This window comes from Myotis daubentonii, chromosome 3 (assembly GCF_963259705.1).
Source record: "Myotis daubentonii chromosome 3, mMyoDau2.1, whole genome shotgun sequence".
NCBI classification, from domain to species: Eukaryota; Metazoa; Chordata; class Mammalia; order Chiroptera; family Vespertilionidae; genus Myotis; species Myotis daubentonii.
In genome coordinates this window covers 78,676,372-78,814,768 of record NC_081842.1, presented here as the reverse complement: position 1 = coordinate 78,814,768, position 138,397 = coordinate 78,676,372, and the positions used below count along the sequence as shown (strand labels likewise).

Sequence of the window (138,397 nt, the reverse complement as noted above, 5' to 3'; positions counted from 1 at the left end):
AGAATGACGAGAACAACCAGTCAACCAGTCATTATGATGCGCACTGACCACCAGGGGGTAGACAGTCAACACAGGAGCTGCCCCCTGGTGGTCAATGCACTCCCACAGCCAACCTCCTGCAGCTCCACCCCCACACACAAGCCAACCTCTCACAACCCCTCACCCCAGCCAGCCAACCCTCCGATAGGCCTCGATAACCGGCCAGGCCAAGGGCCCCACCCGTGCACAAATTCATACACCAGGCCTCTAGTACTAGTAACAAAAGCCTAATATGCTAAATGTCCAGTCATCTGGTCAACCAATCAAAGCATAATATGCTAAGGCCACTCATCCGCTCGCTATGAGTTGCACTGACCGCCAGGGGGCAGACAGTTGACTGGTGGACCAGTCACTATGATGTGCACTAACCACCAGGGTGCAGACGCTCTGACCAGTAGGTTAGCTTGCTGCTGAGGTATGGCTGATCGGGACTAAGTGAGATGGGCCAGACATGCCCTAGAGCCATCCCTCCGTCCCTCCCTGGCTGGCCAACCTTCCATGTCCCTCCCTGATCCTGATCATGCACTGGTGGGATCCCTCGGCCTGGCCTTTGCCCTCTTGCAATCTAGGACCTCTCGGGGGATGTTGGAGAGCTGGTTTCAGCCAGATCCCACAGGTCAGGCCAAGGGGCCCCACTGGTGCATGAATTCATGCACTGGGCCTCTAGTAAATACATATTTATAAAATTTATATGGATAGCATAGATCAATGCTGCTGCAGAATCCGAGTATTATATTGGTTGAAGATTCAACTGTTATAGTCATAGAGAAAATTATCAAGTTTGACTCCTTTGGCCCTAGTGTGAATTTTAATATTCACACCAGATTCTGTTTATCTACCTTCAGTAAGAGTTTGATTATCATATTGATTTAATTCTCTGCTGTTCTGCTAATAGTGCCTGAGGTATTATAATATTTATTATAATACTACATAAGTATAATTTTTGTGGAATTTAAAACTAGAGTCACAAATAGTTGAGAAATGTACAGAACTCTCTCAAGACAACAGCAGAATTTCAACAACTTCTTAATCTAGTTTCCACTGATAAGGAGAAAGTTCTATAAAGATTAAAGTAAATGTTCAGATACTATAGCCTAACCATCATTATAGTTGACACAAATGTTAGAAATTATAAACCCAATACTTGACACAATTTTTGTTCTGATAATCAAGCATGCAAGGAGGTCCTTATGTTGCTATAAAATATTAAAATATATGAAGGTTACAATGTGCCAACCATTACCTTTCAGAAGAATATATTAGGTTCTACCCTCTACCCTTAAAATCCATCTAACTTACCACTATATTATGCTACCTCATTCAGAGAATTTTGGAAAAGATATACAATAAATTCAGTTAATTTTTATTTATTTGTGCCATATGTACGAAAAAGTAACTAATATGGCTTCTAAAAATTAATGTAATCCTTTCTATCCATATGGTTTCCAAGACATAATGAAAACTGGAACTATCCACAACTCTTCATACATTCTAAAAAAAACAAAACAAACAAATTAAAAAACAAAACAAAACACTTACTGATGAGCAAAGAGAACAAAAATATCCATAAAGCACACCTTCAGTATTGGGAATAGAGCATACATACTATGATCTTTAATTTTCAGGTAAGCGATACATTATACTAAACACACACATCTGGAGACTGGACCAGACTAAAGACAAGATAGAGACTCTACAGAAAAAGAGAGAAGGAGGCGGGGGTGGGGGGCGAGAAGAAGACGAAGGAAGGAAAAAGTAGGAAGAAAAAGAACTAAGTCCTCAGAGTAGCAGGACACAGATAAAATCAATCCCAGAAATAGAAAGGTCCATCCTGAGTGGAGGAAATACCAAGAACCAGCCAGAGACTTGATAGGTAAGAGCAAAGGCTGTGAGGTATCAAAAGGGAGGGACCTAGAAGTGTGGAATACAATAAGCAGGCTGCATCACACCTGTGGAAGCAGGAACATGGAAGAAGGAGGAACCCCTAGCAGGCTTGGTAATAAAGAGAAAGGAAATTAAGGGTCCTAAATAAACAAAAAAGAATCACAAAATTAGAAGATACTTCACTCTCTTCCAAGGAAGGTCCTAGAAATTTGAAACTTTCATATCACTATAGACCAATAGAGGAAAAACAGGGTAAACCAGACAAGTCCAGTAAACTATTAGATTGTTGGTAGCTCACTTAAATGTGGCTCATTTTATGTTCATAAATGAATAAAAGAAACATTGAAAAAAGGCATGAAACAGCCAAATGAGAAAAACAGAAGTAAAAAGATGTTAAAAATGATCAGAGAGAGATTGCTGCCTCGAACAACCAATTCAAGTGTACACCTAAAAGACAGAACGGACATCATCCAGAACCACAGGAAGGCTGGCTGAGTGGAAATTCTACAACTAGGAGGAAAGAGAATATCATACCCAGACTCAGAGGAGGCGCAGTGCTGAAGTGAAAACTCAGGTGCGGAGGTGCATGCGGAGCAGGCTGGCGGCGGAGTGCGTGGTTATTGTTTTCAATTGGGAGGGAGTTTCAGACGCTGAGCTCCAGATCCGGGCGAGTCTCTAGGGACCCAGACTCAAACGGAAGAAGTGGGACTGTCTGGCTTCGGTTGGAACTCGAAGGCAGCTTTCTCTCCGAGGTTTGCAGCCGTTGCTGGGACTCTGTGAGGCAGAGCCCCTAGGGACGGAACTGAGAGCAGCCATAACTGCTCTCTCAGCCCGCCCTGTTTGATCCCATGCGACCCGCCCCGCCCAAGCCCTACACAGAGCCATTTGCCAGATAGCCTCAGGCAAAGGCTAGATTAGCACCACCCCAGAGGACAGAAGTTTTCCCACTGCAGACACAGCTGACTCTCACAGCCAGTTGGCCTGGAGGTCAAATCCCCCCAGTATTAACTACAACAATCAAGGCTTAACTACAACAAGACTGAGCACAAAGACCACTAGGGGGTACACCAAGAAAGCATAAAAAATGCGGAGACAAAGAAACAGGACAAAATTGTCCATGGAGGATATAGAGTTCAGAACCACACTTTTAAGGTCTCTTAAGAACTGTCTAGAAGCCGCTGATAAACTTAATGAGATCTACAAGAAATCTAAGGAGACTCTCGATGTTATGATAAAGAACCAACTAGAAATTAAGCATACACTGACTGAAATAAAGAATACTATACAGACTCCCAACAGCAGACCAGAGAAGCACAAGAATCAAGTCAAAGATTTGAAATGCGAAGAAGCAAAAAACAGCCAACTGGAAAAGCAAAATGAAAAAAGAATCCGAAAATACGAAGATAGTGTAAGGAGCCTCTGGGACAGCTTCAAGCGTACCAACATCAGAATTATAGGAGTGCCAGAAGATGAGAGAGACCAAGATATTGAAAACCTATTTGAAGAAATAATGACAGAAAACTTCCCCCACCTGGTGAAAGAAATAGACTTACAGGTCCAGGAAGCACAGAGAACCCCAAACAAAAGGAATCCAAAGAAGACCACACCAAGACACATCATAACTAAAATGCCAAGATCAAAAGACAAAGAGAAAATCCTAAAAGCAGCAAGAGAAAGAAACTCAGTTACCTACAAGGGAATACCCATACGACTGTCAGCTGATTTCTCAACAGAAACTTTGCAGGCCAGAAGGGAATGGCAAGAAATATTCAAAGTGATGAATACCAAGAACCTACAACCAAGATTACTTTATCCAGCAAAGCTATCATTCAGAACTGAAGGTCAGATAAAGAGCTTCACAGATAAGGAAAAGCTAAAGGAGTTCATCACCACCAAACCAGTATTATATGAAATGCTGAAAGGTATCCTTTAAGAAGAGGAAGAAGAAGAAAATGGTAAAGATACAAATTATGAACAACAAACATGCATCTATCAACAAGTGAATCTAAGAATCAAGTGAATAAATAATCTGATGAACAGAATGAACTGGTGATTATAATAGAATCAGGGACATAGAAAGGGAATGGACTGACTATTCTTGGGGGGGAAAGGGGTGTGGGAGATGTGGGAAGGGACTGGACAAAAATCGTGCACCTATGGATGAGGACAGTGGGTGGGGAGTGAGGGCGTAGGGTGGGGCGGGAACTGGGAGGAGGAGAGTTATGGGGGGAAAAAAGAGGAACAAATGTAATAATCTGAACAACAAAAATTTAATTAAAGAAAATGATCAGAGAAAAAATTATTGGTATAGCTGATAAGCAAATAAAATCCAACAATGAGCCCCTGAAGAAGAAAAATAAATTAATGTGTTAGAATTATTAAAATTATAATCTGGCAAAGCTTTCCAGAAATAAAATAATATCTGAATATATACATTAATAAATCCACTATATACCTTGGAAAATTCAAGGAGGATAATTAACTTGAGAAAGCACATTAAAACTATTAAATGTTTTAAAATTTACTTTTGTCACCATACAAAGTTATTATGGTATTATTTACTATTTCTCTATGCTGTACATTATATGCCTGTGACTTATCTTATAGCTAGAAGTTTATACCTCTTATTCTCCTTCATCTTTTTAGCTTATCCCCCTACCCATCCCCTCTGGCTATCATCAGTTTGTTCTCTGTATCTCTATTTCTGTTTTGTTTGCTTTTTTTTTCGTTTTTTATTCCACATATAAGTGAAATCACTCATTTCACCCACCCCAAACCCCATCTTTGGCAATCACCAATCTGTTCTCTGTATCTATAAAGTTCCAATTTTTTTAAGATTCCATATGTAGTGAGACCACACGTATTTGTCTTTGTCTGACCTTTTTTACTTAGCATAATATTCTCTTAATTCATCCATGTTGTTATAAATGGCAAAATTTCATTCTTTTTTATGGATGAGTAATATTCCGCTAATATTCACATCTTCTTTTTTTTTTTTTTTTTAAGGAAAGGGACATAGGTGGGTTACATGAAATCCATTGGTGATAGATTAAGGAGGTGGGAGAAAGCAAAGTGGGGAAACCTCTGGGATAGAGTAAAAAGTGAAATGATGGACATATGCTTCTTTTACATAGACGGATAGAGGATAGTTTAACACAACTAACAGTTGATAACAATAACAATGAGAGAATGTCCTGGTGCCATTTGTTGTGCCCCGAGAGGTCTAGGAAAAAAGGGAAGTTACAAGTTACCCAGACATTTCGCAGATATGTTATCTTAGAGGCAAAAAGACAAATGGGCTCAATCAGTGGTTCTCAACCTGTGGGTCGAGACCCCTGAAAATACATCCTGCATATCAGATATTTACATTACAATTCACAACAGTGGCAAAATTACAGTTATGAAGTAGCAGTGAAAATAATTTTATGGTTGGAGGTCACCACAAGATGAGGAACTGCACCAAAAGGTCGCGGCACTAGGAAGGCCGAGAACCACCGAAGTTGATCTTCGTCAGGGAAAATACTGGCCTAGGACATGACTACCCACTATAACCTGTTTGTAGTTAAATATTTAATTTTCAGACCATCTTTTGTGGTTATTTTAGGTCTCTGAGTTTGCAAGACTGCCATGCAGGCCTCCCCTGAGCTTGTCAGGTTCTCATGTGGCCCCTTTCGTCCACAATTGTAATGTAAAATATATCATGGAAGAAATAATTATGGTTGGGAGTTAACATTAATTCAGTGATCACTATATGCCACGCCCAGTTCTAAGCCCTTCCCTCACTTATTCTCCACAATCAACCCCATAGGTAGATTCTGTTATTACCTCCATTTTACAGTTAAGGAAACCGAGGCATAGAGAGCATGGCTATTTGCCCAAGGTAATTCAAGGAGTGTCACTGTCGCAGGATAGAACCTCACAAAGACTGCTGCTGGAGGGCTGCTCAGAACTCAAGGAGGGTCTAAAGGCCTGGGAATGCACATCTTCTTTATCCAGTCTTCTATTGATGGACACCTAAGTTGCTTCAGTATCTTAGCTATTGTAAATAATGCTGCAATGAACATAGAGGTGCATTTATCTTTTTGAATTATTGTTTTGCTTTCTTCAGATAAGTACCCAGAAGGGAATTGCTGGCTCCTAGAGTAGTTCTATTTTTCTTTTTTCTTTTTTTAGGAATCCCATCAGCATTGCACAGCGTTGTTCTTTTCTGCACCTCCTTGCCGACACTTGTTAGTTGCTCACTTTTTAACCATAGTCATTCTGACAAATCTGAGGTGATATTTTATTGTGGTTTTGAATTGCATTTTCCTAATGATTAGACCAATGTTTCTTTGTTGATTTTCTGTAGAATCTATCCATTGGTGTAAGTGAGGTGTTAAAATTCCCTACAATTATTGTATTACTGTCAATCTTACCCTTTATGTCTGTTAATATTTGCTTTATGTATTTAGGGGCTTCTATTTGGATATATAGATTTCTACAAGTGCTTTATCCCCTTGTTGGATGGATGTTTTTATAATTATGTAATACCCTTTTTGACTCTTATTACAGTCTTTATTTTAAAGTCTATTTTGTCTGATATAAGTATTGTTACCCAACTTTTTTTGCTTCCATTTGGAAGTAATATGTTTTTCCATCCCTTTAATTTCAGTCTGTGTATCTTTAGATATGAAGAGATTCTCTTGTAGAAGTATATATTCTTGTTTTTTATCCTTTCAGCCATCCTGTCTTTTAATTGGTGAATTTACTCCATTAACACTTAAAGTAATTATTGATAGGTATGTATTTATTGCTGTTGTATTGTTTTGTAGTTCTTTCTCTTTTTTAATGTTTTCATTAAGTTTTTTTAAGTGAGATGGAGAGAGAGAGAGAGAGAGAGAGAGAGAGAGAGAGAAATATTGATGTGAGAGAAAGAAACATCAATTGTCTGCCTCCTGACAGGGAATTGAACCCTCAACTTGGGCGTATGCCCTGACTGGGAATCCAACTGGTGACCTTTTAGTGCATGGGGGGGGGGGGGTGGGAGGGGACAAAGCTCAACCAACTGACCCACACTGGCCAGCATTGTAGTTCTTTTCTATTTCTTTTTTTTCTCTTGCTTTCTTTTCTTTTGTATTGCTGACTCTCTTTAGTGTTATATCTGGATTCTTTTTATTTTTTTATGTATCTATTATTATATGTTTTTGGTTTGTGGTTATCATCAGCTTCATGTATAACAATCTATGTTTTCTAGCAGTTTATTTTAAGTCGATGGTCACTTAAGTTTGATCGCATTCAAAAAGCACTAAATTTTTACTCACCCCTTCCCCATGTTTCACATCTCTAGGGATAGATATAGAGATAGATATAGATAGATAGATAGATAGATAGATAGATAGATAGATAGATAGATAGATAGATAATAGATAGATAGATAGATAGATAGATAGATGATAGATAATTATTCTAAATCCACATGATTTTACTAAGAATAAGATCTTCCCTAGGACATCCCACTCCACTGAGGGCTATTGACAACTCCTGTTCCCCGACCTCCAGGATGCCACTCACATGCATACTTGGGCTTTAGCTCCAAGATGTTTCTTGGTGCTTCCCTAGTGGTTGTCTGCCTGTGGCTGTCAGTTGAAATGGGTGGAAGATTGTAATAACTGGACAGGGAAAAATATTTAATACCCTCATTTGTCCCATCACCAAAGTGTCTACCAAAAATACAACCTCAGAAGGTGCAGGGAGTGAAAAGAGTAGCCTCACAAATGCCCTATCACCTCCTAGCACCCTTGGTCTGCCCTGTTCCTGGCTCCCAGGTGGTACCCTAATCTGAAGACCTTTGGTCTGGGACCGACTTCCACCTGATGTCTTGCGGGTATATCATCTAGGAGGTCCCTTTTCATCTGGGGAGATCTGAGGTTCAGTGGGGCCTTTGATAAGGACCAAGCCTCCCTGGACATGCCTCTAATTGAGGTGGGGAACTGGGAGCAAGATCTGGAAGGTGCCCAGGCCCTGAGCACAGAGGCATCCCAGGCTGACCTCCAGGCCCTGGAGCAGGAGGTGGGGGCATTATAACAGGCCCAGCAGTGATGTGGGTGGCAGGCTGAGGTCCCTGCTCTGGAGAGCTTCTATGATGAGGTGCAGGGGCTCTTGTGAGCTTTTGCCTTCCAGGCAACATGCCAAAGTGGGCTGTGGTGTGTCCCCATGCACAGCCACCCTGGGACAGGCTAGAAGGGAGTTGGGTGGAACATGAGTCACCTCCTGGGGTGGAGGTGATGTGGGATCCACAATGTAGAGGACTTTTAAATAAATAATGGTGTTAGAATGCATAGAAGTGTGGCCGCGTGGGAGTGCTGTACGAGTCATTGCACTCTCCAGCTGGTTGGGTCTCCACGGGGCCAGGGTCTAATTTGACCCTCGGAACAGTGCTGTGAGGTGGGCAGGGGCCTCCAAGGCTGTGAGGAAGTGGTGGTGAGCTACAGAGAGCTGACACTAAGCACCACCTGCACATCCCCCAGCAACACTTTTCAGACATCGTGACCTCACCACACTGACAATTTCCACCGAGAGGGAAAGAAGCATTTCCCGCTCATCCCTAAAACCACACTGTGCTCCTCACAGGCACTATTCAATGGGGAGCGAGCACCAAGTCCAGACAGGTCTGAGTCCTGTGGCCCAGCGTCTTCGCTCCCTGCTATTGACCAAACCTCAGCATGTGGAGTGCAGGGACCCACTGGGCAGGCTCTGGGTCAGCTGGGCTTCCTCTCTGTGGGGTGGTGTCATCATATCCTCTTTTTGGGTCCAGTACACCCTCACCCCTTGGAATGCCTAGACCCCACTGACCCACATGGTCCACTCTTTAGGCCTGGACAGCCTGTATCCATGGCAAACACTGGCACTTACTGGTCTTGGCTTGGCCATGACGGGGACTGGCTGGAGCACTGGAATGGTGCAGGGCCTGGGGCAATCAGGTTGAACTCCTTGGGCTCTGTGACCTTGGCCTTGATCTTTGAAAGAGAGGGCTGATTGGCCAGCAGCTCTATCGCTGGTTGATCAGCTCCCAAACCTCAGGTTGTAATCTTGCAGGCAAAGTTCGTAAGGCCACTGAAGTCAGTGAAAATGGTAACAATATAAATGTCAACAATAGGGAATCACTGGGTCAATATACTTTTCACATACTGGGTATGGTGTACGGTGACATAGCCATTAAAATGACATTGCTGGAAAACTTACAATGAGAGGACAAAATAGTTAGTACAGTCAAAAATGGGAATGTACACCAGGAACCCAACAGATGTAAAACACGTCAGAATAAACTGTCACCAGCAATGACATTTAAAATAAATTTTTTGTGTGTGTTAGGGTTTTGTGTGTGTGTGTGTTTTTGTTTGTTTGTTTTATTGTTGTTTTTTTGCCATTCAGATACATTTTGGTATCCCATTGTTTTATTTTGAAATTTTTATTATCAGTGGAATTATGTTTACTGGATATTTGTTTTTCTCTTCTGTGAATTATCAATGTATAGTCCTGTCTTTTTAAATTTGAACAAGCTTTTTCTTAATAATTTTTATGAGTTCCTTGTATATTATGGCAATTAACAGGGTCAGTAATGGTGCTAGTTATTTGGCATGAGTTTGTGATTTGCATTTCAACTTAATGTAAAATACCTTTTGGCATACAGAAAGAAGCTTTACTTTTTGAAATCAAATCTATCTTTTCCTTTGTTATTTCTTCCCTTATTTCATGATAAGAAAACAGTGGACTAATTAGATCACCTGAGGGATCCTAGACTAGTCACAGGACCTGGGGGAGCATTGGAAATGTAATTCTCTTTTAATTCTGGAGGCCAGAGGTCTACATCGGTATCACTGGACTGAAATCCAGGTCTCTGTGCTCCCTCCAGAGGCTCTGGGGCAGAACTGTTCCTCGCTGCGCCGGTTCCCACCCAGACAAACCCTCTCCAATTCCGCACCCACAGAACCTGTGAGACCGTAACTGTGCATTGTTTCTAAGCCACTGTGTTTTGGGAGTACTTTGTTAACATAGCAATGGGTAATGCAGCAGGTGAGGCAGTGGTGAAAGTGGGGACTCGGTGAGCAGCAGTACCACTTGTCTTAGGCACAGACGAGGAGGAGGCGTGTTTGTGGGGGAAAGGGTCGTTGTGGCAAGACTCAGCTTAAGATGCCACAGGACATTAAGGTGGAGCCGTGGGGTGGAAGTTAAACAAGATCAGAAGGGTGTTGGGAACAGGTTATATTTTGGAGTCATGGACCTACAGGAATAGATAGTAGAACATGTGGGAAAACATCACCTTGTGCCACAGGCTGGCTGCTCTGGAAGCATCTACTGAGGCTGAACTTAGGGTGCAAGGTATTTACTAGGGATCCGTCCTGTGAAAGGGGAAGGAAACAGTATCAGGCAGAAGGAAAATATTTTGCTGGGCCAACAGAACCCCAGCCAGCCTTCTAGGAGCTCTGGAACAGTTGCTAATGAAAGGGCGAGACCTCAACCTAGAGGCCCTGGTGCCCAGCGCTCCCTGTGGTTGGTCCTGGCGTTCCCCGTGGCGGGCTCCCGCAGGCCAGTCCCCGCCAGTCTCCTGGCACCAGTGCTGGGTTGGCCGCCCCCGGTCTGGTTTCCTGCCCTGGAAGGCCAAGGGCCGCGGAGAGGGGGCGGGCCCGGGGCTCTGGGGGAGCAGGGGTGGCACGAGCCCCCTCCAGCAGGGGAACGGCGCCCCAGGCTCCTGGGTGCTGGGGAGCGGCCTGCGGCCTTCCGGGAGGGACGCCTATTGAGGGGCGAGGACTGTGCCCTCCATCTTGCCCTGGGTCCTCCATTTTTGGGCAGAGCCATGTGCTCGGCGGGGCTCCTTCCCGGAGGCCCAGACCTCTGCTGGCCACGCCCAGGATTTCTCTGGACTAACCAATGATAATCAAGGGACGTGCGCGCCATAGAGATGACCACATCCTGTGTAACAAGACCCGACTCGCGCCTGGCCAATCGGCGGGGCCCACAGTCCCCTCTCCTGCCCTTACTCCACCCCCCTATAAAACGCCTGTCCCATCAGGCTTCGCTCTCTGCCACTGGGCTTACCGTTGCATCGGTGAGTGTGGTCGGGGAGCCGAACTAGTTTGAAATGAAGGACTCTTTGCTTTTGCATCGGACTCGCTGGCTCCCTGCCTGGTGGGCTCTTGGGAATCTTGAAATCTGGGCATAACACTGCCTGTAAGTAACTTTGGGCCAAATGACCCACCTCTGCACACCCAGGGCTCAGTCACCAGAGGTGCGTGGCCGAGCCATGACCTAAGGGAGTGGTTCTCAGCAGCGAGCCAGACCCTGTGACAGCTGGAGCTGCTGCTGGCCACGGGGCCTGATGGGCAGCAAGCCCTGCTTGAAGAGGGCTCTGGGCCGGGCATCTCTGTGCACCACCCCTGGGAACCAGTACGTGCGTTCTGAGTGGCTTCTTCCATTAACTCTCTCCCCTCAGGTGCAGGCGGGGTCTTGCCTTTTCACACTCTGCCACCTGAGGTCCCAGCAGGCTGGTCAACCCCAAGACTCAGGCTGTGACTTCAAGGAGGCCTTGGAGAGCAATGCCCAGTCACTAGGTGAGGAAATGACAGGTTTAATAGTTTACAGCTTTAGAAATTATGAAGCTTTCTTTACAATTATAAAGCTTTATTAAAATTAAAAATCCTGAAGTATTCTTAAAATTAAATATTGTAAAGCATTCTTTTTAAAACTATACATCTAATTAAGTCTTCATATCTACCTACCAATTATATGAAATATAGAGGACAGAAGGACAAGTGAAATGACTCCACAGGGGTGCAATCAGCATCTACAGGGTAACTTAATTTCTTCAATAGCATGTAAATGGAGAGAGAGGGAGGGAGGAAGAGAGAGAGAGATTGAGAGAGTAAGTACCTATGGACAGGACTAGCTGCATAACTAATTTTTAGGGCCCAATGTAATTTTTAGAAACCCCAGTGTGGGCTCTTTTTAGCAAAGAGCAGGAACAGGTACTAAAATATTAAGCTGTTTCCTTTCTTCTGCAATCTGCTTCTTAACCTTTCATTTGCAAGTAGGGGCAACGAAGTGGGGCCAGCCATCTCCCTCCACTGTCCTCCTGGCCCAGCCTGCAGAGAGCCAGCAATGCCCTGGGATGCGTTATGTACCTGGATTCAGGATGTGGGGATCAAGCTGTGGGTGGAAGGCAGGGTGGTGCTGCCAGCTCTGGAGAGAGGGTAGGGAGAGGCGGAGGCTGGCGTCAGTGGACTGTGGAACCCCTGACTCTAGGATCTGTCCCTAGAAAGTGAGGAGGCCCCAGGAAGTGGGCCCACATGGCAGCTGAGGCTCCCAGTCCCAAGCATGTGCTCTATTGTCGCACTGAACTTCACATACAAAACACAAATTCAAAGGTACAATTATGAAGACTTTCAAGACAGCGACTGCAGAGCATTAAGCCCCAAGCATGGGGTGCTCCTGAGCGGGGCTCTGTGTGAAGACACTGGTTGCACAACTGACTCTGCCTATAGATGAAAAGAAATTCAAGCGCCTCCTCAACCAATTACAATGTATGGATCTTATTTGAGGCACGATTTGAACAAACCAGCTGGACAGGCAATGAAGTAATTTGAATACAGATTGGATTTTTGACAATATTAACATATATTCTTAATCCTTTAGGTGTTATCATTGAACTGTCATTATGTTTAATTTGTAATAGTTTTCCTTACCAGATACATACTAAATATTTACGGATGAAACAGCAGGGTGGCTGGGATTTACCTTAAAATAATATGAGGGAGGGTCCAGTAGGTAAGGGCCTGGATGAAAAGTGACTGACCAGCAGCGGATAACGGTTGAAGCTGGGTGTTGGGTAGGGGAATAGTCTCTATATTGAGATGTACCCTTTTAATTACTTTTCCATGGTCAAAAGTTTCAAACGATAATAATCTGCTTTGGGTGAAAGATTTAAGTACACAATTCATTCCTGAAATAAAGGAAAAGTAAGCACCACCTGTAATATTTTGTAATGTAAAAGATTAAAGCAAAATAAAACTTAATACAGGAATGTATATAGCATCTTTATTCATAATACCCACAGGAAACAGTCTAGGAAACAGTCTAGGTGCCCCATCAATAGGTGATTAGAAGAGCAAACTGTAATATTCATACTTATACAATGGACTACTACTCAGAAATAAAATGGAATATTGATTTTACATATCAACATGAGTTCCAAAACCATTATGCTAAGTGAAAGAAGACTTTTTTAAAAATATGTATTGTATCACTTTGTATATATGAAGTTCTATGCCATGCAGAACTAATCTGTGGTGAAAAAAGGAAAATCAGAACAGTGGTTGCTTCTGGGAGGGAGAGGAAGAATCGAATGGGGAGGGGTATACGGGAACTTTATGTCAAAATATGTCAAAATTCAGAAAATGTTGATACAAGATTTGAGCATTTCACTGTATATCTATCTTACTTTAAAAGAAAGGAAAGTGTGGTGATGGACAGAGACTTGACGTGGGATGGTGAACACACAATACAGCATACAGATGATGTGTTGTAGAATTGTGCACCTGAAACCTGTATAATGTTGTTAACCAGTGTCACCCCAATAAATAAATAATAAATAAATGGAAATTGTGAGTAAATACTGAATACTAGTTAATGAAATACTTGCTGAGTATATGGGGGGAGGAGTACTGATACATCAGAAAGCAAGATGGGTGAAAGGATAGATAGATAAGGGATAAAACAAGCATAACAAAATGCTGATAAGAGAATCTAAGAGTTTGTGGGTGTTTACTGTAATATTTCAAATTTTCTGTGTGTTAGAAATTTCATAAGAAAATTTTGGGAAATGAAGGGAGCCACCTTCTGGAAGAAACTGGAATTGCTGGTGGTTCAGACCGGTGAGCTGAGGAAGCATGTTTCTATGACTTGGTGCTGCTAACTTAACCAGTTTTCACACATCCTATTGGTTCTCGCTCATATGTCCAAGCCGTCTTCTTTGGCTGGAAGTCTTTCTTCCCGTCCCCTGACTCGCTTCCCACTCAGAGTTCACTTCCTCCGGAACAGAGGTCTGCAAATAGTACATATTTTAGGCTTTGTGTGCTAAGAAGCAAAAATTGATTATACAGGTATTTGTAAGGCAAGAGAGAAAATTGATTTCCAAATTTTTAGTGATGAAATTTAAAACATAATAATATTGAGTACAGCCGAAACCGGTTTGGCTCAGTGGATAGAGCGTCGGCCTGCGAACTGAAAGGTCCTAGGTTCGATTCTGGTCAAGGGCATGTACCTGGGTTGCGGGCACATCCCCAGTAGGAGATGTGCAGGAGGCGGCTGATCGATGTTTCTCTCTCATCGATGTTTCTAACTCTGTATCTCTCTCCCTTCCTCTCTGTAAAAAAATCAATAAAAAATATATTTTAAAAAAAATAATATTGAGTACAAGTTTTTGTAGAACAGGTCTACTAAAGAGAATGAAATTCTTTTTTGGAAAGATGGATAACATTTCTCTTAACTCTTTGAGTGCTAATCAATATCCTAGGAACTATGCTAAAATTGCCAAGGCATTTTTGCTGATTTTACAGAAGTTTAGGAAAAAAAATTATGAATCACAAGTAAATGAAGTTACATATTCAAAAACTTAAGGAAACCTTTACTACATTGACATATTTAGCAATATCATCATCACTAATAAAAGCAGACTTAGAACTGGATACCATTTCGAAGCTTTGATAGTGCTCCCGGCACTTTTGGCGAAAGACAGGAGCGCGATTGCGCTCCCCGGCACTGAAGGGGTTAATTAGGGTTCAAAGTTATCATCAAAATCAAATGCAAATGTTCATCTGATAATCCTGATCTGTAATGAGATTTTAAACATTTAATCTTTTACCCAAATTTAGTCTTTTCACCCAGATAAACACTGCCCAATACTGAGATCAATCCAAGGGCATTCGACTTAAATTGAGCATATTAATCTCTTTGAAGGCAATTATAGAGGCCCAGTGCATGAAATTCATGCAGGGGAGTGTGTCCCACAGCCCAGCCTGCACCCTCTCCAATCTGGGACCCCTCGAGGGATGTCTGACTGCCCATTTAGGCCCAATCCTAAATGGGCAGTCAGACATCCCTCTCACAATCCAGGACTGCTGGCTCCCAACCACATGCCTGCCTGCTAGCCTGATCACCCCCTAACTCAGCTGTGGGCAAACTACGGCCCGCGGGCCAGATCCGGCCTGTTTGAAATGAATAAAACTAAAAAAAAAAAGACCGTACCCTTTAATGTAATGGTGTTTACTTTGAATTTATATTAGTTCACACAAACACTCCACCCATGCTTTTGTTCCGGCCCTCCGGTCCAGTTTAAGAATCCATTGTGGCCCTCGAGTCAAAAAGTTTGCCCACCCCTGCCCTAACTACTCCCCTGCCAGCTTGATCAATGCCTAACTGCTCCTCTGCCGGCCAGATTGCCCCCAACTGTCCTTCCCTGCTGGCCCGGTCACCCCTAACTGCCCTCCCTTGCCAGCCTGGTTGCCCCCAACTGCCCTCTCCTGCAGGCCTGGGTCCCCCCCAGCTGTCCTCCCCTGCAGGCCTGGTTGCCCCTAATTGCCCTCCCCTGCCAGCCATCTTGTGTCCACATGGGGGTGGCCATCTTGTGTGTTAGAGTGATGGTCAATTTGCATATTACTCTTTTATTAGATAGAATTGGATTATTATCTGGACATTTTTCTTTTAGCGTGGGAGTTACAATCATTTCTCATTTAAAGTTAAGTGAAAGCTGCTCAATGGCACAAGTAAATGGGTCTTAAAATATAAAAATTTTTTTGCATTTGCATTGAGGTCTCTATAATATACTGCTAAAACTGTAGTTTGAGCATGAAAAATAAAACTTCAAATCTGTGTGGGAATGGAGATCTTGCTTTTATTGTCAAAATGCCTTTACCACGGAGTAAATTTTGCATGTAAGGGCTGTGTTGTCTTACAAGTTGAGTTGAATTCATTAAGAAATATCATTGAATGATCACAATGAGCAAAAAATGAATTCTAAAGCCACCCAGTTAGTGTTCCATAATAGTGGTTAAAGGAGGTTCTTCTCAGAAAAAAATTTCAATCCTGGCTCTGAGCTAAAAAACAAAACTCACAAGAAAATGTTACCACTACTCAGTCATCAAATGCTGTGTGGTAGGGTAAGTCGGGATATTTCGCTGCTGATTGTGACAAAATATCTGTAGTGACAACAGCTAAGTCCATGAGAGCAAATGAAGTTTATTGTTGAAACTACTGGTTCAGTGATTCATGGAAAATTAAAATGTTTTCCACAAAATACATGTTAATTGATAATATAGTACAATAATGTCATAACCATAGGATTTAAACTCCTTACATTTTCACATGTGGAAACCTGTCAAAATAAGCCTGTTTCTGCTTACATAAATTGTAACACATTATAGCTGACTTCACCTTAGGTGTTTTAATTAGAGTTTTCTCAAATTTTTTAAAAAATATTTTCACTGGTTGCCGGCAGCCGATTCACAGAGGCTAAGTATTCAGTCACTCCAAACATTGACTCTTTGAATAAACAAGTACAAATGAGCATTATCAGTAACACCTGTCAACTTATTAAGAACCCAGAAAACCACTCAAAATAACTTGCCTTCACTAAATAATCTAAATTGACTATTGATGTTGTTCCCAGTGGCCTCAACACTTTAAGCAGCTGTTCTCACCCAAAGGCTAATGGTCTTAATCAGGTTTATTTTTTCTGATTACTGTACATTTCTTCAGCTGCTACAATGAATTATCATTTAATCCATGTGCCATAAGTAAATAATAGTACTGCATGGCTAACAAGCCACTTGGAAACTTACTATGTCTGCAGCCTCATTTATTTCCTTCCTTCCTTCCTTCCTTCCTTCCTTCCTTCCTTCCTTCCTTCCTTCCTTCCATCCTTCCTCCCATTTTCTTCTTTTTTGTGAAGAAATTTCACTATGATGAGATATCCCAGTTAATTTTTCTGACAGTTTTCTTTGATTTGGGGATACTGTGAAAACTTCTTGGTCTTGTGATGTCGACATATATTGTATTCTTGTCGCACAGATAGAGGTTCATTGCCTAAAAAACATAATGCGTTGCCATTGGATTTGATAGCAAAACAAACCACACTTCATTGTACTTAACTTCTTTCAAACATAAGTTCTCATCCTGATTAGAGAACTTCCTTTGTTTTGTCGAGAAAAGCTTAGCTATCCACAAACGCTGTTTCCTTTCCACCTCGTCTCTTAACTTTGTGTTATCTAATCTTGTATATAATACTCTCCTGAAACTGCTCTGTTAAAGGTTACCATCCACTATACAATAGTCTCCTTCCTGCCACTATTCTATTTTTCAATTCACCCTTGTTATACGAGCAGCTTAACCTTTCTAAAGCATGTTTCATTTTTCAATCCCTAACTCAGAAACACTAAGTAGAAACTAGTGGAATGAGTGGTGGCAAGTAGGGTGAGGCCAGATTCTGGTGGCCCTTGAAAGCTCCATTTCAAGAGAGAAGTTTGTGAGAAGGGGATTAACACGATAAAAGGTGTTGTTTTACTTAGACCCTGCCAGTAGCAGTGGGCAGATGACAGATGGGGGAGATGAGTCTGGGTGATCAGCTGCCACATAGATCAGGTATACTGTGCTGATGGGAAGGACAGACTGACTGTCTTGTGGACTCGGGCCTGCCCAAAATGCTAGCTTGTTGAGTTGTTCATGGTATCGGTTAGAAGTAGCTTCCAAACGAATGTGAGCTTGTGCAGCATATATACAAGATGAGGCAATTCCGTTAAAGAGTAGGGATATGATTTTAGATGCAAAAGCCACAGTATCTGATTTCCCTGGGCATGTAGGACTGTGCCCAGGAACATCCAGCAATTCTCTTTTTAAGAGCCATGACTATACTTAGCTAACCTCACTGAATAAATCCTTTGTCCCTTTTCTCAGGATCCCAGGTCAGATGAACCAGACAAAAAATTCTGGTTCTGCTATTGCTGTAAACTTGTACGAACCTGTGCTCCTCAGGTACCCTCCCGGGCTTCCAGGATCCCTCTCCCAGCTCATTCATTACCCTGCTACCTTGGAGAAAAGTTTCTATCCCAGCATGCTTTCACTAAATTTTCAGATAAAATGTATCCATTTTGATGGTCTCAACAAGATCGTCCAACACATACCCAGAGCAGAGTTGGAAACTTTCCATTTATACAGAATTGTCCAAAGAAGGGAGAGCCAATAAAAGACTCCTGGCAAATGAGCTCTCAAATTTGGTCTGCATTAAGTAGAGATCATCTCATCAGCCCGACAGTAAAAGTGTCAAATTTCGCAAATACCTACAAAAGGTCGTAAAGGGATCATCTAACGATAAAGTTTGCTCACCTGAATAAGGGTGTTGACCAGGGTTCCTAAACTCTCTGCAGCTCAGATTCTAATCCGGGGTTTTCAGCATCAGGTGTAGGCAGCCAATTGGGCCGTCTGAGCGCCGTGCATCCTGGGAGCTGTAGTTTCCCGCCCCTCCGCCCGACTACAAGTGCAGCCGCTGGAGGACGGTTGCTTGGGGTTATTAGCAAGCGGGAAGTATGGCGGCAGCGCGTGTGGACGCGGCTTTGCCTCCTGGAGAAGGTAAGGCGATCCTCACCCCTGAGTCCTAAGCCTTACTCTGTGAAACTGAAGTAAATAATTACCTGGTAGAGAAAAGAAGCCTGGGTTTAGGGGTGCAGTTCTGGACCAGTTCTTTTGATGGGAGCTTGTGGACATCGCGGAGGCGCGCTGCCCTCTGGGAGTTGTAGTCTTCGTGCTCTGCCTAGCTCTGCAGCGTTGAGGCGAGGCCCTCACGGGGGACTACAGCCCCCAAGGCTCTTTGCGCGCCGGCACCCCGGATCCCGCGCTCCTTAGTTTACTTGGGTGGTGGGTTTCGGACCGCGGTGACCTTTCTAGGGTGTCTACTTTGAGTTCTGGGTGCCCAAGTGAAAACCGCAGGATCTCCCGCTCTCACGTTACTGTCCCCCTTTCCCTCGGTTCTAGAACATTCGGGACACCCTCTATCAAGCACAGCTCCCTAGACTGACGTTGAACCCTTTCTTGGAAGTGTCCGGTGGCTCTGATAAAATCTGGGGGTGATCCAGAGCCTACAGTTCTGCACCCCTGCTTCTGCAGACGGGACCCGCGGGCCGGGTTTGGTCGCTGCCCTGCGGGGCGCGGGGCGCGGGGTGCGGGGCGCGGGTGCGTCTGTGACCTGGAGCCGCGGGAACCGAGCTCCTTTGTTTTGGTTACAGCGCTTCCAGTTCTGAGGCTCGGCTCTGCAGTCAGTTTGAGGGCTCGGCTGTGGAGTGGAGCCTTTCTCCACGGCTTAGAACAGGGGCTTATTATATTTGGGGGGACAGGGGGGCAATCGGTGGTTCTAAGCAGTCTGTGGACTCCTTGGAATTGTGTGCAAAAGCTGTGCGTTTTCTTGGGACCCAGTACACAGCTTGCTCCAAATTCTCAAAATCCCATGACTCCCTCCAGCCCCCATCCCCAAATGCTAGAAGCCATTAGAGACAATGGGAAAACATTGCATCTCTCCAGGAGCGCGTTCTCGAGTAATTATTTCCCTCCGTAGTCTTAATTTGGGTATAATTGTGAAATTGGCAGTTTCTCAGGGCCCCGCCTCCCTCTGATATCTGCTTCTCAAAAACTCCACCTCCCCAACCCTCCCAAGGCAGCTTAGAGAAGGAGCAATTAACATTTATAGAGCACGTTTTATGTGAGCTAGAAGACGTTTCCATTGCTTTTTATTTTATTTTATTTCACATCACCTTGTTTTCTTTGTACACACCATGATAAGGCAGGTATTATTATCAAATCTGTCTTACAGATTAGAAAAGTGAACCCCAAAGAGATCAGTAACTTGCCCAAGACACCACAGTGGTGAAGTAGTGGAGCCAGAATTTGAACATCTTTTGTACCGAATTACTTTAGTGAGTGCTGTGAGCTAGGGATGGAGCTAAGTGCTCTCTTTTCACCCCCCCCCCCCATCAATTTAATGAATTAGGTGCATTATTCCCATTTTGTGGATAAATTAACTGAAGTATATACTTTGATTTGGGACACTATAGGACAGTGATGGCGAACCTTTTGAGCTCGGCATGTCAGCATTTTGAAAACCCTAACTTAACTCTGGTGCCGTGTCACATATAGAAATTTTTTGATATTTGCAACCATAGTAAAACAAAGACTTATATTTTTGATATTTATTTTATATAAAAACCCTAACTTAACTCTGGTGCCGTGTCACATATAGAAATTTTTTGATATTTGCAACCATAGTAAAACAAAGACTTATATTTTTGATATTTATTTTATATATTTAAATGCCATTTAACAAAGAAAAATCAACCAAAAAAATGAGTTCGCGTGTCACCTCTGACACGCATGTCATAGATTCGCCATCACTGCTATAGGATATACTGGTAGTTGGACTGTATGTACGTTAATCTCTAGCAAAAGATGAGTTCCACTTAAAAATACTATCATTACTTAGCCACAGAATGTGGAAATACTAGTCTGTGTTTAAATGTGAAGAATTCAAAAGTATTTCATCATAGAACTTGAGCAGCATAACAACTGGTTGACCAGTCGTTCGATTGCTGAGCTTTTATTTATATATATATATTCCATCCCTGTGCTCAGGGGTAGTATTTGTGTTTTCTAATAGTTTCCTTTCTCTTTTCTAGGGTTAGTGGTCAATTGGTCAGGGAAGGGGCTTCAGAAATTAAGTGCAAACTTACCTTGTGATGCTGACATTCATACTTTGATTTTGGATAAAAATCAGATTATCAAATTGGAAAATCTTGAGAAATGCAGTCGATTAATACAGGTAGGTATTGTATATGGAGAAATAGTTATATTAGAACCAGTTTATTATATCTAATAAAATAACCAAGCAAAAAGTAACTGTGCAGGCTTAGAAAGTAGTAAATGTTGCCTTAAATCTTTACATGACAGTTTCTCCTGAAGATGAACACACATGTGCTACATTTAGGGTGGACTAGAAAAAGAGGCATTTGTTTTTAAAAAGCAAACATTTTATGTTAGCAAAATATTGTGTTAAGATAGCCTTGTACCTCATGATAGGGGCAAAGGGTTCATTCATGCAACAACTGTAATTGGGTGCCCCATATACGTCTGGCACTGTTCTAGATTTTGACTGAGACAGTTTAAGGACTGCATTCTGTGGAGCTTGTATTCTCAAGTAGTTGCTGTGTTAACAGTGTTTTCCCTTTAGTAATTGGAGGAGATGTTATTGCTGAGGGTTATGTGTATTTTCCATCACTTAGGAGTAGCAGCAGCAGCACCAACAAGCTAATAGTTACTCTAGAGTAGGGGTCCTCAAACTACGTCCCGCCGAAAACATTTATCCTGCCCGCCGGGTGTTTTTGCCGCCGCTGTTTGCATAGGAATTTGTTCATAGTTTTTTTTTAAACTATAGTCCGGCCCTCCAGCGGTCTGAGGGACAGTGAACTGGCCCCCTGTTTAAAAAGTTTGAGGACTCCTGCTCTAGAATATATACCTAAACAGCATATCTGAAAAGTACAGATTGGGTTTATATATTTGGACATGTTTGGCCATATAAACAAATCTTTTTAAGCACCCTAATGTGAAAATAATTTATATATTTTATTCCGAAGAGTAATAATATGTTTCCTTTCCACAGCTGTCAGTGGCTAATAATCGGCTGGTACGGATGATGGGTGTAGCCAAACTGACCCAACTCCGGGTGTTAAATTTGCCTCATAATAGCATTGGCTATGTGGAAGGGCTAAAGGAACTAGTACATTTGGAGTGGCTGAATTTGGCAGGAAATAATCTCAAGGTGAACTGGGTTTTTTTGTTTTGTGGGTTTTTTTAAGTAATTATGTTTGAGGTTTTTTCAATTTACAAAAGTATTCACTGTAAAAAATAAATTCAAGCAGTTTAGAAATGAATAGAGTAAAAAAAAATGAAAGTACCCGCTCACACTGTGCAGGGATAATTTCAGTTAACATAAACTAAAAAAATCTTATTTTGAAACACATAACACAGTATAATATTCTTTTAAATGTGAATAAGGAATCTATTTTATACTTAGAAAAATGGATCAAACAGAATGAAATGTTAGGAGAAAGACTATATTATGCCTCATTAAGCTTTAAGTAAGTGTTTAATGGTATAGTGGAGAATACACTGTTTTAAAAGTGGGGTTCTGAATTCTAATCCTGCTTCCACCATTTAAGAGCTCTATAATTTTGGGCAAGTTAATAAATATCTCTGTGTCTTGCATTTTGATATGCTAGATGAGGGGACTGGATTAAATGATATTATTAACAGCTGACTTTTATTGAACAATTAATTTAGCCTAGGTACTATTCTAAGCAGTTTAACTGTATTAACTCAGTCTCATGACAGCCTATGAGGTAGGTAGTGTCATTATGCCCATTATATAGATGAGGAAACCAAAGAGTAGAGAAGTTAAGTAACTTGCCTGAGGTCACACAGCCAGGATTACAGTCAGGATGTGAATCCAGGGAGTTTGGCTCCCCTCTTAACTTGTAACGTCCTTGCCCTCTCAGCTATCATGTGACATCACTATGGTTTCTTTAATTTCTGAATATCTGGGATGGTATGATCCTCTACTCTGAGAGCAATAATGAAGGTGGGAGCTTGCTCCATAACATTTTGCCAAATTCTGTTAGCATTGTTTTCTCTTTTTCTTGCTAAACAGCACTCCTCTGCTTCCAATAATAAGCAGAGGAGCCCTAGCTGGTTTGGCTCAGTGGATAGAGCATTGGCCTGCGGACTGAAGGGTCCCAGGTTTGATTCCAGTCAAGGGCACATGCCCGGGTTGGGGGCTTAATCCCCAGGAGGGGGCATGCAGGAGGCAGCCGATCGATGATTCTCTCTCATCATTGATGTTTCTATCTCTCCTTTTCCCTTCCTCTCTGAAATCAATAAAGAATATATTTTTAAAAATAAATAAATAAATAAGCAGAGGAGGCAGGAGACTCAGCGACAAGAAACCAAGGAAGTTGCTTTATTTTGATTTTGTTTGCGTGAACTGACATAATAATTTTCTTGTGCTAGGCCATGGAGCAAATCAATAGCTGCACAGCTCTACAGCACCTCGATTTATCAGACAATAACTTACCCCAGATAGGTGATATATCTAAATTGGTATCACTGAAGGTAAGTGTGTGTTCTATGTCATTTCTGAAATTTTATACTAAAATGCCAATAGAAAGTTATCTGTTTGACTTTAAAGCAGCCTGCTACATATGAAGAACAGACTGTGTTCATTACAATAAAAATTCTATTACAGTGTGAAACTTTTTGTTTTTAGTGTCTATAACTGATGTAATTAAAACTGGTAATTGTAATTAGGGTTAATTCTTATTTACTATCCTTCAAAATGAAATTCCCTTCATGTCCAACCAGCCTGCTAGCAGCTTTGCAGTAAGTACATAGCATATTGGCGAGGTTGAGCATAATTATTCCTGAACATGAGCCTGTGTTCTTGACGCTCGGAATTGCTGTTGTTTTTTAGTAACAGGTATTATTAAGTTATCAAAATTATCTTCACTTTAATTTTAAAAAATAAACCTGTACCATATAGCACATTTTATGGAGGAAAATGTATTATGCAACCAAATAAGTAACAGTTGAACTCACAGCTTCAAAAGACATATGTAGGCATTTTCCATATTTTTGCTTCATTGGATATTAATATTAGATGAACTCATTAAGCTTTAGAAGAAGTGATATTAGCTCAGCTTTCCCCACATCTTTAGCAGAACATGCAGTAGTTATTCTAAACAATTTGATTTAGTCAGATACTAAGAGAATTCAAATGAACTGAAAATGATTAAACTTTTTTTTTTCTGAAATGAAGGCATGATTATCTTACTAGAATCTGGGTGTTCAGAGAGATTTTGGTTCCGCATTGTTGCTGACCTTGAGTCAGCTTCACCTGCGAGTAGCACATGATAATTTGATCAATCTTTTAGTTTCCAAGAGAATACAGAGACTCTGTGGGAAAATGCATGCAGAGTTCCAGTTTGGAGCTGGTAGCGGACATGCTGATTGGTCCGCCCTTTTTTCTGAAGCAGTAGGAATGAGGACTCTCTCATCTCTAGATCATGGATAGTTTTTGCACCTTGGAGTTGGGATCCCTGCCTGATGGGGTCTTTTGGACGCTGGCACATGATCAGGGGAATTAGAGCAAATTATGGATTGTGTGTTTCCTCCCTCCCTTTCTTTCTCCCTTCCTCCTTCTCTTTTGGAAAATTTGCTTTATACATGGTTGTTTTAATAAGTGTTTTCTTTCTGTTTCTTTCTCAACCTCTATATTGATGTTTTAAAAAGTAATGAACCGTTTGTTGGAAATTGCTCAAGTTTTAATAAACTAAATCTCATGAAATGCTAGTTGCTACACCTAGCATGTGTTCTTGGACAAGTCTGTAAACTTTCTTAGGCTTAGAATGTGGACAAGTAAAGAGAGAGGACCAGACAACAACCCATGACTCTTCTACCACTAAGTCTTTGATTTGTGTGCTATGAGATGTATAATAAAATAGGTCCCTGTTTTCACACATACCATTTTGGTTTTTGTCAAAATAGACCCATTCATTTATAATCTTTTCATTTGTAAGTCATGTTGTTTTTACTTTTAAGACCCTGCTTTTACATGGAAACATCATCACCTCTCTTAGAATGGTACCGGCTTATCTACCGAGGAGTCTTGCTATCCTTTCTTTGGCGGAAAATGGAATTCGGGACTTAAATGAGGTAAAATTTGAGGATGTTCTCTGGAAACCAAGAAGCTGCAAAGTTGTGAGAAAGGAGGAGAAACACAGGAGAAAGTTGTGAGCTCACTGTTGGACTGTGAGCCTCTTGGAAGAAACTGCATCAAGATGAAACACTGGCTCTAGCTGATCATTATTTTTCTTTGCATTTTTTTCTTAATGTCAGTGGATCATGAAAGCATAATTTCATATGTAATGTGCAGTTATTCCATTTGTAAGTGATTGGAGATAGAGGGACATCTACACTAAAGAGGTTAAGGCACACTGTGCACCATCCTCTGGCTGCTATTAGGTTTTCAGTTGTCTTTGCTGGGAAGCAGTGCTGATGCTTTCTAAGCGACATTGTGCAGCAAGGGCAGATGGCCATATCGTTGGAATTTGGAAGTCGGTGGATAATATAAGAGTGTTACTTGTCGCTTTTCAGAACAAGAGGGGAATTGTTACATTCTCAAATTGCCAAAGATGTGTAATCACGAAAGCCTTGCGCTTGACACTGAATAGTCCGATTTGTTCAACGGACATATCCTTTGTTCCAGATCTCTTTTTTGGCATCCTTAACTGAATTGGAGCAGTTGTCGATCATGAGCAATCCTTGTGTGATGGCAACACCTTCCATTCCAGCGTTCGACTATCGGCCGTACATCGTCAGCTGGTGCTTAAACCTCAGAGTCCTGGATGGATATGTGATTTCTCAGAAAGAAAGGTGAACACGACCTTTTTAACATCACGTTTACTATGCAAGTTACTATAAAGACCATTTCTAGCTTTCGACAGATTAATAAACTGAATATTTCTTTAAATGTGCATTTAAAATGAATATCCTTGTGCAGTCATATAGCAGACTCTGTGCTGTTCGCTTAGGATTTTCTATCCTTTCTACAAAAGAATTTCAGTTCCAGAGGTTGGGTCTCAGATCAGTCCCACAAAAGCTTGCAATTCACCAGATATGTAAGGCAGAATTGAAAATAACTTAGGACCCAACTACCCTTTATAACAGAGGCTCTGTGGGAAAATGTATGCAGTTCCAGTTGGGAGCTGGTAGCAGACATGCTGACTGGTCCTCCCCTTTTCCTACCTGTGAAGCAGTAGAAATGAGGACTCCCTCATCTGTAGATCATTGATGGTTTTCGCACCTTGGAGTTGGGACCCTGCCTGGTGGGGTCTTTTGGACGCTGGCACGTGATCAGTGGAATTAGAGGCTTAGGGGAGGTAAGGAACTAGGATGTGGGCAAAGTGGTTGGAGTTAGGGAATTGTGAGAACTGAAATGAGTTTATTCTCATCTCTGTGCCTCATTTCACTTCCTCCTCTCAATGCATATGTACATGCCATTGTAGACTCAGCACATACATTCTTCCTCACCTTTTTTTGCTCTTCTGTCCTGGAGCCTGGCAGCAGGCCCTTGAGGGGTTTCCTAATGAGGGGATGAGTGGTAGATCACAGGGTTTTCCTTTTCTTTTCCCTGCAGTTTCGTCTAGTTGCTGAATCGGGCGAGGGGCAGTGAGGAATAGCAACCAGGAGCTACACAGTGGTGGTGCTGGTGCGGGGTGGGGGACATATGTCAAGTCTAGTTTGCCTACCAAAAAGTGTGGCTTTTTCCTTTATCCTGTAGTAAGTGTTGCCATGTATGCATGAACCTTATTTTGTTTCCAACTGTGGGTAGTTCTAAAGCTGGAATATGGATTTACTTGGATTATCTTCTCCAGATCTTTCTTTAAGCGAAAGAAGTTGTTGGATTTTTCTGTGGGAGTAGGCAACATTTTCACATGTGGGAGGCAGCATGGAGAGATGGTTAGAAATGAGAGTCTGGCATAAAGAGAGACCTGGAAGGGAGAGGAGCCCTGGTGAAGAGAGACAAGAGAAGGCTTCATCATCTTTCCCTGCCGCCCATTAGCTGTGTGGCCTGGGCAGGGCCCTTGGCTTCTCCAAGCCTTAGTCTCCCATCTGTCAAACGTGGGGAATACTACCTCACTTTCAAGGTAATGAGGATAGAGGATATAAATAGCACCTGGTCATACACTAGGTGCTTAATAAATGATGAGTCATTACTTTTGGATAGGGAGTAGGGATTGAAGTGATTTGAAGGAGCTAAAGCAAGTGTTAAGAAACAAAATATTTGTTAAGTCTGAATAATAATGCAAAGGCTATGTTTCTACACTGTGAAAGTGGTTTTAATAGGTGACTTTCAGGAAATTTGTACTTCTTTGAACTTCCTGTGTAATGTTTTACAAATGTTTAACTTCAGAGACTCCAGGGGGTAGGGAACAGTGCATTCACTTGGGTAGCCTCCCTTTGTGTGAGGGTCCTGCACTAAAGTCTGGAGGGAGGCAGAGGGGGAGGGCAGCACAATAACAGCCCTTTCTCAGATGAGTTCTTTTCCCCCAGATTAAAAAAAAAACAAAGTTTCATAATTCAGGTCTAGTCTCAAAAATGATATTTACAAATACCCATATCATCCCCACTGAGAGTATGGAACAGCCAGCACTCCAGAGATCTCCTTTGCCCCACTCCCATCATAAAACTCCCCTCCCTGCTAGAGATAACCATTGTATTGGCTTTTAGTTGTTGTTGTTAATCCTCACCTGACAATATTTTTCTATTGATTTTTTAGAAAGAATGGAAGGGAGGGGGAGAGACAGAGAGAAACATCGATTGGTTGCCTCCTGCACACACTCTGACTGGGGCATGAGATTGAGCCTGCAACCGAGATACGTGCACTTGACCAGGATCTAACCTGTGACCCTTTAGGTCTTCAGGCCAACACTCTAACCAATGAGCCTAACCAGCTAGGGCTATTTTGACTTTTTGATAATCCAGAAAGATTATTATCTTTCCTGGTTATTATGGAGTCTGTAAATCAACCAGCTCCCGCCAGAGTAGCTGAAATTAAAAGGATGGACAATACTCACAAATAAGTGTTGGTGAGTATGTGGAGCAATTGGAACTTTCATACACTATTCTAGGAATGTACGTGGTTCAATCACTTTGAAAAACTGGCAGTATTTACTGAAGCTAAACATACAGATACATTCCCTGTAGCCCAACAATTTGACTTCTGGTCTATACCCTACAGAAATGGGTGCTCTGTCTACCAAAAGATACGTACAAGCGTGTCCATAGCAGCCTATTCATAATAGCTTCGAACACTGGGAGCTCTTTGGAACATTTGGGAAATGACCCAAATGTCAGTCCATAGAAGAATGGGTAAATAGAAATATTCAGACTAAAGAATCTGCCGAACCGGTTTGGCTCAGTGGATAGAGCGTCGGTCTGCGGACTCAAGGGTCCCGGGTTCGATTCCGGTCAAGGGCATGTACCGTGGTTGCAGGCATGTCCCCACTGTGGGGCGTGCAGGAGGCAGCTGATCGATCTCTCTCATCGATGTTTCTGACTTTCTATCCCTCTCCCTTCTTCTCTGTAAAAAAATCAATAAAATATATTTTAAAAAAAAAAGAATCTAGATTGTTATTGATGCCACACTAGTGAGAAAAATGCTATTGCAGGTGATGTCTGAGACAACACTGGAGTCTACACTGTACTCCCATGTTTTAAAGTATCTCTGGAAATATGCTATTCAGGGGGGAGGAATTAGGCTAAGGGAGAACTATTGTCTTAAAAATCATTGAGTAGCCTGCGCAGTGTTCAAAACGTCCTCCTGCTCAATCTTGGGGATTGTCCTGAGGATAGGAAGGACTTTCCGGTTTTCATATGTACTCAGCCTGTTATTTCCTAAAAACATCCAGGTTAAATGTTCTCCCTCATGAGAAGTATCCTAGTTTCTTGGATGACTTGAGGTAGCCACATCTTAAGTGTGTGTGTCATAGAAAGAGTCACTGAGCAGTCACCCCCCTGTGGTGCTTTGGCTAGTGCTTTCTGTGGGAAAAGGGCAGCTGTGGAAAGACCAGCGCCTTTGTATAGCACCTGAGAATTTGGATTTCTTTCTGAATTTGTTTCCATCTGTTTTACTATTTACAGGACACAACTACGCCTCTGTTGCTTAGAGATCAGAGCCTAGTTAGGAAGCAGAAATTTGGAGATGTTTCTCTTTTTTTGAAAAGATATTCAAAATATAGGGAAATAGAGAGAGACCTAACATAGGAACATCTCAGTACCCACCATGCAGCCTCCAGAGTTACCAGCATTTTGCCGATCCTGTTTCATCTATCCCCCACTTTTTTTGTTAGAGTATTTTATTTTATTTTATTTTTATTTATTTTTTAATATTTTATTGATTTTTACAGAGAGGAAGGGAGAGGGATAGAGAGTTAGAAACATCGATGAGAGAGAAACATCGATCTGCTGCCTCCTGCACACCTCCCACTGGGGATGTGCCCGCAACCAAAGTACATGCCCTTGACCGAAATCAAACCTGGGACCCTTAAGTCCACAGGCTGACGCTCTGTCCACTGAACCAAACCGGTTATGGCATGTTAAGAGTATTTTAAAAGCAAAACCAGTATCATTTTATTCAATACTCTTCTTTTTTTTTTTTTTAAAGAGCAGGTTGTTTTCATTTTCAATTTTAATAGTTGTTACTTCTGTTATATTATGTAAACTGTTCCTTTAATTTCAAGAGAAATATCATATTCCAGTGATTTGAAAGTCATGTTATAGCTAAATGAATGTTAATTTTGTTTTTCTTTTTGTTGGCAATGGTATCTTAATTGGCAGGGAGTTTTTTTACCCAGGAGAAAATTTTATGGATTCATGCATTTGTATAGTGGTATGTTTTTGATGAATGAAAAGCAAAGGCAAGAAAAACATTTTACATTCACTGATGCTCCACAGTTTATGGTTTTTCTCACACTTATACTGTGGGGCACTGGAGCCTGAGCCTTCTTTGTCTTTTTACTTTTGTTGCTCCTTCGTCCCAGACTACACGCTGTCTACCACATGGAAGTGTTGCTCGCTGGTTATGTTCAGGTTGGCAGTTGCCATTTGCTGTGGACCTTTTTGGAGGGAGAGCTTTTCAACAAGTGATTTGCCTGGCAGAACTTATGGAAACTTAGAGCAGATTTCATGAAGATTCTGAATGATCTTTATTTTAACTGTTTTTCTGAAATAGAATAAACATTTTATTCGACTAAGAATGGGTTACCTGACTTGAGTTAATCTACTTGGCATACCACATATCTCACTGAAGGAAAGCAGTCCTTCCTTTCTTGTGACCCTGGAAGATCGCTAACTAAACGTGTTATATTGTATTGCACCATGACTCTTTTGCAGGACTTAACCAGTTATCAAGAGGACAGTTTCTCTTCAGTCTATAATAGACCTTGGGTGGCTTGACAGTTTTGGACAGTACAGTTTGTATGATGTGGATACCTTGATATGAAGGTCCAAGGAAATAGTTGTGAATTGGCAGTGATTTTCAAACTATCTGCAATGCTTAGCTAATTGTATAAAAACAGAGAAACAAAGTATATCAAAATGATCCAACCTCAACTTCAAGTTGAGGGCCAGGTTTAAGAATGGCAAAATTAAGGCAATGTCATGTTAAACAAAAATAAATAAATAAACCAATTCAAACATGTGTCTATATATATAAAAGCCTAAGTGACCCTTACAACTTGTTGACTGAACAACTGGTCAACCAGTCGCTATGATGACAGATACTCAATGCAGGAGCTGCCCCCTGGTGGTCAGTGTGCTCCCACAGCCAACCTCCTGTGGCTGGCCAACCTCCTGCAGCCAGCCAACCTCCTGCGGTCCCTCCCCCTGGCTGGGCCCCGATTGGCCTTGATCACTGGCCAGGCCAAGGGACCCCACCCATGTACGAATCCATGCACAGGGCCTCTAGTGGAAAAATAAACAGTAATAGAATGACCTCCCACAAATCCAATATCTAACTTCAGTGGTTTTCAACTCATGGCCAATCTTGTTCATTTAAACATACTTCACCTACTTCCTCTTCTCCTGTGTTACTTTTAAGCAGATCTCAGATTACATATAATTTCATCTGAATATTTCAGTATATATCTCTAAAAGATAAGGGCTCTTCAAGAAATAACTATAATACTATTATCACATGTCATCTGTAATATATTTGGGTACTTCAGTTTAACAGTGAATGGAGGGAATACGTATTGCTTCTTTGAAAATAATTTTGAAATATTTCGAACCATTAGTATAAATCTATGGAAATGCCCCTAAACAAGAAAAAAGGTTTGAGTCATGTTAAGAGTAAGGGGAGTGAATCAGAAGGATCGATTAAAAAGTTGAGTGAGTTTTATTTATGAAAAACATCCAACAAATGCTATAAAGGTAATTAAGATGGGAGATCATGTTGCTTAAAATTGTATACTAGTACTATCTACCTGGTGTCACCTTCTCTTTATGTCCCCCAATTCCAGTTTGAAAGCTGAATGGCTCTATAGTCAAGGCAAGGGGAGAGCATATCGGCCTGGCCAGCATGTCCAGCTTGTCCAGTATCTAGCTCTGGTCTGTCCTCTCACTTCTACACTGGGTCTTCAAACAGCAGAGGATGCCAAGCTAGAGAAGATTCTGAGCAAGCAGAGGTGAGCCCACTTGTTGATAGCAGCTGATGAATTCACAGTGAAAATACCTCTGAGTCTTTGCTGCGGGGTCAGTGGGACTGAGGCCAGTGCTGCAGCCCACATTTCTTTTTTTTTTTTTAAATATATTTTTTATTGATTAAGATATTACATATGTGTCCTTATCCCCACATTATCCCCTACCCCCCGCTCATGCCCTCACACCCCATTGTCCGTGTCCATTGGTTAGGCCTATATGCTTGCATATAAGTCCTTTGGTTGACCTCTCCCCGTTACCCCTAACCTCCCCTACCTTCCCTCCAAGGCCGACAGTCCATTCGATGCCTCTCTGTCTCTGGATCAGTCCTTGTTCATCAGTGTATGTTGATCATTATATTCCACAAATGAGTGAGATCATGTTGAATTTATCCTTCTCTGACTGGCTTATTTCACTTAGCATAATACTCTCCAGTTCCATCCATATGCAGCCCACATTTCTGAGCATTTTGGCCCCTTGTCACTGCAGCAGTCGGTCAGGGAACTGAACCACACAGTGCAATCCAGTTTGCTCCACAGCAGCCGCATTGCTAATCATGCCTGGGGAGAGCCAAGCAGTATGAGAGGATGGAATTTTTTAAAAAATGGATCTGTTCTTTTAATGTAGGTGTTCCTTTTGGGTTTTTAAATACATTAAGAAGTATAGCTAACAACAAGTGTTACTGAGGATATGGAGAAAAGGGAATCTTTGTGCACTGTTGGTGGGAATGCAGACTGGTGCAGCCACTGTGGAAAGCAGTATGGAGTTACCTCAAAAAATTAAAAATGGAACGGCCTTATGACCCAGGGATTCCACTTCTGGGAATTTATCCAAAGAAACCCAAAACACCAATTTGAAAAAATATATGTACCCCTATGTTCATTGCAGCGTTATTTACAACTGGTGGCCTGGTGCACGAAATTCGTGGTGGTGGTGGGGGGGCTGTCCCTCAGTCCGGCCTGTACCCTCTCCAATCTGGGACATCCCTCTCATAATCCGGGACCACTGGCTCCTAACCGCTCACCTGCCTGTACAATTGCCCCTAACCACTCTGCCTGCCATTCTGCACCCCCCCAACTACCCCCCCCCCCGCCGGCCTGATTGCCCCCAACTGCCCCCCCTGCCGGCCTGCTTGTCCCAACTGCCCGCCCTGCCAGCCTACTCACCCCCAACTGCCCCCTTGCAGTCTGCTCACCCCCAAATGCCCCCCCGCCACCCTGATTGCCCCCAACTGCCCCCCACTACTGGCCTGCTTGCCCCCAACTGCCCCCCCTGCTGGCCTGCTCGCCCCCAACTGTTCCCCCCTGCCAGCCTGCTCAACCCCAACTGCTCCACCCACCAGCCTGATCACCCCCAACTGCCCTCCCCTCCTGGCCTGATCACCCCTAACCTCCTCTGCCTCAACCCTGCCACCATGGCCTTGTCTGGAAGGATGTCCGGAAGGTCTCCTGGTCTAATTAGCATATTACCCTTTTAGATAGCCAAGATTTAAAGCAGCCCAAGTGTCCATCAGTAGACAAGTAGATGGAAAAACTGTGGTATATTTACACAATGTAATGCTACTCTGCCGTAAAAAGCAAGAACATTTTATCCTTTGCAACAGCACAGATGGACCTAGAGAACATTATGCTAAGTGAAATAAGCCAGTCAGAGAAAGACAAGTATCATGATTTTACTCATATGTAGAATTTAATGAATTAACTGAACTACCAAGCAAAGAAAGCAGGCAGACAGCTTTGGATGGGTGTGTGTGTGTGGGCGGGGGGGGGGGGGGGGGGGGTATGAGCAAAAAAGAGGAAGAAAAGAAATATAGCTAGAAGCATTAAGTAGTTACTTTTATTTTTTAAATCAGAGATCCTGCTTTAAATGTTTGTACAAGTGTATGTATATGAGTTGTCTGTCTATGTGATTTAAAAATAAGTTCCTTAACCCTTCCTATCCAGTGCTTTCGAATGAGACTTTGTAATTTGGTGGTGATTAGAGGTATCTACTTTGAAGATTGTAAACTTCTACCTTTCTGATAGGAAGCATAAAAGCTTGCTTTTCTGGGTGTTTGTTAAATCACATCCGATGTTGTTGACTTTTAGGTTTCATCAGAGGCAGTTAATGAACCAAAGCCAAAATGAAGAGTTGTCTTGTCTTCCTCCTACTGAAACAAAGGCGCCAGAGCGTTCAAGCCCTCTTCAAGATTGCCAGACAGTCCAGGAGTGCGGTAAGAAAGTAATTAATCTGTTTTCTTCAAGTTATTTGATCCGTTGAGCATCGTAAAACAGAAAAGGTGCATATTTTCATAATTTTTATTAGTTTTTTAACTTAAGTGGTCATTTGGATCTTATATTTTATATATACGTGTATACACACTCATACATATATATGTAGGTATGTATATCATAAATATTTTTTCTAATTTTTAAAAATTCAGAGCACTTCACTTTTTGTATTTATCTGATACTTTGATTATTCTTATGATTATTGAAAGAATTTATTTTCTTAAAAATATTTGGTTTGATGTTTTAGGCTTACTGGAGGAATCAATGAAGGCATTTTATTGCATTTTACTCTATTTCAAGGATTAAATTTTCTTAAAAAGATGTAACTGAAAAATACGTCTTAACTCACACAAACAATATGTGAGGTGATTGATGTTTTAATTAACCAGATGTCAGGAATCTTTCACAACATATACATATGTTAAATCACCACAATATATACTTACAATATCTTACAATTTTGTATGTCAATAACACCTTGATGGAGCTGAAATTTAAAAAAAACAAAAACTTTACATATGTTGTGGTTTCAATGATACTCTGTTGATTCTTTTAGACCCCGTCATCCAAGTAAATTCTTGGGTTGGGATAAGCAGTAATGATGATCAATTATATGCCGTTAGGAGTAACTTTCCAGCCTCTCTACATACTACAAAGTATTCTCGAAATGACCTGCACCTGGAAGACATACAGACAGATGAGGACAAGTTGAACTGTAGTCTTCTCTCTTCAGAGTCGACTTTTATGCCGGTTGCATCAGGACTCTCCCCAGTATCACCTACAGTTGAGCTGCGGCTACAAGGCATTGACTTGGGCCTAGAAGATGGTACAAATGACGCCGTGAAAGGGCAGGAAGACCAGGAATTGGGTAAAGAAGAGGAAGAAGCTTCGTGGGCTACAAATGAGAATTCTGTTCAAATGATGACAAGTGCAGTCAGTGCAGAGGGCAGTGAGAAAGGTGGGCTGGTACCTTGCCCTGAGCTAGCAGTAGCCAGTGCTCTCTCGAAAGTTGACATGCACAGCCTTTTATCTTCTCCTGAGCCAGTTGGACACAGTGTCTTACATACAAAACCCGACAGAAAAGAAACCGTATCTGAAACTGCTTCAGAAGAACTTCCTTGCGGGGCTTTCCCCCAGAGCTCTGTTGCTTTGGGACAAGACCAAGTTGCCCTTCAGAAACTGAATGAAGCAGCCACCACACTGCAGGCCTGTTGGCGGGGCTTTTATGCCAGGAACTATAGCCCTCAAGCTAAAGGCGTGCGCTATGAAATCCGGCTGCGCAGGATGCAGGAGCACATTGTCTGTCTCACCGATGAAGTAAGGAGGTGAGTCAAAAGACCTGTCAGGTGCTGTTCTGTTGGTTTGGGGCGTCATTCTTAGAGCTGATTCGGAACACTGAATCAGTGCTGTTGTGCTCAGGACACATTCATACCACGTTGCCACACTTGGCTAACTTGTCTCCTACAATACACAGACACTGTCACATGCATCTCCATGTCGGTACATAGATGCAGCATAGCAGTAATGCTGAGTGAATACCTGCCTTATAAGGCATCTCTAAACCTAAACACACAAAGGTACAGAAAATGTAGAAAAACTGGATAAGTATAAAAATGAGAAAGTCTACATAGAACTAACTAGGTGACCTGAGAATTAAAGAAAAGAGCAGGAATTTAAAAGGGGTTAAAATACTGGGGCAATGGTAGGAATTATGCCTTAATTCCGTGGCTCACTTGTTTTACTGACTGCTGACTCAGAAAAATTAGGATTTCAAAATTGATTTTGAGTATTAGTATTCCAGCCAGCAACATCTATTAATAGTGTCAGGTGGGAGAGGAGAAGGCAGTAAATGAGACTGAGAAGGAACAGCCAGAGTGGTAGAAACCCCTGGAGTGGTCCCAGCTCCAACAGGGAAATGTTTTGGGAGAGAAGAGAGGTGCTGTAGGGAGGATAGAGAAGTGTACATTAGATTGAGAAGCTGGGGTTATTGGTGGCTGTGTTGGGGCTCCAAGACTATCTTCAGGTTTGGTGATTTGCTAAAAGGACTCTGGAAAGCTATTCTGTTCATGATTATGGTTTATTATAATGAAAGGTTAGGATACACATTAAAGTCAGCATAGGAGAAAGATGGATGGGGCAGAGCCCAGGAGAGACCTGGCACAAGCTTCTCGGTGTCCTCTCCTGGTGGAGTTGTACAGGCAGGCCTTGATTCTCCCAGCAACGATGTGTGACAATACCTGGGAAGCACTGCCAACCAGGGAAGTCACTCAAGTCTTCATACCCAGGGTTTTTATTAGGGCTCAGCCATATAGACAGTGACTGACCTTCACTATTCAGACTGATACAGGGTGAGCAAAAACACTTACTCACCAGCCCTGGCCAGGTAGTTCAGTTGACTAGAGTGTTGCCCCAATACGCCAAGGTTGTGAGTTTGATCTCCAGTCAGGGTACATACAAGAATCAACCAATGAATGCGTAAGTAGAAGAACAAACTGATGTTTCTCTTTTCTCTATCTCTCTAAAATCAATAAGTAAAACTTAAAAAACAAAACACTTATTCACTAGAAAGCACAGCGTTAGCATAAACTATCTGGTTTAGTTCAAAGTCCCACCTATGTATACAGATACTCTTACCAGATGGGACATTCCACGGGCTTAGGTTCCAAGGGCTTACAGGTTACCTCCTGGGAGCCAATCAAGGGCGCTTCTGCCTTTAGAATACATAGAGTTTGAACACTCCAGGCTGCTGAATTAACCTTTCCTGCCCAGTGAGGTTCTGAAGAGCAGCTTCGGTGGCATTGTGGGATGATGGCAGTTTGGAATAGGTTGCGAGTGAATGAGATGTAGAAAGTGAGTGTAGCTAACTCTTTCGGGATGTGTTGCTGTGAGGAAGAGAAGAGCTGGAGGAGAATATGGAGTTAAGGGGGGGAAAATTAAAGATAGGAGATAAAGAGCATGTTTATGTATTGATGGAAATGATTCAATAAAGAGGGAAGAACTGATGGTGCAGAGGAAAGAAAGACATGCAGGCTTGAAGTTTTTGAAAAGATTAGAGAGGAAGGGATCCAGTGTGCAAGTAGAGGGAGTGGGCTGAGGCTGGAGCAGATATGAGGTATAGGTTTGATGCTGAGGGATGGGCAAGTCCTGTGTGATGGATGCCTCTCCTTGAATCGTGACGTATAAGATGTGGTCAACATTTAAAAATGAAGAGAGGAGTGAGGGTGTGGAAGGTTTATGGAGAGAGGTGTGAGGTGTGAGGTATTCATTTTAAAAATGAACTTATAAGGGGAATGGAGGAGAATTGCTGGGCAGTGTGAGGAAAACTTAAAACAATAGGTCAGGTTGTATGATTTTCATCAGTCCTCTGCCGTTCTATTCTGATGGGGGTGGTTACTTTGGTCCATACAGGAATGATTTTTCCTAGGTGTGTATGGAAGGGGAAAGAGGGAAGGGCAAGGAGTTGAAGGTATTTGGGGGTGATTATTATAATGATGGGTCTTGGCATTTAAATGAGGTAAGAGCCCGGCTGGTGTGGTTCAGTGGTTGAGCATCCACCTATGAACCAGGTCTAGGTGAAGATTAGATGTCTAGATTGTTGCACTGGGGTGGAGGACTGGGGTGCAGGTGAACTGCGAAGATGGGAGGTAGTGGTTTGTGTGGGTACTTTAGACTATTTTTTTTAAATGGTGTAGTCAAAATAAATGACTGGGACTCAAATGAGACAATGAGAAGGAATGATGAGGGTGGATTATTCTTAGAGCATCCATGGGAATGTTGAGGTCTCCACAAATGATGATGGGAATGGGGCAGTGAGAAAGACTGTGCTGAGACTTCAGTGAATGGGGGCAGATAATGGGAAATCAACATTTGAAAAGAGTTTGGGGAGATTTAGTTCCTCAAGGAGGAAGGTAAAGAATAGCTTGTACACATCAGTGAGAAGTAGTCTCCTGACCCTAATGGACAAGTGAAAAAGATATCTTCCACTTGAGAGGGCTACAATGCCCTCAGAAGTGTGTCTGATTTGGTCAAGGAAAAGTTCACCTAAGAGGTTGACTATACAGGGTGGGGCAGAAGCCGGCTTACAATTGTGAATATGCAAAAATACAGAATTCATTATTGTATTATTATTGATTAATTATTGTATTATTTTCCACATGAACAACTGTAAGCCTACTACCCTGTATAAGGGAGCTGGCTAATTACAATTCAGGAGTCTCAGATGGCACAGGAGAAGAGCTTGGGGGCCTAGAGAATGTGAGGAATTGGGTCAGAGATTCAGAACAAGATGATGGTTACAGTCTGGGAGATAAGACTGTAGGGGAGCCTTAGATGTATGGTAGGCATAAGTATGGAGAGGGTGGCAATGAGCCCAGGGTCTGACTTGAATGAGTAAGGGGAAGTGATGGGATGAGGTGGAGGTGGCTTATTGGTGAGAGCAAGAAGCTCATGAGGAACTGGGGCAAACTGAAGTTTGGTGGGATTAGTCCTGCTAGTCTAGAGGGTGTTTCTCGCTGTTATCCTATTCCTAACTCCTTTCTGCAGCTGATGCCTCTCGTGTGTTTGGGTGGGAAATTGAGGCCAAATAAAGAGCCATTTAATATTGTATTTTTCATCACTGGCAATACTTTGTGGAACCAATATAATCTGAATTTCAGTCCCATCTCATTTGACTTATTTGTTCAGTCATAGTTTAAAACTTGTTCCAGCTTAGATATTTTAAAAGTAGAAAGGTCTGTTATTTGGTTTTTAATGTCTGCCGTGCATGTGCTTATTAGTTGTTACAAGAAGTGTAAGTCAAAGCACCCTTTCTTGTGTCAATAATGGAATTTGAATTATTATAGATTAAGAAAAGAAAGAGATGAAGAACGTATTAAAAATTTTGTACAAGAAGAGGCTGTCAAATTCCTTTGGAACCAGGTAAACTTCTTCCTGCTGATTTACCTAATGTGTGAACAAAGAAAAGTTCTATATTTATTTAGGTAATCATAGAGTAGTTAGGCATACTAAGCACCCTTCCCCAAGGTCAAGGATGTAATTTGTACTCTTTGCCACTAACTTGGAACTAGGAAGTGATCTTTGTTACATTTTACTTAATCTGAAAAATATTATTATAATTTTGACAGGAAGATAAAGAAGTATAAAGATGAAGCAAGTGACTAAATTGAGGGATGTTGTTATAACTTTTCAATACATAGGTATAAAAACCCAATTTGAAGTTTTATGTAATTATCTTGTCTTATCCTTTGGTAATATTTGAATGAAAAGTGACTAACATGATTTTTGGTAGTTACAATATGCATGTCCTAAAACTATACATGACTTTTTGGGAGAGAAAGTTTGAATCTTATAATAGCACACTTTAGGGACAGTGCAGACAGTTGATTTTATTATAATTATATTCCATCAAATATTTTTTAAGATGATTCCTTGGAAATATTTTTATATAAGAATTTCTTGTAATAAGGTCTTAATACTGTCAAATTCAAAAAACCTTTCTAAGGTTTTATAATTACTATTACTAGGGGTGTGCTTAACTAAATGTTATAATAACAATACTGTGGGATGCTATGGAATAGTTAAAAATAACTGGGCTGACATGGAAAGGTCTCCAAGATAACGCTGTTCAGTGAAAAACAGCAAATTGCAGAACTTGATGCTCCACTTGATTTTAAAAACTCACTTTGTATTTGAAAATATATAGTAAAATGTCTGGAAGGATAAATATCAAACCGCTATCAATGATTACCTTGGAGGATAGTCAAAGGGAAACTAAAAAACTCTACATATTACCTTTTTTTGTTGTAGATGTTATAGTAAAATTTTGACATCTTCATTGTACTTGAAAAATGTAAAGGTCATCTTACCAAGAACTCAGGGTGTTTGGGGGTATTTTTCAGTTGTATATACAATATTGTTAGATAATATTTAAACTCTTATCCCAAATGGATATCTAAAATGAAACTCTACTTATATTAGAGAACCTACTTATATTAGTAGACTCTAATCTGTCTAATTATGTGGACCTCAGTGTATATTGAGTACATTATTGACCCCTTAGTCAGCTAGACATGTGCTGTTGTACTTCTGATTGTTTTTCCAGTAAAAGCAAGAGAATTGCTTTGGGCCAAGGACGTGTACCATTGTGCCAAGCCTGGTTTAGATGAGAGGTGCTTTGAAAAGGGTAAGGGAAGTCAGGATGCTTCTAGCTCCAGTTTTGCTGCCTCCATTTGCCAACTTAATGTGTGTTGGGAATAAAGCTCAAAGGACAATTATAAAATAGGCATGACTTTTATTTTATAATAAAACTACATCCTTTGGTTCATAGGTAAGGTCTCTGCAAGCTTGGCAACAGACTGTGGACCAGCGTCTAAGTTCCTGGCATACCGATGCTCCTCCTATATCAACTACTCTGGTGCCATCTGAACCTCCATTGTTCCCCCAAAGCCAGGAGCCCTCTTCTGATCAAAATTTGGACTGGTTTGTTGCTCCTGATGGAGCTCCTCAAAAGAAATCCTTACCGGAATTTCCAGACTCTGGTTTTCATTCCTCCCTAGCAGAAGAAGTTCACTGTTTGCAGGATTCTTTGGATTTTGAAAAAAGTTCCGGAGAAAGCACTGAAAGTTCGATAATAGGGAATTCTACTGACACAGTCAGGCATCACAGAAAGTCAGGAATAGCGGACGTTAGCGAAGAACATGGTGAGTGGAGTAAGGAAAGCTCAAGCAGTGAGCAGGATAATAATCTGCTTGAACAGTATTTAACTTCAGTTCAACAGCTGGAAGACTCAGAGGAGAGGACAAATTTTGCGGAAGGGGCAGGAGATAGTACGCTTCACATAGCTCAGTCCCCTGAAAAGTTAGATGCTTTGTCTGACAATGCTTCTGTAGATGGTACTCATGTCATATCTCCTGCTTTGCAAGATGAAATCAGCCAGACACCAGAGGATCGTAAATTAAATGCGGAAGTTGAAGGGCAGCAGTCAGAGTGTGATTCTGCATTTCAGGTATTGCATGTTGGTATTACTGTATAGCATGCCTGGGTGCTTTGGAAGCAGAATCCACTTAATTTTTCTTAGGAATATTTTCAGTTGCTTTTCTTTCTTTTTTTTTTTTTTGAAGGGGAATTTGAATATACCCTCACTTTTGTTATTATTTATATAGAATGTATATTCTTGTCTCATATTTTCCATATTCTAGATACTGAAGTCAATCTTCATATCGACTGGGTTAGCCTTTTTTACTTAGCTGTAATGTATCAAGCAATATTTATATTGGGAGCTATAGGCACTTTATTTCTTAACTGATTGCATCAGTAGTGTTTCTGCTTTTTTATGTATTCATTTGCTTTCAAAAATATATTAGAATATCTTAAATAAGATAGAAAAATTTACCTTAAAGATATAAATAAGAGAATTTGACTCCTCTGTGTGAGGAAATTAATTGTGTGGTTAAGAATGCAGTTAGTTAAAATAAAGGTAAACAACATATGTGAGGATTGTGAAGTATTGAAATTTGCCAGCCTCCTTCGGGGAAGACCTTGTGTTTTAAGCCTTTTTTCCTCCCTTATGAGTCAAGGAAAACTTTTTTATAGGCAAATAGGGGAAGAAGGTAAGATTATAGAATTTTTCAGTAGGGATGATTAAATTGTCTCATGGAAAACTTTAGTGTATATCATGTATCAGTTTTAACATATGAAGCCAAATGTTCCATCCATAATTAAAATCAAGCTTATTTAAAGAGGCAATATAAGAATATTTCTCTCAGATATGAAGAAAGCAAATACACTAGGCTTTATTCATTTGGAAAAATGTCATGACAAACCTTTGTTATCTTTTCATTCAGTCCTTTTTTTTAACCTCACAGATAAGTATGTGTGTGCCAATATATTGCCAGAAATTCATGTCTGTTCATCTTGTATACTGCTTTATATTTGCATTTGTATTTCAGTAGAAGATCTGTGTCATTTAGTTCACGTTTGATTTCTGTGTCTTAATGAAGAACATTTAAAATGATACTAGTGGTAGAATATGGTGACTTTTTTTTAAGAACTATTTTCTATCTAAATCTCTGAAAAAGGTGCCACATTTGCAAGACAGTTTAACAGTGAATAAAAAGAAATAAACCTCACTTATTTTTACTTGTTAAAAAGAATATGTATCTGTAACTCTGGGAAGAAGTGATAATATTGTGTTTGAATATTACAAGTACATGTATATGCAAATCAAGGATAATTTTTTGGAAGCTTGATATTTTAATCTTTGAGAATGTTCTAATACAATTAAACGATTCATATCTGATTTTCCCCAATCTGTGGACATACAACTATTTGAAATGAAGGCAATACTTATTCTCTAAATTTAGGTGCTAAATACCTATTTATTCTGCGACAGTCGTAGGTCCCTTTCTTTAAAGTTATATATAATAAAAACTTCGGATCCTTCAAGAATAAGGTCAGGGATCACATGTTATTCTTTGCTGATAGTTAGAAACATTTCTCCAGTATGGGTAAGATGTATTTTTCTCGGTTTATAAATATGTAGCACTCAGGTTAAGAAGACTTGAATTTCATTCTCAGAAATCCAAAATCTCTTGGAAAGGAATTATTTGCTGTCTCTTATAAACTGAACAGCAGTCTTATGTTCAAAAGTATTTTTCCTAGTGAAGCTTGTGTAATGTTGAAAGCATGTTAAATAAAAATAGATTTTTTTGCTTTTTGAATAATGCTAATTATCTTTTATGAATGATTTTTAATTTCTTAAATAGTCCCTATTTTTCTATTTTACAGTTAAGTGCCTCATTGCTGCCCATTGTTAGACAAAGAAAAATCAAATTGCACTGCACTGGTTCCAAAAATGCTGCTAAATGATTCATTAATTTCTCACTAAAGCTCCTGAAATGTCCTGGTTTAGTATTGCTTAAGTAGGTTAAGGTTACTGCTGACATCTTGTCCCTCTTCTCTTTTTTTAAGAAATGGCAAAACACAGCTATATTCATTTGAGCATGAGCATTTGTCAGTAAGATTTCCTTTTTTACCTTTCCTTTGTTTTTCTAGTGTATAAATAGTATTTAGCATACTTTTATTTTAAAATTGACAGAATAGCCCAGCCAGTGTTCTCAGTGGTTGAGCATGGGCCTATGAACCAAGAGGTCACTGTTCGATTCCCAGTCAGGACACATGCCTGGGTTGCAGGCTCGATCCCTAGAAGGGGGTACACAGGAGGCAGCGAATCAGTGATCTCTCTCATCATTTATTTATGTTTCTATCTCTCTCCCTCTCTCTTCTTCTCTGAAATCAATAAAAATATATTTAAAATTGATATCATATGTGACTAATATCCTGCTCTTCATTATATTTAACTCCTCCTTCTATTTAACCACAAGGGGGCAATTCAAGAATGAGTTATTAACCGTGAATTTTTTGCATTTCTCATGGTTCTAGGGGCCTCATATACAGTATATAAATATATATTGTGACATATTTATGCATTTCAATTCTCTATTATGTTTTGAAACTTTGCTATTTTTTCATATCACTTCATATTATTATTTTTTTAAACAACTTCTTAGTGATTTCTTCCTCAGTACTTCAACTGTCCTTTTTGTTCTTTTATTTTTCTCTTTCATGGAAGCCATGTTCTTTAGAAGCTGGTTTAGACCAAGTTAATGGCCTTTTAGGCTTCCTCCACGTGAATAGGAGTTCACTTTGTGAATAATAAGAATTATGTGTCACGGGGTGGGGGGCAGGGGGGGCGCGGCATCAGGATTTTAGAGATGCTTAGGTGTGTGTTGGGGGCGGGGGGGCAGAGGAATGGCCAAAAAAAGGTTGGGAACCACTGATTTAACTTTACTAGTGTTTTGAAGTGCAAGAATATTAAGTAGCCCCCTACATTAACTTTATAGATTATCTTGAATGTAGATAGAATGAAAATAATGTAAATTAGAAAACTGGCATACAGTTAATATATTTTAAATATTTAATAGGCTTACAATGTAATTTAAAATTATGTATTTAACTAAAATATTTGGTTTTTAATTCTATGGGCTGTTCATTGGTCTGACTAGAGAGGGAATGGGTCTAATAGAGTTTGGGAAGTTGACCTTTAACACGGTCTTTGTGTTTTTTCTTATAGGAGAAATTTAATTCAGCTGTGTTATTTTAGTTCATATTAGTTCTCTTGATTTATGGAAAAGTCAATGCATTAAGTAGATACCTCTGCAGAAGCCCAAAATCATACCATGTGAGAATTGGAAGGAACCTTAGAGATTATTCATCCAATGTCTTTGGTAAAGATGATATTAAGGCACAGAGAGGTTAAATAACTTGTGTGATGTTATAGCTAGTTAGTAGTAAATAAACTAAAAACTTAAAAATTGTGTTCCAAAGTTTATTATACACTATTAATCTATATTTAGTGAGTCAGTAAGAAAATCTCATGTATTTTTCATTCTCTTTGAAAGAGAACAAAAATTTCTAAGAGCTAGAACTCTACCCCTCAAGACAAAGTTTTTTTAAAAAACAACAACACACAATTCATTCAGAACTCTGAGTGAATTTTCTCTAAGAAATTTAATTTGATTAAAATGGTTTTTAAAGAGCAATAGTAGAAACAAAACATTTTAAAGAATAGCTGAATCTTGGAGTCCATTTATTTGATGACAAGTATAACAAGTTTCTGAGACATAAAATTTTCTAGTGAAATGCTGAGTTTGATTATATTTCATCTTCAGTTTTACAGAACAACAGATGCCAAAGTTTTAACTCTCCTGGTGTGCAGAAAGCTCCAATTATAATAGTTGATCCATATCTCTAATAATAAAAGCATAATATGCTAATTAGACCAGACGTCCTTCTGGACATCCTTCTGGACAACCTTCCAGATGAAGTCAGGGCTGCAAGGGAAACTGGGGTCCTGGAGGGAAGCCAGGGTCCTGGGTGCCAGAGGAAAGCCGGTGCCGGCAGCCAGGGGAAGGAAGGCCTACTCTTGCATGAATTTTGTGCATCAGGCCTCTAGTATGATATAATTTGGTTTTATAAGTTTAAGGCTCAGATGTTCATGTTTTAGGAAAACCTCAATTATTTGTATAGATGCAAATAATTATATTTTTGAATGATGAGGATTCCTTCTTTGAGTGTAGATTTTTCTTTTGTTTTGGATTATTTTAAATATACAAACACCATAGTAGTGTATTTTTCGGTTTTCTCCTTAAGACAAGTCTAGTTCCATTTTTATAAATATATTCAAAAACAATATGGACGTAAACATTATACTATCTCCCTTGCTGCCTTTTTGATGCAAATTCTTAGAATTGAATTTATAACAATAATATGACTTTTTTTTTTTCTGGAGATTTAAGACCTAGTAAAAAGGGAAGACATAAAATGTGTCTGATCAATTTTCTGTTCATAAATTATATAAAAAGATTTTATTGTTTAATGTATATTTTTATTTTGCCATGCACCTTATTAAAAGGTATCTATTATATTGTAATGTTTTAACTTTTAAATATATATGACCCCTCTCATTCATGAAGTAAAGCAGAGTCTAAAGAACATTGTAAACATTTTTAGTGATACTGCTTTTGCTGATCAAATCTATTGTGCCATATTAAAATTAAAAGTCAAATAAACAGCCCAGCCGGCGTGGCTCAGTGATTGAGCATCGACTTCTGAACCAGGAGATCACAGTTCAATTTCTGGTCAGGCACATGCCCAGGTTGCAGGCTCAATCCCCAGTGTAGGGCGTGCAGGAGGTATCAGTCAATCATCCTCATCATTGATGTTTCCATCTCTCGCACTCTCCCTTCCTCTCTGAAATCAATAAAAAGATAGATAGATAGATGATAGATAGATGATAGTTATTTTTAAAAGTCAAGTAAAGTAGACCTCAGTCTGGAGAGAAATAATTGTCTTTTTTAAATGAGGTGATTTATTTGTGAATAGAAATCATACTAAATTTTAATTTCTTAATTCATTTTAGTGAATAGCTAGCAGGATTACCTCTGCAGTAGCTGTGTTCATTTTCTAATTAAATTTATTTGAGTGTTTTGTAATTTAATGTTGAAAATAATAATTTAAAAATACTTGGATTTTGGACTCTTTTTAGGTTTTAATTTTGTTGTAGAAATAGATGAGTTGAAGGGGTTTGGTCTGCTTTTATGAAGGCTTCATATATTGTACTTATTTAATTTGTATTTGAGTCTCTAACTCTAAATAAAAAATTTGTACATTTGTTTGAGTGATTATCTGTTTATTATAATTAGTAATGGTTGTTATTCTGCTTATAATTAATGAGCAATTAAAAATCAGAACAAACTACAGACAGAAGTCTACCAAAAAGACTTCTGAGTAATGTTGTCGTGTAAGTGAATTTACAATAAAATAGTCCTACCCTTAAGAAAATGGATAATGGATGTGAAATGGAAGGAATGCTCATTTACTTTCATTTGGTATCGATTTAATTACTTTTAGGGTAGTTACTGGAATACTCTGGGTAGAGAAGAGCAGATGTGATCCCTCCAAGAGCGCAGGTGACACTAGGATGCTGTTGAAACAGTAGATGCTAAAAGTATTAGGGGTAAGTGAATAAGTTGGGTAAAAGCCCTCTTATTTTACATAATTAGGACCTGTAGTTTGTTCCTGTTATGGACTGATTGTATTCCCTGCCAAATTCATATCTTGAAGCTCTAATCCCCAATGTAACTATTTGGAGAGAAGGGCTTGAAGGAGGTAATGAAGGTTAAAAGAGGTCATAAGTGTGAGACCCTAACCCAGTATTTCTCATGTTTCTATAAGAAAATGAAGAGATACAAGCAATTTTTTTCTCCATGCACACCCAGAGAAAAGAAAGGTCACTGGAGGATACAGTGGAAAAAAAACCTACCCATCTGCAGGCCCATGTACAAAGTTCACAACCAGAAACCAACCTTGCTGTTACCTTGATCTTGGACTTCCAGCTTCCAGAAATATGAGAAAATACATTTCTGTTTTAGCCACTCAATCGGTGGTGCTTTGTTATGGCAGCCTGAGCAGACTAATATAGTTCGTTGATCAAATAATTAGAGTAGAAAATCACAAAAAAATGACATCTAACCTTAAATTTTAACAAAATTTTTAATGAAATATAATTGATATATTGTGAACTGCACTTACTTGAAGTGGACAATTTAGCCCGGCCAGCGTGACTCAGTGGTTGAGTATCGACCTATGAACCAGGAGGTCACGGTTCTATCCTTAGCCAGGTCACATGCCCGGGTTGTGAGCTCAATCCCCAATATGGGGCATGCAGGAGGCAGCTAATCAATAATTCTAATCATTGATGTTTCTCTCTCCGTCTCCCTTCCTCTCTGAAATCAATAAAAATATTTTTAAAAAATGAAGTGGACAGTTTGATAAAGTCTGACACATACACAGTCATCTGCTGCATAATGACATTTTGGTCAACAATGGACTGCATGCATATACAACAGGGGTCCCATCCTATATAATAAAGGGTAATATGCAAATTGACCCTAAGGGTGGAACAACTGGAAACGACCAGTTGCTATGATGCGCACTGACCACCAGGGGGCAGACACTCAACACAGGAGCTGCCCCCTGGTGGTCAGTGTGCTTCCACAGGGGGAGTGCTGCTCAGCCAGAAGCCGGCTCATGGCTGGCCAGTGCAGTGGCGGTGCAGCACTAAGGGCTTATGCTGTTAGTTGGACATCCCTAAGGGCTCCTGGGCTGCCAGAGGGATGTCTGACTGCCAGCTTAGGCCCGATCCCCCACGGCGCCATCAGTCATCAGTTAGACATCCCTCAAGGGGTCCCAGACTGTGAGAGGGCGCAGGCCCGGCTGAGGGATGCCCCCCCTCCCCCCAAGAGTGTACAAATTTTCATGCACTGGGTCTCTAGTACAGTGGTCGGCAAACTCATTAGTCAACAGAGCCAAATATCAACAGTACTTCTTCAAAATAGACTCGCCCAGGCCGGAAACCGAATTCTGCGCATGGGCCATGAAGTTTCAATAGCACTGTACGTGCGCCCGCACATGGTATTTTGTGGAAGAGCCACACTCAAGGGGCCAAGGAGCCGCATGTGGCTTGCAAGCCTCAGTTTGCCGACCACGGCTCTAGTAAGATTATAATGGAGATGAAAAATTCCTATTGCATAGTGACATAACTGTTGTAAAGGCATTATGTGTTTGTGGTGATGTTCATGTAAACTTACTGCGTTGTCAGTCCTATAAAAGTATATAGCACATACAATTATGTACAGTACATAATACTTGATGATAAACGATTATATTAGTTGTTTATGTGTTACTGTACTTTTCATTGTATTTTAGAGTGTACTCTTTCTACTTATAAAAAGTTTGCTGTGAAACAATATGCTGTGTTATGCTAGCAGCATCTCATATATCTCATGTTTACCATGTGTCTTGATCAAATCATATTTCTTGTGCTTGATTTAATTCTGTGTTTTTTTATTTAGTGCAGCATAAGTGTACAGATTTTTTAAATATGTTTTCATTGATTTCAGAGAGGAAGGGAGAGGGAGAGAGAGATAGAAACATCAATGATGAGAGAGAATCATTGATTAGTTGCTTCCTGCACGCCCGTATGCCCTGACTGGAAATGGAAATATGACCTCCTGGTTCACAGGTCAATGCTCAACCACTGACCCATGTTGGCAAGGCAAAGTGTACAGTTTTTATAAAATCTGAAGTAGTGTACAATATGTCCTAGGCATTCACATTCACTCACCACTCACTAATTTACCCAGAGCAGCTTCTGATCCTAAAAGCTCCTTTATGCTAAGTACACTCTACAGCTGTACCATATTTTTAATCATTTACACCTTTTTACTGTACTTGCTCTGTTTTGATACATTTAGATACACAAATACCATCCTATCTAATAAAAGAGTAATATGCAAATTAACCATCACTCCATCACAAATATGGCAGTGGCCATGGAGCTGGAGCTAGCAGGAGGCTTGGGTTGCTCCTGGCGATGGAGGAAGCCAAGCTTCCCACCTGCCCTGAGATCTGCTCAAGGCTACAAAGTTTCAATTATAAAAGATAAATAAATCCCAGATACCTGCTGAAAAAAGAAAAAAAAGGAGTGGCTGGAAGCTTGGGTTGCCGGGGGGGCTTGGCCAGCCTGAAAACGACCCTCAGCCCCTCACCCAGGCTGGCCAGGCACCCCAGCGGGGACCCCCACCCTGAAGGGGCTGCGGCCAGCCTGCAAACAGCCCTTAGACCCTCACCCAGGCTGGCCACACCCTCATGGGGTGAGGGTCCCTGCTGGGGTGCTTGGCCAGCCTGCAAACAGCCATCAGCCCCTCACCCAGACTGGCCAGGCACCCCAGCAATACCCCCCACCCTGAAGGGGGTATGGCCAGCCTGAAAACAGCCATCAGCCCCTCATCTAGGATGACCAGACACCCCAGTGGGGACCCCCACTGTAGCTGGACATTTGTAAACACGAATCTGAAGTCCTTCTAAGAAGAGGTGAATGTTCTATCAGGAACAACCATGTGACTTGCAAGCGAGTCATGCTGAGTTCCCAGAACACTTACCTCCCTGAGAAAAGATAAGATTAAAAAGTTGTGGGTAGAGCAGAAAAGGGAATGCACAGCTGCAAGTGTCTTCAATGCGCTATTGTAATATAGAATAAAACAAAATTTTGTTGATTAACTGCTGACGCACTAACCTTGTGCGAAACCCCAATAAAAGCAATGGTTGAGGGTACAGAGTTTGCTACATGCCTGAGCGAGCTGTAGCCCTCTGCCCGGCATCAATCGCCTGTGTGCTCGTCTTATCTCTGTGTCTTCGATTCATTAAACATCCCTCAACACCCCACACTGAAGCAGGTGTGGCCAGCTTGAAAACAGCCATCAGCCACTCACCCAGTCTGGCCAGGCACCCCAGTGGGACCCCCACCCTGTTCAGGGATAACCTTCAGGGCAAACCAGCCGGCCCCCACCCATGCACCAGGCCTCTATCCTATATAATAAAAGGGTAATATGCAAATACTATATGCTGTACAAACCTCAAAATTTAAGTGACTTTTTGGACAATTTAAAACCTTTACTGCAGCCCTAACCGGTTTGGCTCAGTGGATAGAGCGTCAGCCTGCGGACCGAAGGATCCAAGTTCAATTCTGGTCAAGGGCATGTACCTTGGTTGTGGGCACATCCCCAGTAGGGGGTGTGCAGGAGGCAGCTGATAGATGTTTCTCTCTCATTGATGTTTCTCTCTATCCCTCTCCCTTCCTCTCTGTAAAAAATTCAATAAAATATATTTTAAAAAAGCAAACAAAAAAAACCCTTTACTGAAGCCCTAACTGGTTTAGCTCAGATAGAGCATTGGCCTGTGGACTGAAGGGTCACAGGTTCGATTCTCGTCAAGGGCATGTACCTTGGTTGTGGGCACATCCCCAGAAGGGGGTGTGCAGGAGGCAGCTGATCGATGTTTCTCTCTCATCAGTGTTTCTAACTCTCTATTCCTCTTCCTCTCGATGAAAAATCAATAAAATATCTTAAAAAATTAAAAAAAATCTTTACTGCAAAGCTGCATATATTTTTAATTAGAATATTTAAATTAAAATAGAGTATTTAAGAAGAGAATAAAATATAATGTTTTATGCTAAGTGCCAAATGCACTTGCCAGGTGTGCAGTGAATTAATTTAAGACATAGAAGATTACTATATTTATAATAATCACAAAAAATCTGAAAAATGTGGTTTGGTGAAGATTCGATTTGAGTCAAAGATGCATCTCTTAAGCACATTTCTATCATCGCTGCTAAGAGAGAATCCAAACATTCTGTGACTATGAAGAAGCCCCCATTTCTTGGTGTGTTGCAGCAAATCTTACGTTCTTTACATTTGGAGGGATCATCCATGCAGGAGCTGACCGCTGTGTACAGCACGTGGAGGAGGAACAGCCCAGCCTAGGGAGACATCCACCAGTCTCAGGTGGAAGCCCAGGTGGGCGGCACAGCTGGCAGCTTGAGAGACCATGTGGAGATGAGGGAACAGTGCTGCTTTAAGACTGGGGTGCACTCCTGAGGAAGGGACCATCAGGGCTTGGCTCCTGGCATCCTGGGCAGGTTTGTCAAATATTAATTGACCATAATAATGTGGGTTGATTTCTGGGATCTCTGTTCTGTTACATTGATCTGTATTCTCGTTCTTGTGCCAGTACCAGGCATTGTAGTCTAGTTTGATATCTAATACTGTGATATCTCCAACTTTGTTCTTTCTCAAGATTGCTGCAGCTAGTCAGGGTCTTTTTGGTTCCATATACATTTTTAGAATATTTGTTCTATATATGTGAAGTATACTGATGGTATTTTAATAAGAATTGCTTTGGGTAGTATGGACATCTTAATGACATTAATTCTCTCTATCCATGAACGCTATATATGCTTCCACTTGTCTGTATCTTCCTCTATTTCTTTTTCTAATGTAATATAGCTTTCTGAATACAGATCTTTTACTACCTTGGTTAAGTTTATTCTAGGTATCTTATTTTGTGGTTGTTGTTGCAGTGTTATATTGGATTGATTTATAAATTTCTCTTTCTGAGAGTTCATTATTGGTGTATAAATATTTCCATCAATTTTCTTGTAAATTTTTGTATGCTGCTTCTTTTCCAAATTCATTTATTAAATCTAGTAGTTTTTGGTGTGGTCTTTAGGGTTTTCTATGTACAATATTATGTCAACTATGAAAAATGACAGTTTAACTTCCTCCTTTTCAATTTGGGTGCCTTTTATGTTTTCTTGTCTCAGAGCTGTGGCTGGGACTATCTTGTCCCTGTACTCAAGGGAAACGCTTTTAGTTTTTGACCATTGACTATGATGTTGACTGTAGGTTTGTCATATATGGCTTTTATTAAGTTGATGTATATTCTATTCCCACTTTGTTGAGAGGTTTAATAAAAAATGGGTGCTGGATTTTGTCAAATGCTTTTTCTGCATCTATTGATATGAGTTTTATCCTTCATTTTGTTTATGTGACATAGCAAATTTATTGATTTGCATTTATTGTACCAGCCTTGCATCCATGGAATAAATCCCAGTTGCTCATGCATTGTTGGATCTGATATTTTGCTGAGGAATTTAGCATCTATGTTCATCAGAGATATTGGCCTATAATTTTCTTTATTTCTAGTGTCTTTATCTGGCTTGGGGATTAGGGTAATGCTGATCTCGTAAAAAGAGCTTGAATTTTTTGAAATAGTTTGAAGAGAATAGGTGTTAATTCTGCTTTGAATGTTTGGTAAAATTTGCCTGTGAAGTCATCTGGTCCAGGACTTTTATTTGCTAAGAGTGTTTTTGATTACTGCTTCAATTTCATTAGTTGTTATCAGCCAATTCAGGTTTTCTGGCTAAATGTTCATTAATCTTGTTTTTATTTTCAAAGAACAAGCTCTTGGTTTCATTGATCCTTTATATTGTTTTTTTAGTCTCTATGTCATTTATTTCTGCTCTGATCTTCATTATTTCCTTCCTTCTACTTCCTCTGGGCTTTTCTTGCAATTCTCTTTCTAATTCTTTCAGTTGTGGTGTTAGATAGTTTATTAGAGCTTTTTCTTGTTTCTTGAGGTAGGCCTGTAATGCCATAGCATTACTTTCCTCTCAGGACTACTTTTGCTGTATCTCATAGATTTTGGGTTGCTGTGTATTCATTTTCATTTTTATTTCTTTCTTGATCTCATTGGTGATCCATTCACTGTTTAATAACATGCTATTTAGCTTCTATGTGTTTGAATGTTTTTGAGTTTATTTTTTATAGTGGTTGACTTCTGGTTTCATGCCATTGAGATCCAAGAAGATGTTTGATATGATTCCAATCTTCTTGAACTTGCAGAAACTTGTTTTGTGTCCTACCATGTGGTCTATCTTTCAGAATGTTCCATGTTCACTTAAGAACATTATCTAATATGACAACAGTCACTTATTTTGAATGCTTCTTCGATGGTTCTTGGGGCCCTAATTTCAGTTTCTTGTTCAAAAGGAGGAAGCAAAGGAACGAAATCAGGAACTGACATGAACTCAGTTCTACAAGCTTTTGCCATTCGAGAGGTAGCCAGATTTGCTGGTGAACAGCCCCCAGGTTAGCTGCATCAGAAACAGGTTTAATTTGCTTTAAGTGGTTCTCAACCTTCCTAATGCCGCGACCCTTTAATACAGTTCCTCATGTTGTGGTGATCCCCAACCATAAAATTCTTTTCTTTTTTTTTGTTTTATTTTATTTTTTTATCAATTAAATCGTTATTGTTCAGATTATTACAGTTGTTCCTCTTTTTCCCCCCCATAACTCCCCTCCTCCCAGTTCCCACCCCACCCTCCTCCCTCACTCCCCACCCACTGTCCTCATCCATAGGTGCACGATTGTTGTCCAGTCTCTTCCCGCATCCCCCTCACCCCTTTCCCCCCCAAGAATAGCCAGTCCACTCCCTTTCTATGCCCCTGATTCTATTATAATCACCAGTTCATTTTGTTCATCAGATTATTCATTTGATTTTCAGATTCACTTGTTGATAGATGTGTATTTGTTGTTCATAATTTGTATCTTTACCTTTTTCTTCTTCTTCCTCTTCTTAAAGGATACCTTTCAGCATTTCATATAATACTGGTTTGGTGGTGATGAACTCCTTTAGCTTTTTCTTATCTGTGAAGCTCTTTATCTGACCTTCAATTCTGAATGATAGCTTTGCTGGATAAAGTAATCTTGGTTGCAGGTTCTTGGCATTCATCACTTTGAATATTTCTTGCCACTCCCTTCTGGCCTGCAAAGTTTCTGTTGAGAAATCCGCTGACAGTCGTATGGGTATTCCCTTGTAGGTAACTGACTGTCTTTCTCTTGATGCTTTTAAGATTCTCTCTTTGTCTTTTGCTCTTGGCATTTTAATTATGATGTATCTTGGTGTGATCCTCATTGGATTCCTTTTGTTTGGGGTTCTCTGCGCTTCCTGGACTTGTAAGTCTATTTCTTTCACCAGATAGGGGAAGTTTTCTGTCATTATTTCTTCAAATAGGTTTTCAATATCTTGCTCTCTCTCTTCTTCTGGCACCCCTATAATTCTGATGTTGGTATGCTTGAAGCTGTCCCAGAGGCTCCTTACACTATCTTCGTATTTTTGGATTCTTTTTTCATTTTGCTTTTCCGGTTGTGTGTTTTTTGCTTCTTCATATTTCAAATCGTTGACTTGATTCTTGTGCTCCTCTGGTCTGCTGTTGGGATTCTATAAAATATTCTTTATTTCAGTCAGTGTATGCTTAATTTCTAGTTGGTCCTTTATCACAACCTCGAGGGTCTTATTAGATTTCTTGTAGATCTCATTAAGTTTATTGGCAGTTTCTAGAAAATTCTTGAAAAACCTTATAACTGTGGTTTTGAACTCTATATCCAGTCATTTGCTTTCCTCCATTTCTGTCATTTGTGTCCTTTTTCTTTGTCTCCGCATTTTTTATGCTTCCCTGTGTTGATAAAGTGGTTTTCTGTGCTAAATGTCCTGTAGGGCCCAGTGGTTCAGCCTCCCCAATTACCTGAGGAGGACACCCTTGGTGCACCCCCTTGTGGTCTTTGTGCACAGTCTTGTTGTAGTTAAGCCTTGATTGTTGTAGCTATCACTGGGAGGAATTGACCTCCAGGCCAATTGGCTATGAGAATCCACTGTGTCTGCAGTGGGAGAACTTCTGTGCTGGAGACACCCCTCCGGGGCAAGACTTGCTTCAATGGGGCTTTGGTGCTCACTGAGTATGCCCCTATGAGTGTGTCCTTCATGGTTCCACAAAGCTGCAAACTGGATGGTCCCACTCTGAACTCTGGGTGGCTCCTGGCTCCTGGATCTCTAGGGAGGTGCTAATCTAGCCTCTGCCTTAGGCTATCCAGCAAAAGCCTCCCTGCAGGGCTTGGGTGGGGCGGGTCCCATGGGATCAACAGGGGGGCGCTAGCAGTTATGGCTGCTCTCAGAGGCTCCGCTTCTCAGTGTCGGGGCAATCGCTGCATGCCCCTCCGAGAGAAAGCTGCCCTCGAGTTCTGACCACTGCCAGACAGTCCTGCTTCTCCCGTATGAGTCTGGGTCCCCAGAAACTCACCCGGAACTGGAGTTCAGTTCCTGAGACTCCCTCCCAATTGAAAACGACAACCGCGCCCTCAGCCGCCAGCCCTCTCCGCATGCACCTCCACACCTTAGTATTTTACTTCTGCACCGCGCCTCCTCTGAGTCTCAGTATGCTTTTCTCTTTCCTTCTAGTTGTGGAATTTCCACTCAGCCAGCCTTCCTGTGGTTCTAGATGATGTCCGTTCCGTCTTTTAGTTGTATTTTTGAAGTGGTTGTTTGAGGCAGCAATCTCCGGTGTTTACCTATGCCGCCATCTTGGTTTCTCATAAAATTATTTTCGTTGCTACTTCATAACTGTAATTTTGCTACTGTTATGATTGTAATGTAAATATCTGATATGCAGGATGTATTTTCATTGTTTGCGACCCACAGGTTGAGAACCGCTGGCTTATCTAATCTTAGGAACCATGCTTTGCTTTGCTTTACTGAAAGAAATAAAGTTTCATAACATTACCATCCAGTGGTTCTCAACCTTCTGGCCCTTTAAATACAGTTCCTCATGTTGTGACACAACCATAAAATTATTTTCGTTGCTACTTCATAACTGTAATGTTGCTACTGTTATGAATCGTAATGTAAATGTCTGATATGCAGGATGGCCTCAGGCGACCCCTGTGAAAGGGTCATTCAACCGCCAAAGGGGTCGTGACCCACAGGCTGAGAACCGCTAAACTATTTTTTTCAGACAAGTCAGAAATGACCACTTTCTTTGGTTTTATATCATAGCATACATACATTTATGTATGTTCTCATTTTTTTCCATCTCTCTAAATCAGGTTATCATATATGCAACATTTAAAAATTTGTTATGCTGTGTCATAACCTGAGATAGGGAATTCAAGAGGAAGAGATTTGGGACACCGTGTTTGGGCACTTTTCATTTGTCATCTCATTTATTTCTAAGTACAGATAGTGTGGCCCCTAATTAGTAAATCGTATTTCTTTGACACAGGGAACTATAACACATTCCACCACAAGTAGGGGCGTCTCCGGTTTGGTCACTTCGCAGACAAGGGAAGACTTGAAATGGATGTTCCAGGGGAAACCCGGAGTGTCCGAAGGCAGCGAGGAGCTGGGCCCAGAATCCAGGCCCCCGGGGCAAGAGCTGCAGGATGGCCAGCGTGCGCCGAGCCCTAAAATGACAACTGCGGGGCCTGGGCTCCCGGCCCCGCCCCTTCCCCCGCCTCCGCGCTCGGTGGCCCCGGCGGCGGCCTGTCTAGGTCCTCGGCCCGCCCCTCCCGAAGCGCGACCAATCGTGGCCTGGGGTTGGGTGAGACGTAGCGTGCCCAGCGGCCCGCATCGCGGTGCCTGAGCTCTGCATCGGTCACCCCCCTGCGCGGGGGAGCGCACGGCGGCGGGCGATCGCGCTGGTGAGTGCGGGTCTGCGGGTTGTGTGCGGCCGCCCGGGCTGCCTCTGCCGTCCATTGCCGGCTCCTCGCGCGCGCCTCTCGGCTTCCAAGGTCCTTCCTCCGCGCGCACCGCCTCTGAGTCCGGGTCCCCGGCTTAGAGCCGAGGAAGTGCAGCCGCAGGAGGCAGGGCTGGGGGCGTGGGCGCCTGGCAGGAGAGGCTCCGGCCCTTGGCGGGGGCTGGGTTGCAGCCCCGGCCGCCGAAGCCTGGGACGGGGCAGATCGAGCCGTGGCCGGTCCTGGCAGGGCGAGCATCTCTATCCTCCGTCTTCCCGACTCGCTGCAACGCGGGCATGTGCAGTGCAGCCGCAGCGCCGCGGAGCCCGACCTGGGGACCGGCGCTAGGCACCCCTGGCCGCCGCCCCTGCAGCTTCATCTCTGGTCTCATCGCTGCTCTGGGCCCCCGCGCGGCGGACTGTTCTGGCCGTACTGACCTCTGGTTCAGGTCGTAGTGGGTAGAACGAGTTTGACTTGACGTGGAGACCCTGTGGCCTGTTGCCCATCTCTGCTCCATCCAAGGCCCGTAGGTGGGAAGAGGGATTCTGACAGGGTTGCTGTTGTTGTTTTTTAATTATGTGTACTTGCCTGTTTGTAAAGTTTTTATTGCTTTTCATTATTTACTCTAAAGAAAGACTGCTGTCACATTTCCTCAAGATTAAGAGTCACATTGCTCTGATGAGTCTCCCCCATCCACACTGTAGTTAATTATCATCTGGAACATCAGGGTGTGCTTGAACCTGGCAGGATTCCCCGACCCCGATAAATTGTCTGATTCCACAGTGGAGGTGGTAGCGCACGATTTTTCCATAGTGTCGGGTTCTGCTTCTCTTTGATTGTTGAGTATCTTCTCTCCATGTCTGTTATCTTCACAGTCTCTGGGCCTGATAAAGTGCTTTTATTTGTTACTGAGAATGGAAACAAAGGGGTAGATCTCTAAAGCGGGCTTGGCTATCTGTCCCCTGTGCCCTGGAATTGGGTGTCCTGAGGATACAATGTAAGTTTCAATTCAAACATTTCAGAAAGATCATCCCTGACCAAGCATTACAAATAACACACCCTGGCCACCCTATACTAGTGGTTCTGCTACCCGGCTGCCCATTATAATCATCTCCAGACCTTTATTAAAAGCTGTTTCTTGGACCCTACTCCCACAGATTGTGTCTTGTCACGAGCTTCGCAGCGAGGTTCAGGATCTGAAGGAGGGGCCGAAGCATAAATAAAAATGCTATACAAGAAATAGGAATTTAGAAGGCATTAGGGGCCAGTGGGAGCCTCTTTCTTGAAGATACACACCAACTTCTGGGTCCCGTTTGCTTTTTATTCAATTGAATACACATTTGCCTTTTAGCAATGCATACAGGCAGATCAAAGGTAAAATTTGGTATACAACAGTGATGGTGAACCTATGACACGCGTGTCAGAGGTGACACGTGAACTCATTTTTTTTGGTTGATTTTTCTTTGTTAAATGGCATTTAAATATATAAAATAAATATCAAAAATATAAGTCTTTGTTTTACTATGGTTGCAAATATCAAAAAATTTCTATATGTGACACGGCACCAGAGTTAAGTTAGGGTTTTTCAAAATGCTGACACGCCGAGCTCAAAAGGTTCACCATCACTGGTATACAATGTAAAGATTATCAGGTCGGAATCTCCTGGAGCCCTTTGCAATCACAGCAGGACTCAGCCCTGCTGAATATCAAAGTCCATTGGCCTTCCAATTTTTTTTTTTTAATGATTAAGGTATTACATATGTGTCCTTATCCCCCCATTGCCCCCGACCCATTCATGCCCTCACCCCCTGGTGTCTGTGTCCATTGGTTAGGCTTATATGCATGCATACAAGTCCTTTGGTTGATCTCTCCCCCTTACCCCCACCCTTCCCTACCTTCCCTTTCAGAGATGCTTCTCTGTCTCTGGATCTGTTTTTGTTCATCATCAGTTTATGTTCTTTATTTTATTCCACAAATGAGTGAGATCATGTGATACTTATCTTTATCAAACTAGAAACACCAATTAGAAAGGCCTTCCAATTTTAACTGTCGTTTGCTTTAGCCTCTGGCAGTGTCTGATACATTTGGTCATGTGTCCTCGAGGCATTGGTATTTTTAAAAGCTTCCAAGATGAGATTAATGTGCATGCAAGGTTGAAGACCATCATCTATCAACATGTCCTGTTTTTTCTTACATCAGTTACTAATCTGTGACTTACTTAACTGATTTCTTTACTTCTCTGCCTGCGCCCCCCCCCCCCCCCCCCCCCCCCCCCCCCCCGCCAAATGAAAGCCTGTGAGGTGAGGGTGTGTGAAGGAGAAAAATTGGATCTGGGAAAACAAGTCCTGCACACCTCTGTTCCTGTTTCATCTTTGTCCCAGGATTGACTTTATTTGGTTGACTCATCATTGTCATGGTCTTGGATGGGTTTCTGTTTCTTTAGACCCTGACCTGTTAAGTTTCAAGGTCTTACTCAGTACCTTATGAAACATATAACTGCTCTTTGAAAAGTTGAGATATAAACATTTAAGTTTTGGTTTATTCCATGTAAACCTGTGCTTTTTGTCTTTTATGTAGGGGTCCGTATATTCCAAATTAAAATTGCAATTGCAGACACTTGCTCTGATAAGTACAGTTAGTTACAGGTGATAGGATTTAGAATGGGAACTGTTCCAGAAACTGGATATATGGTTGGTATTCTTTGTGGAATGGTTGTCTAAGAACATTAGCTCCCTAGAGGATGAGGTTGCTGCCTAGTTTTCTGTCCAGTACTGAACTCAGGTATTTCATTTGTGCTATTGTCAATTGTAATTCCAGGTGACATAAGCAATCACTTTGTAATTATCTTATGAGATAAGATAGTGGCTCGGTGCATGAATTTGTGTCAATTGAAAGGAAATTAATTAGAAGAATATTTTAATATTGCTATTCGCCCTTTCTCTATAATAGAAATGTCAACCAAATTCATGATTGACAATGACAGATCAGAACACACATGTGCGATTGGCGCCCGGGAGAGCTTTATATGTATCACACATGCACGAGTCAACTTAGCCTTTTATAGATATAGAATAAACTTGCTTAATTAGACCTGCTTTCTGATTTAGCTAAATTTTTTCCAGCCCAGTGAAGCACCCCAACTTCTCTTTCAGGTAATTGTCAGCAACACAGCAGTAAATATCAACAGATTATTATTGTACATCATGCAGGAAAAACAAAGGGTAAAATAAATTTAACTGCATCAGTGTTTGACTATATTCTGCGCAGTGAGAAAACCTGAAGTCATTTTCAAGGTCCACCATTTCTTCTTTTCAGTCCAGTTAAGTTTCTAAGTTTTCTAAATCCCTGTCTTCCAGATAATGAAAAGAAAATAGGATTCCATTGAATCTCCTATCTACCTACTCTAGGACTTCTGTGAGGATCAAATGAGATGAGGCATGGGAAAATGCTTCACAGACATTTGGTTAAAGTATAAAATGTTTCCACCTGGCTATAAAGCAAGTTGTGTTCCTGGGCTGAAGAAACTGCAAGGAGGCTAGTTGTAGCTAGGGAGAGGAAGCCAGGCGTTGCTACGTGACGTCAGTACCTGGATGGACACTTAGCATATTAGCCTTTTATATATATAAACTAGAGGCCTGGTGCATGAAATTTGTGCACTGGTAGGGCCCCTAGGCCTGGCTGGCGATCAGGGCTGATCGGGGCCTTCCAGCTGCCAGCTGCTGGCCGGGGCCCCCCTTCGTTCCATGCCACCCCCTGATGGTCAGTGCACATCATAGCGAGTGATAGAACTCCTGGTCTCCCGGTCAAACTCCCGTGGGGACACTTTGCATAGTAGCCATTTATATATATAACTAGAGGCCCGGTGCACAAAAATTTGTGCACTCGGGGGGAAGGAGGGGTCCCTCAGCCCAGCCTGTGCCCTCTCGCAGTCTGGGACCCCTCGGGAGATAACAACCTGCTGGCTTAGGCCTGCTCCCAGGTGTCAGAGGGCAGGCCCAATCCCTAGGTGCAGCCCCTGGTTGGGCTCAGAGCAGGGCTGATTGGGGAGTTGGGGCGCCGCCCGCTGTCATGCACAGAACAGGGCGGATTGGGAGGTTGTGATGCCACCCTCAGTCACACTCAGGGTAGGGCCGATTGGGGGGTTGGGGCACCACCCCCTGTCACACTGGCAGGGTCGATGGGGAGGTTGCGGCTCCACCCCCTGTCACGCACAGAGAAGGGCCAATCAGGGGTTTGGGGCGCTGCCCCCTGTCACTCACAGAGCAGGGCCCATCAGAGGGGTTGGGGCTCTGTACCCTGTCACGCACAGAGCAGGGTCGATCAGGGGGTTGGGGAGCTCCCCCCTGTCACTCACAGAGTAGGGCCCATCAGAGTGGTTGGGGCTCTGTACCCTGTCACGCACAGAGCAGGGTCGATCAGGGGGTTGGGGAGCTCCCCCCTGTCACTCACAGAGTAGGGCCCATCAGGGGGTTGAGGAGCTCCCCCCTGTCACTCACAGAGTTGGGCCAATAGGGAAGTTGGGGCACCGCCCCAGGTCACACACAGAGCAGAGCGGATCAGGGGGTTGGGGTGCCTTCCCCTGTCACGAACAGAGCAGGGTGGATAGGGAGGTTGTGGCCCCACCCCCTGTCACACACAGAGCTGCAGGGCGATCAGGGGGTTGGGGCGCTGCCTCCTGTCATGCACAGAGCAGGGCCCATCAGGGGGTTTGGGGCTCCATACCCTGTCATGCACAGAGCAGGGCCCATCAGGGGGTTGGGGAGCTCCCCCCTGTCACGCACAGAGCAGTGCTGATCAGGGGGTTGAGGAGCTCCCCCCTGTCACTCACAGATTAGTGCCGATAGGGGACTTGGGGCACCGCCCCCTGTCACACACAGAGCAGGGCGGATCAGGGGGTTGGGGCACCGCCCTCTATCACCCACAGAGCAGGGCGGATCAGGGGGTTGGGGCACCGCCCTCTATCACCCACAGAGCAGGGCCAATCAGGGGGTTGGGGCTCCGCCACTGTCACACTCAGGGCAGGGCGGATGGGGAGATTATGGCTCTACCCCATCACACAAAGAGCAGGGCCCATGGGGGGAGGTTGGGGCGCCGCCCTCTATCACCCACAGAGCAGGGCCGATCAGGGTGTTGGGGTGCCGCCACTCTCACACTCAGGGCAGGGCCGATGGGGAGGTTATGGCTCTACCCCGTCACACACAGAGCAGGGACCGAGGGGCGGGGGGAGTGGGGGCGCCACACCCTGTCACACACAGAGCAGGGCCGATCAGGGGGTTGGGGCGCCGCACCCTGTCACACACAGAGCTGCAGGGCAATCAGGGGGTTGGGGAGCTCACCCCTATCAGGCACAGAGCAGGGCTGATCAGGGGGTTGGGGCACCTTCCCCTGTCACGAACAGAGCAGGGTGGATAGGGAGGTTGTGACCCCGCACCCTTTCACACACAGAGCTGCAGGGCGATCAGGGGTTTGGGCGCTGCCCCCTGTCACGCTGATCCCGGTGCCGGGAGGCCTTGTGGCTCCGCTGAACCTGGTGCTGGAAGGCATATTACCCTTTTACTCTATAGGATAGAGGCCTGGTGCATGGGTGGGGGCCAGCTGGTTTGCCCTGAAGGGTGTCCTGGATCAGGGTGGGGGTCCCCACTGGGGTGCCTGGCCAGCCTGGATGAGGGGATGATGGCTGTTTGCAGCTGGTCACACACCCTTCAGGGTGGGAGTCCCCACTGGGGTGCCTGGCCAGTCTGGGTGAGGGGCTGAGGGCTGTTTTCAGGCTGGCGGGTGACTGAAGCTCCCAACTGCTCCTTTTTTTTTTTTTAATTCTGGGCCAGCTTTAGCTCTGGCTCCAGCTCTGAGGCCTCTGCTGCTGAAAGCAGGTATCTGGTTTGTTTGGGTTCTATAATCTCGAAACACTGTATCAACTCCAGATCTGAGATCCCAGCTGGCTGAAAGCAGGTTTCTGGGGTTTTGTTTAGCTTCTATATTTGTAACAATGTTTCAAACTGCAAGCTCAGAGGCCAGCAAGGCAGGCGGGGAACGTTGGAGTCCTCTGTCACTGAAGCAAGCAAGCCTCATGTTCGCTTCAAGCTGCCTGGCTGCCGGCCGCCATCTTGGCTGGCAGTTAATTTGCTTATCGCCCTGATTAGCCAATGGGAAAGGTAGCGGATGTACGGCTATCTTCTCTTTTATTAGATGGGATTAGCTTCTCTTTTATTAGATGGGATTAGTTTCAGGTGTACAGTATAGTGGTTAAACAGTCATATAGTTTACAAAGGGTTTCCCCTGATATTTATAGAAGCCGCTTAGCACTGTACATATTTATAGTAGCCGCTTAGCACTGTACATAGTCATTGTAATATTATTGACTATATTTCCTATGCAGTACTCTACATTGCTGTTATTATCTTTTAACTACCAGTTTGTACTTCTTAATCTCTTCACCTTTTTCACTCACTCCCCCAAATCCGCTCCCCTCTAGCAACCATCAGTTTTTCTGTATCTATGAATCTGTTTCTATTTTATTTTCTGTCAGTTTTTTCCTTTAGATTCAATATATAAGTGAAATCATATTGTATTTGTCTTTCTCTTACTGACTTATTTCTCTGAGCATAATACCCTCTACGTTTGTTGATACTGTTGCAAATGGTAAGATTTTTTTTTTTTATGGCCAAGTAATAATCTTTTGCAGTGGTTGGTAAACTGCGGCTCGAGAGCCACATGCGGGTCTTTGGCCCCTTGGGTGTGGCTCTTCCACAAAATACCACGTGTGGGCGTGCACGTACAGTGCGATTGAAACTTCGTGGCCCATGCGCAGAAGTCAGTATTTTGTGGAAGAGCCACACTCAAGGGGCCAAAGAGCCGCATTTGGCTCACCAGCCGCAGTTTGCTGACCAACTGGTCTATTGTATATATGTACCACAGCTCTTTTATCTGCTTATCTATTGATGGGTGCTTGGGTTGCTTCCATATCTTGATCTTTGTAAATAATGCTGCAATGAACATAGGGGTACATATATCCTTTCAACTTAGTGTTTTGGGTTTCTTCAGATATATACTGAGAAATGGCATTGCTGGATCATAAAGTAGTTCCACTTTAAATTTTATGAGGACCTTTCTGACTTTTGTTCATAGTGACTGTACCAGTCTGCACTTCTGCCAACAGTGCAGGAGGGTTCCATTTTCTCTACATCCTCATCAACACTTGTTTGTTAATATATTGATGATAGCCCTGGCCGGTTTGGCTCAGTGGGTAGAGTGTTGGCCTGCAGACTGAAGAGTCCTGGGTTTGATTCCGGTTAAGGGCATGTACCTTGGTTGTGGGAACATCCCCAGTAGGAGGTGTGCAGGAGGCAGCTGATCGATATTTCTCTCTCATTGATGTTTCTAGCTCTCTATCCCTCTCCCTTCCTCTCCGTAAAAAATCGGTAAGATATGTTAAAAAATATATATATTGATGATAGCCATTCTGGCAGATGTGAGCTGATATCTCATTGTGGTTTTAATTTGCATTTCTCTGGTGATTAGTAACAATGAGTTTCTTTTCATATGTCTGTTGGCCATCTGTATGTCCTCTTTGGAGAAGTATCTGTTTAGGTCCTTGCCCATCTTTAATTAGATTGTTATTTTGTATTTAGTTGTATGAGTTCTTTATAAATTTTGAATGTTACCCCTTATCACATGTATCATTGGTGACTATCTTCTTCCATTCAGTAGGTTGTCTTTTCTTTTTGTTGATAGTTTTCTTTGCTGTGTAAAAACTTTTCAGTTTGATGTCCTGTTTGTTTATTAATTTATTTTTTTGTTTCCCTTGCCTGAGGAGATATGTCAGAAAACAGATTGCTAAGAGAAATGCTCAAGATTTTACTGCTTATATTTTCTTCCAGGAGTTTTATGGCTTTGAGTCTTTAATTCACTTTAAATTTACTTTTGTATATAGTGTAAGAGGGTGGTCTATTTTCATTTTTTTTGCATGTATCTGTGCAGTTTCCCCATTATCATTTATTGACTAGACTATCCCATTGTATGTTTTTCCTCCTTTGTCATTAATAAATTAATAAATTGACCATAAAGTCATGGGTTTATTTCTGGGCTCTCTGTTCTGTTCCATTAATCTATGTTTTTGTTTTTATGCCAGTATCATCCTGTTCGTTTGTTTTTTTGTTTATTTGATTTATCTTTATTATTCAAAGTATTACAGATGTCCTCTTTTTGCCCCCATTGACCAGCTCTACCTTACCCCTGTACTCTCCCTCCTCCCAGACTTCCTCATACTATTGTCTGTGTCCATGCGTTATGCATATATGCATATAAGTTCTTTGGTTAATCTCTTCCCATTCTCCCTTCCCCCCATCTGTCAACCAACATAAAGTTCTCTATGAATCTGTTCCTTGTTCATTTTGTTTGTAGTTTAATTGTTGATAGATATATATTTATTGCCATTGTATTATTCACATTTTTTATCTTATTCAAGAAAACCCTTCAACATTTCATGTAATACTGGTTTGGTGGTGATAAACTCCTTTAGTTTTTTCTTGTCTGGGAAGCTCTTTATATGTCCATTAATTCTAAATGATAGCTTTGCAGGATAGAGTAATCTTGGTTGTAGGACTGTGCTTTTCATCACTTTGAATATTTCTTGCCACTCCCTATTGGCCTGCAAAGTTTCTGTTGAGAAATCAGATGACAGTCTTATGAGACCTCCCTGGTAGGTAACTAACTCCTTTTTTCTTGCTGCTTTTAAGATTCTCTCTTTGTCTTTAACTTTTTGCATTTTAATTATGATCTGTCTTGGTGTGGGCCTCTTAGGATTCATCTATTTTTTTTTCTTTCCAATGTAACAATTTTATTAGAAATTAGTGTTTGTTTCCATCACCTATGCAGAACAACAAAGAATTGTAGTTGTATGATACAGAACAAGTTCCCTCATGCCAGGACCTATGCCATCCATTAGGCAAACCCTGGTCAGATAACAAACTGAATAAAACCCAATACTCATTTGTGTCCTTAACAGCAGGCTTCCAGTTTTCAGAGAAACTGATGAGAAAGTTTGACCTTCACCCACACTTTTTGTTTACTTTTCCCCTGGGCTGCTCAGAGTTGAAACATTCATTCAACCAAGAGTACTTTCTGAATGGGACTAGGAAAAGCAAAATTCTCCAAGTCCTTACACCACAAAGTCTGATTTAAAAAGCTAAGATTACTTCACTGAGCTCAATCTTAGTATTTTTCTTAAACAAGGAGATATTTTCAATCAGGGAAAAGTGTCTAGAGTCCCAGGAAGACAGACTAGGCTCCACTGAGACAACAGATAATCTGAGTGTCAAAGCAGTAAAGAGGCTGCAGGAACTGTGAACGTCAAAGGACAGTTATTAAAGTACTTAAGTGGGGAGCTGGGGACCTTGAGTATTAAAGGACTTCAGGAGGACAGTTGAGAAAGTAGGCCAGTGGCCTTAGAATTATTCCAGGCTCTGTGAGAAAGGCACAAAGCCAAAGCCAGAATCTGGCCAAAGAAATGGATTTGTCTTCATCTTACTATTTCATTGAGGGCTGGAAGAACCATTTAAAGCTGATCATGAGGGTGCCTCACCTGAAAGTCTTTATACATTCATGACTGTGACAAGTGTAAAATGCCTGATTAGAGTCACATTTCCCTGCCCCATCATGTCATTTTAGTCCTTTGTTGAGTGCCTTTTAACCCTGGCCTGGTATTTGCCCATAGGCTCTGTGGAATCAGCCATGAACAGCCACTTAAGGGCTTATTGTAAGAGTAGTTGAGAGTTGAACTTGATAACTTATGTCCCTTCCTGAATGAGTGGATGCTAAGTAGCTATGCTGCTTTGTTATTTATTAGGCTGGCTGAACATTCTCTTCCTGATGGCATTCCTTTGGAAAAGAATTCAGATAAGCAGAGCCTCCTAAGGGCCTCGCCAAACAGAATGAAAACCAAAGCCCTGAAGAGGAACTCACATCCTTGCCCAAGAGCTGGTGCTAAGTTACCCAACAAGAAAGAAAGGAAGAAACCTTTCAAGGGGCTTAGGCTGCTCACATTATCCTGTGTTTAGAGACTCACCCTGGGAAGAACCCCCATTCCCAGCCAGGACACAAAACCAATAGCATGGGTGGGGGCAGAGGGGATGTATGGCCAAGCACATGCCATCTCTGCACAGGCCAGCGTAGAATGCAGGACTGTGGCCAGTGGCCATGGGTTTCATAGCCTTCCCGCTGTGGCTCATGCTCCTGGCCCCTAAAATGGCTTTGGCTTTATAGTAAGGACATCATTCCTTGGAGCTGACAGAAAGAGCAATCATATTAGACCCTAGGACTCAGTTATGTGACTCCAAGATGGGGTAAAGTGTCCTTTCTCACTCATCAGGACCACAGGTCCCATCTTACACATCCTTTCTCAGCGCTCTCTGGGCAGGCTGCTTGGCCAGCCTGGCAAAGCCAAAACTGGTCAGTGTTTATTGCTTCTTCTATCTCCTCCCTCAGATTGATTCTGCAGGAAGAGGGGATTAGGGTCAGATAAAGACAAGATAGGTCAGGAAAGAATACAAATCTTTAGGGTTCACCTTGTTTGAGACTCTCTGTGCTTCCTGGACTTATATGTCTATTTCCTTCACCAAGTTAGGGAAGTTGTCTGTCATTAGTTTTTCAAATAAGTTTTCAGTTTCTTGCTCTGCCTCTTTTCCTTCCTGCTCTTCACATTCCATGATGCGAATGTTGGTACACTTGAAGTTGTCCCAGAGGTTCCTTACAGTATTCTCATTTTTTTGGATTCTTGTTGTTGTTGTTGTTAATCCTCACCTGAGGATATTTTCCTCATTGATTTTTAGAAAGAGTGGAAGGGAGGGGGAGAGACAGAGAAAGAGAAACATTGATGTGAGAGAGCTACATCAATTGGTTGCCTCCCACATGCGCCCTGACCAGGGCCAGGAATTGAGCCTGTAACTGAGGCACATGCCTTTTACCAGAATTGAACCCGGGACCCTTCAGTCCATGGACTGATGCTCTATCCAGAGAGCCTAACCGGTTAGGACTCTTTTTTTCTTTTTGCTGTTCTGATTGGGTGCTTTTTGCTTCCTTATATTCCAAATTGATGGTTTGATTCTCAGCTTCATTTGCTTTACTGTTGATTCCCTTTAAATTATTCTGTATTTCAGTTAGTGCATCCTTCATTTTTGACTGGTTCTTTTTTATGCTGTTGTGGTCCTCGCTAAGTTCCTCAAGCACCCTTATAACTAGTGTTTTGAACTCCGTATCTGGTGGATTGTCTCCATTTTGTTTAGTTCTTTTTCTAGAGTTTTGTCCTGTTCTTTCATTTGAAACATGTTTCTTTGTCTCTGCATTTTGACCACCTCCCTGTGTTTGTTTCTATGTATTAAGTCAAGCTGCTATGCCTCCTCTGCTTCATATTGTGCCCTAATATAGTAGATGTCCTGTAGCTCTAATGGTACAGCCTCCCTAACCACCCCAGCTGGGCACTTGAGGTGTACTGAGGCAGGGGGTCCCGCGGGGGTGAGGCTGACAGAGTCCTAATGAAGCATGCCCGACTCCGGAGACTGGTTCAAGACGCAGATATGACTTTATTGTTTAAGTGCAGCGACATATATAACATTCCAGACCAATCAGAAGTTTACACCATCCTTAGGGCAACTAATGGTAGGAAAGATAGGGTACTATGTAGGGGCTCTAGGAGGCTTACTCAGGCGGGCGCTGCCACTTCCTGGTGTGCCGAGGAAGCTTGTATAGGTGGAGTGCGCTCACGCCATTGCATCTGCCACTGCACTGAGATAAATCTCCTGAGCTCTTCCCACATCTCCCCCTTCTTTTCTTATTAGTGCCTGCTGGACGTGTATGATCATGGCTTGCTGGGCACTTAGCTTATTGAACATGTTGTATAAACAGTGAAATAATACTATTTCTACGATGAATCCTACTATTATGACTTCCCAAATGAGGAGGTTGGCTGGGTTTAACCAGGAGGTTAGACGGCTGATGGCATCACTTAAGAAACTAAACTCAACGGTTTCACTCGGGTATTATTGCATGAGGTGCTAGGTATATCCACCCTTGTCCCGAGGCAGTCCCATTATCTAGAGTCCACTTAAGGAGGTTAGGGCTACTGCTATCAGCCCATACTGTCCTGTTCTATGGCAATGAGACCAGTTCCGCTCCATCACAGGGTAAGCCCACAGAGCAGTTAGACACTTGGACAGCGGGGAATTGTAGGTTGTCGGCACTGATAGGCATGAGCACTCCTGGATGAGGTATGGCCACCCATACATGATGTGCTCGCGCCTGAGAGTTCGCTGTTATGATGGCACATATTAATAGGAATAATGTCCCTTCTGACGGATTGCCTTCTGGTGCCATGTGTGCAGCTTGGTCCTGTAGATTCTTGATGTCTCCCCAGGTAATGTTGTGGGCTCGTCGATGTCTTGGTCGTCTCCGCCGCCGGGGCTGGCTGTCCTCTATGTCCAGGTCCTCCATTTCCTCTACTGGGGACTATGGTGGTGGTGGTCTACGGCTCATCGCTGGTGGTGCAGGGTTTGATGTTACGGGCAGGAATCCACGCAGGATTTTTCTCACCTTCCGGAAAAACACAAGCAAACCCTCTCCCTTGGGTTAAGAGTGGGTCAGGGCCCTTCCAAGCCCCGGTTGGTGGATCTCTCCACCGGACCAAGGGGAGAGGTGTTGGTACGTCCCTGAGACCTCCCCAATGTTTGAAAATGGGAGGAAGACCGTCAGGGGCAAAATGAAAATAACTGAGAGTTAATAAGGCCTGTTGTAGTAGTTGTTGGGGCGTGCCTGTATTTCCCCTTCTTTTTCTTTTGTAAGTTGGATTTTTAACTTTTTATTTTGTCTAATATGGGTTACATCTGCTTGCTATAAGGCATTAGGTTGGAGCCCCCAGGGGTTGATCCCTTGTGGCTGGAGGGGGCCTAAAGGCAATAGGGGGCTGCAGGTTTTGCATGCCCGTATGAGATGCTTGCAGCTAGAGAGGGTTAAATGAGGATATAGCTTGTGCAAGCTAGCTGCCTCTATCTCTGGATTGTTTTTCTTCTTGTCTTCATGGCTGGAGCATTCTTGATAATTCCTCTCTGTTGCAGGAATCCACATGGTCTTGGAGTTGTTTTCTGAAAATATACAAACGTATTCTCGACCAAAGGTTAATAAAGGAAACTTTACTTGGAGTTCTATTTATTTTTGCTTAAATGAATTTCCTTTGGCTTATTTTGACACCATGTAGGTTTTTCATGAGTGTTTTGCTGTTAGCATTATAAATGAAAAATTTTTCTAGATGTAAATTAGTTACAGGATATTTTTCCTTACAGGGTATTTTCCCACTATCCTCCCTTTTTTAATTTAATTATTAGGAGATATTTTTGGAAAATGTATAATGTAGTCTAGATAACTTTAAATTTTAATTTTTTGCACAAAAATATGACTGCTTTAGGTTCATAGCATGTTTTACCACGAAATGAAAATTTTGGTTAATACTTCTTGAGCCAATTTTTAATTAATCTGAAAACTTGACTACTATTTTACTGTCAAATTTAATACTCTAACAACAATTTTAGTTTACCACTGTAAATATTAATGGAAAGGATTAGTTTGCATCCTTTGAGAAGGCCCTGAGCATTCCTGGTGTTAGGCTGGATTTAGATATAGGGTAGCTGCTGTTAGCCAAGTCTCTGTTATCTGGGAGATTTATGGTACTAGCCACTATGAGGCTTCAACCTCAGCATGAACAGAGAGCTTTTGTTGTTTTAAATTATATTTTAAAATTCTACGGCTGTATTTTAAGAAATATTATATAAAATAACTTGTTTTGCCCTTTCTTAAAGGCAAAAACTGAAGATATATATTTATTAATTTTTATTTGATAAAGCTTTCCATGTGATTTCAAGCATATTAAATTGGCTTTATTAAAAAATCCTTTAAGAAGAGAGAATAAACTTTTGAAAACCTTTCAGGGCCCATGAAATATCTCAAAGTCATTCCTTGGTTATAGTACTTTTTATAATTATTAAGAGATATCAATTAAATTAAAACTGACAAGATTTTCTTTTTATACTTTAGGCATTTAGTTACCACAATTATAATTTTTCCCAATTCAATTTAACTAAAATTTTAAACTCTTAGCTGGCAAGTTAAACATTCAGGATTTCTTTAGATTAATAAGCGTAGGTGCTTCCTTTCTTATGTAATCTTAAGTATATTGTATTAGTCTATTTTAGTATTGGAAGGGTTAAAGAGAGGAAAACTGGACAGAGATAAGTTTGCCTGCTAGCAGCTAGGGTCGAGACCTGCATACCTTAGATAAACAAAAACCAACAAAGAACTCTCTCTCCATGGCAACGGCCTCTCTCCTTTTTTTTTTCTTTTCTTTCTCTGCATTAACCATTTGGATATCGGGAATACTGTTGCAGATCCTGTGCCATTTGCTGAAGCTGTGGGGTTAACATTCACAGGAAAGAGTCCATGGGTCTCTAGCCCTAAGGACTTCTTTGCTTTATCTCTCTGGCTACACAAGGATTGATATATCCCTGTCCATGGATTATCATCCTTGTCCCCCACGAAAGGATTACTTGGGGGCTGCTGGGCAGTTAAACTTTCTGTTCACTCTGCAAGGGGAGTGAGGGAGTGACTCCGGCAGGAAGCCTCCTGGTGTGACTTCCCTGCTTTCACCTCGCTTGAGGTTTTTTCTGTCTCAGTTTCAGCCTTCCTTGAGCTTTGAGAAACTACTTTTGACTTGTTGAAAACAGCCCAGAAATCTGCGGGGGCAGAGGGCTCTGGAGGGGAATAGGGAGGGAAAGGGTCTTTTGTTCCCCCGTCTGCACCGCTGGTGGCGGAGAGCCAGGGGTTAAATGCTATTAGGATAGCCCAGAGCTTTTGAAGCTCTCTTTCCATTACCTTTACTCGCCTGCTCTGTAACAGCACGTGGAGTGCCCGAGCCTGAGGGGCTTGGGCTGAGGGGGGAAGGTTACCCATTGTTACAGAGGGGCACTCACCCGACTCAACGCTTTCTTTCCTTTCCTTTCCTTTCCTTTCCTTTCCTTTCCTTTCCTTTCCTTTCCTTCTTCCTTTCTTTCCTTCTTTCTTGCCGGGGTCCCTGCTCGTGGCGCCAGAATGAGGCAGGGGGTCCTGTGGGGGTGAGGCCGACGGAGTCCTAACGAAGCATTCCCGACTCCGGAGACCGGTTCAAGATGCAGATCTGACTTTATTGTTTAAGTGCAGCGACATATATAACATTCCAGACCAATCAGAAGTTTACACCATCCTTAGGGCAACCAATGGTAGGAAAGATAGGGTACTATGTAGGGGCTCTAGGGGGCGGGCGCTGCCACTTCCTGGTGTGCTGAGGAAGCTTGTATAGGTGGAGTGCGCTCACGCCATTGCATCTGCCACTGCACTGAGATAAATCTCCTGAGCTCTTCCCACAGTGTACACTCCTCGTGGGTTGTCTATCCTTCTGTTATAATTGAGTCTAGATTGCTGTTGGCATGTGAATGGGAGGGGTTTACTTGGGCTGATCAGCTGCAAGGACTGGCTGTGACCACTGACCCCTGACCTTTAACCACCTTGGTGGATCAGCTGTGCGGGGGCCTACCACACAGAGCAGGACTTACTTCAGCAGGGCTCTGGTACCCATTGAGTCCACCCTTTGCGTTTGTCACTTGTACAGGTGATTGGTTGGTGGTGCTTCGATGTGCTCTGAAGCTGTCCACTGGGTGTGCTGGCTCTGAGACCTCCTGGGAGGTACAGGCTAAGGTCAGCCACCACCTGTGCTACAAAGGCATAACCTACAAAGAGATCTGCAGAAGGATGCTTCTTGTGCTGGGCTTGGAGGTGCCAAGGTAAGGCCATGCTGTAAACCAAGGCTGGCTGCTGCTAGTGTCTGGCCTGGGGCCACTTAGTGAGAGGTATGGGAATTATTGAGCCTAGATGGCTGCTTGTTTGAGATACTTTTAGGAAAATCTGAAGCCTGAGCCAAGACAGGCCATTCCTATGGTAAAGCCACTGGAAACAGCTTGAATGGGCTCAAAAGTTGGGTGGAGCAGCATCTCCGGGAATCACCAGGGTGGGGCAAACAGCAGGAGCTAGATTGATGGACTCTCAAATATGGCACCCCTCTGCTGGCTCTGTGGGGGAATGGCTCATCAAAGGAATAATGGCTTTTGCCAGCATTTCTGTCTGGGAGAAAGCTGTCCCTCCAGCTATCGTCCTGATGTCAAACAATTCAGTTTCTCTCACTATGTGTCTGGTACCTCTCAAGTTGCTGCCCCTGTGCTGGAGCTCAGAGAGAGTAGTCTGAGCAAGTCCATACACGAGCCCTTTAAGAGGAACTACCTGGGACTCCAGCAGCCTCAGCCTCCCTCCTCAATCCACACTGGTTTTGACAGCCAGAAGTTACGGAGACTTCTCTTCCAGGCACTGAAACCTTAAGCTGGGGACCTGGTGTGGGACTGGGACCCCATGCTTCTCGGGGGGAATCTACACAGCTGAGATATCTGCCCTGATTTTTATCCACCACACATGGGTGTAGGACCAGCCCGTTTATGTCTCCGCGCCTCCTACCAGACTTGAAGTGGTTTCTTTAATTTTGTAGTTGTAGAACTTCCATTCAGCTTGATTTTAGGTGGTCTAAATGATGGTTATTCTGTAGTTTAGATGTAGTTTTGATGTGGTTGTGGGAGGAGGTGAATACTGCGTTTACCTCCAACTTTGTTCTTTGATACCTCCAACTTTGTTCTTTCTCAAGATTGCTGTGGCTATTCTTGATCTTTTGTGGTTTCATATAAATTTTTAAATTATTTATTGTAGTTCTGTGAAAAATTCCATTGGTAGTTTGATGGGAATTTCGTTGAATATGTAGATTGCTTTGGGTGGTATGGGGCATTTTAATTATGTTAATTGTTTTTATCCATGAATATGGTATTTGCTTTCATTCATTTGTAACTTCTTTAATGTCTTGTAATTTTTCTAGTATAGGTCTTTTACCTACTTGGTTAAATTTACTCTTAGTTATGTTACTTTATTTTTGATGCAGTTGTAACTGGGAATTTTTTAAAGTTTCTCTTTCTGATAGTTCATTATCTATACTAATAAAAGGGTAATATGTTAATTAGGCAAGGAGACCTTCCAGGAGACCTTCCGGACGTCCTTCTGGACCAAGCCATGGTGGTGGGGCCGAGGTAGAGGTGGTTAGGGGCGATCAGGCCAGGAGGGGAGGGTAATTGGGGGTGATCAGCTGGGAGGGGGGACATTTGGGGGTGAGCAGGTCGGCAGGGGGGGCAGTTGGGGGTGAGGAGGCTGGTGGGAGGACAGTTGGGGGTGAACAGGCCAGTAGGCAAAGTGATTAGGGTTGATCAGGCAGGCAGGAAAATGAGCAGTTAGGAGCCAGCAGTCCCAAATTGCGAGAAGGATGTCCGACTGCTGGTTTAGGCCCGATCCCACTGGCAGTCAGACATCCCCCGAGTGGTCCCAGATTGGAGAGGATGCAGGCCGGGCTGAGGGACACCCCCCCATGCACAAATTTTGTGCACTGGGCCACTAGTCCTATCTAATAAAAGAGAAACATGGTAATTAGCTGTACGTCCGCTACCCTTCCCATTGGCTAATCAGGGTGATATGCACATTAACCACCAGCCAAGATGGCGGCTGGCAGCCAGGCAGCTTGAAGCAAACATGAGGCTTGCTTGCTTCAGTGACGGAGGACTCCAACGTTCCCCTCCTGCTGCTGCTGGCCTCTGAGCTTGCAGTTTGAAACATTGTTACAAATATAGAAGCTAAACAAAACCCCAGAAACCTGCTTTTAGCCAGCCGGGATCTCAGAGCTGGAGTTGAAACAGTGTTTCGATTATAGAACCCAAACAAACCAGATACCTGCTTTCAGCAGCTGAGGCCTAGAGCTGGAGCCAAGCCTCAGAGCTAAAGCTGGCCCAGAATAAAAAAGAAAAAGAAAAAAAGGAGCGGTTGGGAGCTTCAATCACCAGCCTGAAAACAGCCCTCAGCCCCTCACCCAGACTGGCCAGGCACCCCAGTGGGGACCCCCACCCTGAAGGGTGTGTGACCAGCTGCAAACAGCCATCATCCCCTCACCCAGGCTGGCCAGGCACCCCAGTGGTGACCCCCACCCTGATCCAGGACACCCTTCAGGGCAAACCAGCCGGCCCCCACCTGTGCACCAGGCCTCTATATAGTAAAAGGGTAATATGCCTCCCAGCACTGGGATCAGCGGAGCCGCAAGGCCTCCCAGCACCGGGATCAGCGTGACAGGGGGCAGCGCCCAAACCCCCTGATCACCCTGCGGCTCTGTGTGTGACAGGGGGTGGGGCCACAACCTCCCTATCCGCCCTGCTCTGTTCCTGACAGGGGAAGGCGCCCCAACCCCCTGATCAACCCTGCTCAGTGCCTGGTAGGGGGGAGCTCCCCAACCCCCTGATCGCCCTGCGGCTCTGTGTGTGACAGGCTACGGTGCCCCAACCCCCTGATCGGCCCTGCTCTGTGTGTGACAGGGTGCAGCGCCCCAACCACCCCCCCACGGGCCCTGCTCTGTGTGTGACTGGGTAGAGCTATAACCTCCCCATCGGCCCTGCCCTGAGTGTGACAGTGGCGGTGCCCCAACCCCCTGATCGGCCCTGCTCTGTAGGTGATAGAGGGCGGCGCCCCAACTGCCCTCCATGGGCCCTGCTCTGTGTGTGACGGAGTAGAGCCATAACCTCCCCATCGGCCCTGCCCTGAGTGTGACAGGGTGTGGCGCCCCAAACCCTGATCTGCCCTGCTCTGTGTGTGACAGGGGGCGGTGCCCCAACTCCCCTATCGGCCCTACTCGGTGAGTGACAGGGGGGAGCTACTCAACCTCCCGATCTGTCCTGCTCTGTGCATGACAGGGGGCGGCGCCCCAACTCCCCAATCGGCCCTGCTCTGAGCCCGACCAGGGGCTGCACCTAGGGATTGGGCCTGCCCTCTGCCACCCGGGAGCAGGCCTAAGCCAGCAGGTCGTTATCTCCCAAGGGGTCCCAGACTGCAAGAGGGCACAGGCCGGGCTGAGGGACCCCCCTCCCCCCTGAGTGCACAAATTTTTGTGCACTGGACCTCTAGTCTATATAATAAAAGCCCAGCGACCGTTATGGCAGAACGACCAGTTGTTATGATGTGCTGGCCATAGGGGCCGCCACCAGGGCCACTGCCAATCCCGAGGGCCCCAGGGCTAGTTGTGTGGCCGCTGCCAAGGCTCTGGTAAAGAAGAACATGAAGGTGGCCAGCGTGAGCGTGCAGCTTGAGATGAAGCCTCTGTGGGATGAATTCAATCAGCTTGGCACTGAGATAATTGTCACCAAGGCTGGCAGGTCAGGGCGCCCCTCTCCCTGCTGCGACCCTCCCCACGTGGCACCAGTCTCGAGCAGAGGGCTTTGGACTGATCCACACGAGTGAGACAGAAGTGGGCTGGAGGGCACGGCCTGGCCCCTGCAGGTCCCTCTCAGCATGGGCCAGCTCCTTCGCTCTCTGAGACCCGGCTCTAGCGACAGCCGCCTGGCGCACCGGGCCGGAGGGTATTGCTTGGGAGGCCAGGATGGTGGCAGAGAGAAATCCTGTGTACCTGCTGCCCGACCAGCAGGACCAGCAGGCCAGGACCTGGCACCCCCAGAAACGGACCGGCTCAGAGCACACTGATCTTGGGGGGAAGACAGCCACCTGTGAGGGGCCTTGCCACCTGCTGGCTCCCGGTGGATCCCACCTCAAAGGAAACTCGGTCTTTGGTTCCTTAGTTCAGTCTATCACGGCTAAAGAGGAGCAGCTGGGCACATTTTAGGGGAGAATTAATACTCTAAAACAGTATGTTCTGTTCCGTGGAGATTGCTACCCAGTTGTCTTAGGACTAAATTCCAGGTGATTCTGGGGCCTGGCTCTGCCACTGGGGCCCGTGTCCTCCAATTGGCCTGTATTTGTTGTAAGGGCCCAAAGAGAAGAATAGGAACAAGTTTTTTGATGCAATGGATTTGAGCAACAAACAAAGGCGAGTGCCGGGCTGTGTCTAATGTACACACAGAGACACCAGCTCTGAGTTTGCCTGGTCAAAGGGAGCTCAGGGCCTGTTTGCAGAGTCTTCTGGTGGTTTCTGTTTCCTTGCTGAGGCCATCCTTCCTGGGAAGCCTGGGTCCCATGCTCAGCTCCAGCTCAGTGGGTCTTCTCCAGGCCTTTCCCCCTGGCTGGCTCTTCCCCCACCCCCAATCAGCCCCCCATTATTTCAATCGGGGGTAGGGCTGGCCTGCCAACCATCTGTGGCACCCTCCCCCAAGCCGGCCCCACCCCCGATGGGTCCCCCCACCCTGATCGGGGGAACGGCCGGCCCGATTGGCCCTGATTGGGACTGGCTGGCCGGACCCCACCTGTTCACAAATTTATGCACCGGGCCTCTAGTTGGTGTATAAAAATGCAACTGATTTCTGAATATTTATTTTTGTATCCTGTTACTTTACTGAATTCATTTATCAGTTCCAGTAGTATTTTGGTGGGGTATTTAGGGTTCTCTATTTATAGTTATGTCATTCACATATGACAATTTTACTTCTTTCTTTCCAATTTGGATGCCTTTAATTTCTTCTTCTTGTCTGATTGCTATGGCTAGGTCTTCCAGTACTATGTTGAATAAGAGTGGTGAAAGTGGACATTCCTGTCTTATTCCTGATCTTAATGGTGACACTTCTAGTTTTCCCCACTGAGTATGATGTTAGCTGTTTTTCATATATAGGCTTTATTATATTGAGGTATGTTCCCTCTAGTCCCACTTTGTTGAGAATTTTTATCATAAATGGGTTCTGCACTTTTAAAAGTGCTTTTTCTGCATTTATTGATTGATATCATATAATTTTTATTCTTCATTTTGTTTATGTGCTGTATCACATTAATTTATTTACAGATACTATAAAAATCTTGCATCCCAGGAATAAATCTAACTTGATTGTGGTGAATGATCTTTTTACTGTATTGCTGAATTTGTTTTTAAAATATTTTGTTGAGGATTTTTGCATCTGTGTTCATTGGGGATATTGGCCTATAATTTTCTTTCTTTATAGTATATCTGGTTCCTTAGGTACAAAGTTAGATAGTTTATTTGAGAGTTTCATTGTTTCTTGAGATAGACCTGAATTGGTATGAATTTCCCTCTTGGGACTGCTTTCACTGTGTCCCATGATTTTGCATTGTTGTGTTTTCATTTTCATTTGTCTAAAGGTATCTTTTTATGTCTTCCTTGATTTCGTTAATCTATTCATTGTTTAGTAACATATTATTTAGCCTTTATGTGTTTGTCTTTTAAGTTTTTTTTTCCTTGTTTTGGGAATCGATTTATAGTTTTATACCATTGTAGTCAGAGAAGATGCTTGACATGATTTCAGTCTTTTGAAATTTATTGAGATTAGTTCTTTTTAAATGTTTTTATTGATTCCAGAGAGAGGAAGGGAGAGGAAGAGTGAGATAGAAACATCAGTGATGAGGGAGAATCATGTACTGGGGATTGAACCTGTAACCCACCTGAGATGTTCCCTGATTGGGAATCGAACTGTGACCTCCTGGTTCATAGTTTGACATTCAGCCACTGAGCCACACCAGCCAGGCCATTGACATTAATTTTGTGTCCTAACATGTGATCTATTCTGGAAAATGTTTCATGTACACTTGAAAAGAATGTGTATTCTGCTACTTTGGGGTGAAATGCTCAGAATATGTCAATGCAATTCATCTGGTCTATTGTATAATCCCATATAATAAAAAGGTAATATGCAAATTGACCATCACACCCTTGCACAAGATGGCCGCCCCATGTGGGCATAAGATGGCTGCCACAAGATGGCCAGCAGGGGAGGGCAGTTAGGGGTGACCAGGCTGGCAGGAGAGGGCAGTTGGGAGTGACTAGGCTGGCAGGAGAGGGCAGTTAGGGTGACCAGGCTGGCAGGGGAGGGCAGTTGGGGGTGACTAGGCTGGCAGGAGAGGGCAGTTGGGAGTGACTAGGCTGGCAGGAGAGGGCAGTTAGGGTGACCGGGCTGGCAGGAGAGGGCAGTTAGGGTGACCGGGCTGGCAGGGGAGGGCAGTTGGGGGCGACTGGGTTGGCAGGGGAGGGTAGTTGGGGGGGGATCAGGCCAGCAGGGGAGCAGTTAGGTGCTGATCAGGCTGGCAGGGGAATGGTTAGGAGGTGATCAGACTGGCAGGCAAAAGTGGTTAGGGGCAGTCAGGCAGGCAGGCAGGTGAGCAGTTGGGAGCCAGCAGTCCTGGATTGTGAGAGAGATGTCCGACTGCCGGTTTAGGCCCGATCCCACAGGGATCAAGCCTAAACCGGCAGTTGGACATCCCCCGAAGGGTCCCTGATTGGAGAGGGTGCAGTCTGGGCTGAGGGCCCCCCCCCCCCAGTGCATGAATATCATGCACCGGGCCTCTAGTTTATAAATAAACTGTTTCCTTATTTTCTGTCTGAAAGATATATCCACTGATATATTTATGATTTATATTATTGTTGATCTGTTTCTTCATGTCCATCAAGATTTGACATACGTTTAGGTGCTCCTATATTGTGTGCATAAATGTTTATAAAGGCTGTAGCCTTTTGTTGGATTGATTCCCTTATTATACAATGTCCTTCTTTGTCTCTTATATAGCCTTTGTTTTAAAGTCTTAAATATTTTATTTTAAGTTGAATTGTTTTCCCATATCATATTTAATGCCTTGTTTCTCTTTCTGTCTTATCTTTATTTTTAGAAACCAGCTTTATTTTAATATTTGTGATTTTTTTATTTCTTGGTGAAAGATTAGGACATAAAGTTGAAGGAGAAAAACGAAAACTGCCCAAGTGTGACAACTGTCAACATTTTAGTATATGTGTTTTCAAGGAGAGGTCTCCTCAGGCTACATCTAGTTAGAAGCACAAATGGTCTCTCTTATCTTTATGCTCTACTTGCTTGTAGCAGGAAGTCAGATCTTTCCCTGACGTAATCTTCCATAATGATGTTCAGTAAAAGTCTGGCCATGAGGGGCTTCTTGCATATTTGCATTGCTGCCTGTGACCTTGCAGTTCCTTTTGATCTGGGGTCTGCTGCCCTTGCCATCCTTCTGCACCACTGACCATTGCTGTGCTGCTGACTGGCTCTGAATTACACTGCCATTCTGGTGGTGGTCACACAGCACATGGCCATTCCTCCTGTGGTGCAGCTTATTCCTGTGGAGTCTCATCTCTGGTCTTCTTCCTCTCTGGCCATCAGGGAAACCTGATTGTTTGGGCCAACTCCTTGAGAAGGGTTTCTACAGAGGAGTCGTTGCGGCCCTGGTGACAGCGTTTTTCCTCTGTTTCACAGCCATTTCCTTTCCAGAATTTTGGGGCACTTTGTGGTGGGTACCTGGGTTTTGGAGTGAGGCAGTGTTGGGGGATTATGAAATGGTTAAGTGCAGCCTTTCACAGCATTTGGCATCCCTCTGGAAGTGGCTTTGAGTGCTGCATTTATTCCTGTTTAATTGCCTAATACGAGTATAAGCTTTTCCAGGGGAATTTCTGGTACTTAGTACAGTGTGCAATACAGAGTATTGAATCAACGTATATCATGGAAAGAGCTAAGTACTGTGAGAGAGTCAAAAAGTATGATACACTGTTATCATTAAGTTTTTTTTAACGATATTTTGATTTTTTAAAAATAATAGCCATAAATGGTATAGCCTAATTGGGGAGACAAGAAATACAATAAAAATAGACAATAAAAATAGAAAGATCAGCTGAGAAGTGAAAATAGTAAGTGCTGTGGGAATTTTGAGGATGGAGAGTATGTTGCAATAGCTTAGCCTTGTCTCCTTGATGAAGCTGGGGTGAGGAAGGGTTGTTATGGTCCTTGTGGTTTGGGAATGAATTACACAGGGGGCGTAGGTGAGTGAGGAAATAGGGGGCTTACCAGTTCCAACACAAATCTGCAGGGAGTGATGGTGCAGCTGAGGTATTCTGAGATCTGCACCCTGATTGTTCACCTTTTTTTCCTTTACCTCTCCACCCTGCCCTCCAGGAAGGCCTCACTGGGAGTAAAATGCCAGCACTTTATCTGCTTACCTATATCAAAATAGCAGCTGGGGAGAGCATTTTGCATTCATTACATGGCGAACAGGAGCGGCAGACTCTGAAGTCCTCTGCCACCAACAGATGTGATGAAGGATTTGGATGTCCTGTCCCTCCGCAAGCTTAGCTTTCCTCTCCTGTGTCTTCAGGGCCGGTGTCTTTACTTCTGTTGCTTGTTACTCAGCTGAAGGAACATAGGGACCACATATGTGTTGGAGGAGCTGGAGGCCCAAAGGGTGTTTCCTGATTTCTGCCATACAGAGGGGCAGCACTCTTGTTTTTTAGAGTATGTCAGCAGACTTGCACAGTATTCCAGAACTCCACATAAAATCACAAATGTTTCCTCTTAATGCTTTTTTTAAAAAAATTTATTTTATTGATTTCTTACAGAGAAGAAGGGAGGGGGATAGAGAGTTAGAAACATCGATGAGAGAGAAACATCAATCAGCTGCCTCCTGCACACTCCCTACTGGGTATGTGTCTGCAACCAAGGTACATGCCCTTGACCGGAATCAAACCTGGGACCCTTGAGTCCGCAGGCCGACGCTCTATCCATTGAGCCAAACCGGTTAGGGCTCTTAATGCTTTTTAAATATAATTACTCCAGTAGTGTTATATGACTTGCACTATAATAGAATTGAAGTGATTTTTTTAACTTAGACTTCTGTAGAAATTTAACAGTTACTTTAACTTTGCAATTTCTAAGAGTTTAAAGACATTCTTCTTTGCTCTCTTAAAAGTTAAGACCTAAATAGGTAGTAGGACCAATATCATTGTATTTATACAGTAGACTGGGGTTGGATTTCAGTAAATTGTCTGGATATGGAATAGATGTTACTGTGCTCTGGCTGTTTTCTTTCCCCGCATGACTTTGGGCTTTTGTAAGGTTAAAGAACAGGAAATATGGTATCTTTCCTCTTACCCTGTTTTCTGATCTTCCCTGTTTGCAGGAGTCCTCTGAAGAAAAATATGCTGCTTAAATGAATCCCAGCTCCTCCTTTATACCAAGAACTCTTAAGGATGCTAGCAGAAGAAGAAGGTGAACTGAAAGCTCACCTGCAGCTCAGAAAAATAATAAAGACATGGAGTTTTGAGAAGTGAAGGTAGCATGGTGTTAGCCATGGGTGATCAAGACACAGCCAGATAATGTGGATCAGTTTCTATAAACTACGGCTTTTCTGCTGTCTGCTTGCAGTGTTGACGGTGGTGGTGCTTGTCATCAATGTTACTCAGGTAGAGGTGAGTACTCAGTATACTCTTTATAACTAAGGGGAACCAAATCATGGGATTTGGGGACTACTAGTAATTACCTTGGGAAATGTTGACCATCAGGAAACTTATCCTAGTCACAGTTCTTGTTTACATTAATTCATTAAGTATTTGAGAGCCCACAATAGTTATAAACTGTGCTAGTCGCCAAGGGTATAGTGGTAAAGACAACAGACATGATTTCTTCACTTGTGGAACTCATGTTCTAAATACGCATGTGAGAAAATAACAGTACTAAGTAATTATAATCATATAATAAAGGATAATTAGAAATTGTAAAAAATTCTATAAAGAAAGGAAAGCAGGCTACTACTCTAGAGTAGCGTTAGGGTGATGGAGGAAAGCCTTTTCTAGGAAGGGACCTTTTAGTTGAAGATGCAGACTCTGACCTTCAATTGTACCAGTTCCAGGAGATCTGCTGACCTTCAGCCATAGAACTAGGATGTTGTAGAACGAGGATGATGAAGACCAGGATGTCACACACTAGATCATCACTTGACCAGATTTGAAGTCCTTATTGGAATGGGCTGTGCTGGCCTGCACATAGAGAACTTTTCAGTCCCCTCCCCTTGATTTATTTGTTCTGTTTTGCCTCTTTTTTTTTTTTTTTTTTGAGGCTCATTAAGTTTTTTTATTGAATTTATTGGGGTGACATTGGTTAATAAAATTATATAGCTTTCAGGTGTACAATTCTGTATATTGTATTGTGTGTTCACCACCACCCCAAGTCAAATCTCCTTCCATCACCATTTATCACCCCTATACTCCCTCCTACCTCTCCCCACCCCCTATACATTTTTTTAAAATTCATCTGTACTTTATTTTTTTTAATGTTTTCCCCTTTCTTTAATAAGATATTACAAATGTGTCCTTATCCCCCCAATGTCCTCTCATCCCCCCAATCCTGCCCTCACCCTCACCCCCTGTTGTCCACATCCATCACTTATGCTTATATGCATACATACAAGTCCTTTGGTTGATCTCACCCCCATCCTCCCCTGCTTTCCCTCTGAGTTTTGAGCATCTGATTGATGCTTCTCTGTCTCTACATCTGTTTTTGTTCATCGGTTTACGTCGTTCATTATAATCCACAAATGCGTGAGCCTCTCCCTCCTTATAAAACCCTCTGCCTGCATTGAGATGTTGAGATGGATTTTGGGACAAGAGTCCCATCTCCTCAGGTGACTGGCACTTGAATAAAATCACTTCCTTTTTCAGCAGCATCTGTCTCATGAGTTGGTTTTTGTGGTGGCAGGTAGCCAAACTTAGGTTCCTGTTACAATTATACACAGGCCCTTAAGAACTCTGCTGAGTACTTGAGTGGGACTCTCTGGAGATCCCTTGAGTTTCCTCTCTGTGCAACTGTCCTGTGGATTCTGATCAGCTTGGTCTTTTAAGACTCTCAGCTCCATCGCCTCAACTGAAGTAGTTTACCAGGCTGCACCTGGGTTCCCCATCTTGTGCAGCAGCTTAGAACTGCTCTCAAGGCTGTAAGCAAATGGCCGTTACAATTATCATCTCCTTCATTTCCTTTCAGGCATCATTGTCTTTTGTTGTCTGATGTCCAATGTGAGAAAAACCATTGTTTTATACATATTCTTTTTTAAAAAAATTTGTCTCAGATGGAGAGGCAAATCTCACTGTTTCTCTGTCTTGACTAGATGTAGAAGTCTGAGGGACTTAATCTTGAGGAAAGGAGATAATAGAGAAGCTGGAGAGGAGAAGGATTAATAGACCAAGGGGAGGAGGAGTGGATGGGATCTAGAGAACAAATGGATCATATGTGGGATGAGGGGCATGGTGCATTGTGTGTGTTGTTATTATCATTGGTTTTTCGACATAGGAAAAGGGAGAAAGAAAAACTCGAGAGGGTAGGCCAGAGTTTCACATCATTAGTGTTAGAGTCAGTAAAGAATGTTATCAAATTCCCCTAATATTCCTGTGTTAGTTCTTGGAAACTTCTGGACCTCATGTCAGCTAACATTATCAGCTCTAATTATCTGCACAAACTGAACAACAATGGAGAAGGGAGGCAGCTGTAGTAAATGATTAGGACAATTCTGATACCAAAAATAGTAAGTAGCTCATTTAGTGGAGTGAGATAAAATATTTTCCCTTGCCTAAGAGGTCATCTTGTCCAGGTTGAGGATATTATCATGACTTTTAAACTGTTCAGTATATTACTGTGATTATAATTGATTTTTTATAAAGAAGCTTGGTGGAGGGGAGAGGGAAAGGCTCTGAAATTTGGCAGTCTCTCCTCCCTTATCCCCTTTTCATTCTATGTTTCTGATCCTTATTATAATATTCTTCTTGTGTTAGAGTATCTGAGCATTCTATAAAAAGCACTGGCTCAGTTTTAAAATATATTTTTATTGATTTCAAAGAGGAAGGGAGAGGGAGAGACAGATAGAAACATCAATGATGCGAGAAACTCATTGATTGGCTGCCTCCTGCATGCCCCACACTGGGAATTGAGCCCACAGCCCAGGCATGTACCCTTGACTGGAATCAAACCTGGGATCCTTCAGTCCATAGGCTGATGCTCTATCCAATGAGCAAAACCGGATAGGGCCACAGACTAAATTTTAATTAAAAATATCACATCATATGAGGAGGAGGTTATGTACCAACTGGAGGCCCAATGCACGAAATTCATGCAAGAGTAGACCCTCACAGCTGCAGGCAACTGTCTGGATCCCTCTCTCCTGCGGCTGCCTGGATCCCTCCCTTGCAGCCATGACGGTTGCAGCCCTGGCTTAGTCTGAAAGGATGTCCAGTCTAATTAGCATATTACACTTTTATTATTATAGACTGGAGGCCCGGTGCATGAAATTCGTGCACGAGGGGGGGGGTGTCCCTCAGCCCGGCCTGCAATGATGCCAGCATCCTGTTCCCCAGCCTCTGGCCAGAGGCCTTCCCTCCTTGTGGCCAGGTGCAGGATTCTGGGCTCATAGCTGGGGGCAACCGTGAGCCCAGCGTCCCGCGCCCTGGCCTCTGGCCAGAGACCCCTCCCTCAGTGCGGCTGGGGCGCAGGATGCTGGGACCCTGGCCCTTCCCTCCACATGGCCAGAGGCCCCTCCCTCCGTGCAGCCAGGGTGCAGGACGCTTGGCTCGTGTCACCAGGGGCGACCGCGAGCCCAGCGTCCTGCGCCCGGCCTCTGGCCAGAGGCCCCTCCCTCCGCGGGGCCATGGTGCAGGACACTGGGCCTGCATCACCAGGGCAATGCCGTCAGCATCCACCCCTCCGCTGCTATGGGTACTGCCATCTTTGTTGCAGAGTGATGGTTAATTTGCATATTACTCTTTTATTAGATAGGATATCCAGCAAAAGATTATAGGGAGAATTGTCTAGTATTTCAGGGATAAGCTCTCATTGAAAATGGCCTGTATTTTATTTGTGTTTTTTTCCCTTACTCTTTGATATTTTAAATGTATATATATATATATATATTTCTTTTTTTTAAAATATTTTTATTGATTAAGTTATTACATAGGTGTCCTTATCCCCATATTACCCCCATCCCCCCCACTCATGCCCTCACCCCCCTGTTGTCTGTGTCCATTGGTTAGGCCTATATGCTTGCATATAAGCTCTTTGGTTGATCTCTCCCCCTTACCCCCACCCTCCCCTACCTTCCCTCTGAGGTTTGACGGTCTGATCGATGCTTCTCCGTCTCTGGATCTTTTTTTTTTTTTTTTTAAATCAGTTTATGTTGTTCATTATATTCCACAAATGAGTGAGATCATGTGATATTTATCTTTCTCTGACTGGCTTATTTCACTTAGCATAAAGCTATCCAGCTCCATCCATGCTGTTGCAAACGGTAAGAACTCCTTCTTTTTTACTGCAGGGTAGTATTCCATTGTGTTTATGTACCACAGTTTTCTAATCCACTCATCTGCTGATGGGCACTTAGGCTGTTTCCAAATCTTAACTATGGTGAATTGTGCTGCTATGAACATAGCTGATTGTAGAAACAGTACTAGTATAATATTGAGAAATGTTATTCATTTAGAATGGAAGTCAGGAGGTAGATTGGGCATAGTTGGGTGTAGTTTAGGCTGTTTCTCCACAAGTTTCTCAGCTGTGCCCTCCTTTGTTAGTTTTTATCTGTGGCTTTTATCTCTCTTGTGGTTGGATTGTAGGATGCAGCTATATTAAGAGGTGGCTGCTTTCTTGTATATCCCCATCTTAAGAAACAATTTATTCCCGCAAAACCCTTCTTTAAGAGATTACCTGCATCTTTTCATTTGCAGAGCACTGGTGGTATCTGGATTGGGCTGCATGCATCCATGAGAAACCTTGAACAACATCTTTATATTCTCAAGTTGTGTCATGCCCATTCCTGAAACAGTCATTTGGGATTATCCCTTGATCAGTCAGTCCGAGCTACATGTCAGCAAACAGCAGTGCCGTTTTTCAGTAGACAAAGAGTGAAACAGATGTGGGACAGACAACCTAGTCCACAGCTTACAGTGGCTCCAGGAGGGACCACTGGTGTTTCCTCTTGGCTCTGCATCTAAAAAGATCGCAGGCCCTGAAGTTGCCCTTATCACTGGCGTGGGATAGAGTTGTCTTTTAGGAAAATTAAGCAAATTGACCTTTTTGCATTCCTTTTCATTTGTGAGTAAAATTCAGGTGGCCTACCACCAAGTGTCTGGAGATTCTTGGATGACTGCATGGGTCAGTGGAGATACTGAAGGAATAAGAGTGAGAGTGGGAAAGGAAGAGAGGAACAGGGTAGGAAGGAGAGGGGGTATGTGTGAATGCATTGTGTACGGTTTGGTCCTTAATGGTTTACATCAATGATTATATCCTCATAACAACTAAAAATGAAAGGGAGGCTGGGATATTTCCTAGGTAGTAGGTAAGGCAAAATTTACTTTTCTTTTTTTAAATTGAGATATAATTGACATATAAATGTGTAGGTTTAAGGTGTACAGTGTGTTGACTTGATATATTGATATATTACAGTATGATTACTACCATGTTAGCTAACACCTCTATCATATCACAAAATTATTTCTTTTCTCTGGTATAAACCATTAAGATCTTGTCTCTTAGCAACTTTGCAGTTATAACACAGTATTGTTGACTGTCATCACTATGCATTAAATCTCTAGGACTTACTGATCTAGTTGATCAACATCTCCCAAATTCCCCCACCCTCCAGCCCCAGTTTTTACTAGTTCAGCCTTTTTAGATTCCAAATATAAGTGATGTCATACATTATTTGTCTTTCTCTGTCTGATTCATCTCACTTAGCACAGTGCCCTCACGATCCAGGTTCATCCATGTTGTCACAAGCTGCAGGATTTCCTTCTCTGTTATGACCCAATAATCTTCCATTACACACACACACACACACACACACACACACTCACGCGCGTGCTGCATTTTCTCTATTCATCATTAAACACTAGCTTGTTTCCATATCTTGGCTGTTGTGAGTAATGCTACAATAAACGCGTGTTCAGGTATCTTTTAGAAACGTTTTTTCATTTCTTTTGGATATATACCCAGAAGTGGGATTGCTGGATCATATGGTAGTAATTCTATTTTGATTTGTTGAAGGACCTCCATACTGTATTCCGTAGGAGCTCATTTACATTCCCACCAACTGTGTACAAGGGTTCCCTTTTGCCCACATCCTTGCCGATGCATCTATCTTCTTGATGATAGCTGTTCCAACAAGTGTGAGGTGTTATCTCATTGTGGTAACTGACTTGCATTTCTCTGAGGATTAGTGATGTTGAGCATCTTTTCATGTACCTGTTGGCCATTTGGATGTCTTCTTTGGAAAAATGTCTATTTAGTTCCTTTTCCCATTTTTTTTTATTGTCACTTCCTCCCACCAAGCAGATATGTCTAGATTTTTAAATCTGGACACGCACACACACACCCTTTTCTTTAATATGATTCTGAATTTGTTGGTAAAGCACCTTTATTCCTGTATTCCTTGTTGTAATGTCCTTGATTTGACTCTCTTCATATTTGAGTATTTCCTCCAAGATTGTTTTCAATATGGGTCTTTGTATGCTAACATTTTTGTATGCCTAAGAATATCTACTTTGCCGTCTCACTTGAACAGCAACTTAGACATATATAAAGTTCTAGGTCAGCCGTGGGCAAACTACGGCCCGCGGGCCGGATCCTGCCCGTTTGAAATGAATAAAACCAAAAAAAAAAAAAAGACCGTACCCTTTTATGTAATGATGTTTACTTTGAATTTATATTAGTTCACACAAACACTCCATCCATGCTTTTGTTCCGGCCCTCCGGTCCAGTTTAAGAACCCATTGTGGCCCTTGAGTCAAAAAGTTTGCCCACCCCTGTTCTAGGTTCAAGCTTATTTTCCTTCACTACTATAAACCATTATTTTAGATTATTTTTGAACCCTTCAATTCTGCTGAAAGTCTGATGTCAACCTGATTGTTACTCTGTTGTAGGCAAATTGTTCTTTCTGTGAGCTTTTTGCCTATTTCTTTGTCTCATTATAATGAGCCTTGGTATGGAGTTTTTCTTACCATTCCTGTTTGGTACTCCTTCAACCCTTTATTCTGAGGTCTTTCATCTTTCTGTAATATTGGTAAATTTATTACTCATTGTCTTCTCAAATATTTATATTTATTTTTCTCTTTTTCTCTCATTGAGAGACTTGTCGTCATCCAAATGTCAACACTTCTATTTCTATTTGCCATGTTGCTGACCTCTCTTTTCTGTTTTCAGTGGACCTCCCTCATCTCACCTTCCACCTCACAAATCACCGTTCAGCTCCATCCATCTATAGTAGTTGTTATTTATACTATTCTAGTTTTAATATCTAATATCTCTTTATTTTTATGAAGTGTTGGTTTTGCTTTATGTTGTGAGTATTTCTATTACCTTGTTTAGTGTGTTTACCATCTTATTTTCAGGTTTTGGCTCATCTTTGTCACAATCCAGCATTAGTATATGGGTTCAATTTGTTACCCATGTTTTACAATGGTCTTACTCCATCACTGTCTAATTCTGTGGATCTGTGTGCTCATGCTCCAGGGGGCAGCAGCTAGGTTGTGTGGTAATGTGTAATGGGAAAGAGATGAAGGGCAGGACCTGAGGTCTGTGTCCATTTAGGTCCAGCCCTGGGAGAGGCATCACTTAGGTCCAGCACCTAGAGGCATCATGGATCTCCTGATTTACAGCTACTCCATCAGCCAGCTCTTAGGGCTCTGTTCATTTTTAAATTGGATTTTGTTGTTATTACTGAGTTGTATAAGTTCTTTTTAAGGTGTCTGCAGGGCTGGGCTCCCTCTGGAAGCTCTGTGGGAGGATGTGTCTCTTCCATTTCTGGTAGCCCAAGGCATTCTCTCCTCTTCTTATAAGGCCACCATTCATATTGGATTTAGGACCCAACCTATTATAGTATGACCTCATCTTAACTAATTACATCTGCAAGATCTCTCTCTCCAGTTAAGGTCACTTTCTGAGATCCTAAAGGTGAGCATATCAACATATCTTATTGGAGGACACAATCAATTTCCAACACCTGGTTTGGTGCTTTTTCAGCTCACCCACCTTCCTCCACAGCTCTCCATTTGTGCTGCTGGAGATTACCAAGGCCCCCAGTCTGCATTATGTCATGTGTAGAAATCTGAGGATGAGCACTTGCCACTGTAGGGGATGTTAAATAAGATACATTGCTGTTAAGCTTTTTCTGTGCTAAAGAGAGGTTGCCCCCAATGACTCTAGCTCACATGCCTCATCCATGTAGATATCATTTAAAACTATTATCATTATTAAAATGAAATCATGATTATTAAAGTTACAAATCGTTGTGTAAAAAAATCCTTATTACTAAACTCATGTACCTTACTAATGTGCCCTTAAACTTAATTGTAAACGTTAGTAGTTTCTTTGTTCACCATTGCTTCTTGCATCCCAGATTCAGTTTTCTTCTTCTGAGTGTATCCTTTAACAGTTCTTGTAGAAACCATGAATATAAACTTTTGAAATCCTTGTATGTCAGGAAATAGATTTATCTCCCAGTTACTCTTGAATGATCATTTGGCTGGCTATAAAATTCTAGCTCATGATCTTTTCCCTCAGCACTTGGAAATATTGCTCCCTTGCCATATTCAGTGTTGCTAATTTGTAGGTAGTGCAGCTTTTGTCTCTAATGGCTTTTTTAGATGAATATATAGCCTCTGTTTATTTATTAAAAAATATCTATTGGACTTCTAGTTTGTGCTGGGACTGCTCTAGTAGTGCTGGGCATGTAACTGTGAACATGATAAGCCATGGGGCACAAACAAATGAGCCAAACCAATAAATCATATAATGCCAGGCAGTGACAACTGCCATAAAGAAAGACAGTAGAGAAAGGTGCCAGGGTTATGCAGGAAGGTCTCTCTGAGGAGAGCCCTGAATGAGGTGAGTGATGGAGCCTTTCAAAAGCTAACAAAGCTCCTTGAGGGAGGGCTTCTGGCACCATGTGAGGGCCTGTTCCTGTTCCCTTTGCCCTGTTTCAGTTAGCCCTGCACAGTTGGCAGGTCCTTTCAACCTGCCTATCTGGGCTTGGGAATCTCAGAAAATCCTGTTCCTTTGGGTCCTGCCCCTTTGTGCTACCCAGCACCATGCATCATGCCTAGTGTGTGGATGCTGGAGCCACTTAAATTTGTCTTTTTTATTACCTATCTCTTTATCCTTGTGTATTGGGTTCTAGAAATATTTCTCAGTGTGATTGTCCAGCTCACTAATCTGTCCTTCAACTACATTCTCCAATCAGCCAAGCTCTTTTCAAAAAATTACTTTTTATAGATAACAAGTTCTTTACTATGTCAACCTGCTCTTGGCTTGAGGCTGTAACTCCTCCTTGCACGGTGTGGGGTGGGGTATGGTGTAGGTCAGCCCCACAGGTCCCCAGCTGTTTGTTTCATTCTCACTGTTTCTCCAGCCCCGGCTTCCCATGGCCCACTTGAAGGAAGACCCTCTTCATTGCTAGTCTTGGCTGGTGGGGAGGGGGCACAGAGATCAGCTGGCCTGGCTCCTGGTCAAAGCTCCTGCCATTCCTCAGGACCGTCTTACTCCAGGCTCTACCTTCACCCACTCCAGCACAGATACTCTCTGAGCTGCCCCACTGTCTCAGCCTATTTGATCATGCTTACCTTGAGTTTTGCCTCCCTAAATCTACTTTTGGGTTCCTGGAGTTATTTGGTGTTTTACAGAAAATGGCCCATTCTCTTTTCTGCCACAGTATACACAGTCGGGGGTCCAGACAGGCCGAGGAAAATGGGGTTGGTGACACAGTGGCATTGACTAGTGGAGGAACACGTTATGGAGGTCGGCGGATGGCAGGGCAGACCTTGATCAAGATGGAAGGGGGTGAAGGGGCCTCCAGAGCTGCTGGGTGCCATGGAGGTTGGTCTGGTAAGAGGGTAGTGGGGTAGGTAGAAGCCTTTCTCACTGAGCCAGAATGGTCTCATCCTCAATACAGCACTAGGGGGAAGCAGTGCATGCAAAAAGTGATTACACGTCTGAGCAGGAAGCAGAGAGCCACTGGGTCCCCTGACATGAGACAAAGAAGTGAATCCACAGACTCAGGAGAGATGATGTCTGCAGCTTGTGAACACTTGCTGGGCGTGTTGAGGAAGTTTCCCTGGGTCCCTTAAACCCTCAGTTGCCCATTTCTAGCTTAGACTGTTAAGTGAGATAATATCCGAGATTTCTGTGCAGCAGTGAATATCCATTTGACCAAAAAGGATACTTATAACGCAGGGAGTGCTGATCATGCCAAAATTTTCAAAGAATGGTCTTGTAAGAACTTGGCCACCCTTGAACAGTGTGGCTCCTGAGTAAACAGGTGTCTTCCTCGGGTAAACTTCAGGGTCTGGGGTGGATGGGGACATAGCTAACCACCTTCAACAGATGAGCTGGGATCCAAGTATGAGCCTCTCCCATCAGAACCTGCATCCGGATGAAATCCTTGGGAAGCTCCCTCCTCCGCATGCTCCTCACTTTGCCATGAGGCCTTTAAAATTGTTTCTTCCCATCTCTGCTCCCATCCCCAATTGCTGGGTTCTGCTCAGATAATTTCCAATTTCCTTTTCAGATATTTTTAGGCATTTTTGGCAGCACATCTCTATACATTTTTTAAGGTTGCTATGGAACACTCATGTCACCAGCAGGCTGTAGAGGATGGTTGCCAGAGCCCGATGCCAAGTTTTTTGTTCTGCAGCCTCCACTTACCAGCTGGGTGCCTGTGTGAAGGAGTTCATCTTCTGAGCGCCTGCTTTCCTCGCTCGGGAAATGGAGACTGTGATAGCACCTTCCCCATTAGTAGTTGGAAATGAAGAAAATTGATGTAAGATGGAAATTATGCTCTGAGAGGAGGGATAGTATTGATTTAAATTGAGATTATGCTCTGCCTTCCTCAGGGGTGATTAGGAAGGTGAAACCAGTCCACTGAAAATGGAGATTATGACAGTCTGTTTCCCACAGGTTATTGTGAGAGTGAATTGAATTGATGGAAAATGAGAAGATTACAGTGGCTCCTCATGGGGGACCTGGACAGTAAATTGAGTTGATAGCACATTGAGTTTGCATATGCTTCTGTGGAAGAAGTGGTTGAGGTATAATTGAGATGATAGTATATCTGCCCTATGTGTGGTTGGCAGGTTGAATTTGATTGTGGTAGAATGAAGTTATGATTTTCTGTACCTTGATGGAAAATGGAGATTATGATGTAACTCTCTGAGAGTTGTTGGGAGGATGATGGGAGTTGGGAGAATATTGAGCAGTGACTTCTTCCTGATTGGCTTGAAGGGTGAAATGGGTTGATGAAAAATGGAAAACCTGACAAACTCTTCCCAATGGGGAGTTGGGAAGGTAAAAGGGTTGATGGAAAGTGTAGGTTATAGTAGTGCCACCACATGGAGGTTTGATGGACAATGGAGATGATGACCTTGCCTCTCCTCATATACCCAGGGAGTGGCAGTAGTGGAGGGAGTGCCGTGACTTGGCCCGGCAAGGCCCAGCTGGACTGACATGCTTGGGAGAGCAGGGAGGAGGGCTACTTGCACTGAGCCCTGAAAGATCAGCAGGAGTTCTTACTGGACCAAGCATAGGAAGGCCCATGATTCCCCCACCCATGCCTCTTCTGCCTTTTGACCAGTCCCAATTGAACCCCAGGGCTCTCACCTCAACCCCTCCAGTGCTGCCCAATGACCCCCAATCTCTCTCCTAGGGTCCACTTCACCAGCAGCACCTACAGTCCACTCACCAATCCCTGATATCTCCCCTACCCATTGTCTAGCTGTGGTCAAGCCCACTGGGCCAGAGCTCAGATCCTTCTGGTGTTCCTGGGTCTGCATCTCTTCAGACTGTGCCCACAGTGTGTCTCATTCAGGATCTTCTTTCTCTATAGGCTATCCTCCCCACTGGCCTTCAGGCTCTTGTCATCTACCCTGATCACCCCTAATAACTTCACTTGCCCCGGGGATCCAGCACCACAGGATCTAAACTGTGTCTTCTTGAGGAAGAGAAGGGTATCTCCATCTAGAAGACAGGAAGGTGGGATACAGTTGCTGTGTATTTCCCTATTTTCTGCTGTGTGGCTTGGGTTCGGGACCTGGAGAAGGGCCGTGCACAAATGAAGAGACTGGACAAGAAATATGAATTTGAAATTACAAGGGGCCAGGCGGAGAGTCTTTCTCAAGAGGAAAGGCTTCACTGGTGCCCAGGCTCTGCCAGCCTTTTATTCAATTTTAGATACACATATTGCCCTTAGTCAGGCCGACAATTCTGGTAGCAGACAGACTATCTTAAAGGTCAGTAAATATTAGTAAAGACTTACTTTGAGACTATTAGGTCAGGAAATTGCTTGTGCCACCATTGTCTTGACTAAACAATTGGTGCATAGCTTTGGCCCTTGCCAAAGCTCAAGGTCCATCAGCCTTCTGGGTTCCTTGTTTACACATTCCTGATAATGTAGACAATGGGTTGCTTCCAGCATGCTGGGCACTGTACTAGCTTGTGTATTGTCCTGGAACCTCCTTCATCAGCCACCTCTGTGAATGGAAAGTGGAAGAATTTCCTCAAGCTAGCAAGGACCTGGGCAAAGGGAATCTGGAGTACTTGTGTATCTGGTTAGGGGCTGTGATAGATGAGGAGGTGGCCTGTGGCAGGCAGGGAGCGGAGCATTTTATGTGCTCTTCATGGGGTTCTCCCCATAGCCCCAGGAGCTGGCTGTCTCGTCATGCCCAGTTTCTAGGTTGCAGTGGTCACCTGCCAGAAATGATAGTGAGGAAAGGCCTGGGTGGAAAATCTATGCAAGGACCTTGTGACTGAGGTCTTGGCCCCACAGAAGCAGAAACGTGAAGACTCATGTACCACATCTCTGCAGGTGTGAGCACCTTCTTTGTGCTGGGACTGTGCTGAGGCAGGGGTGGGGGAGATGTACAGAGGGGAATCTAAACAGGGCTGCTTGCTTTCAGGTTGATCAGTGTCATGAGGAAAGAAGCCGTGCATCAGACAGTCCCACACATACAAGGGAGTGAGCAAGTGGTAAGCCCTCCTGGGGGCTCCGGAGGACACCCCAAAGGAAATGGCTGAGAGTGCAGTGATGGGTAGGACTAGCCAGGTGCCAACACTCCAGGATGAGGAAGAGCACGTGCCGAGGCCCAGTGGAGTGAAGGAGGTGGGACAGTTGGGGAATGAAAAAGTTGCTATAGCCTTTAGAAGTTGAGACTCTAGACAGGTGAGGAACCCCATGGCTGGCACAGAGGAAGCTGGTGGGGAGTTGCAGGTCCAGTAGATCCCTTCCCCAGGGGCTATGGAATGGGGAAGCAGCCTTGAGTCATTGCGTCTGCAGAGCACAAAGTGCCAGCATAGTAACGACTGGGCAGTTTTCTCTCATGTAAAGAAGTCTGGATTATCTGTGATTAGGGAGGGCCCTGTTGCCATCTTTCTGCTCCATCGCCTCCTGTGGCTTCCAGTCTCCAGGCGACACCTGAGGGGGTGTGGCCATCACATGTGCATTTGTGGATGTGAAAGTCCTTGAACATGTTGACAGGGATGTAGTGGTACCAGCAGTGAGTGGGACTAAAATCTTCAATGAAGACCACAGTGATGGGGAGGAGGCAGACAACTGCCTAAGAGGGGTGAGGGGGTGCTGTCTACGTACAGCATTTCCATCTCAGATGGGCAGCCCACTCCCTGGACCTTCAATATGACGACCCTTCCTCTTGGAGTCTCTCCTCCTCTGTCCTTGCCCTAGGCCACCTGCAGCCTGTCTACCTCGCACTCAACCTCCATGGTGACATGGAGTAGCAAAGGGAGCAGCTGTAACATCAGCATCCAGGGAGCCTGTAAGAGGTTACTCCATGCTCCACTTGTGAAATAAAGATTACATTGAGATGAACAAGAATAGATCCAGAGACAAATGGTAGGGGAGTGGGGGGGGGGGCGGGGGGGGGTTAGAGAGCAACCAAATATGTATGAATGCATATTAGCATAACCAATGGATACAGACACTGGGGAGCTGGGGGCTTGCCTGGGTTGGGAATGGCTTGGGGAGGGGAGTGCCAATTAGAGGAAAAGGAGACATATGTAAAACTTCAGACAATGAAAAAAAAAGAGACTACATTGAGAGAGAGGAGTTCAGGTGCTGCAGGGGGCAAAACCTGGCAGCTGGTCTCCAGCTGCTGGCACCTGTGCATGGGGGGCGTGAGGGGATGTGGAGCAGGCCCTCTGACTCGGGGTGTCGTGGCTATAAAAGCCCCAGGTAAAGGCCCAAGGCCATAATGAGCAGAGAGATGGCGTGCCCGCTGCAGGTCCTCCTGCTGGTCACCTCGATCTCCCCCTTGTCACGTGCCTCCCTGGATGGCATACCACTTGCTCACTCCCTTGTGCTATACCTTCATGTTGGCACCCACCTTCCTGCTCCTCTCTGGTCCAAGTTTGAGCTTCATCCCATTCTGCGGCCAGCCTGGCTAGGCTATTTACCCTGGCACTCCCATTGGGCTGGAGGGGGCGGATGCAGGAGTGCCGGTGGACCCTTACCAAACAGGAGAGGCCCCTGAGACCTCCAACCCAATGCCCTGCCCCTTACACCACACTCAGCAGAGGGTAGCTTGGCACTACACCTGCAACTCGTCTCAACCTTGGACTGCTTCCAGACCCCAAATCCGAGATCTCCTTGGACTTCCATTTCCACCAAGGGCAGCCGCTGAGAGTGTCCTGGATCCCTGCCCATCTCCAGGGACTCAGTGTACTCAACCCAGTCCAGGGCAACCCCAGAACTGCAGTCAAAGCTTCATGTGCCCAGATTCACCTGGGAACCTTCAAGGGCTGCCCCTTGGATTCCTCCTTGGTGTTTTGTTCCACAGAGTGCAGCCACTTACAACAATGAGAGTGCCCTGGACCTCAGCTCACCTCCATATGACCTCTCAGTAGACTCAACACCCAGTTGAGGGCCACTGCAGAACAGCACTCACAGGGTTCTGTGACCCGGTGCACTTAAGAACCTTAAGAGCAAGGTGTCCCACCTGGATGTCCCCCCCCCACCGAGGGCAGTCGATGACTCCTGCTGCCCAACTTCCTGGGACCAACTTGAGCCTAATGTCCTAGTGGCATATCACCTGGGGGGCCTTTGATAAGGACCAGGCCTTCCTGAACATGCCACTAGTTGAGGCGGGGGACTGGGAGCAAGATCTGAAGGAAACCCAGGCCCTGAGCACAGAGGGGTCTCTGGCTGAGCTCCTCCAGGCCAAAGACAGGCCCTGTGCTCTGAAGCAGGAGGGGGAGACATTACAATAGCTGGCCTCCCAGTGGTGTGGGCAGCAGGCCGAGGTCCATGCTCTGGAGCAGCAGTTGCTAACTGGTGGTCCGACGACCACTGGTGGTCCCTGAGGTCCGAAAGGTTGGCGACCGCTGTTCTTGAGAACTTGTATGGGCAGGTGCAGGGGCTCCTGGAAGATTTTGGACAGGCCTAAACGGGCAGGGGTGACATCCCTGGGCACTCCCACCCTAGAACAACACAGAAAGGGAGTTGCATGGAATGTGGGTTACCTCCTGGGGTGGAGATAGTGTGAACCAGCAAGACACCATATTCACACATTTTTATTATTTTTAATAAAAATTATTGTTCATTCATATTTTATTATTCCACCACAAATTAAATCCTCATTTTGACATTTTGAAGTTACATTGGTAGGGGCTTAACTACTTTTTCTGTAGTATCTACATCATTGGGAATGTTTTAAGGTAGCATACTAGTATTTGTGCAACAACCATGATGTTTCTTCAATTTTTAACCAATGCCATATGCCAACTGTGGATGCCAGGGTCAAGCTGAGAGGATGGGTTGGAGAAGCCCAGGTCCCCTCATGGTAAGAAGTGCCTCTCCCACATCCGGAGCCACCCTGCCTTCTCAGCGACCCAGGCTGTTCACGCCCCATACTGCAGCCCTGCTTCTCAGTGGACTCTTTCTGGAAGCAATGACTCAGCATGCTCCTGTCCTTCACTTGGTCCCATGTCTTCCATCTGCCCGCAGGGTTGTTCTCTTCTCTGTGCCCAAACTTTCTGGAAGCTGTGTCATTTCCCATCATATGCCTGTCCCCAGCCAGCTCTGCAGGCGCTGAGCCCAGCCTGGCCTCCTGGGCTCCAGCCAAACACCCACTGTCAGCCGGGTTCGCTACACTACAGTGGCAGTCATACCGTCATATAAATGCATGAAGTCAATATCTGTTCACCTTAAACTCACACACAGTATTGTATGTCAAACATTTTTCAATTTTTAAAGAAGTGGCCAGTTCTGTGAACCTAGAGAGAAGACTTGATGTTTGCCTGAAAGCTCAAGTTACAGGTTCTGATTAGGGAAAGTACCTTCAAATAAATTCAGGATTTATTTTCATTGGCCACTTAGAATGCAAAGCATTTCATTTGTAAACTGCTGAAATCTGAAAACATGATAACCCAGGCTAAATAAGATAGTCTCCCAAAGCTGTGTGTGCTCATTTCAAGCTCGGTTTTTCTGCTTGATGTACAAAAACAATTTTCTAAGACTCTGGGAAGGAACACTACTGATCTGTGGTTTGATGAACTGTTCAACCTCTGTTACATCTCTTGTTATTTTCTCGGTCAGGGTTTACAGAAATTGTAGAATAGCTGCCTTTTTCTAGTCTCACATCAACATTCTGGTTCCAGATGTCTCCTGAAAGGCACTTACCACACATGGGACTCCATCCTCACTCTCCTCACCTTCACACACTTCCGAAATTGGTGTGGACATGAGCACTGTGCTGTGTCTTCACCATCAGGACGAAGGCTGTAAGTGCTGCTGATGACCCTGATGAACTCACCCAGGTTGACAGGATCGGGCACAAGGGAACTTGATTTGTCCAGGACAGGAAGCTGCTTTTCCTTGTGTAATTCTGTTATCACCAGATTGTGCTAGGACGCTGGATGGCCTGGGAGACAAGGTGGAGGTGGGCAGCCAAGGGTTGTGAGATGGTGGGGAAAGATGTGATGGCCACCATAAGGAGAAGGTATCTTAAGACCTACAAACGAAGCAGACGAGTCCATATATTATAACAGGATTATGATAGGGTCATTTATATTGGGTTGGAGCACAATAAATGACTCAGCAGTCTGTGCAGATATTCTCTGCTAGCAGACCCCTGTTACAGTACTTAAAAATAGTACAGTGGGGCCTTGACTTACGAGTTTATTAATTCGTTCCATGACGGAGCCCATAACTCAAATTACTCGTATGTCAAATCAATTTTCACCATTACAATGAATTGAATGCTGGGCTGATGTGGCGTTCACTGTGACGTTCGCTGCGCCAACTAGCGGTGGGGTATCTGCAGCTGGCTTGTAACCCGAATTTTAGCTCGCAACTCAAAGCAAAAAATCAGCCGAGAGACGGCTCGTATCTCGAAAAACTCGTTAGTCGGGACACTCGTAAGTCAAGGCCCCACTGTACTAACTTGGGTGCTAATGACTGACAAGACAAAGAATGCAGGAGCACCAGGGGACATACCCCCTGGTGGTCTTGTGATAGATGATAACCGTCATATAAGTGGATCAAATCAATATCTGTTCACCTTAAACTCACACAATATTGTATGTTAAATATTTTTCAATTTTTTAATAAGTGGCTGGTTCTGTGAACCTAGAGAGAAGACTCGATGTTTGCCTGAAAGCTCAAGTTACAGGTTCTGATTAGGGAAAGTACCTTCAAATAAATTCAGGATTTATTTTTATTGGCCACTTAGAATGCAAAGCATTTCATTTGTAAACTGCTGAAATCTGAAAACACGTTACCGGTTTGATATTTATTTCGATTGTCAGGACATTCAATTTTTAACCAATGCCGAATGTCAACTGTGGACCCTGGGTATTGCTAACAAAAATATTTATGGCTGCATTTTCAGGAACTCGGAAAATCAGAATAATCATCAACAAGGAAGCTCGCTAAGGACAGTGAGGTTGGTCAAAGGACTCAGAATGAAACTTAAGAAATGAAATGAAATGAAGTTAGTTTTGTTCACATCGACATCAATCATTCCACCTCTGACATCTTTGCGGCCCACACAGTATTATCTGCCTGTCTTCCTCGGAATCCCTAGGGCCAGATATCAGGAGGTGGACTGCATGCTTAAAGCACAGCAGTAATACAAGCAGCAATAGGAGCAGAGTAAGCCTACTAGGCATAAGACAATCCCCAGGGAGAGAAGCAAGCCAGCGACTAAATGAGTCCACGAAGGCAATCTGATCAGCCTTATTGATAGCATTTTTCATATGGGATAAGAGGTCAGTAGTGTTAGATTCCTAAGAAAGTATATAGGTACATTCTTGTTTAATGAGCGCACAGGTCCTGCTTGTGCTATAGTGAGAATATGTAAAGCCATTCTACTTTTCAAAACCTCATTTTTCCTTTGCCCTGTTTCTTCGTTGGTTCTGCAAGAAAATGCTCTGTCTAGAATCATTTCAGGCAGTTGCTGTGAACTTAGGCAAGGCTTGAATTTCTAGCTTTGTACTAACACTGGTATATTGGGGTGAGACAATGCAAACAGGCCACTCCTTCCAAGACAGACTATGAGTCCCCTGGGACTTGAAAGCAGCTAAGTTTTGGGGGGGTTCTGGTAAAGTCTCATAAATTTTCCTTGGTAAGGTAGGGAAGCCCAATGTGCAGTGACCAATCTATCCATAAGGGAGATAAGGTCATATATGTGTGCCACATATCCAGATACCTTCTTTGGGAGTCAGAGGGGCACCAGCCTTTAAAGATTTGTTTTCTTTTTCTGTCCACTCAGTATCTAAAACCTTGTGCGTTATTTGACAAGTAATGTATGGGAGCCACCATATGTGTCTATGTGTGGTGTGGTTCATCCAATGGAGCAAACACAGCCAGTCCATTGTAGTCATACACAACATCTAGCCTCAGATTCCAGTAGGGTCAGTGGGGACCATGTACCTGACTGGCAAGAAATACTGTGTCCAACCTGGGGGAAGTTGCCAGCCAACCCACATTCAAGTGTCCCCTCCCTTGGTTCAATGTCTCCAGGAGCTCTGAATAGTAGTGGACGTGGCCCCTTTTCAGCTCTGGTGTTAAGGCATCAGGCCGTAGCTTTCTCATGGATGTGATCAGTGGACCATCTCGTGTAACACTTCCCAAGCATTGGTAGGGAGAGAACCCCATGCTGGCATCTGCCAAATTTATTTTCCTAACTGCCTTGGCAATGACCTTTGCCCACTTGTGTAAGGTGGAAGATGGCAAAAGGGCATGTAGCTATGCTTTTAAAATACCATGCATTTTTGGGCACGGGGACAAAACCTTCTTTCATTCATGGGGCATCTCTTGTGGGGGCTCTACAGTAGGGGCTGCAGTGGTCCTGTAAAAATTGATCCTAGAATGGCATGTAACACATTTCCCAAGGAGCTTGTGGACAGAGCTCTGTGCTGTTGCACATATGATGCCATTTCTGCGGGTATAGGCTGGGACAACGGCTGAAGTGGCCTTGTAAATAATTGTTCTCTCCACCCCTTAATTGGGAGTGATGTTCTTAAAGTAAATGGCTGCTTTCTGAGGTGTATCTGATCTCTGCCCCATTGTATAGTTGGGACCAAAATCCAAGGGGCATTTGCTCCTTTTGCTGTTGGTGTCAGAATGCCCAGCCCATGCCTTCTGGGGTCACTGAAACATCTAATTCAGATGGTAACCCCTCCTGTGAGATTCCCAAGAGCTCTAATCTGTTTGACCAGCTCTTGGTTTCATTGATCTTTTGTATTTTTTTTAGACTATTTTGTTTATTTCTGCTCTAATCTATATTATTTCCTTACTTCTGTTCACTTTGGGCTTTGTTTGTTGTTCTTTTTCTCATCCCTTTAGATGTAAGGTTAGGTTATTATTTGAAAATTTTCTTGTTTTTTTTTTTTTTTTGAGGCAGGCTTGTATTGCTATAAATTTTTCTCTTAGGATTGCTTAGCTGTGTCCCATAGATTTTGGATTGTTGTGTTTTTATTTTTATTTGTCTCAAGGTATCTTTTGATTTCTTCCTTGATCTTATTGTTAACCCATTCATTGTTCAGTAAAATGTTATTTAGTCTCCATGTCTTTGTGTGTTTTTCAGTTTTCTTCTTGTAATGGATTTCTAGTTTTATTACCATTGTGGTTGGGAAAATGCTTGATACGATTTCAGTCTTTTGAAATGTATTGATGTTTGTTTTGTGGCCTAATACGTAGTCTATCCTGGAAAATGTTCCCTCTGCGCTTGGAAAGAATGTATATTCTGTTGCTTTGGGCTAAAAAGCTCTAAAAATATCAATTAAGTTCATCTTGTCGAATGTGTAATTTAAGGTCACTGATTCTTTGTTTATTTTCTGTCTGGAAGATCTATCTATTGATAGCAATGGGGTGTTAAAGTTCCCTACAGTAACTGTATTATTGTCCAATTTTTAATTTATATTTTTAGGTGCTCCTATGTTGGGTACATAAATGTTTATAAGGGTTATATCCTCTTGTTGGATTGATCTCTTTATCACTATAAAATGTCCTTTGTAAAAAAAAATGTCCTTTGTCTCTTATAACCTTTGTTTAAAAGTCTATTTTGTTTGATATGAGTATTGGTACTCTAGCTTTTTTTTTTTCTCATTCCTATTTGCATGAAATAGTGAAATCCTTCCAGTTGAAAATATCTGCATGTAAGTGTAAAATCTGGTCCATCACCTGTTTTGATATAGCCCAAGAGGTAAGAATCAATATATATAAAACTCTAAGCGACCATTATGACCGAACGACCAGAACGACCGGTCGACCAGTTGCTATGATGTGCACTGACCACCTGGGGGAAGATGCTCAATGCAGGAACTTCCCCCTGGTGGTCAGTGCGCTCCCATAGACAACCTTCCGCGCTGGCCAACCTCCCACGGTCCCTTACCCTGGCTGGCCAGCCTCCTGTGGCCCTTACCTCCCCAACCAGCCGGCCCCAATTGGCCCCAATTGGCCCCAATCGGGACTGGGTGAGATGCCCTGATCGGTCCTGATTGCCAGCCATGCCGAGGGACCCCACCCGTTCACAAATTTGTGCACCAGGCCTCTAGTGATTTATAAAGATGAACATTTGCAATAGAAAGGGAACATTAACTTTGAAGTATTGCCCTGCAAAGAATTCCATTAGACCTGTATTAAAAATTGTGTTCAGTTATTATTATATTTTGAATTTCAAAAGTAAAACTTTTGTGGAAGAAAATGAGAGTTAAGATAATACAGAGTCCAAGAAGATCATTAAAAATTCTCTTGTGTTTAGAGTAATTTTAGCTTGTGTGGGATTATTTTTATTTTATAAAGTACTTTGAAGTGGTTTGACATGGATGGGGAGCCCAGGTCTTATTTAAGTGTTTTGTAACAGGTAATATTAGCTGTTGAGGAGACTAATTTTTGGTTTTGCTTTGTTGTTACTGTTTTTTGGTGGTTTTTTTTTTTTTTTGGTCTTTTCCCCCCTCTTGCAGTTTAACTCAGCTGTTTCATGGGTTAAGTACCAAAAAGGTTATGCAGCAATTTGAAATCTATATGTGTGGGAGATTTGTCCTACAGCTTTTGAATATTGTGTTCCCATTTTTCATTCTTTTTTCCTCTTTGCTTTTTAGTTTTAGAAGTTTCTGTGGACATAGCCTCAAGCTCAGAGGTTCTTTCCTCAGCTGAGCCCTTTATAGTGTTTTTGAGCTCTGGCATTTCTTTTAATTTTTATTTAAAGACATTATATCTTGGGGAAGTTTTATGCTTGCAACAAAATAGAGAGGAAGTGTTTTGTGCCAGTCTCAGTTTTTGATAATCAGTGTTGTGGCTGGACTGGCCCTTGTGGTTCTTATGATTGCAGGACACAGCAATAACCATCATGAAACTTAGAAATAAAGAACAAGGTTTATTACTCATAAGTCCCAGGAGAGAGGGATACATTGTATGTCAGGCCCCATACCTGAGGCTGTGAGTAGAGAAAGAGAGGGACTGTGGACCTGAAGTTCTGCTTTTATTGGTGTTAAGGGTGGGGACCTGGCGTCTAGCACTTTTTATTGGTGAATGCAAAACATAAGAGTGAGAATTTAAAGTGTGGAAAGAGGAAAAGAAGTGGCCCAAATAGTCAGTTATCTAAATCAAAGACTGGGGCGGGGAGAGGCTGGCTCTTTATCTAGTTGTGTGTGTGTGTGTGTGTGTGTGTGTGTGTGTGTGTGTGTGTTTAGATAGCCATCTTTGAAGTGGATGCCTCTTTAAAATGCCTGGTCAATTAAAGTTGAAGTTAGGCTCTTGTATTACAAAAAAGGAAAAACCAACTGGCAGGGTTTACCCAACAGAAAGATTACAGATATTTCCCATATGCTCCCTGCCCCCATACATGCATAACCTCCCCCATTATTATCATCACTTTTTTTTTTTTTTTTACCAAGAATGAACCTACATTGATACATTATAATCATCCAAAGTCTTTTGTTTACCTTAGAGTTCACTCCTGGTATTAGACATTCTGTGGGTTTGGACAACTGATAATGACATGCATCACTCATTATAATGTCATACAGAGTATTTTACCTGCCCTAAAAATCCTCTCTGCTCTGTCTAGTATTTCTTTTTGACTCTTTCTTGGAATTTACATTTTTCTTTTTACATTGCCCATCAGTTTTTGCATGTTGTCTGCTTTTTCCAGTCGAGCCCCTAGCACAAGCAGGTCAAACTCAAAGGCTAACACGGGCCAAATAAACAAGGCATGCGGCCCAGGGGCTGCAAGTTTGACATGCTTCTCTTAGCATATGAATCATTGTTGCTTTAAGTATCTGATCTGATTATTCCAGCATCCCTTCTGTATCTGAATCTGTTTCTCATGCTTGATATGTCTTTCCAATCTGTGTGGTGTTTTTTTTTGCCTTTTAGTATATCTCATAATTTTTTATTGAAAGCTGGACAGGATGTACTGGGGAAGCTCCTACCAACAGGCTTTTAGTAGAGGGGTGGTAAGGTGTGGGGGAGGCGAAGCGTTTTCGAATCCTGTCATTAAGTCTCAGTCAGTTCGTGAGCCTGTGCCTCTGGACTGTGAACTTAAAAGTGCTTCGTAGCCCTCCCCACGCGCCTTAAGTTGGACAAAATGGCTAGAATGGCCTGCAGTTGGGAATGTCCCTCATCCTGGTTCGGTTAGGCTCTGACAAAACCCCAGTGGGTTAGCCTCTGGTAAAATAGTTTCTCTTGAGGTCAGGCCTTGCTAAGAACCGAGCGCTCCGGTACATTTCAGAATGATACCCATTCACGTCTATTGGAAGAACTGGGGGTATTTTTCTCCAATATTTACTTTTGAACCTGATTGAGCTCCTGGAGGTAAAATCGCACAAAAGTGTGGGGATCCCTCTATGACTGTTCCTTTTTGATTTCACTATGTTACAATAACATAGCCCTGTAAAGCTAGTGAGCTTTGCTTTTTGAAACAGTGTCCTCCCACGTAGGTTTATTAAACTTTAAACGGAAGTAGAGATTTATTTGGTTGACTATAAGGAGATTTGTTGCAACGATGGTTTCTGATTTTGTGTTTTTCTTTTCAGTATTTGGACCGTGAGACTGTCTCGGCCACATTCATTGACAGCAGCGGACAGTTTGTTTCCTCTCAGGTGACAGGGACTAGCCGGAACCCGTACTGCGGCTACGAACATCAGACTCTCTCCAGCCAGGAGCGCGCGGAGGAGGACTCCTTGCTGACCGCCTTACAGAGGCAGATCCCTGACGTGGGCCCTGTCCCCTTTGTGAAGAGCAGTGACCCTTCTTCCAGCTACTTTGTCATCTTGAACTCTGCAGACTTCTTCAAGGTGGGAAGCCAGCTAGAGGTGCTGGTTCACGTACAGGATTTTCAGAGGCAGCCCAAGAAGTATGGTGGAGACTACCTGCAGGCCAGAATCCACTCCCCGAAGCTGCAGGCAGGGGCTGTGGGCAGGGTGGTGGACTACCAGAATGGCTTCTACAAGGTCTTCTTTACTTTGCTCTGGCCCGGCAAAGTTACAGTGTCCGTCTCTCTGGTCCACCCCAGTGAAGGGATCAGAGTTCTTCAGCACCTACAGGAAGAGAAACCAGACAGGGTCTATTTCAAGAGTCTCTTTCGTTCAGGAAGAATTTCTGAAACTACTGAGTGCAACGTGTGTCTTCCTCGGCTCCTGCCCCTGTGTAACTTTACAGATCTGTACACGGGCGAGCCCTGGTTCTGCTTCAAACCAAAGAAGCTTCCTTGCAGCAGCAGAATCAACCATTTCAAAGGCGGCTACCAGAAGGGCCTCCTGACCGCTGCCGAGAGCGCTTTCTTCCAGAGGTACATGCGTCTTGTCCTGGGGGGGGGGGGGGGGGGGAGGACCTAACAGTCTTTTTTCACTGTCTGTGTCCCACTTAGGAGACATTGTCACACTTGGGAGGCTCTCTTGTTTTGATTATGTGCTACTTACATCCTCTAGACTTGGCCCAGTTCAGGAGAGGTGGTGAATAAGAAAGTAAACACAGATTTATGCTTTGTGATTGTTTTTTTAAAAGTGAAGCTTAGCGTTTATTTCGTTTCAAATTAAAGACCTTTTACCCTTGAATTTTCATTTCTTTTACCCTCATATCTGTGTTTCATTTCAGAACTATGTAGCACATCTGTAGCTCTATAAGCAAGATCATTAATTAACAACATATACAAATCACCCCACAGGGCTGATAAGAGGTCTTATAGTCAGGCCAGTGTTTTAGCTTCATTGTCTGGTAAACTAAAATAACTCAAATAACTTTTTTAAGCTTTTTAAAAATCTTCACCCAAGGATATATGTTCTTTATAAATTGATTTTTAGAGAGAGGAAGGGGGGAGAGAGAGAAAGAGAGAGAAACATCAATGTGAGAGGGAAACACTGATCAGTTGCCTCCCACAGGCTCCCCTACCTGGATCGAACCTGCAACTTAGAAAAAAATGTGTCCTGACCAGGAATCGAACCCGCAGCCTTTCAGTGTATGGGATGATGCTCCAACCAACTGAGCCACTGGCCAGAGCTAAACTAAAATAATTTTAAGTGACATATCAGTGGTTAAAATCATATAAACATTTATTAATAGGAAGAAGACTATGAATATAGCAACATTGCTGGGTTAATTTAATGATGAGCATGGGAAGCCAGGAAATACCACAGCAAACTATATATTTTAAGTTAACAGTTTTATATTCTTGAATGTAAGTATAAAACTCTTTTAGCATAATGATCAATATATGTACTAATGTGCAGAATGGAATCCACGTTAGTATGAATTAAACTTTCTATTTTCTTCAACATTCCATGTAGTGCTGAAAAAAAAATAATATTTCTAAGAGATAAAAAGTTAATAAAAGCTACATGGTCAAAAGTACAATTATTTGAAAGAACAAAATTTCAAATTATTTTTTTAATTTTTAATGAAACATATACTTTTTAAACATTCTTTGGCAGAGAGAGATTTTTGTTGATTACATTGGGCACCCTGAAAAATATATTTTATGTCCAGTCATTACTTAATGTGGTAAAATTTCCTACCGTAAGGGATATGGTGTACAGGAGCTTCTTCTGGAGTCCGCTCTGCTCCTAACAGTTTATCCACGCAGTTGATGGACTCATGCTATGCTTTTAGAAGGCCAGCAGAGGGAGCACTACTCAATGTATTTATTGTACTGGCTTTGAGACGTGCAGAAGGACTTTAGCTTTAGTTCTAATCCTGTGTTCGATCTCAGGCATGCTATTTATTGATGACTATGAACAAATTATTTTATTTCTGTGCACTTTTCGTCTATGAATGAAAACTGCTCATTTATGAGTTGTGTTGTCAGTCTACTTAGTGGCCTAACAGAGGAGAAAGCATAGCTAATAATTTACTTGGATTCCAGGTGAGAGAAAGGTTAGAGAATGAAATTAGTGTCAGATTTAAAATATGTCTAACATAAATCCTACCACTAAGACAAACAAAAACAAACACAAAAACAGCTGTGACTCTAGCAGGATAAAATAATTTCTGTCCCTGCCCTTTCTTGCAAATCCTGGATGAGGCTGGCTAATGGCACTTTGTAGTAGAATTATTAAGAAATTCTACTTGCCCTAGCAGATTTGGCTCAGTGGATAGAGCATCAGCCTGTGGACTGAAGGGTCCAGGGTTCGATTCCGGTCAAGGGCATATGCCTGGGTTGCAGGCTCGATCCCCAGTGGGGGTATGCAGGAGACAGCCAATCAATGATTCTTTCTCATCATTGATGTTCCTGTCTCTCTCCCTCTCCCTTCCTCTCTGAAATCAATAAAAATATATTTTAAAAAAAGAGAAATTTTACTTACCTGGGATTTTGCTGGAAAAACTATTTGAGGTGACATAAGTTTTTAGAAGCCGAATACTTGACAGAGTCCTGATACCAATTTTATGTTTTGCATTGTTTACTCTGTTAAAATTCTGAAACTTTGCACCAGGCTAACTGAAAGAGAAAGATTGAAATTGATCACTTGAAAGATCTTTGTGTATACTGTTTTGAACTTATGGCCTGAATATGGTGAGCTGATACCCATTTTTACTTCTTTTCTTGGTGGCTCATAATGTTGCTTAATTCAGAAAGGATTAAGAAGCTTAATCTTGTTCTCAGGGTTCTTAAATAATGGATAAATAAGGTGATCTAATGCTTGTTTTTCACTCTTAAGGAAAAAGAAGTATTGGTTTTGGAAAACAACAACAATACTTTGCTTAAAAGATACTATTAATGCAAGGGAAAACCTTTTGAAAAAATGAAATTATCACATACAAAGCTTCCCTTTATTTTAGCATGATTTATAATTCTTTTCTTTTTTACTTTGTATTAAAAAAAAACTTCAAATCTTTAAAAACTCTGCAAGAATAATAACAATGAGCACACTTATATCTTTAACTTAGATTCACCATTGTTAATGTTTTACCACAAATGCTATCCATCTCTTTCCCTCTGTATGTGTGTGTATATGTGTGTGTCTGTGTATAATTTTTCCACCCAGACCATTTGAGAGTAAGTGGAAAACATCATGGCACTGAACCCCATGAGTATGCATCTCTAGGAACATGGACTTTCTCCAACATATAACCATAACACAGTTATCATACTTTGGACATTTATCATTGATATGATATTATTTAATATGTAGCCCATATCCAAGTTTCTGTAGTTGTCCCAATAATATGCTTCATAGCTACCTTTTTTATTTTAACTAATTGAGTCAATGTTTACACACAATGTGTTTAATTATCTCTTTAATCTCCTTTAGTCCAGAAGAGGTCTCCAGTTTATTTGTTTTTTACAGTGTTAAGAATTTTGATCTCACTATTTTGTAGAATGTCCCTTAATTTGGATTTGCTGCTTTATTGTTTCTCCATGACTAGAGTGAGTTAAACATTTTTACAGGAAAATTGCAGAGGTAAAGTTTTCTTTGTTTCCTTCCCTTAAACTTCTAAATTCATGAGCGCAGTTTATGTGTGCCCTTTTAAAAGTTGTGTGCTCTCTTAAGTGTCAGTTATTTAACCTATGAAATTTTGTTATTCTCTAATGTAACCCCCTATACTTCCTTAATTGTTATTTTGCCTCTCTCCCCCATTAAATGTCATTTCCATAAAGGAGGAGATGCTGTGGAGTTTGTTTACTATTATATACAGTGGGGCTTTGACTTACGAGTGTCCTGACTAACGAGTTTTTCGAGATACGAGCGTCCCTCGGCTGATTTTTTGCTTTGAGTTGTGAGCTAAAATTCGGGTTACAAGCCAGCTTCAGATACCCGACCGCTAGTTGGCGCAGCGAACGTCACAGTGAACACCACAACATCAGCCCAGCATCACGTGTCTCACTCGTTCACTTTATGATTTGACATATGAGTAATTTGAGTTACGAGCTCCGTCACAGAACAAATTAAACTCGTAAGTCAAGGCCCCACTGTACCTGACATCTAGGAGTGCCTGGCATATAGTAAAGTTTAGGCATTATGGAAGAACAAATCTCTTTTGAATTGACTTTTGATGAAACAAAAAATCATTACTGCAAGTTCCCATATCAAGAGTTTGGAAAGTTAGCATTTTATTTTATTTTAAATATACTTTATTGATTTTTTACAGAGAGGAAGGGAGAGGGATAGAGAGTTAGAAACATCCATGAGAGAGAAACATCGATCAGCTGCCTCCTGCACACCCCTCACTGGGGATGTGCCCGCCACCAAGGTACATGCCCTTGACCAGAATTGAACCTGGATCCTTCGGTCCACAGGCTGATGCTCTATCCACTGAGCCAAACCAGTCAAGGCAGCATTTTATTTTTTTAAATTTGTTTTTGGCTTAAGTGTAAAAGACCTAATTATTGTGACCAAGTTTCTGGAAGAATTCACCTGGTTTTCAATGTTTTTCTCTTGGGCTCTAGTCTCTCCCACTTTTCACACAGCCCTCCATCAAATATTTTCTAAGCACAGACTCTAGTTCAGGGCCTGTGCTAGTAGGTACTGAAAACAAAAGGTTAGGGAGACACAATCCGTGTCTTCAAAGAGTTCATGTTTTAGTAAGGGGAATAGACCCTGAAGAGCCATAGTAATGATGAACAAAGTACTGCATGAGCACACTCTGGGGCCAAGAGTCTACAGTAGGACTCATCTCAGTTCTGGGCAAGGCCGAAGGAATCTGGCATGTGATTTAACTGCTGCACAGGCTCGCAGCCTGAGAACTAGGGACTAGGTAGTGACAATATAGATATTCTCATCAGTGTGAGCCTTCTCTGAGTCTGAGGGTAGTAAGCAATTCAGACCAGAATTTGTCATTTTGGAAGTTTGGGTTAAGAGCTAAGCAGTGAAAAATTAATCTATTTAATTCCTATCCAGATTATAAGACCTGTTTATTTCTGGAGACCTAGTAACTGATGATTAATTGTGTTGATTAATATTTATGAGACTATTTCATCTTACTGAGCCTCTATGAAATCATATCCATTTTTTATTTGTAAATAAAGATACATATTGGAAAATAAACTATTCCTGAATCTAAGTCTGTACTCTTTTTATTCCTCTTAAAGTGGTGTCAATATAAAAATGCCAATCAACTCCAGCGGACCTGATTGGGTGACTGTAGTTCCCAGGAGAATAAAAGGTAAAAAGGAATGAGCTCTATGATTTGTTGCTTTTCTTGCTAAGTGGGTTGAAGCTCTGTAGTTTCACTGATGTTACAAAGCCCTTCCCTCCCTTTAATGTGGCATGGTTACTTCTGGGCACAATAGAAAATACTGAAAGAGCTGTTCGATTCAAGTAAATCAGTTAGACCTTATGTGCATAATCTTGGCTTTTGCTATTTATACTCATGTAAAAGTTGTCTTTTCCCCACTCCCTCTCTCTTTGGCTTCTTAAGAGCCTTTAGAACTGTTCTGTCCATTATGGTAGGTATTAGCCATATATGGCTATTTAAATGTAAATTAATTAAAATTAAATAAAAATTTAAAATTAATTCTTTTTAAATTTAATTTTTTACTTAATTTTATTTTTTTCCACTTATCCCCTCTATACTCTCCTCCACCTCCCCCCAACACACACTCACCACACTTGTCCATGTCCATGAGTTCTTTAAAAAAAAATTAATTCCTGAGTCACACATGCTTAATAGCCACATCTTCTAGAGAGAGCGTGACTCTGCTGACACCTTGGTTTTGGCCCAGTGGTAACTGATTTTGAACATCTGGCCTCCAACATTGAAAGAGAATAACTTTATGGTGTTTTAAGCCACTGAATTTGTGGTAATTTGTTACAGCAGCCACAGGAAACTAATGCAGAGACTACATACACATTCTGTTTCTGCCTACACTTTCACCCACTGACTTTAGATGCATCAGTAGATCTTGCATGTGGCAGTTATTTCTGTGGTGTTCTAATGAGTGCTATATATCTCATTCTTAAGACATTTGTTAATTGGTATTTTTCCTTCTTTCTCATTGATTTGTCAATATAAACTCATGATTATTTATTTCACTCTTTGGGTTACAATTCAGTTCAATATTTTTTTGTTCAAAATATTTTGGCAATCGGGAACTTTTTTGGTTTGGCTTCTGTGTCCTTTTGACATGCTCATCATTTTTTTGTTTGTTTTTTGATGATTTCCTTCCCAGGTACAACAAGATATTTCAGGCCCATCTTGTATTTTTTTTTTATCCTGGTCTTAGAAGAGTTCACAAAAAGAGTTTCTCCTTTTATTATTTCACTTATGAACCCAATATTTTGGAAGGGTTCTTTTCCCCTTTGAAATTTTGTTATTTATGTACGAGAGGCCCAGTGCACGATTGAAATCGCTCACGAGGGGGTGCCCCACCTCCCCGCCCCCCATGTGAGGAGGCACCCTGCGGACTGCCACCACGGGCGACTGGGGCCCGCGCCTGACTTCCGCCGCGGCCCCCCTGCCTGTGTCCGCTCCGGCCGCTGGAGCTGCCCTGCCAGCTCGGGCAGGCCCCATCTCTGTCTCCATCTCCGCTCCAGGCTTCACCTGAGCACACAACCTCCTGTCCCTACGGTGTCCCGGCCTAATTTGCATATCACCTCTTTATATATTAAAATTAGTTAAATGATTTTCCTACAAGGTAAAATTATTCTAATGTGCACACTTAGAGTTTGGTGGTTTATTTGAGATTGCCAGTGCTAGCCCCATGCATGGGTATAACTCCAGGCAAAAGCAAAGCAGCACACCTTTTAATTAGACTACACTGCCTCATCAAGGGCAAGCATCTGGCTTCTGACAGGCATTCCCAGGGTCCCGATTACTGTTGAATTTTAATAAGAACCGCCTGAGGTCCCCAGACTATCATACGCTCATGGCTTAGGAACCTTGATGGCTTCTAACTTTACCAACAACTAAACTGGAGCTCATAGTTTTCGAGCAGTTAACTGATCGTTTAGGATAGGACTAGATCTAATAGTAGCAGAATAAATATTAACATCTTTATAGCTCTTTACTGTTTTTCTTTATCTATTGAAATATACCTTATACATAATAGAGCACACACACATCATATAGTTTTGCATTTGTACATATCTTTGTAACCTGGCCAAATTCTGAAGTGACTCCCGGTGATCCATGCTCTTATTAATCCCTTATTAATCGAATTTATTATCCGATTATATGACAAAATTGACTTTCAAAAGAGATAATCCTGGGTAAATCTGACCTAGTCAGATAAGCCCTAAACAGGGACCAGTTTTTTCCTGATAAAAGATTGAAAGTGTGAGGATTCCATGTGAGAGAGATTCTTGGTTTCTGTCTTTAAAGATGAAGGAGGCCACGTGGCAAGGAATGTGGGCAGCTCCTAGGAGCTGAAGGGCATTCCTGGCTGAGAAGGAATGGCAGAGCAGGAAAGGAGAAACTCAGTCACAGGGAAAGTAAGAGCAAGTAAATTCCTTATAACCTCAAAGAACTGAATTAGGCCAACGTGAATGAGCTTGGAAGCTGGTTCTTTTCCGGAGGCTTCAGACAGGAGCACAGCCCTGCTGATACCCTGAGGGCAGTCTTCTGTGAGGCCAAGCAGGGAGCCCAACTATGCCACACCCCACCCTTGACCTACAGGACTGTGGGGTAATAAGTGCCCCTTGTTTTTAAACCACTAAATTGGTGCTGCTGTGTTGCACAGCAATAGAAAACTAATGAGATAGAGAATGTTTAGAATATAGAGAATATTTCCCGCACTCCAGTAGAGCCTTTTACTATTAAAAAACGTGCCTCCACACTATTATAGTATTGGATTTTCACAACCCTTTAAAATAACTAGGAGCTTACTCACTTTATAGATAATGAAACCAAGGTGCAGGTCCAATCAACTTAGGACATCAAAGGGCTCATATCCTACATACAAAATCCAACTAACATCCCGTTTTGGGGGAAGGAAGCCCACTGCCACAACTGTGTCAGTAACATAAAGTACACCTGTAAACAGTATCGCCTCTACCACTGCCTGTTTCCTCGGCTGTCTGAGAAACTTTGGCAAGTCCCTCTGTGACGTGCTTTCTTCTTTATTGATTGATTGATCGATCCATCCATCCATCCATCCATCCATCCATCCATCCATCCATCCATCCATGTATCTATCCATCTATCTATCTATCTATCTATCTATCTATCTATCTATCTATCTATCTATCTATCATCTATCTATCTGTCTATCTGTCTATCTTTATTGTTGAAAGTATTACATATGTCCCCTTTTATCCCCCATTCTAGCCTCTCCCCGTACCCCACCCCATGCCTTCACCACCTATTGTCTGTGTCCATGGGTTATGCACATATGCATACAAGTTTTTTGGTTGATCTCTTCCCACCCACCCACCCACACCCGCCTTCTCTCTGGGATTAGTCTGTTCCATGCTTCTGTATTTCTAGATCTATTTTGTTCATCAGTTTATTTTGTTCATTAGATTCCATATATGAGTGAGATCATATGATACATATCTTTCTCTGACTGGCTTATTTCACTTAGCATGATACTGTCCAGGTCCCTCCATGCTGTCTCAAAGGGTAAGAGATCCTTCTTTTTTTGTACTGCTGTGGTGTAAATGTATCACAGCTTTTTTATCCACTCATCTACTGATGGGCACTTGGGCTGTTTCCAGATCTTAGCTATTGTAAATTGTGCTGCTATGAACCTAGGGGTGCATTTTTTCTCATTGGTGTTCTGGGTTTCTTAGCTTATATTACTAAAAGTGGGATCACTGGGTCAAATTGGGAGTTCCATATTTAATTATTTGAGGTAACTCCATACTGTTGTCCACAGTGGCTACACTTGTCTGCATTCCCACCAGCAGTGTACTAGGGTTCACTTTACTCCACATCCTCGCCAGGACTTGTCATTTGTTGATTTGTCGATGATAGCCATTCTGACAGGTGTGAGATGTTACCTCATTGCCATTTTAATTTGTATCTCTCTGGTGATCAGTGATTTTGAGCATTTTTTCATATCTCTTGGCCATCTGTATGTCCACCTTGGAGAAGTGTCACACTATTTAGGTCCTTTGCCCATTTTTAAATTGGATTGTGTGTCTTCCTTTTGTTAAGTTGTGTGAGTTCCTTTTATATTTGGATATTAACCTTTATCAGATGTATCTTGCCAGATATGTTCTCCCATACAGTGGGGCTCCCTTTTCATTATGTTGATGGTTTCTTTTGCTGTGCAGAAGCTTTTTATTTTGATGTAGCCCCATTTGTTTATTTTCTCCTTAGTTTCCTTTGCCCTAGGAGATGTATCCCCAAGCGTATTGCTACGAGAAATGTCTGAGATTTTGCTGCCTATGGTTTGTTCTAGGATTTTTATGGTTTCATGACTTACATTTAAGTCTTTTATCCATTTTTAGTTTATTTTTGTGTATGGTGTAAGTTGGTGGTCTAGTTTCATTTTTTTGCAAGTATCTGACCAATTTTGCCAACACAATTTATTGAAGAGACTGTCTTTACTTCATTGTATGTTCTTGCCTCCTTTGTCAAATATTAATTGAGCGTAATGTCTTTGGTCAATTTCTGGGTTCTCTGTTCTGTTCCATTAACCTATATGCCTGTTCTTGTGCCAGCACCAGGCTATTTTGATTGCATTCGCTTTGTAGTATAACTTCATATCTGTTATTGAGATCCCTCCAACTTTGTTGTTCTTTCTCAACATTGCTACAGCTATTTGGGGTCTTTTTTGATTCCATATATATTTTTGGAGTGTTTGTTGTAGTTCTTGAAATATGCCGTTGGTATTTTAATAGGGATTTCATTGAATCTATAGATTGCTTTGGGTAGTATGGATGTTTTAATTTTACTAATCCGTGAACCAGGGCTTTTGTTTGCTGGGAGGTTTTTATTCCTGCTTCAATTTCACCAGTTGTTATTGGCCTATTCTGGTTTTCTGATTCTTCCTAATTCAGTTTTGGGAGATTGTAATTTTCTAGGAATTTGTCCATTTCATCCACATTGTCTTGTTGGCATATAGTTGTTCATAGTATTTATTTTCGTACAATCCTTTGTATTTCTGTGGTGTCAGAGTTTACTTCACCACTTTCATTTCTAATTTTATTTATTTGAGTCCTCTTTGTTTCTTGATGAGTCTGGCTAAGGGTTCATCAATCTTGTTGATCTTTTCAAAGAATCAGCTCTTGGTTTCATTGTATTTTGTATTGTTTTTTCAGCCTCCGTGCCATTTACTTCTGCTCGAGTCTTTATTATTTTCTCCCTCATACTTACTCTGGGCTTTTCTTGGTGTTCTCCTTCTAATTCTTTAAGTTATAGGGTTAAAGAGTTTTTTATTAGTTTTTCTTGTTTTTTAGGATAGGCCTGTAGTGCTATTAACTTCCCTCTTAAGGGCTGCCTTTGCTGTGTCCTAGAGATTTTGTGATGAATGTTCATTTTCATTTGTTTCCAGGAAGTTTTTTTTATTTCTTTCTTTATATCATTGGTAACCCATTCATTGTTTTGAGTGTTTTTACTGTAGTTGATTTCTAATTTTATTCCATTGTGATCTGAGAAGATGTTTGATATGATTTCATTCTTCTTGAACTTGTAGAGACTTTTTTGGTGTCCTAACATGTGGTCTGTCTCTGACAATGACCTATATGCACTTGAGAAGAATGTATATTCTGCAGATTTGGGGTGAAATGTTCTATAAATGTCAATTAAATCCATCTGATCCAGTGTGTCATTTAGAGTCCCTGTTTCCTTGTTAAATTTTGTTTGTAAGATCTCTCCATTGAAGTCAGCAGGGTGTTAAATTCCTCTACTACAGTGGTTCTCAACCTTGGCTGCGCATTAGAATCACCTGGGAATCTTTTTTAAATCCTGATTTCTGGGCCTCATTCTCCGGAAATTCTATTTCTTTGTTACTAATGTTGTGGCCCCACCCCATAACAAAGAAACAGAATTTCCGGAGGATGAGGCCCAGGAATCAGGATTTTAAAAAGATTCCCAGGTGATTCTAATGTGCAGCCAAGGTTGAGAACCACTGCTCTACTAGGACTGTATTGCTGTTGATCTCTCCCTTAAAGTCCTCCAGAAGTGTTTTTATATTTTAGGTGCTCTGATATTGGATGCATATATGTTTTACCAGGGTTATATTCTCTTATTGGATCGTTACCTTTAGTATTATACTAGAGGCCCAGTGCACGACATTCGTGCACTCGGGAGTGGGGGCTGCGGGGGAGGTTAGTCCATCAGCCCGGCCTGTGCCCTTTTGCAGTCCGGGAGCCCTTGGGTGATGTCTGACTGATGGCTTAGGCCCGCTCCCCACCCTATTGGCTGGAAGGGTCTGGAGTATGAGGGAATGACTACTAGTAAGCACAGGAAACTGGAGTGTCTGTCTTCTGAGCTCTAACCCCAGAGCCCCAAACCCTTGCTTCTGCTTACACAGCTCTAGTCCACTTTACCCTCTCTCTGTCTGAGCTCAAGGTGAGTGGCTGTACATGAAATTTTGTGCATTGGTCCTTGAGAGGGTGCCTGTGTTTTCAGCAGTCTCTCCCTGGCAGATAGCAACCCTGCTGCTTTTCACAGCCAGATGTTGTGTGGGCACCTTCTCAGTTCTGGTGCTCTGGGATGTGGGGCCAAGCTTGGGGTTTAGACCCCAGAGTTCTCATTGGAATCCCCCACAGGTGAGATATCCCTCTGGAACTTCAGCTATTGCCTGTGGGAGCCTGGCCAGCCCTTTCATGCCTCTGACCTTCCTACCAGTCTCTATGTGGTCTCTCTGCCTTTCATCCTTTGCTTTTTTCACCTTTAAAAGATATTTGGACTAGCTATTCTCTGAGGTCCCTTTCAACATGCTCTGTATCTGCAGATATTTCTTCCTATACAGTATTTTTAGCTTTCCTCCGTAAAATGCTTATCAGCCTTTAGGGGACTAAAATATAAAGAAAACCCCCCCCACAAATTCCCAAGGTTTTATAGAGGGATTCAAAGTAAATTCAAATTCAAGCTATTATGGCTACTGTGTAGCTAGGACCTTCTATATCCCCTGCACTTGACTGTTTGTACCTAAACAGCTTGACACACAGTCCTAATTCCTTTTCTTCCCGAGATGGCACCCAAGCATTCCTGAGCTCATTGTGTTCCCTTGTCAAGGAGTTATTTGATTCTGTTTCTTCTCTGTCTTGGCTTTCTTTCCTGTTATGGACCATGCACTCCCCTGTGGCATCCCTTTACTGTTCTTTCTCCTATAGATAATTCCAGGCCAGAAAATTAAGGGATGTATGTACACATAAATATACCCCATCTTTAATTTGCACTGTATCTCTCTCCGGCTCTTTCTAGATAACTTAGGGAAACTTATCTCTCTGCTTTTCTCTCTCTCATTTTGTCCCATTTGTGGCCCACATGGCCCTCATTATGGCTAATGAATGACATGGGATGACACCCTTTGAGGAAAATTTAAGCTGTGGTCTTGAGAGAGAAGCCAAGGCATTTAGAGAAGCAGGGACCTTACATGTGAATAATCAAAACTATCCCTTCTGTTTTGCATAAAGATCTTTATTTCTGCCTTTACAACCACTTCTGTGTAAACTGTTTTATTTTTGAAATTATTTTTATCCCACATGTATAGTGCACTAAGGGTTATATTATTGATTTAATAGATTTTCGTATCTCAGTTATCTTAAGTGAAAGTGCATTTTGAATTCCAAGAAACACTGACTTTGTAAATAACTTTTGACTGCTTATTAAAATTCTGTCAGTCAAGAAATGTTGTTATCCAAGCTGACCATAAGAGGGCAATGTAGGTACATACATTTCACTTAAAAATACATTCTATTATCTAGAGCTGCAAGTCTAAAGAATTAAGGTCAGATTTAGTAATTGATTTGCTTTGCTTGTCTTAACTCTGATAGTAAGTATAATTAACATTTGAATAGAAATGGCCATTGTTTTCTGTGTGATATACACTTTTCTTTATAACATGTATTTGACACAGAATAGCTGAGTGTACTGAGTTAACCTTGGTAAAAATTATAACTTCAAAATCACTTTATAAAAAATGTTTTTAGAGGAAGGGAGAGGGATAAAGAGATAGAAACATCGATGAGAGAGACACATCAATCGGCTGTCTCCTACATGCCCCCTGCTAGGGATTGAGCCTGAAACCTGGGCATGTGCCCTGACTGGGAATCAAACCACTGTCTTTGTTCACCGGCTGGGCCAAAATCACTTTTAATTCCTATCCTACTAAATGTTTTCATGGGCCCCGGGTGTCTGCTCTGGCGCTCTCTGGCCTGTGTAGCCTTGACCTGCAGATAAGGTGTGCTTTGAGTAAGGTGTGGTAATATGGTAAAGCCACACTTGGTACATGTTGAGAAATTGTTTTTGAATAAGCCAAATATGTATTTCAATAAAGAGGGCTTCTTCTTTAGCCATCAACTTGATTCACCTTTATCCCTTCATTCATCCGCCCTCTCATCCTATCTAATAAAGAGGGAATGTGCAAATTGACCGTCATACCATCACAAAGATGGTGGCGCCCACAGCAGAGGCAGGGTTTCCGTAACATAAGATTGCTGTACCCACAGTGGAGATGGGAATTCCGTAACACAAGATGGCAGCTCCCATGGCAGAGGCCAGGTTCCCGTAATGAGCCTTAACGAGCAATCAGCAGGGACCTGAGGCTTCGTGGTGCTGGCCCGGGGGAGGGGACCTCAGGCCGCACCCCCCACCTGGCAGGGCTTGATGGGAGACCTCAGGCCATGCCTCCCGGTCTGGCGCTGGGCCAGGGGACCTCAGGCCATGCCCCCTACCTGGTGGGGCTTGACGGGGGACCTCAGGGTGCACCTCCTGCCCCAGCCCAGCCTGGGGGACCTCAGGCCGCGCCCCTGCCCCGACGCCAGACCGGAGGACCTCAGGCTACATTCCCCACCTCCGTGCCAGGCCGGGTGGCCTCAGACTGTCAGGGCTTGATAGGAGACCTCAATGTGTGCCGCCCGCCCCGGTCTGGGCTGGGGGACCTCAGGCCGTGCCCCGCCCAGCAGGGCTTGATGGGGGACTTCAAGGCATGCCCCCACCTTGGTGCTTGGCTGCCCACCCTGGCGTCAGGCCGAGGGACCTCAGGCTGTGCCCCCCCCACCCCGGCGCTTGGTGGGGGGGCACCTGAGGGTGTGTTGGAGGACCTGAGGCTGCGCCCCCCCCACCTGGTGCTGGGTCTGGGGACCTGAGACTGTGCCCTCTGCCAGTTGGGGCTTGACAAGGGTGGGGCCAGCCGGGTCTGGATCATGCCCAATGGGGTGGGGCCGGCTGGGTCTCGCGTGATTTTGAGGTGCTGTGGGTGGGCGGGGACTTGTTGTTGGATCCTGTGGTGTGCTCCAGACTCTGATAGGAGGAAGATTTTCATATACATTTTACTAATTTTCTTTCATCTCTGACACTTCTATTATAGAGAAAGGGCAAATAGCAATATTAAAATATTTCCTCTAACTAATCCCCTTTTATAAGTACCGCATGCTAACCGATTGCACCACTGGAGTTCCTAATTAATCCCCTTTTAATGTGCACGAATTTCATGCACCCGGCCGCTAGTTTATTTAATAAATATCCATGTACCTACCAAGGTCTGGCAATTGCTATGCTTTATCATTCATTCAAAGTCCCACAGTTTGAAAAATCTTAGGGCAACAAAGGGGTCAGGAAATTATAGATTTCCTGTGTGAGCAGAACCATCTGGATGGAGCCCGGTCCAAGTTGTATCTGCCACTGTCTGTGTTGATATGGATTGTACTGAATGAGAACTCAATTCTGATACATAAACTTCCACAGCACATGATTCACAGACCTCTCAGGCATATTGGCAGTTTTGATCCCCTCAATTCTGATAACAACTAAATGGGAGGTAGAATATATTCTTTTGTTGTTATTTGTTTTTGATAATGACATTTGCCAAATAAAACTTTTAGAAAACCTATTTACTTTTTAATTTAGGCCCTGAACCTGCAAAAAATTAGCAAATGCAGCCCTAGAAGGTGTGGCTCAGTTGGTTGGAGCATCCTCCAGTACACCAAAAGGTTGTGGGTTTGATTTCCCGATCAGGGCACATACCTAGGTTGTAGGTTCAGTCCCTAGTAGGGCACCTATGGGAGGCAACTGATGGATGTTTCTCACATTGATGTTTCTCTTTCTCCAAAGTGAATGGAAATGTGTCCTTGGGTGAGGATTAAAAAATTTAAATTGCCCTGGTCAGCGTGGCTCAGTTGGTTGGGTTATTGTCCTGTATACCAAAAGGTGGCGGGTTTGAGTCTTGGTCAGGGCACATACCCAGGTTGTGGTTCTTTCGCTGGTCGGAGGGTGTGCAGGAGGCAACTGATTAATGTTTCTCTCTCACATCTATGTTTCTCTCTCTATCTCTGTATCTCTCTCCTTTCCTCTCTCAAAAAAATTAGCAGATGCCTTAGAAAAAAGATTAAATATGCACTATCAGTCAAACAGGGCATCTTTCTTGAAGTGAATAAAACCAAAAGAATTTTTAGTAATAATATGAATAATATCAAGAAATCAAATTAGTGAAAATAGTCATTAGTAGGGGACTAAAATTTTTGAGTCCTATAAGCATTTGGATTTTGAATTTTGGTTTAACAGAAGAGACTATAAAATTATTAGATTATGATCAATGTTTGAATCTTGGGGTGTGTAAGGAAGTGATATAAAATGATTGGTGATTTTTTGAAGATTGTATATTTGAATAAGTGTTAGTAATGAATATTGGCCTTCAGGAAAAGGCCAAAATGAAAATGGTTGACATCTACAAACATCCTCTTTTTTTTTTTTTTAATCCTCACTGGAAAATATGTTTCATTGATTTTAGAGAGAGAGGAAAAGAGAGAAAGTAAGAGAGAGAGAGAGAAAAACGTTGATCAACAGAGAGAGAGAGAGAGAGAGAGAGAGAGAGAGAGAGAGAGACATTGATCAACACTGGCCAGTTGCCTCATGTACATGCCCTAACTGAGGATTGAACCCTCAACCTAGATATGTGCCCTGACCGGGAATTGAACCCTCAACCTTTTAGGATGGCACTCCAAGCAGCTGAGCTACCGAGCCAGGGCTATAAGCATCACATTTTGAGAGGTGATGTAGCACAGTGGTTGAGAACATGGGCTTTGGGGCTCACCTGCTTGGATCATCTCTTCCTGGCTTTGCTACTTGCCTGCTCTGTGGCCTAGGTCATGTTGCTTAACTGTTCTGAAAGGTAGGGATAATAATAGGACCTACCATGAGCATCTTGTGAGATACTACATTTAGTTGCCTACAACAGTGTCAGCTGCAAAGTAAACTTGTAAGAAATATTAATAGTTCCTGTCTGTTTTGAAGCAAGAAAAGCTTGTTGTTTCCACAGTGGCATTTTCCAAAGGAGATGTTAGGGCAGAAGGATGTTGACTCTTCCTCTGAAAGGTGTCTTGGCACTGTGTCATCATGTGTAGCTGGGCTGCAATCACAAATACTCACTGCTCATGTACTTTTAATACTGTTCATTGTGCATAGAGACCTCCTGAACCTTTTGTATTGTGGGGAATAATTATTTAGACTGTATGTCATTGGCTTGATTCTCTGGTAGTTTCCTGAATTAATATTTGATTGTAGGACCCATGGGTTAAAACTTTCCTTTGAATGGACTGAGAAATAGTGTACTATTAGTACGCATACATAGAATGTGAATTTAAATTGTTACTTGCCTCACAGGCAGTTGGATGAGAAGCTCTTCTCCTATCCTGGGATATGCTGGACAATGCTTATATCTACACATTTCCTTGGTATTTGCCTGCCTTTATTTTTGGCTTTGATAAAAACATGCATAATCAGAGGGAATGCTCAAAAAAAGAAAAATCCCCTTTCCCCTTCTGTACACCAACACCCTCACAGCCATTTCAGATCTTCCTATTTCTGTACAAAGGAGAACAATTTGTAATAAGGGGGAAGTTTGGGATTTCTTTGAGATGTGATGGCAGGAAATGTTACCCATATGGTATCAGGCTAACAAATATTGGGACGTAATTGTGTTTATTGGAACATTATGGTTTATTGGAGGAGAATCTCAAAATATCTATCTCAATTTTTTCTTTTTTCTTTTCAGAATCTAACAACCTAGAACTATCTCAAGGCTCAGGAACTTTTCCTTCGGGGCATTATTACAAAGATCAGTGGAAGCCTAGAAACTTTAAGATACGCCAGTTTAATGACCCTGACAATGTTACAGAATGCTTGCAAAGGAAAGTGGTGTATTTATTTGGTGACTCAACAATCAGGCAGTGGTTTGAATACCTAACTACCTTTGTTCCAGGTTGGTACTTTGCTTTCTGTTTCATAACCTTTTAGACATGCATGAAATCCGCTTTTATGCAGACTCACTTGGGTACTTGAAGAAAAACATCAAGTAAAAAGAAGTTATTTCTTGTCAGACTAAAGAGGTATCCTAACCCTGGAAAGCTGTGTGATCGTTTTTTTTTTTACCAATATTGGGGTTGTGATGTATTGATGGAAGTACTGGGTTCTTGTTGAAGTTTATACCACTGATTAGCTGTGTGACCCTGGACAAGACATTTGCTTCTCAAAGGGGCTTCAGATTTAATTTTTAGAAGAAAAGGAGGAAATAGATGTGACTCCAGAGAGTGAAAAGTTAATTCCAGTTTTTGTTTTGCTTGTATATATATTTTTTTTATTGAAACAGACATAGCTGAGTTCTAGTCAATAAAGCATAAATTAAAAATCAAAAGAAAGGAAGTAATTTGTGTGGCATGAGGGCTTGATGTTGACCGGGCAAGGCCTTCCGTGTGTTGCTTGATTTTTAATTCTAATGATGTAGTTTGGTATTTCCTTTCATATCAGTAATCACATTGTCTTGATCATTTTCTACCATACCCTTTGCAGAGATTTTCACCTGATAAAGCTCTGTAATGGTGCTTGATCTTAATCTAAAGAAAGAATGGTAGATTCAGTTTTTACTAGTATTCAATTTAAATGGGGTTAAATACTAAATAGTAGTGAATTAGGTAGAAAAATCTAGAAGAGGAGCCTGGGACTGCAGGGTGGGGGAATGAAGCCTTTAACCCTCAAGAGTAATATAGCACAACTAGAGGCCCTCGGCCTGGCCTGTGGGGTCCCTCCGCCTGGCCTGAGGGATCGGGCTGAAACCAGCTCTCTCTGCTTTCCCCCAAGGGGTCCCGGATTGCGAGAGGGCACAGGTCAGGCCAAGGGACCCCACTGGTGCACATTTGGGCCCGGGGAGGGATGCGGGAGGTTGGCCAGCCGGGGAGGGACCATGCTCAGTCGCAGCAGCAAACTAACCTACTGGTCAGAGCATCTGCCCCCTGGTGGTCAGTGCACATCATAGCGAGCAGTTAGGCGGCCTTAGCATATCATTAGCATATTACGCTTTGATTGGTTGAACGGATGACTGGACACTTAGCATATTGGGCTTTTATTATATAGGATTTTAGTTTGATGTACTTCTTCAGATTGATTGGAAGCTCCTTGAGGGCGAGGCCTATGAACTCTTCTGAGCATTGCTGGCCTCTAGCCCTGTAGTGGCTCACTGAATAGGTACTTAGGAAATGTTCATTGAATTGGGTCGCCAGAAGTTACTTAGTCTTTTTTCTATAAGGCACTTATAGGAATAATAAGAATATTTAGGAATATGAGACAGGCCTTCTTTCCTCATGGGGCATATTAAGTGATTAGTTGTATAGTTTTTTAGGAGTAACAAGGTATCAGTGATTCCTGGGCTCTTCAGAAGATCTTAGAGGAGCTGGACTTTGAAACACAACTTAGATTCAGGGGAGGAAGAGAAGGGAATCAACTTGTGTTGTAATCTTTGTTATTATTATGACAGAGATAGAAGTTCTCTAAGATATTAACATGATTGTCCGTCTGTGGGGTGGACTACCTCCTTTCTTTGGCCTTTAGCAATAAGAGGTATTTGGTTACACAATAACAAAAAAAGGTATTTGATTACTATTATGTGTTCTTTAAAAAGCAGAAATTATAGCTCTTGCTCTGGAAGAAATATCTGTTAGAACAATAATATGTAAATGTTAAGTTGATTTTTAGATATTCAACAATCAGTGCAAACAGGTATATTTCTTGACCTAATAGAGGTAAACTGATTATTTTGCTTTTGAGTTATAGACATAGGCATAGAATCTATCACTGATATTATTTGTAATATCATGTTTATGGAGTGACTTAAATGATAATAACTATGTTAGTATCAAGGTCCATTGAGGTAAAGAAGGCCAAAGTGCAGTGAACTAGGCATTCCCTTTACATTTGTATTGTACCTTTTTGTTGTACTTTTACTTTAAAAACTGTTCTGAAGCACACCAAGTAAAGAATAATAAAAATATATATGCTTGGTTTGAACATTTTTCTGAATTTGAGTTTCCCTCATTTCAGATTTAGTGGAGTTTAACTTGGGTAGCCCCAAGAAAGTGGGTCCCTTCCTTGCGGTGGACCAAAAGCACAACATCCTGCTCAAGTACCGCTGCCACGGTCCACCCATCCGCTTCACCACTGTCTTCAGCAGTGAGCTCCATTATGTGGCCAATGAGCTGAATGGTATTGTGGGAGGGAAGAACACCGTGGTGGCCATCGCTGTGTGGTCTCATTTCAGCACCTTCCCCTTGGAAGTGTATATCCGGCGGCTCAGGAACATCCGTCGAGCAGTGGTCCAGCTCTTGGATCGAAGCCCTAAGACCGTGGTAGTTATCCGGACAGCCAACGTCCAAGAGCTGGGGCCTGAGGCGAGCCTTTTCAGCAGTGACTGGTACAACTTTCAGCTGGACACCGTCCTTCGGAAGATGTTCTCAGGGATTGGAGTATATCTCGTTGATGCCTGGGAGATGACCCTAGCCCATTATCTACCCCATAAGCTACATCCGGATGAAGTTATTGTGAAGAACCAACTGGACATGTTCTTGTCCTTTGTGTGCCCCTTGGAGACCTAGCCTGCCGTGAAGAGGACTGAAGGAATTACTTTCAGTGACCTTTTCCATCACCTGCATTACAGAAAGTTAATGGATGTCCCTGTGGAGATACGGCCATCATTGATGTGTAAAAAAAAAATTTTAAGAGCTGGACTTTATATAATGACTTGTGAAGAGTTTAGAAAACACAGGTTACATTATATCTATGTATAGGATATTTTCCAGGTTTGACTTAGTTACGGAGAACCATCAACAGCATCCACACACTGATTGCCCTTTTAACCAAAGATGCAAATAAGTGTGTTTCAACTAGGTTCTCCTGGGAGAGGAGATTACTGTGCTAAACAGTGTGAGAAATGTTCTGATCTAAATGGAAGGGACAGTGGAGTGTTTGTAGCTTATCCGGCAAAAGAGATTGAGCACATCAGCACGAGCAGCACCGTTGGTGCCTCTTCAACGGGCGAACTAACCAGGCTTATAATCAGTGGCTCCTGTAACACACTGAAGACTCCCGTGTCTCAGAGTTTCTCTTGATCATCTACTTTTTCTGAATTACTTGAAATGACCAGTGTCCTTGCTCAGAATTTTTAGTGAAATATTTACAATGTCCTGCTTTTATCTAGAAAAAAATCAAAAGGGAGCTATGAAAACAGTATGCATAAAATCTTTGTGTTCAGTTGATATTTGCATGGGGTGATTGTTACTTATTTAATTCAGCTAAACTTTACATTATGAATACTTAGTCTAAAGTAACTACTTTTGGAACTGGAAAAGTGAAGACTGTAAACAGAAACGAATTTTTCTGTTCTGAAATTTGAGCGTTTCAAGAATTGACTTTTATGTATAGAGTGCTATTGTTTATTATAAAGTTGTGAAAAGTATTTCCATCTATTTCAAGTGGGGTTTTGTTGTTGTTGTTGTTCTTGGTATTTTTGTACCAGATGTTAGACTTTGGTCCTTGAGTGTGGCTAAGGAAAGAAATCAGACCCAAGAAACTCAAATACAAGCAAAAATTTATTTACAAAGTAACAGGGGTTGAATAAGTGAGTCATAGAAGAAGTGAGCCAGCTGGCCTATGTGGACTCAGTAAACAAGTTACCGAGGTAAAAGAAAAGAAGGGCCCTTGGATTTTAGGAGAAAAAAAAAGGCAAAGAAAATATGCGTGGGAGAAGGAGGGAAAGGCTCAGGTGTGCTCCCAAGAGAGCCCACCTGGGGAAAGACGAGGGTAGGGAAAGGCACAGGCATGCTGTAGAGTTGGGGGAGAGGGGAGGAGCGGGAACCTTTCTTCTGCCAAGGTACATTTGGGTATTTATAACATCATTTGAATCCTTTGTCTTAAGGGTTTTAATCTGGAGGGCTCAAGGGAGGATCTCAATAGAATATATATCAGCTTTCCAGATGTGTTCTTTCAAGGTCATGGTTGGTGCCAGTGCAGGGGGTCATTAGTCATTGCAGCTGGTCCTGACGTCAGCCATGGTGTCACCCCTGCCTGGCTTTGCTGCTTTTCTAGGCCTGGAGCTGAAACACAACTGAGGCCTACATGTTATCTCTAGTTTGACAGAAACTCTGTCTCTGTGGCTTTGCTCCTAAGATTATTTGATGCAGGTCAGAAGCTCATTGTCTTGAGGGCCTAATGCTTAAGGAAGTAGTCGTGCAAGGGTTTGTATGGGAGGCCTATGAGGCTATTCTCTGGCCCTGCCTTGTTCCTCCTCTAACGTGTCTACCACATGACTAGCCGCGTGCCAGGGAAGGAGAGATCGGGGAGGGTCTGAACCACATGACCAGAAATATGAAGGTCAGGGGGTCTACACCCCATGACCAGCCATATCCCAGGGGCGGAAAGGGAACTCTGGGGCCAAAATCCCTTCATGTAATACTTGTCCTCCCAGTTTTTCCCATTGCTAGGTACCCAGGCTTTCTGCCCTGATGACCTTCTATACCTGACCTGCTTTGCTCGTACCTGCCTAACTGCCTACCATATCATTTTCAATTGGATACCAAAATTAGAAATCAAAATTAATTAGAAATTAAGGTTAGATATTGAATCCTATGACAGGTTTTTCTTGATTTGGGCATAATATACATATAATTCTCTCATGCTTGGAAGTCAAAAGCTGCTGTTTTTACTGGCTATCTTAAAATAAATGGTACTTGACTAAATTTAAATGAGTTTAAGTTAACTTGGGACCATTTAGTAATAAGTACTCTTTTCTTTTTGAGCCACAACAGATTATAGTTCAGTTCTGGTTATCCTAAATGGACATGAGAAGAAACTGCGGAGCCTTTAGAGCTGAAGCAGGTGCGTAAAGCATGGAAAAATACACTCTTAGAAGATTGGGTCAAATAAAATTTTTAGTACTTAAAACAGAAAGTCTAAGATCTTCCTTTCCTAGCCTTGAGGTCCACCTTCAAGTTTATAAAATATGTATCTATGGGAAAAGACTTTTAAATTATCTTCTGAGTTTGAAGAGGACCAAGTAGTTAAATATATTACAATAGCTTAATTTTAATGGTATTTAAGTTTTAGAATGTCTAAGGATCACATGGAATACTTGATAAAAATGCAGAATTAGAGGCTATGCCTCCTGGGAATTATGGAATCAACTTTGGTGACAAGTGCCCAGTTAATACAGATTCAGTAGTGGTATGCTACACTTTGAGAAATACTGACAAAGGGAAGAGGGAAGATAGAACAAGGAAATAATGTTCCTTGTCTGTTATTTAAGGGGCTTTACCCATAACAATTCTGACCATGATCTAATCATGTGGGTGATATTAACTTCATTTTAGAGATGAGAACTGGAGTTTGGGATTTGAACTAAGGCATATGAGAGTCCATAACCCTTTTCAGCTACAACTTGTTGGACTTTGGTAAAGAGAAGTTTTCTTTTTCATGAAAGAAGTTTTGAGCATTTTCTCAAGGATTGCTAGAGATGGCTAAGTCATCATCTCCCTAGGAGAATTTCAAAGAGAGAGAGGACACAGTCTCTCTAGGGCTTTGGAGTGATGCTACTTGTTGTGCAAATGATTTCTTGTGATCTTGTCCAGTTTCTGTTATTTTTTATTTAGTGACTGACATAAGGTCCTAAAGATTTGATGATACAGTTTCTTGAAGTATTCTCAGTCCCTCTTCTAATTTGTCTTTCTAATCTCTGGTGTGGAAGTTTAAAAAAATGCATAAGTGTAGAATTTGAAATGTTATCTAAATCTTTTCCAGAACAATTAAATATATTTTAATTTCTTCTGAAAAGCTTTGTAGGTCAGTACCACATGGTTGTGAATATTAACATGCCATCCAAATAATATAGTTGGTTTTAAATACATATTTTCCATTATAAAGGTAAACATCTTTTTTAAAAATAATTTTCTGTTTTTCAATTACAGTTGACATACAGTATTATATTAGTTTTAGGTATACAACATAGTGATTAGACATTTATGTAATTCACAAAGTGATCATTCCAATAAGTCTAGTACCCATCTGATACCACATACAGTTATTACAGTATTACTGGCTGTGTTTCCTATGCTGTACTTTACATCCCATGACTGTTTTCATCATAATTTTTAAAATCTGAAAGAAAGTCTACACATAGAATCCATAATTGTATGATCTGAATGCAATGACCATTACCATTTTGGTATATTTTCTTTTTTTGGAATTTTTATTCTTTATTGATTAAGGTACTGAATATGTGTTCTTATCCACCCCATTGCCTCCCCCCTATCCCCCCCACTCAGGAATATTTTCTTACAGTTTTTTTTTTTTTTTAACCACATAGCAGTAATCACAGAATATGTAATTTTTGTTTTTTTACCATACAAATATTTTTCTATGTTAAATAATCTTCATAACTTAATTATAAAAGTTTTACCAAAAGTTCAGCTAATGATGTTATTTATACAAGTTGGCCATTATGATTGGACATTGAAGCTTCTAATAAAATATTAAAACAGTGGTTTATATACAATTTAATTGAGTTAAATTATGGATTTTTATTTTGGAACCAGACAGCATGACTATCATTTAGTGGATCTCCTCATATTCTAGAATTCAGATGATTGATTTGGTGCTACTTGTGAAAGGGAAAATCCATAAGACGCTTCTATGCAAATTATATTTTAAAGATGTCATCCTATTAAGAGTAACCTTTCTTTAGCAAATATATAAAAAAGACCTTTGGTGTTCCAATATGATCCATTTTACCATTCTAAACAGCCATTTTCTTATTAAAAACCAATTGACTGACAGTTCCTGGCTTCAGGTACTGTGTTAAAATTCAGATCGATCCATTTGGGTTCTTGACAAGACTAGATATGGTGAGCCTTTACATATTCATATGTTATATGCCAGAGATTAGTCTGCTTCTGGGCCCTGTTGAAGGAAATAGCTATTACTGGGAGAGGTACAGGGAAATAAACATCCAAAGCAAACAACAAAAACAAGCTCTCCCCCCCCCCCCACACCCCCCCTCCCCCCAATAAAAAACACAGGTGCTCAACATTATCTTTGTGGGTCTTGGTAGATTCAGCTTTTTAACAGTCACTTATGCCACTTTCACTATACTTATTCTCTTGTGTTAAGCATTATTCTCCCAAGTGTTTATGTCTGCAGTACCTTCTCGGTGCACTTAGAATGCCTGACCCTCAGTGAGCATTAAATAAGACCTCCAAGGTGCTCTTTTTCTCTTTGGAAATGAGACCCACTCCCTGAGTGCTAGGGGCACCTAGGAATCTTGGGGCAGTGGGGTAGGGCGTGGAAGAAAAGATGGTTTTGAGGACAGAGCTTTATAGGATACAGAAGGTAGAAGCACAAGGTGCACCTCACCAACTGCCGTCTAACCTTTTCTTCAAAGTCCACTTACATTTTAACTTCAAAAAAGTGTGAACTTAAGTGTATTATATTTTGCTTTTAGGTATTTGCATTCAATGAAAGTTAGGCTTCTTTTAAGAAGGCCCTTGTGTTGGGCTAAAGTTTTGAGTACCTGCTGGTATATAACTCTAAATGCCCATTCCTACTGAAGGACCAGGCATTTCCTGTCTAATTATAAAGCTGGATGGTGCCACTTGGGGGTGGGGTGGGGGTGGGGGCGGGAGCTGGGGAGAAAGCAGCACAGAGATTACAGTAGAAAGTGTCCCAGGAGGAAAAGAAGTCACAGTGAAACCAAAAGTCATAGAAGAAATCCTTTCGGTATTGTGCTGTGGTTCATTCTTTTTAAATTCACCCACTCTGCTGCCCCCCCCCCCCCCAATTACGTGATCTTCATGTTACAGGACCACTACTTTATTTGTCGCAGATTCCTTGTCCTTTCATTTGTCAGTGAAGTCCTTTTTTGATTGCCATATTTAAAAAGCTGTGTTTTAGAAAGTCCCCCGCCCGCCGCCCCCGACACACACATTCAGAGGCCATACAGAAAAACTGAAATAAGAGAAGGCGAATCTAATGAGGCAACGCTGATGCCTGACCGTGAATTCACTGAGACATTTTTAAAGGCGTCCCTAAGAAAACTGTTTTGATAGATTCGTTTCTGATTCCTCTGCGTGGTTCCAGGCCAGGTCTTGGAGCCCGCCCTCGAGGGGAATGTCCGGGACGCGAGCCCGTACCTTCTCGGCCTGGGAATTTCCAATATGCAGAAAAAATCCACAAACCCAGCCCTCGCTGCCCCTCCCGCCCCCTCCCCCCGCCCCCCTCTGTGCCCACGCAGCTCCTTTCAGAGGAGGGTTTGCCCGTTTTCTGTATTTCAGAGAACAGTTCCTGCGCTTCCCCGGCTCCGCCCCCGCCCCCCCCCCCCCCACGACCCCTACCCCGCTCTAGAGCCCTATAAAGGGGAGCAGGAGAGGGACTGGCCTCTTGCCATGAGGTCGGGCGCCCAGTTCTTAGAGAAAAGGGCTGCCTAACTGCTGCTGCTTATCATGTAACCTCAAAAGGAAACTAACTGATGCTCTCACGTACTTGGGTTATTATCGCTGATTACAGCTGGAAACTATTGATTTGCCTTTACGTATTTGTATGGCTTGACTCTTCAAAGGTATATTTTTATTATTTGATATTTAGTATGAAAAGAATCTTAAATGCTAAGCCTTTTTTTTTTTCTTTTCCTTTTTCCATTTTCAGTCTTTCCTTTGGAATCACTTTCTGATATCTGGATAAGCATCTTTGTTTTGGGGCAAAATATTGGGGGGGGCAGTTTTTGGGAGGAGAGAAAATCTGGGGTGTGTTTGTAATTTGATAATGGTTATGAATCATTTCTGTTTGCCTTGAAGGCTCAGGAAGAACTGAGATGCTGTTGGAGGAGATGGATGGGAGAGTGATGAAAGGAGCATAAATCTAATGTAACAATTTATCTAGTCAGTGAGAAAGAACAGTGATACCCCAAGGCAGGAGTCTCCAGGTTTGAGTGTGGGTTTAGAGATATACTTTCTCACCAAGGGTAGGCATAAAACTATTCCTTTATGGGAAAATATACCCGAGAAGGTGGAAATGTTTTATTTTTTAAATATTTTTATTGATTTCAGAGAGGAAGGGAGAGGGAGAGATAGAAACATCAATGGAGACAACATCATTGATTGGCTGCCTCCTGCACACCCCATACTGGGGATCGAGCCCGAAACCGGGAATTGAACCATGACCTCCTGGTTCAAGGTCGATGCTCAACCACTGAGCCACACCGGCTGAGCTAGATGGAAATGTTTTCTATCACACTTTTATTAATTCTTATATTACTTCTGTAATATTAAAGACAAATATTACAAGACCTCACTGAGAATGAGGAAGATCTGAAATTTAATGACTTGGTGGGCCCCCAGATTTATAAAAATCTGTATAAAGTATGTTAAGGGATTTTATGCACATAAAAGCACATTGCTAGGTGAGATGGATTAGTGAGCTGGCTGTTGTGGGGTGGGGGTGTCCCAAAGAGGATGACATTTAATATGTAAATTTTAAGCTCTTGGTAATACATTTTCCCCCAATTTAAATCTAGCATCTGAAGAAATACATTATCTGGTCAGGTGGATTTTTTTCTTCTTTTTCTCTTAGATGCTACGTTTTTAGACAATAAAAGGAGAGAACATTTTCCAAAGTTTATTCACTGCCCTTAATAATCCCCGATAGAGGAGGGGATTGGCCACACAGATCATCTAAATATGCTGTTTAACACTGACATCTTTTTATGTGGCTTCAGAGGACAGTGAACGATCCACCATCTCTCTCCAGTATAACATGTTGTGTGGACTAAAGACACAGGTGGGCAGGCTTCAGGCGAGGAGCCCTGGGCCAATAGAAGAGTCCGTCTGGGGTGAGTTAGCATAAGAAATCAGAGCATGGCACACATTATGTGAAACATCTGGTGGCATCCTCTGCAGCATGGAAGTGATGGCCATGGGCAGCGTAATTTAGTTGACCAGATACAGGCTTTTTTCTGAGGACATGGAGGCAAACCTGTCTCATTCTATTTTATCCTGAAATCCATCCATCCTGCTCTCAGAACACAAAAGAAATCCTCTCAGAGGTTAAAGAGCAACAGAGAGCTACCAAGGGGAAAGATTTTAGAATTGTTCTGAGATCCACAATGAATTGCTCCTGAGAAAACCATTTCCTTTTGGCTCATAGCTGATACTGATCCATCTGTCTCTTGACCCCACCCCCGCCCCCCAGGTTAACAGGAAGATCAGGAGGCAGAACGTCACCTTTTGGCTTTCTTGGCCTAATGCTGAACTCTCAAGGGTAAGGAGGATATTTCCAGATGTTACCTGGGCCTTGGCTGATATAGTCATGTCAAAATGGGCAGTGGGTTGGTTACTAAAATTTCTATGATTCTTAGAGCTTCTCAATCACTTATAGGCATTTTACTGTGATTTCTTGTGAACTAAGATTTTTTTTGTGTGTGATTTAGTATCTTTTAAACCAATTTGAATTTCCACTACTTTCCATGAGCGGACACATGAAAAATACATCTTAGAGGGGAATTCAACTCTTTGCTGACTGACAGTTTCAGGGTTATGTAATCTTGAAAGGACTCAGAGAGCCTCATGACCCCTACAGTTTTTGTGAAGGTGCCATTAAAGCTAGCGTGTGTGGTTTCTGATGAAAGCACTTCCTGTTCCTTTAATTTGGGACCTCCTGTGAGGTAAAACAGTTTCCTTCCAGACTTAGTGGATGAAAATATTTTATGCTCCTTGGGGAAGTTAGTGCATGGGGAATTTATATTTATTAAACACTTATTTTGGGAGTTGACCAGCAAGATCTCATTTAGCCCTCGTAATAGCATCTAAAGTAGACATAATTAGCCTTCTTTTACAGGTGAGGATTGGAGGCTTAGAGGGATTGGTCAGTTGGTTCAAGGTCCCCCAGATAGGAAGTGACAGAGCTTGAATTTGAATGAGAGGGCTTGTCGCCACAGCCAGTGCCCTCACCGCCAGGCCACTGGTATGTCAGCAGAGGTACAATGAGGAGAGGCCAGCCTTTAGCCAGGGCTCTAAACTCCCTAGGGCAAGCATGTCAAACTCCAGGCAGCTTAAACAAGGCATGTGGCCTGTGAGTTTGACATGCTTGCCCGAGGGTCTCTCCCTTTCCCTAGCTCACACCTGGTTACCACTGACTCCCTGTTCAGATTTAATCCATGAAGTTGTAGGTGATACCCACATAACCCTTTAAATTTAAAAAGACTGCAGGAAAATTTTCATTCCTCAAAAAGAGAGGCTATATGGTGGAGTTGATGGGAGTGGTTGGGCACATGTTTGGGGAGAGGCAGCCTCTTATTAAACCAGTTTTGGACACAATAGCTGGGATTATAAATAAAGGGGAACCCTGCTGCTTGTTCACCTTGCTCCTCTCGGGACATTTCCTTCTGTGCTGGAAGGCTGAGGCTTGGAAGAGCATTCCCAGTCTCACCTCGGTGAAGGGCCCCTGTTGCTGCTTCTGAAGAGAGGAGCTGTGGGCACTTGGCAAACCATTCACTGTTCTATCATCCCTGCTGTTGCAGAGTGAGTTAATTATATGAATTAACTTCTTTCAGAGGCAGTTCCCCCCAACCCAATAGAAATTTGTGTGTTTTATATCCGGTGTTTTTTTTTAACAAAAGGTTTTATTTTACACGATTCTTTTCTAGTTTGCCTTTTCCATAGGCCCATAAGTGGAGTAATACATCTACTTGGATGATTAAAAAATAAAATTCTCTGAAGAGTTAAGGAATAACTTAGATATTTGTTTTTTAAGGCTGTGCTTCTCAAACTTAAATGTGCATCAGAATTACCTGCAGATCTTGTTGAACTACAGATGTTTCAGTAGGTCTGGGGTGGAGCTTGTCATTCTGCACTGTTAGCAGACTCCCACGTGATGCTGATGTTGTTGACCTAAAGTCCACCCTTTAAGTTGCAAAATTATAAGGCTCCTTAAGTTCTAGTTAGTAAGAAAAATGATGTAGTTTTTCTATGAAATCTGCATGTCATTTGACCTTGTAGGGTAGTGATTTTCAACTGGTGTATTGCAAAAAGTTTTGTTTATCCTCACCCAAGGATATTTTTATCCATTGATTTTTAAAAATATATACTTTTATTGACTTCAGAGAGGGAGAGAGAGATAGAAACTTTAATGATAAGAGAGAATCATTGATTGGCTGTCTCCTGTATGCCCCCTACTGGGGATCAAACCTGCGACCCGGGCATGTGCCTTTGACCAGAATTAAACTTGGGACCCTTCAGTCCCCAGGCCGATGCTCTATTCACTGAGCCAAACCAGTTAGGGCTCCATTGATTTTTTTAGAGAGAGTTGAAGGGCTGGGGAAAGAAGGAGAGATAGAGATAGAGATAGAGAGATAGATAGATAGATAGATAGATAGATAGATAGATAGATAGAGAGAACCAAACCTGGGACGGTTTGTTGCACGGGCCACCACTCTAACCACTGAACCACACTGGTAGGGCTACAAAAAATTTTAAAACATGCAATACCTGACTAATTTAGTCAGGGCACTGACCTCTTTTCCCTTAGATTGTCAAATTAAAAAAAAAGACAGCCGCCAACACAACAATACTCATCCCGTGTGGATGAATCAAAATTATACCTTTTTTTGGTCAGATAGGCAAAACATATTTTTTGGTGTGCTCCAGAATTTTAGTAATCAGTTTACGTGTGCCATGAGATGAACAAGGTTGAAAATTGCCATAGCTGATTTGGGTCAGTGGATACAGTGTCAGCTTGTGGACTGAAGGGTCCTGGGTTCGATTCTGGTCAAGGGCATGTACCTCACTTGCAGGCTGGATCCCCATCCCTGGTTGGGGAGTGTGCAGGAGACAACCAGTGTGTCTCTTCACATAGATGTTTCTCTCTCTCTGTCTCTCCCCCTCCTTTCCACTATCTCTAAAAATGAGTGGAAAAAAATCCTTGGGTAATGATTAACAAAAAAAGAAAATGTTTAAAAATCACTGATATAGGAAAATAATTGTTATGGTTATGTTAAACAGCAATGGTAATGCTATGATACACGACACCAAATACTTCCAAAAATGTTGTTAATCATGTAGATGGTATATTCATACAATGGCCATTTCCAGATATTTGAAGATATTAAAAATAAAGTTCTCACTTTTTGCTTAGATGCTTAGCAGTGTGTAGGTATCCTATACTAATAAAAGAGAAAAATGGTAATTGGCGTACAACCGATACCTTTTTCATAGGCTAATCAGTGAGATATGCAAATTAACTGTCAGCCAAGATGGCGGCTGGCAGCCAGGCAGCTGAGAATAGGAGGCTTGGTTGCCCCAGCGATGGAGGAAGTCAAGGATCCCAGCAGCTGCAGGGCTCTGAGCTCCTGAAGCAACAACTCCAAAAGATACAATGTTTTAATTATAGAAGCTAAAAGATGGCGGTTAATTTGCATACTCAGGCTCCAAGCAGAGCGAAGCCAAACAGCCCTGAAGCAGCAGGGCAGAGAGGCCTCAGGGCCTGGGATCAGCGGAGCCGAGAGGCCTCCCGGCCCGGTGATCAGCAGAGCCGAGAGGCCTCCGGGCCAGAGATCAGGGGAGCCGAGAGGCGTCCTGGCCCTGGGATCAGCGGAGCAGCGAGGCTTCCCAGCACCGGGATCAGTGTGACAGGGTGCGGAGCCCCAACCCTCTGATCGGCCCTGCTCTGTGCATGACAGGAGTGGCGCTGCAACCTCCCTATGGACCCTGCCTTGAGTGTGACAGGGGGTGGTGCCCCAACCCCCCAATCGGCCCTACTCTGAGCGTGACTGAGGGTGGCATCGCAACCTCCCAATCCGCCCTGCTCTGTGCATGACAGGAGGCGGGGCCCCAACTCCCCAATGGGCCCTGCTCTGAGCCCGACCAGGGGTTACACCTAGGATTAGGCCTGCCCTCTGCCACCTGGGAGCAGGCCTAAACCAGCAGGTCCTTATTTCCTGATGGGTCCCAGACTGTGAGAGGGCACAGGCCAGGCTGAGGGACCTCCTCTCCCAACCCCGAGTGCACAAATTTTTGTGCACCGGGCCTCTAGTTCTTAATATTGGCATAAGACTTTTGGACACATTTTACCATTGATTAGTATGTGAGCATCCCCAGTCCTCTGATTATTTCAGTCGAAATTACTATTTGTCGTGGCACTGGAGTGGATAATCCTGTAAATCATGCCTTGTCCAAGAGGGTGCTATTGTCCCTGAGGGCAAAATTGGTTCTTAGTTGGAAATATCTTAGATATTACAATGGTTTGTGGCTGCCTGGCTGTCTGAAGGACTACAGTACATTAACATATATAGCAGCGGTTCTCAACCTGTGGGTCGCGACACCTTTGGGGGTCGAATGACCCTTTCACAGGGGTCTCCTAAGACCATCGGAAAACATACATAATTACATATTGTTTTGTGATTAATCACTATGCTTTCATTATGTTCAATTTGTAACAATGAAATTGGGGGTCACCACAACATGAGGAACTGTATTAAAGGGTTGCGGCATTAGGAAGGTTGAGAACCACTGATACATAGGGTATCTGTGTTTTTAAAATTTCATCAGGGTGCAATTGGGGGGAAAAAAAATGTCTGAAAGTCTCCTTCGGGGGAGGGACGAGAGCCAGGTTGAGACACAGCTGTAAGTGCTCTACACATAACTTACTCGATTGAGGCCGAAAAGCTTTTTCCCTGGCCTGTGTGTCTTAGTGTTTTGCTTTATGTCTCCATTGTTGTTATGGATTTTTAAAATACTTGCTTCCAAAGGAGGGGTGACATTTTTTCAGAAACATTCTCTCCTATGTGTTGAATATTTTAAGAAATTGTGATAAAATATGCATAAAAATGTGTCATCTTAACCATTCTTAAGTGTACAGTTCAGAGGCATGAAGTACATTCACAATGCTGCGCAACTGTCACTGCTAGTCATCCCCAGTCGTTCTTCATCTTCTCAAACTGAAACTCCATACCCCTGAAACAGTCATCCCCCACTCTTCCCTCTCCCTGCCCTGGGCAACCACCTTCTACTTTCTATCTTTATGAATTTGATGACTCTAGGTACTTCATATACGTGGATCATACAATATTTGTCCTTTTGTGACTGGTTTATTTCTCTCGCATAGTATCCTCAAGGTCCATCCATGCAGATGCATGTGACAGAAATTTCTTCCTTTTTAAGCTGAATGATATCCCATTGTCTATGTACACACCCCATTTTGTTTATCCTCTAATCCCTCGATAGACATTTGGGTTGCTTTCACCTTTTTGCTATTATGAATAGTGCTGCTATTGACACGGGTGTACAGTATCTGTTTGAGTCCCTGCTTCCAGTTCTTTTAGATGTATACCTGGAAGTGGAATTGCTGGATCAGGTAGTAATTCTATGTTTAATATTTTGAGAAACTTCTATACCATTTTCTATGGCAGCTGCACCATGATTTATTTACTCATTTTTTTGTAGAGTGTTTGACAGATTGCCGTGAAAAAGTGTGTACACCATGAAAATATGACAGAGAGTGATCTGAAGTTAGAGTAAACAGCCTGCTGAATGATTCAGCACCATGACTATTAAAACAGGTTAACCTCCCGGAGACACTCCCCCTTGTGTGTCCACATACTACAGTGTGCACACTTACAAACAAGTGCATGGCTGAGAGTAAGTCCTCTGAGAATCACTGAGGTAATGAACTTAGAATATATGGATCAGGCCCCTTTGAAAATGTGGACCGCTTGCCATGCAATCCCACAGTTAAAAGGAACCCAGAGAGGTTTGCGGGAGGTTTACAGGGTCAGAGCCACACAGGTGGCCCACAGATGTGAATGAAGAGCCCCGGACACCTTGAGTAGCGCTGTCTGAGTTCAGATTGTCACCCTTCTCTTCCTTTCTTCCACCTCTTCCTCGCCTCTGCAGTGTAAGCACCTGGTCACTATGGGAGTTTTGGTTGAACAAGTAACCGAGATAACCAAGAAGGGGGAAGAGGATGAAAGAATTATTTTTTTTTCTAATCTGTGAAAAACTGTCCTGAAGACTGTAAGACCTTTCTGTGTTATACCTCTGTCAAGGGTAAAGGAGGTGGGTT

The 138,397-nt window shown here is 42.6% G+C and overlaps 2 protein-coding genes across 2 annotated transcripts; both read left to right on the top strand.

Annotated features, from left to right (window-relative positions):
• The first annotated feature begins 18,452 nt into the window (after positions 1 to 18,452).
• On the top strand, positions 18,453 to 43,152 carry CEP97 (centrosomal protein 97). Its single transcript, XM_059687943.1, has 11 exons — positions 18,453 to 18,576; positions 20,670 to 20,812; positions 21,650 to 21,808; positions 23,056 to 23,157; positions 24,643 to 24,756; positions 25,310 to 25,476; positions 31,125 to 31,289; positions 33,390 to 33,514; positions 34,129 to 34,897; positions 38,414 to 38,489; positions 39,898 to 43,152. Exons 1-11 carry the CDS (start codon positions 18,534 to 18,536, stop codon positions 40,600 to 40,602), a joined length of 2,568 nt encoding a protein of 855 aa, XP_059543926.1. The 5' UTR covers positions 18,453 to 18,533; the 3' UTR covers positions 40,603 to 43,152.
• A 12,821-nt stretch (positions 43,153 to 55,973) lies between these two features.
• NXPE3 (neurexophilin and PC-esterase domain family member 3) lies at positions 55,974 to 127,041 on the top strand. The gene is made up of 6 exons (XM_059687942.1): positions 55,974 to 56,062; positions 81,134 to 81,422; positions 104,524 to 105,278; positions 110,013 to 110,086; positions 122,028 to 122,234; positions 124,346 to 127,041. The coding sequence occupies exons 2-6, from the start codon at positions 81,330 to 81,332 to the stop codon at positions 124,894 to 124,896; spliced, it is 1,680 nt and encodes a 559-aa protein (XP_059543925.1). The 5' UTR covers positions 55,974 to 56,062; positions 81,134 to 81,329; the 3' UTR covers positions 124,897 to 127,041.
• Positions 127,042 to 138,397: the final 11,356 nt, after the last annotated feature.

Coding starts and splice junctions, on each gene's coding strand:
- CEP97 (XM_059687943.1), top strand. CDS start 18,534: ATGGCGGCAGCGCGTGTGGACGCGGCTTTGCCTCCTGGAGAAG. Junction 31,290..33,389: donor AAGATTCTGAGCAAGCAGAG/GTGAGCCCACTT, acceptor GTTGACTTTTAG/GTTTCATCAGAGGCAGTTAA. Junction 38,490..39,897: donor TCAAATTCCTTTGGAACCAG/GTAAACTTCTTC, acceptor TTTGGTTCATAG/GTAAGGTCTCTGCAAGCTTG.
- NXPE3 (XM_059687942.1), top strand. CDS start 81,330: ATGTGGATCAGTTTCTATAAACTACGGCTTTTCTGCTGTCTGCTTGCA. Junction 81,423..104,523: donor TCAATGTTACTCAGGTAGAG/GTGAGTACTCAG, acceptor TTTTCTTTTCAG/TATTTGGACCGTGAGACTGT. Junction 105,279..110,012: donor GAGAGCGCTTTCTTCCAGAG/GTACATGCGTCT, acceptor TTCCTCTTAAAG/TGGTGTCAATATAAAAATGC.